The sequence below is a fragment of the Hydra vulgaris genome, chromosome 13, assembly GCF_038396675.1.
Source record: "Hydra vulgaris chromosome 13, alternate assembly HydraT2T_AEP".
NCBI classification, from domain to species: domain Eukaryota; kingdom Metazoa; phylum Cnidaria; class Hydrozoa; order Anthoathecata; family Hydridae; genus Hydra; species Hydra vulgaris.
In genome coordinates, this window is record NC_088932.1 from 29,325,705 (window position 1) to 29,469,883 (window position 144,179).

The 144,179-nt window shown below is 28.3% G+C and overlaps 3 protein-coding genes and 1 long non-coding RNA gene across 8 annotated transcripts in view; 2 read left to right on the forward strand and 2 right to left on the reverse strand.

Annotated features, from left to right (window-relative positions):
• The first annotated feature begins 4,695 nt into the window (after positions 1–4,695).
• LOC100205226 (non-lysosomal glucosylceramidase) lies at positions 4,696–47,946 on the forward strand. Of its 3 annotated transcripts, none has more exons than XM_065816237.1 (21): positions 4,696–4,857; positions 5,801–5,996; positions 15,465–15,553; positions 20,819–20,934; positions 26,158–26,199; positions 26,289–26,483; positions 30,187–30,828; positions 30,905–31,016; positions 31,229–31,385; positions 31,562–31,687; positions 35,282–35,439; positions 35,564–35,668; positions 35,971–36,078; positions 37,863–37,948; positions 44,018–44,083; positions 44,171–44,277; positions 44,636–44,778; positions 46,446–46,564; positions 47,222–47,335; positions 47,452–47,529; positions 47,618–47,946. In XM_065816237.1, the coding sequence occupies exons 2-21, from the start codon at positions 5,827–5,829 to the stop codon at positions 47,816–47,818; spliced, it is 2,934 nt and encodes a 977-aa protein (XP_065672309.1). In that variant the 5' UTR covers positions 4,696–4,857; positions 5,801–5,826; the 3' UTR covers positions 47,819–47,946. The 3 variants fall into 3 exon arrangements, with proteins under 3 accessions (XP_065672309.1, XP_065672311.1, XP_065672310.1); XM_065816239.1 differs by lacking the exon at positions 4,696–4,857 and adding an exon at positions 4,881–4,944; XM_065816238.1 differs by lacking the exon at positions 4,696–4,857 and adding an exon at positions 5,114–5,157.
• Positions 47,947–60,108: 12,162 nt separating this feature from the next.
• Positions 60,109–60,891, reverse strand: LOC136089782 (uncharacterized). The gene has a single exon (XM_065815871.1). The coding sequence runs from the start codon at positions 60,889–60,891 to the stop codon at positions 60,109–60,111; it is 783 nt and encodes a 260-aa protein (XP_065671943.1).
• Positions 60,892–94,008: 33,117 nt separating this feature from the next.
• LOC100212284 (COUP transcription factor 2) lies at positions 94,009–97,835 on the reverse strand. Its single transcript, XM_065815346.1, has 5 exons — positions 97,519–97,835; positions 95,739–95,913; positions 95,482–95,631; positions 94,581–95,096; positions 94,009–94,483 (listed from the first exon to the last, which is right to left on the reverse strand). The coding sequence occupies exons 1-5, from the start codon at positions 97,546–97,548 to the stop codon at positions 94,200–94,202; spliced, it is 1,155 nt and encodes a 384-aa protein (XP_065671418.1). The 5' UTR covers positions 97,549–97,835; the 3' UTR covers positions 94,009–94,199.
• Positions 97,836–143,185: 45,350 nt separating this feature from the next.
• Positions 143,186–144,179, forward strand: part of LOC136090104 (uncharacterized) — a 4,344-nt gene continuing 3,350 nt past the window's right edge. For 2 of the 3 annotated variants that reach the window (XR_010643166.1, XR_010643167.1), the window contains exon 1: positions 143,189–144,179. This exon is cut by the window's right edge and continues 23 nt beyond it. This is a non-coding gene — a long non-coding RNA (uncharacterized LOC136090104). The other variant, XR_010643165.1, reaches the window with a different exon arrangement.

Below are 144,179 nucleotides of genomic sequence, written 5' to 3' on the forward strand. Positions count from 1 at the left end.
TTTACACACGTCAACAAGAGAAAGGTTTAGATTTTTTTCTAATTTCTTCAATAGCGGTTCTCTGTGACAGGACTTAATGGTCTTCTTTGAGAAGTCGCGTTCTTTATTTCTGTTCTTTTTTTTTTTAACGATATATTCACTTGTAACTTTTCTTTTTTATATATTTGTATTTGTATCGTAAATATTGCAATAAATATATAAAATATTACAAAAAAAAAATTGTTTAGCTGGATTAAGCTGGATTAATTTTATCGTGTTACTCAATTATTTTTTAGTAATCGTTTAGGATAATCTGCATTCAATCTTCTTTTAGCTTGCAAGTTGCTGTACTACCTCTGGAGCAACTTTTTCAGACAACACTTTCACTGCCCAACAAAGCAGTGACGTTTTTGACATAATGAGCCAAAGCTAAGTCAGGCTAAAAGACGTAATTGTTAACAGGATATTGTTCAAGTATAAGCATAATCAAAGTATTTTCAATTCAATCGTTTTGTACGTATTTGTTAACTGTATAGCCAGATGATTACTGGTCTTGTCATACCTTTGGGACTAATTGCAAGTATAATCAATACTTCGCTTTCAAATTTAGCTTTTCTTGTATACTTGAGGTCTATTGAAACATGTCATACGCCATCTTTAGGAGTGCCATACCCTAAAAGAAGGCGATTTTCAATTTATAGTCGATTTTTTTTGAGAAATATAGTACTTATAATCCTATATTCCTCAAAAAAAATCTAGGTAACATAGGTATTTGACACATTTCAGTTGGATGATTTTTTTCGGGTCGCTTTGTGGACTTTTTTATTTATTTTTAAGAAAGAAGTTGGTACAAATAAAGATTAGCTCCCCCCTCATTTTTTGCTAGAACCGTCCCCTGGAAATAATCTTCATTTCCATGAAATGTGTTCAAAGTAAAATAAGATTTGTCATCCAAAATAAATTATTTTTAATAAAAAACAATTTATATATGCGAGCGATTGCTCTTTGTTGCTAAGACCGTTTTGCTAGTGATTCCCGGGGATGGTGTTTGACGTTTGTCTTTATTTTTAACAGTCAATGAGTGTGTGTTCAAAATTTTAAAATTTTTTAAGAAAATGGTCAAAATAAGCAGTCAGCCGGCTGATTTTACTTTTTGTCATTTTTTCTGTTTCAAATTTTTTTTGTTTTCTACCATCAGCAATCGTTCCCAGCCCTCGTTCGTATCTTTTAGTTATACAATATACAATTGTTTTAAGGAAATTTAGTTTAATTAATTTAAAATAATTTTTAGTAAATAGTTTTCCTTGTGTAATGTTATTTTTATACACTTATATTATACCATTTTTGAGCTAATTTTTATAACTAAAGGACAATAATATGCTAACAAAACAGAATTGCTTGATGCCATGTACTTACTTAAACCAAATAAAGGTAATAAATTTGATGATGTAAGCAGTAATGTGGTAATTAAATCAATGCCTTATTTAAAAATTTCGCTTTTCCATATATTTACGCTCTCTTTAAACCAAGGAATCTTTCCCGATAAACTTAAAGTTGCAAGGGTAACACCTATACAAAATCAGGAGATGAGACTGGTGTCTTCAATTACGTCTCCATACCATCATGCTTGTCGAAGTTATTAGAACACATTATGTATAAAAGATTGTATTACTTTTTAGATATAAACAATATTCTCTATAGTAAGCAATTTGCATTTAAAAAGAGCCACTCTACTGATCAGGCTATTGTTCATCTTGTTCATGATATCTTTAAATCATTTGATGAAAATGAATATACTTTAGGTGTATTTATTGATCTCAGTAAGGCTTTTGACACTGCCGATCATTACATTTTATTAACAAAATTAGAAAACTATGGTATTAAACATATAAATATTGCGTGGTTTAAAAGCTATTTGTCAAATAGAAAACAATACATTTCTTATAATGAAGGTAAAACAACCAATATGAATATAACATGTGGGGTTCCTCAGGGATCTATATTAGGGCCACTCCTATTTCTCATTTTTATTAATGATTTAAGCAAAGCTTGTACTGAACTAGATACAACTTTATTTGCAGATGACAGAAATCTATTTTATGCACATAATGATATAAATATTCTGTTTAAGTCAGTAAACAAAGAGCTATTAAATCTTACTGAATGGTTTAATGCAAACAAATTATCTCTAAATGTAACCAAAACAAAATATACTTTTTTCCATCGTTTTCATGACCGAGATAAAATTCCTTTGAAACTGCCAAAACTTTGTATTGCCAATCAGGGCATAAAAGAGAAACCACTTCAAAATTTCTCGGCGTGCTTCTTGATGAAAATATGACGTAGAGAGATCACATATAATATCTCGAAAATACAATCTCAAGGAATATAAGCCTGCTATGCAGAGCTAAGCTTTTTTTAAGTCCAACTTGCTTAAAGCTTTTATATTTCTCGTTCATTCATTGCCATCTTAATTATGCAAGTATTGCTTGGTGCAGTACAAATAAACATAAAATAAAAAAACTATTTAATAAACAAAACTTCGGAAAAAGCGCTCAGCTTTTTCTGAAGTTTTAATGATTGCTATTGTTAAACTTACCCAATAGTTAGAGGTTTGTCATTATTGGCTTGACGATCTTAGAAAAGGATTGTGCCACTTGTTATTGCTTAAATTCTTCTTCTTTTTTTTTTTTTTTAAATATATATTAAAAATTATGGTTTATAAGAATTATTCACATACTTCAAGGTATATGCTGGTGTAAAAGGAAAGCTTCAGGATTATGCGTATTTGCTTGCTTGCTTTTTAGTAATATAGTATCTCTGTACTAATTCTTTTTTTTAATTTTTCTCAACCAATGCAAAAACAAAAAGTTAAAGTAGGACTTTAGGACTGATGATTTTTATTTTATTAAGTCTTTAGAAAAAGTTTTATATTATATAGTGTTACGTTTTTTATTTTTTGTTGTCTTATATTTACGTTATAGACTTGGTGATAAGACCAATTATGTCGTCTTCTTGCCCCTGCTATTTGTATTTATATTATGCTTTACGACTGTAATGAATTTAAATGGCAAAAAAAAAAAAAAAAGAACAATTATTTTTATTACAAAATTATTTTGTAACTATTTATTGTCTAATTTACATACACACAAAGACATTTGCTACTATTAAACAATTTGTACATAAGTTATTGTATTAGAGTTCCATTTTTAGGAATTACTACTGTTTTAAGCAAAATAAAGTCAATCACAGAAACATAAATTTCACAAAAACAATATGCATGAAGCGCATGGTTTTGACGAAAGCGTATGGTTCTGCCAGTGGATAAATACCAATCAAAACAATCAAAAACAACGAGTTATTATAGAAAATTCAGAACCGATCTGGTTGAACTTTCTCAGTGGTGTGCTTCAGAGTTCATGAATCGGATCACTACTCATTCATTTTAAATAATGATCTGCCTTTTCTGCTCAATCACCATTGCAAACTTTATGCCAACGACACCAAACTTATTGCTATTATAAAAGAGCCCTCTGACCTGCAGCAATTACAAACCGTTATCAATAGAGTAGTTAATTGGGCTGACACATGGTCAATGAGCTTTAATTTAGAAAAATGCAAGTACATGATTTTCAAGAAGCATTACCACTGACTTAACAAAAAAATTTTAGTTGATGATAAGTTAAACGGCCCCTAATAATGACTGACAAAACTAGCTTTGCTCATATTCTTAAAGAGACCGACTCTGAACGTGATCTTGGTATTGTTGTTCACAATCGGTTTTCTAAAAACGATCAACTAGAAAAAATTTCAAAACTTCAAAAATTTCATATGCTGTTCTCGGAACTCTTTAACGTACATTTAAACATTGGACTCTTGAAATATCCTTTAATGCTCTTATGTAAGGCCTCATTTAGAGTATTGCTCAGCAACATGGGGATCCTTTTCAATTGAAAAAAAAACGCTCTTGATGTGTTCAAAATCGAGCAAAACTTGTCCCATATCTTCGTACCATGAAAGCCAAGGCCCGCTGCTTGGCTACCGGTATTCATTCACTTGAAAATTGACGGCACTGATGCGATCTTAAACAATATTTAAAGATTTACCATTGCATAAGCAAAATTGAATGGATTGAATCACCATCTCCGGCTCCTGCATTTGTGCAACCTGGACCAGCCGTTGGTCTCGGGGTTTTTTCCATTGCATTCGGGCACCAGGAACTATTAAATGGGTAGCTCGTAAGATTTTAGGTAATCCGATAGAAGTGCACTACCACCTGATCTCATTACATCCAATAGAAATATATTAGAAATTGTAAACACAAATGATTTCAAAAAAAACTTGACGGATTTTTTGGCTCACGTAACTATACTCAGGTACTCTGTTTCTCGATTGGGAATGTTATTAAGTTTATGTAACGATTATTTATTTTTGTTTGGTAATCCTCTATACTGGATCTACCATATTCTCTGGATCTACCAATCCTCTATACTGGATCTACCATAGCAGGGATTGGTTGCTTTCCCAGCTTCACGGATATTTACGTAGTAGATTAAATTTAATAATGATGAAAAAAAGTGTTGCGCAGACTTTCCAAACGACGATAATTCAAACGTAGCATTTATCGCGTTCGATTACAAACGAGGGTAAAACAACGTTTTGTTATTACTAATTGATAAGCTTTAATTCAATTTTATTTTAATTCAGTAAACGGATGATTCCGTAAATTAACCAATTTTTGCTATAAACAAAAACGAACAAAACTTTTAATTAACTAAATTAAGAAAGTAACTTAACGTAATAATAAAACTCTGAAAAAAACTGCTGCATTTTTTAAATAAATTATGATGTTCATATGTTATTCAAAAAATAAAAAAGGTAGTGAATTTTTTTAGTGAATAGTTAAAAAGTAATGCAGCTGAATCTTAAAGAATGAGAGTTGTATATAAAAAACATGTATTTTAAGTATGAAACTTACTTCAGAAATATCTTTTTTTAGTAAAATTTATGATAAATAAGTATATTATGAATATTTATCTTTTAAAAAAAATTAACTTAAAATAAAAACGATATTTATTTTTAATAAAAAGACGCAACGCTCATTTTACATAAATAAAGTATTTTATTTTGGCTTATTTCAAATAGTTAGAGACACCTTTTGTTTTTGGTAACGATTCGGTAATAATTTTTTGATCTTCCTAAGCCAATTAAATAATCTGAGTTTTGTTTCCTTTTTTTAAAATTTATGACGCTTTTTAAAGGGTTTACCCTTTATTTGTTCATACTCGAAATAGAGTCTTATATATAAGTTTGCATAACTCTATAAAATAGTTTTTATTAAAAAAAAAAATCACAAGATCTTATGAATTAAATTAAAAAAATCTTCTACATTAAAAATAAAAATTAAACTATCTGTACTGAATATTTTTTTAACTTTCCTTCTGAACAAAACTTTTGAATTAAACATTGTTCAAATTGTTTAAAATGTTTTTACCAAACTTGATGATTAAGTGTGTAAAAACTCAACTTTTGAAAATTAATTAAAAATTGAAAACTAATATCCAAAAATTCAAAATATAAGAGAAATTAAAATAAAATAATATATTTATTTTTTTAATTTCATTTTTGTTATAAAACCTATGCTTTATGATCATATTATGATCATATGATGATATTAAAATCATCAGATCATTATCTGCAACTTTTTTGATCGTCTTTTAAAACCTAGTTTTGTAATATATTTAAAATATAATTCAATCATCCAATTCTAAAATATCAATATCTGAAATAAAAGTTTATTATTTATATTTTTTTGATTTAGATGCAGCCAAGTTAAAATGATTAATAATGACATCAAATGATGATTTAAAGATGACATCAAAGTCTAATTTAAAAAGACATATCCCACCTCTTTATGGTTGGCGGGTTAATCTTGACCATGAGTTTTCAGAAAAACCCAAAGTGTTTGTATTTCCACGACTGTCACAAGCAAGAAAACTTGCAGGGATGGCATTCAGGTATTTTATGATAAAGTATACTTTAATTGGCAGACATGTCATATTACCAAAATCAAACTAGTGACCTAAATTAAATCTAAATCCAGGTTGTTTTATAAAACTACTAAAGGATTGTGATATGAAATTAATACTTCTATGGTTTAAAGTAAGTCTTAACAATTCACCTCTCAAGGTCTCGAAGGCCAAGGGAGTCACAACAATTGAAAACTCTACTCTTCTACTGTTGCAACCCTCTCTCAACCCTATAACTCCAAAACAAAAAACTTCCCAATGAAAAACAAATTAAGTCCAGTACTTCCACTGTTTTTAAGAAGAAATATCACAATCTTTGTCTTACTCTTCATAATCTACATAATGCACAAATAGAATAGTAGAACTTCTACTTTTTTTTGGTCATATTTCTGGAGATTTACACTGTTTACATACCTTTTCACATAGAACTCTTGTTCGATGTAAAAATTGTGGATCGTCTATCCTGTAAATTGTGGACCAAGTCAATATGATGAGCTATCTGGCATGATGAATTTCCAGGAATCTAGCATGATGAATTATCAGAAAGATTTAGTTTTTTTTTTTAGATTGTCTAGATTGACGGATTTGAGCCATTGCAGATCATTACTCTTCGCAATGGCTTGTCAAGAATTGTGTTTGGAGCTAAAGGTTTATGAAAGGGTTGCAACAGCCATTTAAAAAAAGGAAGAGTTTTTACTTAAATACTTTACTTGGCCTGTTTTTTATGTGCCATTTATTTTCCAAGTACATTGTGTCACATTATGATGAATGAAGAAGGAAATTTAATTTTAAAAGAATGTTCCTAAGTTTTCTGATGCTCCATACGAAAAAAGAGACAGCTAAAAGATTCTAAATTTTAGTTAGAAAAAACTACAACAATTGTCTTTTTTAAATCTGAATTATTTTCATTAAAGTTTTATAATAATAAACAATGTATATATATATATATATATATATATATATATATATATATATATATATATATATATATATATATATATATATATATATTAGGGATATGACTTTTTAATTTTTTTTCAAATAAAATGTTTCCTGTATCATAAATCGATGAACTTTTACCTAAAATCATGAAAAAAGGCCCAAATAGCTTTCTGCAACAAAAAAAGGTCACCCCCAAAATAAAAATTTGATTTACCATTTTTATACATTCATTTTTGACCGATGTTTTAATCTTAAGCTTAATTCTCAGCTTAATTCTATTTATTTCATTATTTTGTTATGAATTTATAAATATAACGCCACACGTTACCATGGCAATGAAACGGCCGTGTGCCGGCAAATACTTGGAATTGTTATGTGATGACGTCATTGTGTTACCACGGTGATATAGACGACTGTAACAGACTGTAGAAGATTATAGAACTTAGTAGAACATTCTGGAAGCTCTAAATAATTATATAAGCGAGCTGCTGTCAGAGCTCAGTGTTGATAATGTGAATAGTTCTATGAAGTACTCTGCGTGTAACTGAGCTAATAAGGAACTACTGTAGCGAACTAAAGACGCTGTAAGTGTACGAAGTATAAGTAGTTGTAGCATTATTGTTAGGATACGGACTGGATTATCGAACTGTTATCAACATTGACTGGATTATCGAACTATAATTGGATTACTATACAGTTAAAGTATTTTATTAATTAAACGACTTTATTAAACGGATATTTACGCTCAGCTATCCGTAAAGTCGTAACAATATTATATGATGTCTCACAAGAAAAGTCATACCACAGTAACAAAGAACAAGAAGACTTGGACTAAAAATTTGGTGAGATTTCAAGAGTCACACAGAAGAAGAGGAAGCGTGGCTGTAGAAGAACATTCACTCGATGAAAAATCCAGAATACCACTTCAATTGCAGATCGTAGGAAGATACCAGTTTCTCGGAGCATATGTTAAAGGAAGAAAAGAACGAATAGACCAAATTTCTAAGGAAATTACAAAATTGTGGGACAATAAACTGAATTTTCCACTTGTGTCTGATCAAGTGATAAGAGCAAAGCTTATGAAGGTGCTGAAGGTCTATGATGAATGTGTCAAGCGTGGAAAATATGATGTTCTCAATGCATTATTTGACATCACGAAAGTGAATGGCCAGTGGTTATCCTCAGAAGATAAACGTCTATACCACCTACAAAAAGAAAGTAAAGGACAGGTGGGGTACTCAACAGGACAAGTGGCAAGTAAAGAAACCATTCACCCTTCCAAGAGAAGGATAGTCCAGTCTGGAACAGCAATACCTTCCACATCACAAGTCCTGTCTACCACAGACAGTGGTACTGAATCTGAAAACTGCAAAAGTAAGAGTGAAGATGATGAAGACGACGACGGTGATAAAGACGATGATGAGGACACTCAGAAAAAAACTAGAAAGCACTACAAAAGTAAATTTGCTGTAAGTATGGTTACATCAAGTGGAGTTTCCACAAAGAAAGCTGCTAAAATATGCAATGTATTATCACAACAAGGTATTGATATTCCAACTCCAAGTCAATCAGCAATTTACAAGTCCATATTCAAAGAGGCAGGTAAATTAAAAAAAGAAGTGATACAACAACTTAAAATGGAACAGTGGTCCTTACACTTTGACGGCAAACGAATAGATGATAAGGAATATCAGGTAGTTGTACTTCAGAATGAAAGAACTGACGTGAAACTTGATGCACTGCGTTTAAAAGATGGCAAAGCTGAAACTGTTGCTGAAAAAATTGCCAAACTTATTGATGAATACAATTTGTGGAATTCAATTAAGATGATCATTACTGATACAACAAACGTCAATACTGGGAAGAGAAATGGAGTTGTTGTGAAGTTGCAACGTATGTTTAAATTAAAGGGTGTCACAATACCACAATTTATCGGTTGTCAGCATCACGTACTAGACAGGATTCTCCGTCTGGTGATGGACGAAGAACTTGGGGGTGATACCAAATCTCCAAACATTGAATACCCATTTGTGTCTGAACTGCTGAATAAGTATGATGAACTGAAGGATAAGTTTGTGAATGGAACTGTAGAAATTCTTGATAAATCAGGGTGGAGAGACGATATGAAGTTTTTGTACCATTTAACAAGAGTGTTTAGGTTCTATGAAGAACAAAGAAACTTCCCTCTGATTCACTTTCAGAACATTCCTAATATGAGCAATGCCAGATGGAACTCAAGAGCCATTCTCGCCATTCTGGCGTTCATTCTTATGCCTGAAGCGAGAAAGAATTTGGAGAAGGTTTGCAGGTTCATTTCATATGAGTGGGCAGAACATTGGTTTAGTAGTCAAAAGTACAATGACAATGACTTCAAGAATTTATCTGATGTATTGAAGCCTTACAAAAAGGCATTGCAGTCATTCAAAAATCACTGGAAGAAAGAGCCATCCGTCATCGACATACCACGAAGTAATCAGATAGCTGAACGTGCAATCAAGGTGATGCAAGACCTGTATGCTTCCTGCAGAAAGAAAGACAAACTGCAACTTCGATTCATTCTAAGTAATAAGCGCTAGACTCTTTATGAGACGTGAGCATCATGTGACCCATGTACTAAACACAGTAGGCCTATAGACACAGACAGTTATGTATATTGTTGTACTAGACGCTTTGATACTGTTAATTTTGTAATACTTGTATAATTATATATCACATAATGTTTTTTGTTATATCACAGTACATGTTGCATAAATAAATAAAATAACAACAGGAGTATGACTCTTACAACATCTTCAGCCTTTAATATTCATTTACTGTACAAAAGTGTACCTATTGAAAATTCGATTTTTTGGTTTTGGGGTGACCTTTTTTCAAAATATGTCAAAATGAAACATCTATTCGTTCTTTTTACATAAAAGTTCATTGAATTACGATACAGGCCTAGTAGGTTGCAAAAAAGTCATATCCCTAATATATATATATATATATATATATATATATATATATATATATATATATATATATATATATATATATATATATATATATATATATATATATATAGACTATACAAATTAAGTAATAAGTTTAAACAATTTAAAGCAGATTGATAAAAATTTAGTTCTAATTTAAAGCTTGCTCAGCTGTCTCTAATGCTTGAGGGTTCAATCTCACTAATATTGTATTTTCTTCCTGTGACAATTGCTGTGACAATAAGTTTGTTTATCAAGCTCAAAATCTATAATCTCTTAGGGCTAATAATATAACTTTGGCAATAATGAAATTTAATAAACAAATGAATTTAATGAATCTTAATACGCTTAGGGTGGCTATATTTTCCAAATGTTAACTATCACTCTGTATCCACCTGAGAGTAAACACTTAAACAAATAGAATTTGACAAGGTCAGAACAATATTAACCACCTCTGTAAACATTGACTGTAGATATGATATTTTTAATATTAAAAATATTAAAAATATATTTAGTTAATAAATTTTTTTAAGAACTGCAATCAAATAAAATTAGTACATATTTACAATTTTTACTTTCTTTTTTCCAAGTTTGTCATCAAATCTTTAGTTCTTCATATTTTTTTAAATTACACCAGCTGGCAAACGGTCAAGGTAGCAAGAATCTGATGATAATAAATACTGATAATATTGTTTTATTGAACTTTTATACACATTTTCTTCTGAATTATGTTTCTTTGCATTTTCTATTGATTGTACACATTTCGATCCCAGAAAGCTTTGCAAAAATTTTAATAAATCTATTTTTAGAACCACAATAGTACCTAATTGAACACCCTTTATTATCATTTAAATTTTGGTTTTTAGTTCTGAAAAAATAGAGATAAAATAAACACATGTATTATTTTTTAAGGTTATTTTTATAAAAATTTCAATGCAAATAAATCACATTTAAAAAAAAAAACTTTTTTTTTTGTAATATGGAGTTTCTTATATATAGAGGTTTAAAAAAATAAAAATAAAAACACCAGCAAAAAATAAAAAAATCAGAATTATGTCTTATAGGCATATCAAGATATACTGTTTGTGCGAGACACCAAAAAATTTTAATTACTTTATAATAAAAATATATTGACCACACAATAAATAATATATAGCTAATAATACATCATAAAATAACAATGTACTAATATCTTTTTTTAATACCTTTTTTATTGAAATTTGGATAAAAAAATAAACTTTTTAAGTAATTTATAAAATTTGAGTAAAATTTCTTGTAGTTGTGCTTTACAAAAATCAGAAAAAATTTCAATCATTTCATTAACAAGCTTATATGATCATTCTATCTCCATTTTTAAATCCAGGCGTAATAAAGACCAACCTAATAAAGTTTATATAGGGGATTGAAAAAAAAGTTATTAAAGTTTTTTAAAGCGTTCTTCAGCATAACCTATTTATTCTACTATTATTCTATGTCTATGAGGAGGAAAAGAATGAAAGGTATTTTGAATCTTCAAGAATTATCTAAGGTTTTGATGAGAGAGGGGAAGTTTATATATTATTTAAGTTTATCAAGGAAATTCGTGAAAAATTTAAATATTTTTTACTGTTAATTTTGGCTTTAAAATTTTTTTTTAAATGTTTATTTTTTTAATAAATTGAAGTGGTATTTAATAAATGTTTATAAATTTTATAGTAAATAAACTTTTTAAGTTATACCACTTAAACCTTTGTTAGTCTGTGGGTCAACATGAAGTGTTATAGATATTGCCATACTTAAGCAGCCATCTGTGTGAGGTGGTGGATGGATGGAGTTTGCACTTCAAAAATTCAAAGCAAGAATATATTAGTACAGTAGTGAGTATAATCTATGGCAATAAGTATATTTCTATTTTTCCTAGCTTAAGTATGCCGCAAATGGTAAAAAACAGCTCTTAACTTTTCAAGTTGACAGCCTATGACAATTTAAGTTTACAATTTAAATGCACTTAAATCAAAAAATCATAAAAATGATTGAGTAAAATACTTGAATATAATTATTTTGTTTAAAACCAAAAAAAAAAAATTTTATTGACAAGAAAGTTTCGTTTTTATAAATAAGAATGTTTTTGTTTTTTATTTTATTATACTTTTTATTTTTTTACTTTTGTATTATTAAATTGTGCAGTTCATAAATGTGCAATATTTGCTCATTTTGTGAATAAGATGATAACATTGCACAATTCACGCAACATTTGAATGTTTAAACATTAAACAAAATGTGCAACTATAAATTGCACATATCATGAAATGCGCATTGAAATTATTAAAATTTCTTAAAACTTATTATAATTATAACTTTATTGTACACTAAACCGATTTTGTAAATTGCAGTGAGATGAACTTTGGTTTTAAGGATATTATTAATACGTGTACTTTGTTAGTTTATATTTTAAATTAAAATGTTTTTAGCATTTAAACTAAAAAGTTTAGCATTATAATATAAATGAGTAAAAGAAACACGAGTCTCTGCTTAACATGATATTAGAATGTAAAAGATTGTGGAGTTTTAGAGAATTCGAGCAGTATGTTTCGAAAATTTTAAGCAATCAAATAAAAGGCATAAAAAGATCTAGAAAAGAGTACCACCTTAATAGTGTATAGAAAATTTCAATTTTAGGTGGTATACAAAAAGTAATAATAAAAAAGTATGAAAAATAAGGATAAAAAAGGTATATAGCAACAAAAGAAAATGTTAGTGAAATAATTTGAAGCATACATTTGTCTACTGGACACGAAGTTGAAAAGAAAACTCAAACAATTAATGGAAACATGTTTAAATGTTCCAAGGCGGCTTGTTATTGAGTTTATTAAGCAATGCAAAAGATATATTGAAAAACTGAAGAAGAATGAAACTGCAAGTGAATTAGTTATTAAACTTTTAACAGTAAATGATTTGAATCAAAGAGGGCAAGTAGTATTTGTGGACTTTCAAAGTTTACCTAATAATAGTTAAAAATATATATTACATTATCAAGAACATTTGACTAGTTTTCATTTACTGCTTTACAAAAACTGCAAAAATAAGTAGCTTAAATTTTATTGACCATTTTCCTTGAATATGGTGCTCTGTATGTTTCAAACTGATAATGGTAGAGAATTTACTGCTGGAATCGTACAAAAACTCTCTACATAGAATATGAGTACTACATTTCAAAAATGATAAAAATGGAGCCATATAAAGCTATTTTTGGAATCAAGCCAAAAATCGTATTGGCTGCAAATATTCCAATAGAATTTTTCAGTCAAATTTAATCAGGAATAGATGAAGACAATCTAATTAAAATTCTAAGCCAAACAGGCGAATTTGAAATTTCATATTCAGTACATAAAAATGATAATAGAATTAATAATAGTATTTAGAGTTTATTTAGAACAAAAACCTCTTCACTGTTTTTAATAATATTAAAAATAGTGAAGAGGCTCAAGTTCTAAATACTTTTGACAATTATGAAAATCAAGAAGTTGTATTTGACTGTTTTGCAGTTCTTTAGGAAAACACCAAGGTAGTTGATGTTTTTTTATACAAACCGTGATAAAAATTTCTATCCAGCTATTAATTTAAGGAATATTTTGCCAGCGGAAAAAAAGGAATGGAAATCCAATGGAAAAGGCTGCTAAAGCTATAATAAAGAAAACCAATAAAGCAGTTGAATTGTGATTGTGTGATAGATTGGTGGTTGTGTAAATGTTTTTAGATTTCACACTGGTGTTTTTTTAGAAAATAAAAATAGGAAATATAAAATTGTCACAAAGGGTGGGGCGATTAATCTTTGGCTAGAATGAAACTGCTTCAAAGGTGTTTCACATGCAAGGTTAACAGCTAGTGAGGTGCCAACTGAAGTATTGAGTATCTGACAATTAGTACATAAACTTTCTCTTGGTCATGGCTAAGGTTTTAAAAGATACTCTTGCAAATCTCGATGTGGTAATAAAAGTTGTTTTTGTTTTAAAAATTTGTATGCATGCGGTTCTTCTTGCCATCCGAGTAGGTCATGCAACAATAACTGATGTTTATATGTTTGTTAATATTAATAATTATTAATATTTTTTTTAAAAATTGATTAAATTTAAAAATTGATTAAATAACACTAAGTTTGACTAGTTTCCTTTAGAATTTTGAAATTATTTTTTATCATTATAAATAAACACTTGAGTTTGTTTATATTGAATTTTTATCTTTGTTCTAATAACTTTAATTTTTGTAATAGATTTAAAAAAATAAAAAATACTGATTTTAAATATTAGGTAGATGCAAGGGTCTAAGAATAATTAACCCACAAACCTTAAAGCAGCTTTTGTTGTCAAAATTTGTTTAATTCTGCAAACATGGTTTTAAAAAAGTTTATTAAAAAATGTGATTTTTGATAAACAAAATTGTTTTCGGAATAATAAATTTTGTTTGTCCAAAATTTGTCAACAAATTTCCAATCCGTGTTTTGGGGTGGACAAAATTTTAAAACAAGAAACTTGCTGCAAAAGTTACTTCATCAGAAAAGTCTAAATTACAATTTACATTGTCTTTATCTAAAAAAAAAGAGTTTAATTTTTAATTTTAATAATATAATTAAAAAAAAAAAAGACATAAGTGAGTATGTGCTGAGATCCCAGTGTTGTTGGCTCTAGAAATAATTTTAAAATCTCATCCGCATTCGCAAATGCTGAAAGTAGCTAGTAGCTACTTAAGCTCATTTAGCATCATTTAGCTCAGAGCTGTAGCTGGTCTTAAAAGTAGTGAAAAATCAATCGCAAGGTTCTGTGACAATAGACAAACAAGATGTGAAGTTGAATAAAAGGTTGAAAAAAAAAGTACAACATGCAGTTCATAAAATGTGCAGTATTATATTTGCTCATTTTGAGTAATGTGCAAACGATTGCATGTTTCGTGAATTGTGCTGTGTTATCAGCCAGTTCAGGGATTGATCAAAAGTTTGTCCATTTTATAAACTGTGTAATTTCATGATCTGTGCGTAACATATATAACTATGAATGCTCTGATGTCACACTGAAATAGCCTGCTGCTGCGGGCTTCAGTACATACATAGTTTATTTTATAGCCTGCTGCTGCAAAGGAGTGCCGTTATAGCGACTGATGTTTTGGCATGCAGCAACAGCCTTTTCTTTTATTATTCTCTGTTTTTCAGAAAATGCTGTATGCTATAAAGATAGGAAAAACTAGTAACAATTTGTTATCTATGTTATGCTATAGTAGATAAATATATATATATATATATATATATATATATATATATATATATATATATATATATATATATATGTATATATATATATATATATATATATTTAATAGAAATGATATATATATATATATATATTTAATAGAAATGATATATATATATATATCATTTCTATTAAAGAATAAAATGTTATATATGTATATTATACATATATAATGTCTTAAATATTTTTTTATAAAAATAAATTGAATAAAATAAAAAAATACATGCTTAAAATTGTCTTCAGGGTATATAAAAAACCTTTAGGTATATGAAGTTTACACGAAAAGTCAAGAAAAAAGGAAAATTGCCATTTATTGATCCTTATGCTGTTTCTGCTTGCAAGCAAATATATGGTATGTATTAGGTTATTTAAAAAGTTATATGGTATGTCATATTTTTCTTTAAAAAAGATTAATAATTAGTTAATATTTCCAAAATTATAAAGTTCCAAATAGGTTAAAATTGGCTATTATAGGTTTTGTTTTTACAAATTGTCTTAAATATAAAGTATGAGTTGAACTTTTTTCTTGTATAAACCTAGTTAGTCAATTTCATAGTTCATAAAATGGTATATTTTATACAAACAATATGTTAAACAACTTTTATAAACAAAGTTTGTTCAACATATTGAGAATTTTGTTTGGCATCAACACATGAATAATAATAACAAACAAATATCATATTTAGTATAACTTAAAACAAATAATCGAAATCTATTTTGACATATGTTTAAATCAAGATTTAAGATGTTGATTGAATCTCAAATTATATAGTTATTGCATATGTTTCAAGTAAAAAAAACGGTTTTTTCTATAATTTTTTTTTATTTACATTAATAATAATGCTTTTCAAAACATAGTATATAATTCTTTATGTTAATTTTTTATTTAAAATACTATGGTTGTGAATTCTCCTATTTGCTATGCTGAATTATAAAGTTTACAATTTTAAAGATAAAAATAAGTTTTTAAAAAATTAAATTTTGTAAAATTTGAAATTGAAATAATAAAGTTTTTTATATTATTAGATACGTCTTATCGTTGAGCATATTTTAGTGTTTTTATTTTTTTCAAATTTCGTTATAATAAGTGAGTTATTTAATTTTGACTTCAAAATGTCTGTAATTAGGTGTAATTTACCTAATTAAACTAGCAGTGTAAAATTATTAAGTTAATAGATCAAAATACTAGCAAAAATAAATAAATAAAGGAGAAACAAAAACTAGGTAAAAAAAAAAAAGCAATCAAATGCAAACAATAAATAAAAAGTTGGGAAGTCTAAAGAACTATTTTTTTAAACTTATTGTCTAGTAGATAATAGTTTTAAAATATTTATTGACGTAATAACAAATAAAAACATTTTATAAATGTGTGCAACATCAATTTGCAATGCTAAGGATTACTCTCAATTTCTTAATGATAAGTGTGCATAATTTAGTTTTATGGACACAAAACATTTTTGAAAAACTATATTTAAAAGCGATCTACACCATTAAAATAGAATAAAGTATCAAACTCATCCATTCAAATAATTTGTCATTCTTTCTTGTTTTCTCTCTATCGTTTCACACAAAGAAGAGACAAATATAAATGTTAAAAGCTTAAATTATAGACTGCAAAAATTAAAACAAGTTAAAAAATAATCTTTTTTATGTTATATTTATAAAATAAAAAGATATATTTTATTCCTGCTGAGAACTATAACCCACAACTTAAAGAAGTAACATAATTTGTTCGCTGCCAAGCTTTTTTTATTCAGGGGTTATTTCAGTCATAAAATCTGCAATAATAAGTTTCTTCCATGGCTGTATTGCATGGTTTCATTTTCATTGCCAAGGCTAGATATTAACATTTCAGTATATATCATATTTTTAATCAAATACAATTTTATAGCATTTTTTATGATGAATGTATAAAAAATAAGTACTGTGAGTTTGGCACTAGAGAAGAAATTCTTCTCTTCAGTGCCAAAGTACGAGTATAAGTATTTTAGAATAAAATTCTATAATATAAAATATATAAGCATTTATAGAGCGTTAATATAAAATATATAAGCATTTATAGAGCGTTAATATAAAATATATAAGCGTTTATAGAGCGTTAATAGAAAATATATAAGCATTATAGAGCGTTAATAGAAAATATATAAGCGTTTATAGAGCGTTAATAGAAAATATATAAGCGTTTTAGAGCGTTAATAGAAAATATATAAGCGTTTATAGAGCGTTAATAGAAAATATATAAGCGTTTTAGAGCGTTAATAGAAAATATATAAGCGTTTATAGAGCGTTAATAGAAAATATATAAGCATTTATAGAGCGTTAATAGAAAATATATAAGCGTTTATAGAGCGTTAATAGAAAATATATAAGCGTTATAGAGCGTTAATAGAAAATATATAAGCATTTATAGAGCGTTAATAGAAAATATATAAGCGTTTTAGAGCGTTAATAGAAAATATATAAGCGTTTATAGAGCGTTAATAGAAAATATATAAGCGTTTTAGAGCGTTAATAGAAAATATATAAGCGTTTATAGAGCGTTAATAGAAAATATATAAGCGTTTTAGAGCGTTAATAGAAAATATATAAGCGTTTATAGAGCGTTAATAGAAAATATATAAGCGTTTTAGAGCGTTAATAGAAAATATATAAGCGTTTATAGAGCGTTAATAGAAAATATATAAGCATTTATAGAGCGTTAATAGAAAATATATAAGCGTTTATAGAGCGTTAATAGAAAATATATAAGCGTTATAGAGCGTTAATAGAAAATATATAAGCATTTATAGAGCGTTAATAGAAAATATATAAGCGTTTTAGAATAAAATTCATTGCAGTGTATAGCAATGTGTAGCTTATTTGATGCATACTTATATTTTATATTTATACTTATATTTTATTATATTTATACTTATATTTTATTATATTTATACTTATATTTTATTATATTTATACTTATATTTTATTATATTTATACTTATATTTTATTATATTTATACTTATATTTTAATTTTTCTTTTTGACATGCTTGGCAGAAACCATGACTTAATTTATTTTTCTTATTTCTAAATTGTTGTGTTTTCAGACTAAGTTTTAATTTGATAACTACAATGTTATCAGGAAAAATTTTTAGTTAAATTTTTTACTGATCAATATGTTATACACGCTTTTATAAATATTTTGTCAAAAGGGAGCTATTTTTAAAGGTACAGGTAAGTATGTAAAAATCTGTATATCTGTAATCTGTTACGTGAAAAAGTATGGAAAAATCTGTATATCTGTAATTTGTTACGTAAAAAAGTAAATAAAGTTTGTATGATTATAGCACCAAAAAACATGGAATGCAGTTATAGAAGTTCTGAAATAAAAGCTTTTAAAGTGTAAATGTTCTTATTAATTTTAAAATTTTTTCAGTATAAATAAAGTCTTTTTTTTTAGTTTTAACGAAATAAATTTGGATAGAATCTTAGAATGTAGTGAATCTTTATAATTAAAGGAAAAAAAAGTTTTGAAGAAAAACCCAAGGCATGTTGGGTTTTTCTTCAAAACTGCACTTTCACTAAAGCTACCAAATGACCTTTCACCACTTCTATTTCTAATGAGAATGTTTGAGAAGTTCAAGAAATCTTTTAGCTGTTATTGATTTTAGTTATTTATTTAAGTTTTAACTCTACTTATCACAATGTTCAACTTCATTCCGACAACACAGCTGTTCAAAACTGTTAATTATCATGAGTTTTTTTTAAATTGACTTATCAGTTATATTGTTAGCTTATGTTATAGAATTTAGTTTTTAGGAAATAGTTTTTAGGAAAGAAATGCACTGTGAACTGGTAAATGTATTTAATCTGAGCTTACTTGCAACAGTTTATTGAACTTATTAAATATTCTCTGGTATAATAAAATGAAAAGGCATCTGAATTGACTCAAAAATAAAGCCTATAGTTTCATGTTTCATAAACAAAGCTCTAAGAAGCAAAAGAATTGTTCTGCAGTACTAATTTACGGATTTGAAATATAGAAATATTGTAGATTTATATTTATAAATTAAAAACTTTGAATATATAATTGCAAAAACTTCTACATATTATTAGTTAGCAATAAAAATTAAAACCTCTACTACTGAGGATTAAAATGTCATTTAAAAAAGTAGACAGTTTTTTTTTATCTTTAGTTAAAAATTACTATCATCTCATTTTTAAGCCTACAATATCCTAATCCTATCTTATCTAGATACAGTATCCTAATTCTATCCTATCTAGATTCAGTATCCTAAAGAGGTAATAGTTCCACTGGTAATAGTTCCATTAAAGTCTGATCTGATTTTTATGTTTAATGTCCACGATTCCTCACTTGTATGGTTTCAACAAGTTTCAATAATGCTGTTTATTTAAGTATTACAATATGGAAAAGCAATTTTTTGCCACAAAACAATCTTCATGGTGTAAACCTGTTTTGTAGATCAATAGTGTTTTTATTGGGAAATTACCACTAGGAAAATTACCAAGGTTTATGAGGTTCTCCTATTTCACAATTAAATGGAGGGTTTTGTATCATAATTTTTTTCCCCTTACTTAAGTTGTCTTTATAAAGACTAAAGTGCTTTATTTGCTCTATATTTGATCGGTTTAACATCAGGATGGAAATACTGATGGCACTATTGAATTATTACATTATTTATAAAAAATAATTTATTGTTGAAGTATGAACTTTTCTATTGAATTAAGTAACAAACAAGGTAAACATCTTGTTTTACTTTGCACTGTACAGCTTCTAAAAAATGTCTGAAAAAAATGTTAGTCTAGATAAAAGAATATTTTGTATTTTTAATTCATTTTTTACAAATTTTAGAATAGTTTATTTAGTTTTTTTATACTAAATTCTATAGTTTGATTATTTATAAGAGTTTCAAAGAAATTTGAATTTTAATTCAAAATTTATTGGTTCAAAAAAAGGCAGATTTATTTTAGAATAAACTACTGCATAAATCTTAAGCAATATTTTCATTTTGCTGCTAAGATACAAATCTTTAAGAGGTTTAAATGATTTCCTAGAAGTAAAAAAGTCCTAAAATAAATGTATGTAGTAAATTCTAAACAAAGATGAATTAGAAATGAGTAATTATTTATGCAAAATTTGAAAAGGCTAATTTAAAATGTCAAATTTGAAATAGGCATGTCTAGTTAAATGTTTACAAGTTAACACTGGAAACAGAGTTTAAAGCTGGAAACACAGTTGATGATGGAAAGTTTGAACAAAGGTTTTAATGGTAAAAAGCTTTGACTATCTAACTTGTTTTGAAATGGATTTTGAAACAGATTTTGATACATGTTTTAAAACATGTTTTGAAGATTTTTAACGATAGAAAGATTTTAGTAACTTGTTTTAGTACTTATAATTATGTTTTATATAATATAATTATTAACTTTATTAATAATAAATTTTTATTTTTATTTATATTTTATAATTGTTTATATTTTATTTGTAAAACTTTTTATAAAGTATATAAAATTAAATATTGTCAATTTATTTTTTCAAAAGTTTCAAAATGTTAAAATTTTGGTAATAAAAAAATTACTTTTTTAATATCGAAATAGTTTTGTTTTAATTTTTCTAGGTGTGCCTTTGGGAGGTATTGGAGCTGGTTCTATTGGTAGGGGATGGAAAGGTGATTTTAACAGGTGGCAACTAAGACCTGGAATATACACTTATGATTCTGTGGATGTTAATCAGGTAACAGTTTATAAGTCTTTTTTTAAAATGAATTTCAGTTCAAAAGTTATTTGTTTTAAAGCTTATTCAAAATAAGTTTTTCCTTTCCTATTATAATTTTAGTTTAAACATCTTGAAATTTCTGTTAAAATAAATGTAGAAAATATATGAATCAAGTAGATAAATTTGCTAAATTTTAGCAGTTGTTTTCTCTTTTTATTATTTGAAAAAGAGAGTAAATTTTGGTGGCAAATTTTTGCCATGTACCAAAAAATCATGTTTTTGTTTAAAAAAAGTTTTTTGAGATTATGTATATAAGGCGTGAGTAAAAACAATTTTGGACTTAGTAATTCAAGTGCTTTTTTGTCGCACACAGGTCTGCAAAAAATAGGTTGTGTCACTGAATTTAAAAAACTGATATAAGATTTTTATATATATATAAATAGGGCAAGGTTTTTATAGAAATTCTAGATTATAACATGAATTTGCTATTCAAAAAAAATAGGTTAAAAATTAACTTTTAGTTGATGTTTAAAAGCTGTTACATCCCATCTACAGGGTAAGAAACCTTTAAAATATAGCCTGGCAATAAAAGAAGTCAAAATACCATTTAAAAGTTCATATTTTGTTGTAGTTTTCAGTCGAATCAATTTTGCATTTTGATATTGTGAAGTGCTATCAATAAATATTTGTAAAGTATTTGATTATTGTTTGCATTTTCTTTTAAAGTTTTAAGGAAATTTAACATTTTAAGGAAATGGAATCCAAATTGAAGAGTGTTTTTCTAAAAGGTGGTAAATCCATTTTTTCAAAAGTTAAATTTATTAAATTAAAAATTTTTTGATATTCAAAAAATCTTTGCCGGATAGTAAGTTTTTATTTTGTTTTTCTCCAACAATAAAACTGTGACTTAGCGTCTTTTAGAAAAACGCTCTTCAATTACAAGTAAGAAAAAAGCGCTGTGCAGAATACTAATTATGTTCTTCGCTTATAAAAAGAAATAAATGTCAAAAGAATGATCTAAGAGAAATTTACAAAAGTTAAAGTTTGATCATAATAAAAAAGCAGCTTATTCTGCTAAACTTGTAAAAAGTTATGCTCTAAAAAAGAAAACTTACAAATCAATCTCAAAAACTGAGCTCATCTAAAAACATTCAACAAAGAGGGAAAGCATTAAAAATTTTTTAGAGGCACTACGTAGTTCAAAGGAAAAATAAGCTGAAGTTCTTTCTATTCTTTCAAATAGTTCTACTTGTAAAGAAAATCAGGGTCTACCTGCAGCATGTTCATAGCTGTATGGACTTTCTGAATGTGATTTTTTAGCAGTTGTAAACTTTTTGAAATAAATTTTCCCAAACATCACCCAGCAAAAATGGTTTCACTTGTATTCAACTGTCTTGGATGTGAAGGAAGTTTCAATGAATATTGATTCTGAAACTTTAGGTAATCCAAGACTGAAATCACTAAATATTTCATAATGATGCGCAAGTGGATAATTTTGATCAAAACCAAATTTCAATCATGACCTTTGCAGTCTGGAACATTGAGTTAAAAAAATTTGCTAGAATTTCTGATTCAACTGATTATACAAAATCTTCAGTTATATTGTACAAACTTGGGTTAACTACTAGAGCTCTTTATACTTGGGTTAACTTAATTGAATTTTACTTTTATTTAAGCATGCTATTACTAAATTATTTTTAATAAAAATTAATTTAAGTAAAACAAATGTTAAGATGTTAAAGGGACGTAATGTTAAAATTTTAAGGGAAGTAATTATTGTTTGCAAAACTATTTAAGAAATAAAATCTTTATTATCGTTATTAGACATAAAAAGAATTTTGTCAAATTGTGTAAAGAAAAGAAATAAATTGTTTTTTATTTAAAAAAATATTTTTTACATTTCGTTATTGTTTTGAGTTAACTTTTCAATTAAATTAGTTTTAAGGTAATTTAGCATATTGTGGTGATTTAAAAACCTTGATGTTCATAAATACAAAAATGGATTATTCAATTCTGTTAGAAAGAAAAAGAATAATCCATTTTAAAACTTTACTTTATAAGTTTTTGACTTGGTTGAAAGTTTTATTGGTTTATTGGTTTTTAACTATAGTTTGCAAAAATAATGGTTTTGCCAATATAATTAATTAATTTATTTTAGTAAAACATTTTAAATTTACATACATTTTTTATTTTAATACTGAAGGGCTTTTTTTTTTTGAAAAGCGAAAAAGAGTTAATCTCTTATTTGACCAACAAAATCATTTTAACTGACAGTTGAAGTCAAAATGAGGTGGCAGCATTTATTTTTAAACATTCAACTTTATATTTATATATTTAATAAGCAAAAAATTAAGTAAAACAAAAAAAAATCAATCAAGCCAAAACATAACCATAACACATGTTTAGGTAAATTTTAACAAAAATGGTAAAATGATTAAAATTGCAAATTCTGAGTTGCTATGATGCAGTGATCAGCTCTTACAGTCTTGTCTTACATTCAAAAGGCCAGAGGTTCAATCCCTGGTTTGGAAGGTAAACTTTCTCATTATATGTTCTTTCTAAGTGCTCTGTGACATAACTGTGAGGTCTTCTTAGGCATCTTAATAACTCAGAAAGTTTAAATTAATGGCATTTTCAAAATTCTGTGTTCAAAAGAAAAATGAAAGAAATTGAGGTAAAATCTTAATGGTTTAAAACTATACATTAAAAAAATTTAGCTACATCTTTTGTCTATGATCAAAAAAATAAAAAAGTTTATTCTTAAAAAAAGATGGAAGCGAAGAAATAAAATAAATTTTTTTGTTGCACTTAGTCTCTTCTATATCTGATGTTTTTAATATTCTTTTTTTTTCCTTTTTTTTGTCTGAAAAAGATTAAATTCAGGATTTTAATAAAGTGATCTGAATATGGCAATGTTGCTGACACAACTGTGTTCCACAGTGGAAAATGTTAAAGTAGTTAATTTGTAATCTGTTTTTTTTTATTGTCAATTTTTAATAGATGAATATTGAAGTAGACACATCAAAGTTTATTAAAAACATATTTTTAATAATAAAGTTACTTTATTTATGTTGTTTGTTGGTTCCAAAAGTTTTTATTCTTTTCCAATGTCATATGATAAAAAGTGCATCATTGTAAAATTATTTTCACACAATTTAATTGCATAATCTGATTCTGGAAATGAAGTATCTTCAACTTATCGTTGGTCAAATTTTTTACTTTTTTTGTATAGGAAATTTCAAGAAAATAACAAAGGAACTTTTGCAATTTTCATGTTATGTAAGTTAAAAAATACACAACAAAGTTATGTTTTTCTAAAAGTTTCATCAAAAAACTGACATTTTTTATTAACACATTGGGTATGGAGCGATATTCAGTGTTTGTTACTAAAATACAGTGGATAATTGGTACTATGAATTCAAAAACCAAATATTTTTTTATTTAATTTAAGCTATAAAAATAAGACTTTTAATATTATTTTTGTTGACTATTGATGACGAGTCTACTTGTTTTCCGTAGTGCGTATGAAGTTTTTATACAGAATATGGAAAACAAGTATATTCGTCAACATAAAAGTCAATCGAGTTGCTTTATTACTGTTAAAATTCAATAATAGTAAGTTATTGCAGTGTAAATTATGAACTTCTTCCATAAAACAGTTTTTTTACTTTCAGGTTTGCACGAGGTAAGGTTTTTTTTAGATTTTTTAAAATTATTTTATTATTTAATTACTTTATTATTTTATTTATTTTAATTTTTTTTTTATTGTTTAATATATAGTTTTATATATAATTGTTCCAAATATAATTTTAATGGTTTGATTAGTAACTTTATAACCTCTGTTTTGTTATACAAATACAATGGCTTGTCGATATACAGTGAGGCCTTCAAACTGATAATGAATAATGAGTTATAAGAGGTGGAATGATTCAGATCAAGATTATTGTAAAAGGACTATTTCTGTAGCCGCTGTTCCTAACCATGATTCTCAATTACAAGGATGCTTAGAATATAAGTACTATATATCACCTGCAATGCAGATGATGTATAACACTTATATGTAAATGTTACTTTTAAATCAAAAACTTTTCTATGAAGAAATAGTTGAAAAAAAACCTCAAGTATGAATATTTATGATAAAACCGTAAAAAGTGCTCTATTTAGATAAAATCAAAGATAAATAAAAATATTGACAAATATATGTTCTCACTTAAAAACTTAACTGATGGATGTTTAATTCAAGTTTTAAAAGCAGTTTTAAAAAACAAAACCTTCAGAATAAAAAATTATTAGCATTTAAACTCAGGCGAGTATACTCGTTGTCTGTACGCAAGGAGAGTTACCAGCTCAACAGTATTTTTTGTTGCAGAAGTAAGAGCTCATATCAGAGAGAATTCTCCTTAATAATCACACGGTAACGTAATTGATGAAGTATAAGTTAAATGCATGGTATCGAGATAATCCGCTTATTTTCCTTAGTTGACCACCTATGAATAAATGTTAAAAATATAATTCAATGCATGGAAATGTCTTTGCTTGCTTGTCCCTCTTTTTGTCAAATCTTATAAGTTTTAAGATTTCTGTTTTATAAACAGGAAAAATACAGTTTACTTCTTTTATAAAACTCTCTGTTTTTGTATTATATTGTGCTTCTTTGACCTTGTTTACCTTTACTACACAGTTATACTTTGCTACACAGTTACTTGAACCATTCATAAGATTTCTCAAGCTTCTCCTTCACTAATTGGTCTTTAACCCAAAATCTTGAATTAAACCCAACCTTGTCCGAAAAAATTAACAGTTCTCTCAGAATGCATAAACAAGTAAATTCCCCCCCCCCCCTGCTTTTTTCATACTCCTTCACTACAAAGCATAGATCTTGTATTTCGTATACAGGATTGTTTTGCATTTTGATTAGTCTTACTTGACCTGAGCCAATATATTCAAAAACAAGCTAATAATATTATGTTTTCAACCTAGAAAAAGCTTTCCCAATTAATTATTTTAATTGAATCTTGAAATAAAACCTTTTGGATGCAAACATATGAAGAGGATGCTGAAGCATCCACTACATAGGTTTATTTTTTTTTTACATATAAAAGTACTTTGTGGAGCTGAACTTCTGCTGCGGAATGTACATATATATATATATATATATATATATATATATATATATATATATATATATATATATATATATATATATTACACACAATTTACAATTAGCATTTAATTTTATAGTTTACAGTTTGCATAAGAAAATGTGGAAAAACAATTTATCAGGTATTGTAAAGTTATGAATATTTTGTTATATTAGTTTAATAATAAAGTAAGAATTTCAATAGAGAATTTTCACAGTATATTTATTATAGCAAGTTTTAGCTCCTTATTATCCTGTTACAAGGAAAAATGTTGAAAGCTTGCAATCCTGGACATGGTCTTTTGATGGCGGAAGAGGATATTATCATGCTTTATATCCACGTGCATGGACTGTGTATCATATTACAGAACATAATATTAAGTTAACATGTCGACAAGTTTCTCCGATTTTTCCAGACAATTACAAGGTATAGTTTAACATACAAAAATAACACTAAAGTGCATAAGTTTAATAATGCATAATTATTTATTCAAAATGTTTTTAGGGGTCTTTAAACAATTTAATGTCATGATGAATGAACTTTATGTCATTAATAAAGTTATTTATGTGTATTTATAATATATTGTTTCCAGTTTGGGATGTTGATTGCTAGATCTTCTTGACTCATTGCATGGGTTTTGCTTGTGTCTTTGTTTTTATGACTAGGCAACTCATTCTATTATTTCATAAAAAGAGTACAGCTTTTAAACTTAGTTCTATGGTTCTGAGGCCGGCCGGCAGACAGGTTTCCTGAACTCTGTGTTATCTCTCAGAGAGGCTCGTTCCATCAACAGCTGTAAATATCAGAATACTAACAGTGCCATGCTGCGCATGGATGGTATCCCTGTTCGTACTTTTGGTGTGCATTGTTGAGGTCACATTTAGAGCCCTTTGTAATGGGTTAGGATTTAATATTAGTAAAGAGGCATCTTCTTGGACTGTTAGATAGTGTACTGAGTATTATCTATGCTTTGAGTCAAGTTCTTTAACAAATTTGAAAAATGACTTAAGTATCAAAAACTATAAAATGCAGAAAACAATCCTCATCAGCAAGTTCTCTAAACCTACCATTCACTAATATTCTTGGTTTTCTAAGTAACTTTTCTTCTGTTGAGTCTTATCTCTTGCAAAGTTCACCAGACCTACTTGCTCTTTGTGAGACAAATTTGAGTTCAGCTGTCTCATCTTGTGATCTTAGTGTTGATGGTTATCTTCCTTTAATTCGTAAAGAGTCTAATAGTCACATGCTTGGCCTGGGCTTTTACATTTGTAATAATTCATCCATTTGTTGGGAAACTAGATTTTAATCCACAGACTTTTCTTTTATGTGCTTTTGTTTAGCACCACTCCATTCTATCACCTTTCTCTTTGTTCTATATCACTCTCAATCTCAAGACTGGACTCTTTTTGATGTTATTTCTGCTCAAATTGACCTTTTTACATTATCCTTCAGTCAATATCATTTTTGTTAGTGACTTTAATGCTTATCACACTGAATAGCTTGGTTCTCAATCTCTAACACAAATAGTTAACTTTCCAATTCTCTTTACAGAAGATTTACCTTCTCTACTCAACTTATGTCTTGTTTCTGATCCTTGTCAGTGCTCAGTTTTTCCACATTCATCCTTAAGTGTTTCTGATCATGGTTTGATCTCTCTAAAACTATTATCTCATTCTTCTTCATCATCAGAATTCTCCTGTCATTGTACCTCATACAACTACCTTGAAGCTGACTGGAACTTTTTCTGTGATTTTCTTTGTGGTGGCCCTTGGGTAGAAATCGTTCATCTCTCTGCTGACAAATGTGCTTCTTATGTAACATCTTGGATTCAGGCTGGCGTGGAATTTTTTATTACTTCTCGATGATACCAAGTCAAGTCTCACTCTTCTCCATGGTTTTCCTCTTGTTGTGCCTCTGCAATTTCCAATTGTAACCATTACTTCCATATCTATCAGCAAAACGATTCTCCAGAAAACAGATATCTGTTTAGTATTGCTATAAATCATTTTATAATAGTTTTACCTAATGCCATAGCCTACTATTTTCCGGTCACAAAATCTCATATTTTATCTCAAAAATTAGGCTCCAGAGACTTCTGGAGAATCTTTAAGAGTGTCTAAATAAGGACAAATCTGTTATTCCTACTCTCTTGCATAGTTCAGATTTGGTTACCTCACCTAAAGACAAAGCTGAGTTGTTTGCTAAGAACTTTTCATCAATCTCATCTCTTGATTCTACTAATCACATCCTACCTAATATAACCGATAAACAGGTTGATCACAGGCAGAAATGTTCTCCAGAGCTGTCATCTATACTTTCAAAACTATTAAACAAGTGCTTATCAGAGTCTTGTTTTCCATCCTGCTAGAAAGCAGCATCTGTTTCCCCATTTTCAAAAATTCTAGAGCGCTGACTCGTCTTACTGCTGTCCTTATTTATTAGTCTTTTTCTTATCATAAGATTTTTGAGTCTTTAATTAACTAACTCTTAATTTCTCATCTTGAATCTAATAACTTTCTGAGCATCAAGATTGATTTTGATCTTCTTTTTCTGCTGCTGATTTGTTAACAGTAATTACTGATAGGTTTTATTGTGCATTAAATAGAGGTGGAGAGGTTAAGGCCATTGCTCTCAACATTTCTAAAGCCTTTGATAAAGCTGGTCTTCTCCATAAGGTCTCCTCTTACTTTGTATCAGGTAACATCTTTAAGATTATTGAATCCTTCCTTTCCAATCGTAGTATAAACGTTGTCCTTGATGGACAGCACTCTTCTACATTTCCTGTAATTTCACAGGTTCCTCAAGGTTCTATCCTTGCCCTATACTTTTATAAATTTGCATTAACAATCTCCCAGAAATTGTCACATCTAAGTTGGCATAAATCCTATAAAGGATGCTGCTCTAAAGAGTTAGCGCCTCTTGTGCCATCTACTAAAACTCATTCTCGTGTTACTCATTGTTCAATTAAGTCTCTTCCTTTTTCTGCGACTGTTCCTAAGTGCTCCAAAAATTCTTATTCATCTAGTTTTTTTCCTCGAACATCAGTTCTTTGGAATTCGCTCCCTTCATCTTGTTTTCCTGATTCATATAGTTTGCAATCTTTTAAGTTGTCTGTTAATTGTTATCTTGCTTTATAAACTTCATCTTTTCTCTTTCGGTAACTTCCAACCTTAATAGTGGTTGCTTGATGTCTCGTTAGAAGTGAAGATGCAAAAAAATATTTATTCATATATGTATAAACACATGCTTTGTCATGATGTTAAAGTCCTTGGTCATGGTGTTAAACTGATCTTTTATATGGGCATTAGAGACTCTTGGTTTGATGAAGGTATCTCATCTAAAAGAAAAAAAACCCTGGTATAAAATTGTAGGTAAGAAATTGTAGGTAAGTTGTATGTATCACCATGGTTGGTTGAAATTTGATTTTGAAAAAAATTGAAACTTTCTGTAAAACATGTTTTAGATGATAATAAAACTTTCTGTATAACATGTTCTGTATAACATGATGACTAAAATTTACTGCAAAACTATTTTCAGTGGAAAAGTTATAAAACTTCTGGCAGGTTAAAGTTAAATTTTCTCCCAGTTTCTTGTTTGCAGACTGTTTGTAGTTAAGCTTTTAAAAGCTTTTAAAACATTTTTGTTCTATTTGTAACTGAATGTGAATAACTAAATAAAATAAGGGCTTTTTCCACAAATTAAACAGCATAAATTACCAACTTTATATAAGCTAGACCTGATCTACTATTTCAAAAAAGTATATTGTCAATGTTATTTCAAATGATGATTAAACCACCTAACTGTCCCCAACAGCAAGTAATTAAATCATCCTGAGCAATTGTGTATGAAATACTTAGGAAAAAACCAAACCCGTTAGCAGTGTTGAAAAAATAAAAGAATTTGCTACAAAAAAAGTTATAGAATTTAAATGGTGGAGATAATAGCTAGTACTTTACAGTCTTATATTTGAGATTAATTTTTTGTTGAAATAAAAATGCATCATTATAAAGTTAAAAATTGTAGAATTGATTTATTAGTTTTTCATGAAACTCGATTGAAAATTTTCTAAATTTCAATCAATTAAGATAAAAAGCACCAAAAACCTTTTTATTGTTATTTTTTTTTTTAGGATACTAGTTTACCTGTTGGTGTTTTTGTTTGGACAATTGAGAATATTGGAATGCATGACCTTGATGTTTCTATTATGCTGACATTTCAAAATGGTGATGGGACAAATGAAGATTGCGCTGGGGGTCATAACAATGAAGAGTTCTTTTGTAAAGGTGTTTATAGTGAAATACGTTTGCAAAAGGATGAAAATAATGCCCCTTTTAAAATAAAAAATCTATTAAATGGTTTTACAAGATCAGACAATGGTAAAATGCAGGCCAATCAATACCCAAATTCCTTTGATGATAGTTTTGTAGTTCTTTCTGACAGTGATGATGATGTCACTCATGTTGAGCCAAAGATTGATGTTTGTCATATTTATGAAAATAAAAATTGTGTTTCACAAAAATTATGTCTTAATAATGAGAGTAAAAATTCAAGCACTGTTGATATTGATATAAATTTGGTAGACTTACCTAAAGACGATCAGAAAGTCTCAGAAAAAAAAATCGAAAACGGCTGTAACAGTGTAATAAATTCTGATAATAACATTTTACTTCATGAAATGTGTGAAATGCATAATGTACGTGGTGTTTTAATGAAACATAATGCTCTCAAAAAACGTTTTACTCTTGCAATTGCAGCTTTGCAAGTTATACATGTGAGTGTGAATTGCAAATTTTTTTATAATGTAAAAAGATTTATTTTAATATTGTTGACATCATTTTTGGTGTTAGAATACAATAGATGTTGTTCAAGTGAGTACAAAAGTTGCTTTTGATGCCCAATCACCTGCTGCTGAACTGTGGGAAGATCTTAATGATGATGGTGCTTTAGATAATAAAAGAGGTAGTGTTAATACAAATAATAATATAAATGTAATTTGTTTAATAACTAAATAAAGAATTTAAAAAGCCATTATAAACACTTAATGTTGCCAATCTAAGAGGTGATTTAAAAAGTCAATTTTTAAATTACTTTTTATGAAATGGTTGTTTTTGAGACAAATAATCATAATACTTGATTGGATAAGTTTGATAGTTAATGATTTTTCTTTATAGGGGATAGCTGCTGTTCTTATCCTGGGCAATTATTGGCAGCAGCTGTAGCTGCTAAAACAACTGTTCGTGCCGGAGCAAAGCAAGATTTGAAATTTGTTTTATCATGGGATCAACCATTTGTTACTTTTGGATCAGATAGTGGATTAAGTTATTGCAGGTTTTTTTTTATTTTAATGTTTAAATTTTAAAAAACTGTAAAATATAACTGATTGCTATTTTTCTAGTCTAGATGATTTGTGTTTTTTTCTTCTAGTCTCAATGATTCGTGTTTTTCTAGTCTAGGTGATTCATGTTTTTCTAGTTTAGATTATTCGTGTTTTTTTTTTCTTCTAGGCGATATACACGTTTTTTTGGTTCAAATGGAAATGCTTCACCTTCCTTATGTTGCTATGCATTACAAAATATAGATAGTTGGGAAGATAATATTGAACGCTGGCAAAATCCAATTCTTAATGATAGGTATGAATTTGTATGATATGTTTTTTATATGATACTCTTAAACATTTAATAGATCCTTAGTATTATTAAAAAAAGTTTTTTAAAAGTATATCTTGTTGGTTCTCAAATGAAGCAAAATTAAAAAAAATTTTTTAAAATAATAATGATTTTTAAAAAACATTGGAAAAAAATGTGTAAAATTTTTTTTTTATTTCTAGTTAAAGAGGTTTAATTGCTATTCAGTAAAATCTAAATTAATAATTTGTTTAAAAAAATTATTATTATTTTTTATCGGGTAAAAAATAGTTTTTTTTAAAATTAGAGTTAGGGACCCAGTAAAAGGGTCTTGGGGTACCTCTAAAAATATTTTTTATTTACAAAAATTTTAAATCCAGTATTATTTTATCATATAGAACACATTAGAGTGCATACTGCAGATATTTTTAAAAAATATTGTTTTTTGAATGAATATATATATATATATATATATATATATATATATATATATATATATATATATATATATACACACACACACACACACATATATATATATATATATATATATATATATATATATATATATATATATATATATATATACACATATATGGTATTCGGTAAATTAAAAATACCATCCTGCCTAATCATTGTTATATATAGAGATTTATAAAAAGGTGGCGGGATGGTTTATACTTTATAAAAAGGTGGCGGGATGGCATCCTGCCCCATTTCCAGCACTGTATATATACACTATATGTATACATACAGTGTATATATATATACGTCTATACTCTCAAAACTATTCAACAAGTGTTTATCAGAGTCTTGCTTTCCAGCCTGCTGGAAAGCGGCATCTGTTATTCTTATCTTCAAAAATTCTGGAGAGCAATCTGATTCGTCTAACTACCGTCCCATAAGTCTTCTTCCTATCATAAGCAAGGTTTTTGAATTTTTAATTAACAAACACTTAATTTCTCATCTTGAATCTAATAACTTACTTTCTGACCATCAATATGGATTTCGATCTTCTCGTTCTACAGCTAATAGATTTAGCTGTAGAACGAGATTCTAGATTTGCTAACAGTAATAACTGACAGGTTTTATCATGCATTAGATAAAGTTGGAGAGGTTAAGGCCATCGCTCTTGACATTTCAAAAGCTTTTGATAAAGTTTGGCATGCTGGTCTTCTCCATAAGCTTTCTTCTTATGGTGTATCCGGCAACATCTTTAAGATCATTGAATCCTTCCTTTCCAATCGTAGCATAAAAGTTGTCCTCGATGGACAACACTTTTCTTCTTATTCTGTAACTTCAGGGGTTCCTCAAGGTTCTATCCTTGGCCCTATACTCTTTTTAATTTACATTAATGATCTTCCAGATATTCTGACATCTAAGGTGGCATTGTTTGCTGATGATACTACCATTTATTCTTGTCGTGATAAGAAACCATCACCCTCTGATTGCTTGGAGGGGGCATTTGAGCTTGAAAAAGATCTCACTTCTGCTACAGCATGGGGCTCACAGTGGCTGGTGAACTTTAATTCAGATAAAACTCAATTTTTTTCAGCCAATCGTTATCGCAATAATTTAGATCTTCCTATATTTATGAACGTTGATGTACTCGATGAGTCACCTACTCTTCATCCTCTAGAATTAACTCTTACTTCCAATCTTTCTTGGAAACCATATATCAAATCCGTTGCAAAATTAGCATCTGCTAAGGTTGCATCTCTTTATCGAGCTCGACACTTTCTTACTTCGGATTCTATTCTCTATCTCTATAAATCTCAAATCCGGCCTTGTATGGAATATTGTTGCCATATCTGGGGCGGTTCTTCTAATGATGCTCTTTCTCTTTTAGACAAGGTGCAAAAACGCATTGTAAACATAGTTGGACCTGCTCTTGCAGCCAACCTCCAACCATTGCACTGTTCTAAAGGGCACTGCTCTAAAGAGCTAGCGTCTCTTGTGCCATCTACTATAATTCATTCTCGTGTTACTCATCATTCAATTAAGTGTCATCCTTTTTCTGTGACTGTTCCTAAGTGCTCTAAAAACGCTTATTCGTCTAGTTTTTTTCCTCAAATATCAGCTCGTTGGAATTCGCTTCCTTCATCTTGCTTTCCTGATTCATATAATTTGCAATCTTTTAAGTCGTCCGTCAATGGTTATCTTGCTCTACAAACTTCATCTATTCTCTTTCAGTAACTTCCAACTTTAACTAGTGGCTGCTTGCAGCCTTGTTGGAAGCGAAGATGTATAAAAATATATATATATATATACACATATATTTATATTTATATATATATATATATATATACACATATATTTATATATATATATATATATATATATATATATATATATATATATATATATATATATATATATATATATATATATATACACTGGTGTATATACTTCATATATATTTATGCACTTGCATACATACATACATACTTATATGCAAAAATTATTAAAAATTATAAGACCAACCTTATCTAATTTTTTCACATTCTAGTGTTTCAACCTTACCTAAGTTTTTCACATTCTAGAATACAATTTAAATAAATGTTCTAAATCTCCTGCAAAGCCCCTGAAGACAAGTCCCAATTTCCTGATTAGAACAAAATTGTTATTTATTTCAAGAGAAATAGTTATTTTGAGTATATTTATATTCAACTAAATTTTAAAGCATAGAAATTAATTAAAACGAAAGCAGCATGAATAATATATGCTGAGTCATGCTAGTTGTGCATTAACAGTTAAAAGATAGACAGAAATGTCAGAACCTCAAAACTGAACTAAGATTGTGTTTTGGAATGTTATTGTTTCATTTGAGTGTTTTATGCCAAAAACAGGATAGTGTTGCCCATGATTTTCTATGCCCAGCAGCAATCATTCTCTTTGTTCTGAATCACTGGTTCGGTGGTAGGAAATTCTAAAATCAGTTTCACTCCTCTCTCTGCAGTATTATTTAAAACCATCACCATATAAATGAATTTCTCAACTTCATGGTATCCTGGGTGCTCTGTCCAGTGCTGAATCGGTTTAGCAACTCAATGAAAAGAATGGTGAACAATTTGTGAGATTCAGGTTGTATTAGATTTGACAAACTAGTTTGACTAGTGATTTTGCAAAATCACTTGTCAAAACTGCCTTAATAATTTAAAATTTAATTATTGCAAAATCGCTTGTCAAAACTGCCTTATAATTTTTTTTTTTTCTGCCTTGCTTACTGAGGCAGAAAAAAAATGAATTATACTGGCTTACCAAGACAAATACTCTCAGTAAAAAGCAAAGCACATGAAACTTTTTCAAATACCATCTGTAATTGATTACTTTAGAATAACAGCAAAATAACAACTTCTTGGTCTATTTATTTGCAGTCCGTCATGTTACATGTTACTATTTACAGAATTACTATTTACTTTTCAATAAAGGCTATAACTAAAATTTACTGTACTACTTTTCAGTCTATAATTTTTTCTTCTTCAGTTATTTTTTCAGTTATCGTTATTTTTCTTCTTCAGCTATTTAGCTGAAGACATATCAGGGGTATCATGTTTTATTTAATAAAAAATTATATTTATTATTATGTTATTTTTACAGTGAACTTCCTGCATGGTTTAAATCTGCCTTGTTTAATGAACTATATTTTATCAGTGATGGAGGAACTGTATGGCTTGATATAAAACGAAAAAAAGATTCGCACGGAAATTTCATTTCAGATTTAGTAAAACTTTATGGCAGGTTTGCATACCTAGAAGGTATTATTATGTTTTTATTTAATAATGAAAATTGCTTATTTATTATTTTTATTCTTTTTTTAATTTGAATTTTTTCAAATCATTTTTTTTATTTAAAAGTGATTTTTTTTCAATACTTTATTAGGTCATGAGTATCGAATGTACAATACATATGATGTTCATTTTTATGCGTCATGGGCACTTGCTTTGCTGTGGCCTAATCTTCAGATTAGCATGCAGTACGACATATGTATGAATATTATCTGTGATGATGGTGATGATGATAATGATGATGATGATGATGATGATGATGATGATGATGATGATGATGATGATGATGATGATGATGATGATGATGATGATGATGATGATGATGATGATGATGATGATGATGATGATGATGATGATGATGATGATGATGATGATGATGATGATGATGGTGATGATGATGAAGAAGAAGATTATGATGATGAGGATGAGGATGATTGTGATTTTAAGTTGTGTTGGTTGTTATTTTTTAGTATATAATATACCCAAAAAAATTTTAAATAGGTAACAGTGTGCTTAACATAGATGATGAAAAACGACCCATAATGATGGAAGGTGGAATTGCACCTAGAAAAGTGATTGGGTGTGTTCCTCATGATCTTGGTGATCCAGGTAAGTTTATTTGCCATAAAATTGATAATAAATTGATGTAGAAATTTTAGAAAGTATATACAGTGCATACATATTAGGATGTTTTAAAAAAAGGGTTATGTTTAAAAAAATGACTTTTCTCAAACCTCAAAAAAAGTTCGAGAAAAATTCATTTTTTGTCTTTTTTACAGTCTCCTATATTGGTAGGAGATTGTGAAAAAGATCATCAACTCATTTTTTAGACTCAACATTTTCACTTATCCAAAGTAAAAATTAAAAATAGTTATGAAGTAAATAAAGATTTTTTGGCATTCCATGACTAAAAAAAATAAACTCAGATAGGTTTCAAAGAAGGTTCAGGGGCATTAATGTCTGGCACCTATTTATACTCCTGCATTCAAGAAGTATATTATATAAAAACTAGGATGTATATATTATATATACATCCTAGTTTTTATATATTGGTAAAGTGTAGCATTATGTTAATGATATTTTGAATCAATGGTCTCTATCTTTAGACTATTTTCTCTAGTGGGTCATGACACTTGTCTCATTTTCTCAATCAAATTGTATACATAGTTTACAGCTTTTAAAAATTTATAGCTGACCATTGTTCGTGTAAATTCTTGAACTTTTTTTACAGCTTTTACTAGGTCATAAAGTTCTGAAAACTCAATTGCCCAAGGAGAGATAAAACATTAAGATATATTGACATAAGAATAGGGACTGACATGTTTTGATTGCTTTAAAATATTCTTTAACTCTACTTTCATTGATGTCTCGGAGACTGCTTTGGCTAATCCTTGCAGTTCAAAGTAGTGGTTTAGTGACTTTTGTCAAAGTAGTTTTTGACTTTTGAATAAGATCATCAATCTTTTTTAAATCATCGGTTTTAAATAAACTTTTAAATTTGGTGGAACCTTTCTTTAGTTTCACTAGTGACGCATTACTAAAGAAAGGTTCCATCAACCAAGTTGATGGAACCTTTCTTTAGTAATGCGTCAAAAGTGACACAAGCTCCTAGATTTACATTTGCTTCATGCAGATTTACACCGAATAAATGTTTATAAAAATGCCAACTTTTGTAAAAGTGTATGTTTACATTTTTAATGTAACTGCATTAGAAGTTCTCTGCTGTTTCAATAGATAAAAATTACACTTTTAGGCTTCTACTTTTTAAACAAAGAATGTAAAGTAAGTATTTGCTTCCATTACTGAGAGCGCAATTTAAAAAAAAACCTTCAATTTTTAATCAATTTGTTTTTAGTTATAGTGTCAATTTAATTTGTAAATGTTGCAGCTGGATGGTCAGTACCATAAGCGTTTCCACAAACATTTATGACATCATCCAAATGATGGTCACTACCATAAGAGTCTCTACAAACATTCAATTAATTTTGTTTTTAATCATAGTGCTAATATAGTCTGTAAAAATATTGCAAGTATATGATCAGTACCATAAGAATTTCCCCAAATTTTTGACCCTGTTTTTTTCTCTAATGCAATCAAATAAATTTAATATGTGAATTTTACCAGTTTTTATTTGTTAAGGATCAAGAGCAATAGAGCTTAAATTTCTAAAAAAATTAAAAAGTTTCTTTAGCAATTTATTTAAATGTATGTATGTATGTTTTTTTTTCTGTTCATTTTGAATTATTTATTAAAATTGTTTGAAAATAAACACTACAATTTAATAAGAAAAAATCAAAATCAGTTACAGAATAAGTTATTAAATTATAGGATAAGTTGTTAAAATACAGAATAAGTTGTTAAATCATTTTTTGAAAATGGGTTTTTATATTTAGATGATGAACCATTTGTACGTGTAAATGCATATTGCATTCATGACACTTCGCAATGGAAAGACTTAAACCTTCATTTTGTGCTGCAGGTTTTTTTTAGTTTTGATTAAAATTTGAATTAAAATTTTTTCCTAATGAAGAAATTTATGCTTTTATTTATTTGTTTATTTTTAATACTTTTGTAAATGATAAATTTTAGTATGTAATATGTAGTTGACTTTCTAAACATTTTTGAAACATGATTTGTAAAATTCCTATAGAAATTGCTACAAATAGTATAAGCATGTTAAAAACAAAAGCATTTCTCTCTTAACTCTAAATTCCAATTTATAAACCTTGTTAAACAAGACAGCTGTGTGGAGAAACAAACAGCTGTTTCAAGCGAGCTTAATGTTATTTTTTTTAAAAAAGATTTTACTGTTACTTTTATTACTTTTTAAATATTTTGTTCTTTTTTTGTTACTTTTTAAATGTTTAGTTTAAAGATTTTCTTTTGTTATTAGAGATAATTTTGTTCTGTAAAAATAATATTAACACCAAAAAATGTTTTATGGCATTTAATGAAACAACTATAAACTTTCTCGGTTTTTCAATAAATGCGACGAATAATAAACTTGTCTGAATTTTTTATCAAAAAAGTTTTGAAATGTATGTTTCAGATATTTTATAAACATTGTTTGAAATTTTTTTTTTACTTTAACCTAATGTTAACTGAACAGGGATTATTAAAGTCAGTATAGCAAATTGCAATTTTTGCAAAGTTTAAATATGCATAACAAAAAGTGTCTTTAAAAGGGGGTTCAAGTTATGCTTAAATAAATATTCAACTACTGAAGTTCTTGTTCTTGAAAATTTTCACTAAAGAAATTCACTGCATTACAAAACAAAACCACAGTTTGGTTTTAGAGTAAATATGCAACAAAGCCTCATTCTATTAACTTTTCTTTCTGTGCATACTATTTTAATAATGTATGTTAATTAAAAAGTAAAAAACTCAAGAAAAAGTATAATAAAAATGTAATATGACCAAATGTAGTATATTTTATATATTATATATATAGAAATATGTTTGTATATTTTTGTATATTTATATATTATATATATAGATTTTTTATATAGTATATATATAGTTTTTTGAATTATTCTAGCTTTTGTTATTAGAATAATTGTAATTATAATAAGTGGCGCTCAAAAATAATTTTTTAAGAAAAAAACTTGTCTGTTTAAAAAAAACGTCTGTTTAAATATATATATATATTTACAACAAATTATTAAACAATTTAATTTAGATATATATATATATATATATATATATATATATTTATATAATATATATATATATATATATATATATATATATATATATATATATATATATATATATATATATATATATATATATATATATATATATATATATATATAATAGCTAATTTAAATTGTTTAATAATTTGTTCTTATTCTCATACACAAAAAACTGTTTTATAATCATTTGGTCCACCCATAACTTCCCTTAGTAGAAACTATCTTTGTTCAGTTGATACTGGATTCCATTCCATTCTTTAACCAGAGCGAAGGTTTACATTTACTTTACCATTTAGCTGAAACGAATTGTAATGCTTACATAACTGCAGAGGTAGATTAGAATGAACATTTAAAGATAATAATAAAATTCACCATGCCTAGGTCATGAAAGGCCACTACAGTCAAAAAATGGACAATTTAGTGCGCGAAGAAACAAGTTGAGCGTGGTACTACCAGGGATATGATGTGGATCAAACTTGGAATTCTAATCTAATATATAAAATCAAAATTAAACATAATAAAGAACAATAAATATTAGAAAAAATATTACACAAACATACTAGGTAGATTAAAAACTCCCTTTTGTAAAACATGGATCTTATATTATTATTTTTAGATATAAAAATTTTTTTCTTGTAGTTTTTTTTTTTCTAAAGTCTTACACTCCTTTAACAATAGTTTATACAGTTTTAATACTATTACTAACATAAATTCAAAAGAGGAGGCACTACATTATCTAAAGTTATTACGGGAAATTACAGGAGCAATAATTAAATTATGAAACTTATCTAGTGCTTTTAAGTTTCTACCATGTCTATCTTCACACAAATTCTCATTGAACCCTGATATATATTAAATAAATGAACGTCATATACAGACCCTGATGATTTAGAGTTGAAAATTTCAAAATTTCATATACTCTAATCTCCAGCAAAAAGGAGCTCTTCTTCCAAACCAACGATTGACAAACAAATTAAAAGATTGCAAATTATATGAATCAGGAAAGCAAGATGAAGGAAGCGAATTTCAAAGCACTGATGTTCGAGGAAAAAAACTAGACGAATAAGAGTTTTTAGAGCATTTAGGAACAGTCACAGAAAAAGGATGAGAGTTAATTGAATGACGAGTAACATGAGAATGAATTTTAGTAGATGGCACAAGAGACGCTAGCTCTTTAGAGCAGTGTCCATTAGTATTTGTAGAAAAGAGAAAGAGAAGCAACAGAGAATAAAATCCGGAGTAAGAAAGTGTTGAGCTTGATAAAGAGATGTAACCTTAGCAGATGCTAATTTTGCAACGGATTTGATATATGGTTTCCAAGAAAGATCGGAAGTAAGTTAATCCTAGAAGATGAAGGGTAGATGACTCATCGAGTACATTACCGTTTATAAATATAGGAAGATCTAAATTATTGCTTTAATGATTGACTGAAAAAAATTGAGTTTTATCTTAATTAAGTTTCACCAGTGTGAGCTCCATGCTGTAGCAAAAGTGAGATCCTTTTCAAGCTCAAATACCACCTCCAAGCAATCAGATAGTGTTGGCTTCTTATCATGACAAGAATAAATGGTAGTATCATCAGCGAGCAATGCCACCTTAAATGTAAGAATATCTGGAAGATTGTTAATTTAAGTTAAAAAGAGTAGAGGGTTGAAGATTGAACCTTGAGGAACCCCTGAAGTTACAGAATAAAAAGAAGAGTGCTGTCCATTGAAGACAACTTTTATACTACGATTGGAAAGGAGACATTCAATAATCTCAAAGATGTTTCCAGATACATCATAAGAAGAAAGCTTATGGAGAAGACCAGCGTGCCAAACTTTATCAAAAGCTTTAGAAATGCCAAGAGCGATGACCTTACCTTCTTCATCTTTATCTAATGCACGATAAAACACATCAGTTATTACTGTTAGCAAATCAGCTGTAGAACGAGAAAATCAAAATCCATATTGATGATCAGAAAGTAAGTTATTAGATTCAAAATAAGAGATTAAGTGTTTGTTAATTAAAGATTCAAAAACCTTGCTTATGATAGGAAGAAAACTAATGGGACGGTAGTTAGATGAATCAGATCGCTCTCCAGAATATTTGAAAATAGGGATAACAGATGCCGCTTTCCAGCATGCCGCAAAACAAGACTCTGATAAGCACTTGTTGAATAGTTTTGAGAGTATAGATGACAGCTCCAGAGAACACTTCTGCAAGACAATAACAGTTATGTTGTCCGGGCCACAAGCTGTAGAAGAGTCTAAGCAGGAAATCACTTTAGATACAGAAGCTGGAGTAATATGAATGTCAAGCAATGGATCAACCTGTTTGATGGTTATATCAGATAAAACGCAACTAGTGGAATCAAGAGATAATATTGATGAAAAGTTCTTAGCAAACAATTCAGCTTTGTCTTGGTGACAAAGTCTGAATCATACAAGAGAGGTGGAATAACAGATTTGCCATTATTATTGATACAATTAAAGATTCTCTTTGTGATGAAATACAAGATTTCATGACCTGAGAATAGAAGGCTTTGGCGTTAGACAAAACCTTTTTACAATGGTTTCTAGCAGTAATAAACAGACATCTGTTTTCTGGAGAATTGTTTTGTTGATAGATATGGTAGTAATAGTTTCGATTGGCAATTGCAGCAGCACAATGTGAGGAAAACCATGGAGGAGAGTGAGGCTTGACCTGGAATCGTCAATTGGGAATAAAAGACTCCATGCTAGCCTAAATCAACAAAGTTATGTAAGAAGCAAATTTGTCAACAGGAAGACGAAAGATTTCTACCCAAAGGCCATCATGAAGAAAATCATGGAAAGAGTCCTAGTCAGCTTTAAGGTAGTTGTAAGAGGTACGATGATAGGGGAATTCAGATGATGAAGAAGAATGAGATAATAATTTTATAGAGATCAAACTGTGATCAGAAGCACCTAAGGATAAATGTGGAGAAACTGAGTACTGAGTAGGATCAGAAACAAGACATAAGTCGAATAGAGAAGGTAAATGATTCAGGTTGTCTGGAAGGCAAGTTGGAAAGTTGACTATTTGAGTAGGGGATTGAGAAAGGCATAAGTTGTGAGTTTTAAAGCCTGCAGAGTCACTTACACTAGAGCCAAGCTATTCTGTATGATGAGCATTAAAGTCACCAACAACAACGATATTGGCTGATGGATAAAGAGAGAATGCTTTGTCAATTCGATCAAAAATAACATCAAAAAGAGTTCAGTCTTAAGATGAAGGAGAGTGATATAGAACAAAGAGAAAAGTGATAGAATGAAGTGGTGCTAAACGAAAGCACATAAAAGAATACTCTGTGGATTCAAACCTAGTTCCCTGACTAATGAGTGAGTTCTGATGAATATAAATGCTCAGACCAAGCATGTGGCTATTGGAGTCTTTACAAATTAAAGGATGATAACCATCAACACTAAGATCACAAGATGAGACAGCTAAATTCAAATTAATCTCACAAATAGCAACTAGGACTAGTGAACTTCGCAAGACATAAGACTCAACAGAAGAAAAGTTACTTTGAAGACCACGAGTATTAGTGAATGATTATAGTTTAATTATAGTTTAATTATAGTTTTTGGTACTTTTTTCATTTGTTAAAGAACTTGGCTCTAACCATAGATATTACTCATTACACTGTTGAATAGCCCAAGCAATTGCCTATTTACTAATAATAAACCCTAAGTCAGAACAAAGGGTTCCAAATGTGGCCTTGACAATGCACACCAAAAGTACAATCAGAGACACCATCCATGCGCAACATGGCACTGTTAATACTTTGATATTTTTTAGCTGTTGATGGAATCAGCCTCTCTGAGAGCTTACACAGAGTTTGGGAAACCTGACTGCCAGCTTGCCTCAGAACCATAGAACTAAGTTTAAAAGCTGTACCCTTATTAGGAGATAATAGCATGACTTGCCTAGTCATAAAAATAGAAACATAAGCAAAACCCATTTATAGAGTCAAGAAGATCCAGCATTCAACATCCTAAACTGGAAGCAATGTATTAAAAATACATCTGTGCCAGCCTAATAGATGAAGAAGGGGTGCGAGGCTGGTCTACAGATAGGATCTGTTTACCCCTTAAGTCTTTGCCTAGGAGGCCTTCTACAAGATGATAGCCAGATGCAATTATCATCTGCCCAAGGTGAGTATTTTTATCGAGACACCATCTACATTTGCTACTTTGGCAACTGCTTGAATTTTTTTTTAGCAATCTTGTATTTTTGGCACAAAAAGCTGTTTTTAGTTAAGTTTTTTTTTTTTAGTTTTTTTTTTGTTTATTTACAATGAAAGTTAGGGTTCCTATTTTTAGAATTTAAATCTCTAATTTCATTTTCCAACTTAGACTCCTAGATTTTAGATTTCTTTATTTGCTTTAGATTTGTTTTATTTTCATAAGTTAATTGATCAACTTGACTTAGTAGCTCTTGATTCTTATTTAAAATGAAAAAGTCATCTACTTCTGCTGATTTTTTTTTGGATATTTTTTGCGACAGTTGCATTTACAAAAAGTTCTTCTTTTTTTTTATAGCTTTAAAAAATTTTTACATTTCTTTTAATTTTGCCACATTTTATCACTATCAAACTCTACTTATCTGCTTTAATCCTTTAACATAAAGAAATTGTATATAAAATAAGATATATATAAGAATTTTCATATATATATATATATATATATATATATATATATATATATATATATATATATATATATATATACCTAGCGACCCTAAAAACATGAAAAAAGTTTTTGGTTGTAAAAAGCCAGGATTTTAAAAAATCTGTTTAAGTATGTTGTAATGTTTTTGATTAATTTTGATTAGGTTGTTAATTGTTTTAGGTCTACCGAGATTTTTATATTACAAAAAATAAACAGTTTTTAATGGACATGTGGCCAGCAATGAAGGTTGAACATTTTTTAAATTTATACTTAGTTATTTTTACAGACTGATTTTTTATATAGTTTAATTAAAAGGTTATAGTTTAAATATAGGCTGCCATGGCTCATTCACTTGCCCAAGACATTGATGGTGATGGTATTATTGAAAATTCTGGAATAGCAGATAGTACATTTGACACTTGGGTTGTTACTGGCCCAAGGTTTCATTTTTTTATTGTATTTTTATTAAAACTTTTTCTCAATCCTATATCTCCAAAACACATACTTTGATAAACGAGACTGCTTTATATAGAAACAGTTGTCACATTTGCATCCATTGAGTTTAGTGTTTTACATTCACCCATTGAGTTTAGTAGCTTCTTGTAAAAAATTTAAAAGAAAAATGTCATAATATTTTGTTTATTTTAAAAACAATATTAAAACTTTCTATGGTTGTCACTATATGTTGAACAGTTTTTTAAAATTATATCAATACCTCTAAATCTCTTTTCTAACTTCGTTTAATCTGTTATGAAAAATTGCTGATTAATTTTATATTTGTTTAATTAATTTACCTAGCGCATACACTGGGGGATTGTGGTTAAGTGCTTTGCGATGTATCATTGAAATTGCTCATATTTTGGGACTATCTCCAAGTATTTCTAAATATAAAAGCATCCTTGAACGAGGAAAAAAGTCTTACGAAAAAAAATTATGGAATGGTATGTATTTAAATGTTATTTTTATAAATGTTTTTCAATCTGAATAAATATTTTTAAACATGATTGTATAAAATTTTGATTGTTGTTACTACTGCTTATTACTATTATTTTATTTTATCGGTGTTATTACTCTTACTGCTATTACAACTATTATCACACAAATTTTTGTAAAGTTTTATAAGATTTAATTTAAAATTTTGTAATGTAATTATATAGTTAATATAATATATATATATATATATATATATATATATATATATATATATATATATATATATATATATATATATATATATATATATATATATATATATATATATATATATATATGTATGTATAAGATTGCTTTAGTTAATTGTATTAATTATATTAACTATACAATCTTTCTAAGAAATGAGCAGTTATCGTACCAAAATTAGTTTTGTCTTCAAACTTTAGTTTAAATTTTTACTTTAGTCATTTTTATCAGTATAAAGGTAGTAATTACATACCAGTCTACATATTTAAAAAAATATCTGGCTGCCCTGTTCTATAAACAGCAGATTTTGTTATGCCACAATTAGTTTTATTTAGTTTTTAGTAGAAAAAATGCGAATTTAAATTTAAATTTAAATTTGTGAAGAATATCTCAAAAAGTTGTTATTTTTTTATTTTAATTCACCTCCCCGAAGTCATGAAGGCCATTACAGTTGAGGAGGCTACTTTAGTTATGTTTCAACCCTCTCTCAGCTCTATAATCAAGGTAAATGTACAGAGAAACAAGTTGAGCACAATACTACCGGAGAGTCCTTGGTACTACCAGGGAGTCCTGCCTGGAGCAGGTCCAACAACATATGCAATGCAAGTTAAACAAGGTCTAAAATTGCATTGTATATGCTGTTGGACCTGCTCCAGCTTCTATCCTATCATAAAATCTTTTTTTCTACAAATACTACCATGATTGCTGCTTGAGCAAGCTCTTATAGCTTTGTACATTCACCAAAACACAATCTTGCTGGATTTTTCATCTTGTCCAAAAATCTTGTCTTTTTTTTCTTTATCTATCTTCTTTGTTGCGTGTAACTTCCAACTTAACCAACCAAATTTTGTTTTCTGTTCCCCACTTAAATTTACACTAACCGTAGTTGCTTGCAGTCTTGTTGGAAGTGAGTTTATTTAAAAAAAAAAGAATAGACATTTTGTTGAAAAAGATTTTGCTATAAGTTCTTTTTTTTTTAAACTGTTCAAAACTCTGTTACTTAATTATTTTTTTAACGACTTTAATTGAAGTTCTCTTGTTTATATTGCTAAAGTATTGCTAAACTAAAAAGAAAAAAATTAATTTTAGGTCTAGACTATATTCTCACCCCTTCCTTTTATTCCCATGCCCCCCTCCCCCCTTGTATTAAGAACTCGAGAGAAGATATTGAAAAACTATTGTGAAGTACTAACTTACATATTAGTAATGAACAATCAAGTTTCTTGCATATAAGGTAATTAGTTTCCTTCTTAAGGTACTTCTACTCTTTATCCACTTAGGAATCAATCTGAGTTTTTTCAAATTTTAATGTTGATCTTGAAACATTTGTATTAATGTTGAGTGTGAAACAATATCTCATATAAGAGAGATTTTTTTTAACAGCGGTTTGGGAAAAAATGTGTTTAAAAAATTTTTAATTTTTTTTTAGGTACATATTACAATTATGATGGAAGTGAAAATGATTACCATAATTGTATCATGGCAGGACAATGTGCTGGACAGTGGTACTTACATGCTTGTGATCTTGGACAAACAGAGGATGATCAGGTAAAATTTGAACAATTTTTTCATTTAAACATTTTTTATAAGGTTTTTGTTGAATTACATTGTTACTATAGGCTATTGTGTTTTATAAGAAATGATAAAAAATCTGATCCAAATACGTTTTATATGAAAAATTAAAACTCCAAATTTTAATTGATTTAATCGAAATAATAGATATTATGTAAAAAAATAGTGCTCCAAAATATAATACATGTAATAAAAGTAATAGATGCAATACAAATAAAAAAATGTTAAATAATTAATTAGTTGTTTTCTTTTCTTAAAACTAAAATATTTTATTAAAAAGAAAATATCTAAATTTCAGGCCTTTTAGTACGGTTAAACTAAATATTTATAATTGGGTTATTTTTAGAGGGACAAAGGAGACAGAATATGGTTTGTTGCAAACTTGATAGGGATGACAAAAATTATATGGGGAATGAAATATGGATTCCCCATATAAATTTTGAAGAGTCATAAATACATACATACATACACAAACAGCATACAAAGCATACATAAAATAAAAATCATGTATCACATAAAATTACGAATCATAAAAAAACACGTGACTACATTACACATAGTATACAAACTCAAGCTGGTTGCATAACAATTAGCATACAATGACGTCACATTTTCTTATATTTATAATTTTAGGTATTTCGTCCTGAGCAAGTTCATAGTACACTGAAAGTCATCTTTCAAAACAACGTAATGCGTTTTGAGGATGGTTTTATGGGTGCTGTAAACGGAATGCGCGCTGACGGAACGGTATCTGTTTTTAGAATACCTTGAATTAAGAATGTTATATTAGATATAAAATGTAATATTATCAGAAATGTGTATCTAAAATAAATTTTGAATAAGTTGACTTTTATGGTTTTTAGGTTGACAAAAACAGTCTCCAAGCAGAAGAAGTTTGGACGGGGGTAACATATGCTTTAGCTGCAACAATGATTCAGCACGTATGTTTTAATTTTCTATAATATAGTATATTTTACTATATTTGTTTGTTTTGTTTTATTTTAAATGTAACTTTCCGTATTGTTCAAGGGTATGGTGCGAGAAGGTTTTCGTACCGCTGAAGGAATATACAGAACAGTATATGAAAAGTGGGGACTGGGTTTTCAAACCCCTGAAGCTATTACTGCTAACAAAACATTTCGAAGCCGTGGCTACATGAGGCCACTAAGCATCTGGAGTATCTATCATGCATATAGCAAAAGAGTAAACTTTCGCAAGGGTGAATCGTAAAAAAAACTATGAAATTAGTGAACCGTTTATTTTTTATTTGCTAGATTATTATATAGATTAGGCTATTTAATTTGTAATTGGATTTTAATGTATTTTATGTATATTGAAATTATAGTAAATTATATTTATTGGTTTTATTTATTTATTCCAAAATTTAAGTAAGTAATATCATTTATTGGTTGTTTATATATATGTATATTTATATATATATATATATATATATATATATATATATATATATATATATATATATATATATATATATATATATATATATATACAGTCGTATGACAATTTATTAGGGCCACCTACATTTTTTCTAGAAACTCTAGAAAAATTGTGATTTTCCATCAGTTTTTACAATTTTATCTACCAAAGACGTATTCTAATAAAAAATCAGGTTGTGTGTTAATAAAAAATTACCATTTTATAAGAATAAATACACTTTAATAAAAAATATTCATATAATATCTTAGTTACAATCAATATTTTGTATCCCCCCCCCCCCTTTTGCATCGATTACTGCCTGTACCCTTTTAGGCATGCTTTTTATGCAGTTTTCTGCCATTTCCTGCAATCTTGCATTGTGGTTCCAATGTTTTATAATACTTTTTATTAGAACCACCTTGTTTGTAATATTTTCCTTGGCCACCTCCTTTTTTAACAGCTCCCAAACATTCTCTATAGGATTGAGATCCAGCGAATTTCCCGGCCAGTCCAACAAAGGAATATTTTTATCTTTCAAAAAGATTTTGATAGACTTAGCCGTATGGCATGGCGCTCCATCTTGCATGAATGTTTTGTTTTCCTCTGGACCAAACCATTCCGTCAATTGGGGTAACAATCTTTGTTCCAGGATATTTTTATACTGCACCTGGTTCATTATCCCTTGAACAATGTACAGCCTTCCCATTCCTTTCCCACAAATGACCGACCAAATCATCACCGAGGTTGGATGTTTGGCGGTTTGAATAATACAGCTACTTAAATATTTCTCTCCAACCTTCCTTTTCACGTATTGTGCTTTTTTTGATAAGACTTGGAACGTGCTCTTATCACTAAAGGAAACCTAAAAATATTATACGATGGTTCATTGACCACAATGCATGGATTATCTAAAAAATTTAAAGTATTATTTAATAAAATAATCTGTTATGCCATTTTCCAATCGTCTTCAGTCCAATTTCTATATTTTTTTGCTCATTCTAATCGCTTCTCCATCATTTTTGGCGTTAATTTTGGCTTTTTAGCCGGACGTCTTGAGCTGTAGCCAAGATCGTGTAGACGACGCTGAACCGTTCTCTTGGACATCTTAATACCAGAGCTCTCCAACTTCTCAGTGATATCATCATTTGATGCTAGCCTATCTTCCAATACTATTTTGGTAAGAAATCTTTCACCTCGTGGAGTAAGAATTCTTCTTTTACCACAGTTCCCAGTCCTTTTTGGAGCCAGGTTTTCCATGTTGACAATTTTTTTTTGGATATTCTGCACTGGCACTCTAGAAACATTACATCTTCTGGCAATTCCTCTTTGGGAAAAACCAGTATTTGTAAGAAGTGCTTGGATTTCACTTTTTTTTTTCAAGAGATAAGTCCTTTTTTTTGCCCATTTCTAAAAAAATAACCAATTTTAATACGAAAATTTCTATTATTACTTAAAATAATTTTAATCACAAAATACTGAGTGAAATAAAAATATTTTTATGTTAATTTATGTAATGTAATATTCTTAAAGGAATATTAGTCGATTTGAGTACTTACTTTAATGATAACTTTGAAAAATATACCAAAACTAACAGAGAGTATTCACCACGTGCACTGTAAGAATAGCGGTCTCAAGATGGCGTCACACAAAATGGCTGTCAAAAATGACAGTGTTTACACCAGCATAAAATTTTAAATAATTTTGTCAACGTATAACTATATTGTATGCATCCAAATAAATTAAATTATATAATTTTGGACTATAATGCCAAGAAAACAAAAGATAAGCAAGGTATGTTAAAATTTATTGGGTGGCCATAATAAATTGTCATACCGTTGTATATATATATATTTATATATATATATATATATATATATATATATATATATATATATATATATATATATATATATATATATATATATATATATATATATATATATATATATATATATATATGTATATATTAGTAGAAAATCACTAAACAAAAATTTTTTCCATTTAACACTGTGTTTCATCAGCAATGATTCATTAGAAATGCATTTCTGATGAATTTTAGTTGATGAAACACAGTGTTAAATGGAAAAAATTTTTGTTAAGTGATTTTCTACTAATATATAATTGCTCTGTTCTTTTAAGAACATTGAGCACTCTATTGTGTAGAATACTTTTTAAAGTTGTTTAAATATATATATATATATATATATATATATATATATATATATATATATATATATATATATATATATATATATATATATATATATTATATATATATATATATATATATATATATATATATATATATATATATATAATCAATCAATCATATATATTCTGAAAATAAATTTTCACGGCTATTTACAAATAGTATTGAAATACTAATCTCAAGTAAATACCTTTAATATACATATATATATATATATATATATATATATATATATATATATATATATATATATATATATATATATATATATATATACAGTATCGGACAAAACGAGTGCAACCAAATAATGCTAATTTAGTTTCTTTATATAAAAGTGCTGCATTTTTTCAATTTAGAGAAATAACGATGTAACTGTTTAGAGACAAAGTTCTTCAAGTTTTATTCATCACAAAGTTCATTATTTGTACACGAAAATTAATAAATTATTCAAAAGTATTAAAAAAAGTTGATTTCCTTTTGGACAAAACAAGTGCAACTCGACAAATGTTGACCAAGCTGTATTTCGCTATCAATATTTCGTGGCGAATCCTTTGTTGTCGATTACATCCTTGCATCTTCGAGGCATAGATTCGATCAGGTGATCAATAAAACTTTGTGGAATCGCTGCCAAGGCCTTTTGGACTTGTTCAAACTGTTGATCCTTAATACGAACACCTTCACGATTAATTCTGCGGTTGACGATCTCCCACAGGTTCTCGATAGGGTTGAGATCCGGAGATTGAGGCCAATCCATCACCGATAGGTGGTTGTCTTGAAACCACTGCTTGACTACTTTTGCAGTGTGTTTCGGATCGTTGCCTTGCTGAAAAACCTATTTTATTGGCATATGCCTTTCAGCATGAGGTAACATAACATCTTTCAGGATATTTTTATAGATGAAACGGTCCATTATTCCATCGTTTCGATGTATTGGACCTAGACCGTTAGCAGAAAAACACCCCCAGACCATTACATTGCCCCCACCATGCTTCACGGTCTTATGGCAGTAACGTAAATCGAGGCGTTTTCCGGCCGGTCAACGTACACGGCAAATGCCATCACTCCCAATGATGTTGAACTTCGATTCATCACTGAACAGGACAGTTCGTCATTTCTGCACATTCCAGTCAATATGAGATGTAGCAAATAGGAGTCTTTTCTTCTGGTTTTTTAGTGAAGTCTGCGGTTTTTTTGCAGGGCGTCGAGAAACAATCCGGCTTCAACAGAACGTCGTCTGATTGTTCGGTCCAATACAGGCAGCTCTAATTGCTTTTGTATCTCGACTGATGATATCCAGGGATTCTTCTTGACGGATCTGACGATCATAGAATCCTCTCTAGAAGTAGTGGAACGCGGTCTTCCACCTTTGTTATCTGCTGCCAACTTCCCCGTAGAACGATATTCGGAACATAGTCTTGATACGGTCCATTTTTTCTTCTGGTTTTTTAGTGAAGTCTGCGGTTTCTTTGCAGGGCGTCGAGAAACAATCCGGCTTCAACAGAATGTCGTCTGATTGTTCGGTCCAATACAGGCAGCTCTAATTGCTTTTTTATCTCGACTGATGATATCCAGGGATTCTTCTTGACGGATCTGACGATCATAGAATCCTCTCTAGAAGTAGTGGAACGTGGTCTTCCACCTTTGTTATCTGCTGCCAATTTCCCCGTAGAGCGATATTTGGAACGGTCCATTTTTTCACGCGAAATTTATCACAAATACTTTTTTGTGACATTCCACTTACGTAATCGCCAATAATTTTCTTTCTTATTCCAATCCAAGACTGTCGGTAGCCATTTTTGCACTTGAAGTCATAAAAATAACAAAAATAAATAATCACGCTTCTCAAGGCTTACCGAGTTACATTTACCTTGTGATGATACAAATGCTCTGTGGAACACAACGTCTTGGTTGGACTGTATTGATGTAATGTGGACTGTATTGATGTAATGAAACACTTTGTATTTCACTTCTTGTATTGATGTTCTTCGAAAAAATACTTTGATAAAACTAACTTCGATAAACTGTCTTGATAATACTGACTGATTGACTTCCATATACTGACTGAATTACATGTCGATTTACATGTCTCTTATATAGTAAAATGAGCCTGTGTGAACCTGTTCTGGAAGATTCTAAATGCTTATTTTCGATGCTTCTGGAAGCTTCTGGATGCGTCTGGATGCTTCTGAATGTTTCTGGATATTTCTGGATGCTACTGGATGTTTCCAGATGCTTCTTCTGGAAACTTCTGGAAGCTTCTGCATGCTTCTGGAAACTTCTGGATACTTTCTTTAATTATTAAAAAACTTCCGTGACGTTGACACGGACCAGACTTAAGGAAATGAAACAAACCAAAAAGTTGCACTTGTTTTGTCCGTTGTAAAATGGCACTTGTCAACGAAATTCTGCCAGTGTGCTGTCACCTGTCAGCTGATTGCTCATGTCATGGCATGCTATGACTCCAGACTCCTGAACTGTTTGCTGTGGTAGTATAGTTCGTTTCGTTTTTAAAACACGTAAAATTAGGAACACTTTTTAGCATTGTTCGATGTTGGTTGCAAATGTTTTGTCCAATACTGTATATATATATATATATATATATATATATATATATATATATATATATATATATATATATATATATTGTTACTTTAGGTTATATATATATATTTATTGTTACTTAGGTTGCGAGTATGAATATTAGGGCAATTCCATTGAGCAAAATTTTTCGAAAACAAAAATTGGTATGGGCGTGGAAGATTTAATATATAAATCTAAGCACATTAAAAAAAAAAAAAATTAAAAAAACATCAAACTGATTCGGGCTTTAACATTTAAAAATGGATAAAATTAGGTATTTTTGTGCGAATACATAAACTTTTGTTGAATAAAGCATGTAACAAAAAATAGTTCAAATCTAATGTTTAAGGCTTATATTAATGTTGTTTGCTATCACTAATCGCATAGAACATTATTGTAAATATTTTACGGCCAACCACCCATGTAATATTAGGGTGATAGGGGGCGCTGAACATGCAAGTCATAAATTAACACTTTTAAGCATCTAAGACAACAATATAATAAAAGCAAAACAGAAGTTGGACAAAAATAATAATGATCATTATCATTGGCATGACAGTTTGTCCCGGGCAGCAGATGTCTAAGGGGTGCCAAAGAAACGTTACGTAAAAAAATAAGGTCCTTCATTGATATAAAAAATTTTTAAATCGCCAATCAGGGTTCTTCTTAGGTGACGTGATGGCTCTCCATGCCCCGTGGACCCCCACTCATAAATATCTAAAGAAACTTTCTCTTTATAGATATTACTAAAAAAAATTAATAAAAAAACAGCGAGTTTTACTCCCGTTTTCAGTTAGGAGTTAGTGAAGTTGCGTGGGGAATATACCCACTGCTATGATCATTCAAAAAAAAAGTTTTATTTTAGAGAACTTTTTTATAAAAAGCCTATTAGGATTTGTGTCACCTTTCCTAAATAATGCCTTGACCACCCCAAAAACAAGAAAGCGAGGCTTAAAAATAATTTATTTTTAAATCCTTTTATATTTTTTTACCGTTTTAAAAAAAAAAAGAATCAGTTCATTTTCTTATACCTAAACCTTGGAAAACTAATATAAATTTAATTTTATAAATTTATATAAATAGAGTTCAAATAAATAAATTGGTTTATTACAATTAATATTACAAGAGTTACATTTGACAGTTTTTTTTAAATGCTTGGAACAAAATAATTGCTTTTGGTAACATTTCTATGACTTTCTTTCCTACTCTGATCTTTATGAAGAATATAGTTGTGCCTTTTTTTGAGACAATAAACCAGTTTTGATGCTTCGGTTACTGACTTAACTGCACGTTCAACCGACTGAGAGTTGTTTGGAAGAAATGTAAGCGGTAAAACCTTTCCAGATTCTTTTGCGTTCATCAGTTCAACAGATGAAAAATAAATTGTAGTAGGAGGTTCCACTTCAATTTGGCATATTTGAACAAGATCAATCCAGCAGTTACAATCAAAATCGATTTTCATTATTGTTTTGGGTTTAAGCTTAGGAACAAATTTTTTATTTTCCTCATTTAGTTTCCTAATAATGAGTATTCGATCTATGGCTTTGTCGCGATTTACTTTCTCATCATCCATTATCATGCAATAGAGAAAATTCTCCTGTAAACAGCAAAATGAATTTCCAGCTAAGTTTTTAAAAAACGACTTCTTGAATCTTTTTATCTTGCAATTTAGTCAACTCAATCAACAGAATTTTTGCTGAATCTTTATAATGACATGATCGTTTTATAGCAAATCAAATTGGAGAATATACTTGGACTATATACTTCGTTATCATAAACAACTCTGCTGATGGATTTGTTTCTCTAGTATATTTATACATAATGCGTAATTCAAGTGTCAACCACCTTGCATGGTTAACAGGTTTCGTCATTGCATATTCTTTTGAAATTTTACCTGTAGATATACCAATGGTGTATTCATACTATTTTCTTTGATCATTACTTAAATCAGAAACAACATGCTCATCCATATGACTGAATTTCGGACATTATTGTAGAAAAAACTATTATAGGGAGTTCATGTATGGAATTTTCTGAAACCGATGAACAAACTGGACCTTTATATTTATTTTGGATCATATGTGTTTCCATCAAGTAGAATAATTACTTGTCTTAATGGCAATTCATTTTGGTGTAGTTGACATACAACTAAATGTAATTTTCTATTTATAAATTTTTCTAGCTTAACAACGAGACCCTTGTCTGTACCAGTATTTAAACTTGTATTGTCAAGAACCACAGCTTCAAGAGTTTCAGTGCTTTTAAACTCATTTAAAACTTCTTTAGTTGCATTTGCTTTGGAAACTCCAGTTCCACTTGTAATAATTTTATGTGTTAAATATTTTCTTGTCTTTGTTCCACTTTCTGCAGTAAATGTGAGATGTGCTTCTTTTTCAAGTCCAGGTATTATAATTGGCTCACCTTCTGAATTGTAAGCAATTGTGTGAACAAGCGTTTCTTTATCTTTTTTATCATCAACTCCAATAACTTTAAATTGAAAAACCTCTTTACTATGGTCAATGTCAAGTTGTTCTCCTATTCTAAACTTTTCACTAAAAACTTTCTTTTCTGTAATGATATTAGTTCTTTCAGCAGCTGTTACTATGCCATAGTCAATTAGTAACCCTGTACCTAAATGAGCAGTAGTATTGTTACTAATTCCATAACGTATTGCTGCTTTTGCAAAGTTAGGCAAGTGTTTGTAATTATATAAAGTAGACATCTCTTCATAAAAAAACAGATCATTGTTACTTTCACCGCCATCACAATCATTATCATCAGAACAAGGATCATCACACTAAAGAAAAAATATATATACTTGAATTAAACAATATACTTGCAGTTATATATATATATATATATATATATATATATATATATATATATATATATATATATATATATATATATATATATATATATATATATATATATATCAGATATCAGTTGTGCTAGCCCAATAGCACTGGTTAAACCAATTTAAGTACCAATTTAAGACACTTCTTTCTAAATATTTAATTGTACTTACGAATCACTAATAACAAATATACATACGCTTATTTACCACTAAATTCGATTCTTCAAGACTTTCCACACAAGACTCTTGTTTATACAATGTTTAAATTACTTGTTTTTCTTTAACTTGATTATTCCTTTTTGATCAATTTTGCCAATCTGAAATGACCCTTTCCCACCCTTTTTAGCTCTTTGGTCTTATAGGTACTCCCTTGTATTCACTGGTACCTAAATAAAAAAAAATAGTAAACACTACTAATAAAATATTTTTTGCCGTAATTAATTAATTTGTCCTTAAAAAATCGATTATTGTAGTTTTAAAATTTAGTTAAATTTTTCTTTTTATCACAATTGCACAGTATATGCTTTTTTAAACAATCTTTAATGTCATATCTAACCAGTCTGCAGAAATGGTTTAACTAAGTTGTTAAATAAATTTTAGAATAAATATGCTCAACAAGTTTAATGATTATTTGAGAAACAATTTTTTGATCAGTTATTTTTTTGGCAGTGAGTTGTTTATTGAGTTTGTAGCTGAACTGTATAACTTGTTTAAATGTGGTCGCTAACAGGAAGATCATTTGGTAGTCCTGCAAACCAAGAACTTGTGCAGCGAGTTCTACTTTTAAGGGACTTAGCAACTTTTCCCATTTTATTTATTATCTATTTGAAAACAAGATGCAGTTACATGTTTTAAAATACAATACTTTATTTCTTATTTAGTTACAATTAGATCAATGCACTTAATACAAATTGTAGAAATTGTAGATCATTATATTTTTTTTTTTTTTTTTTTTTTTTTTTAATTTCAGTTTACAAAGTTAGTCGTTATACAATTAAATAAACTGTTAAAATACTTTTACAAATATATAAATATAGCAGACTAACAATATAAACTAGGTTTCCGAAAGAAGATCACAAGGATCTTGTCATCGGGACCTTATAAAATCAAATAATAAAATATATAGTTTTTTACATCTTTTTAAATATTTTTTTATTTACAATAATTGTGAAGTGCAAGGTATTATGAAGAATACATATATATTAATCTTTTACATGAGTTAAACTGTAAATAATATAAACTAGCAAGATATAAAATACAAAACGTTAAAATAACAAGAAATTAAATTTTTTTCAAGTGATTAGTAATATTGTAAAATGTTATCTTGAGAAAGAATAAAATTTTTTGCTTTGTTTTTAAAAAGATGAAGAGAATTAGTTAGATCAAAATCAAAATTTGGCAAAACAAGTTTATTCCACAGGTGTGGCGCACGATAGGCAAGACAGAATTGATTAAAATTTGTGTGACAAAAAGGTTTTTCTAAAAAATTTATGTTTCTAAGTTCGTATTTGTTGGTTGGTTTTAAATTGAAGAGATCTTTAAAGACTGGAGGAGATAGATTGTTTTTCCACATATAAACAAAACATAAAATTTTCAAGACGTTGAGTTCATATATATTTAAAATTCTCATTTCAATAAAGTAAGGTTTACAATGAGAAAAACAATCAGCAAAGTTAATTATGCGAATTGCCCGTTTCTGACAGCGATAAAGACGTTGTAGTTTACTTTTTCCAGTACTTCCCCAGGCAATATTTGCATAGTTTAAGTAACAATGAATAAATGAGAAATAGAGTTGTCTTAAATTTATCTTATTGAGATAATTTCGAGCTTTGTATAAAACTCCAATGTTTTTAGAGACTTTAGAGCATATATAATTAATGTGTTTATTCCAAGTAATGTTCTCATCGAGATAAACACCTAGAAATTTGGTGACGGGATCTCTTTTAATTTCAATATTATCAATAAAGATTTGAGGCAAGTTTGAGGGTAAGGAGTTTTTTTTCTTAAGCGAATGAAAAAGTGTCCATTTAGTTTTTTCGGTGTTTAGTGTTAGTTTATTAGATTTGAACCAGTGGGATAAATTTTCAAGTTCTTTATTTGCTGTAGCAAAAAGTTCGTTAATATCACTCTTAGAGACAAATAAATTAGTATCATCTGCGAACATGATGCTCATCAGATTAGTTGCTTTATTTAGATCGTTTATATAGATTAAAAAAAGGAGTGGTCCAAGGATTGAACCTTGTGGAACCCCGCATGTTATATTTAGACAATTGTTTTGATAGCTGTCATTACCAATAACAAATTGTTTTCTATTCGATAAGTAACTTTTGAACCACCTTAACACTTGTTTATTTATTCCATAGTATTTCAGCTTTTCAAGTAAAATGTGATGGTTGACCGTATCGAAGGCTTTCGATAGGTCAATAAAAATACCTAAAGTATATTTTGATTGTTCAAAAGATTTTGAGATTTCATTTACAAATTGGATGATGGCATGCTCTGTTGAGTTATCCTTTTTAAAACCAAACTGATTAGCGTATAGTAAGTTATTTTTGTCAAGATGTTTGTATACTCTGTTACACATAATTCTTTCTAAAACTTTCGAAAATATAGAAAGCACAGAGATGGGGCGATAGTTTGTTATTTTAGATTGATCGCCCTCTTTATAAATCGGAGTCACTTTAGCAATTTTTAATTGCTCCGGAAAAATTCCTTGTTTAATTGATGCGCTAAAAACTTTAAAGAGAACATCTTTTAATTGCTCGAAACAATCTATAATCACGTTTCCGTTTATTTCATCTGATCCACATGATTTATTCTTTTTAATAGATTTGAATGCCCTTTCAAGTTCTTCAGTTGATAAATCAGAGGACAACTCATCAGAGCATACGCACTTATCCAATGGTAATAAGAAGTCACTAAATAAGGCTTTGGTATTAGGGATCTTAATTGATAGTTTAGGACCTATTTCAGTAAAAAATTTATTAAATTCATGTGATATTGCATTTGGTTCAAATATAACAGTGTTATTAATTTTAATCATTTGTGGTAGAAAACCTAAGCATGATTTTTTTTTCCCAGTAATTTGCTTCATTATTTCCCAAATGCGCTTTGTGTTATTTTTAAATTTGTTAATTAATTCTGTATAATAATTTTTTTTTAAGTTTTTACGAATTTTCTCAAACAAATATTTATAATTTTTGTAAATTTTTTCGTTTGCAGTTGTTTTTGTTTTAAGAAAAGTTATATACAACTTTTGTTTGATTTTCGATGATTTTTTTAATCCCTTGGTAATCCAAGGAGAGTTCAAACTCTTAGGTTTTGCAATTATTTCGACAAAGGGAAAGTTTGCGTCATATACCGAATAAAAAGTTTTGAAAAAAGTTTCATATATGTCATTTGCATTATCATTAATGTTTATATTACTCCAATTTAGTAAAGATAGCTGGTCTTTGAATGAGTTAAAGTTATTCTGATTAAAAATTCGTTTCTTTATTAATTTTTTTTTGTCAATTTTTTTTTCTGTATAGGTGTTAATTGAAACGAAAATGGGAAAATGGTCTGTTATATCAGTTTTTAAAATACCTTTTTGCAAATCATTATTAAATATATCTGTTGAAATAATGTTATCAATTAGAGTCGCTGAGTTTTTTGTTACTCTAGTAGGTCGATTGATGAGGGGGATTGATCCTGTTTCAAAAATTGCGTCATAAAAACATTTTACTTTGTAGTCATTATTATAAAGAAAACAATTCATATTAAAGTCCCCAAGTAAAATATTTTTTTTCTTTTCCGCGTCGCCTTTTTTAATAATTTGTTGTAAAAACATGCTTAGGTTTTCGCTCACGCCACCAGGTGGCCGGTAACAACAGCTAATCAATAGGTTTTTTGTTTTTTTGTTTTCAATTTCAATTGTTAAAACTTCTTTATCGCAGTCAGAAACGCTCAACTCGCTTCTAAGTATAAGCCTTAGTGTTTCATGTGCGTAAATTAAAATTCCACCACCTCGTTTGTTTGTTTGTCTCTCTAATGAAATTATGTTAAAGTGCGGGATTTGAAAAGCGCTATTTAGATCTTTTAAAGTTATCCAAGTTTCTGTTAGGCATATTATATTAAAAAGATTTTTGGTTTCTTCTAATAGATTTAAAAGTTTTTCAAAGTTACGATTTAAACTTCTTATGTTGAGGTGGAGAATTCTAATTTGATTAGAATTTTTGTCAATAACATTCTTAAAAAGAAACCCTTCTAATTCGCTTGGAAAAAGATACGAACAATCTGAAAAATTCTCAGAATAAAAATTACTGTCGGGATCTAAGTTTTCATCCAAGGAAAAAAATTCTTTTTCAAAGAAATTAAAAGCAAGAGATTCAAAATTATTTAATGCAGCCATGATTGTTTAAAATATGCTCAAAAGATTTCCTTTTAAGAATGCGTATTTTAGTTTACTTTTTTTCTATCATTCTCAAAAATAGTATTTTTAAAGAAAATAATTTTATCGTATCGAACAGAAACATTCTCACCGTTTAAGCGTCTTCGTTTAACATCGGCGAACAATTTTTTTCTAATCGAAACGGTCTCTAGCGAAAAGTCTTCGTTGATGAAAATATTAGTGCCTTTAAGTCGACTCGATTCTTGTAAAATCTTCACTTTGTCTTTGTATCTTTGGAGCTTGATAATTATTGTCCGAGATCTTCCGTCTGTCTTCTGTCCGGTACGATGTGCACGCTCAATTTCTATGTCTTTAATTCCAAGTTGTTGCTGGAAAAACAAATGAACTTTTTCTTCCGTTTGTCCCCACGTTTCTTTTTTATCTTCGTTTAAGCCATCTATTCGCAAATTATTTCTGCGCGATCGATCTTCAAGCTTACGATGTTTATCTTTAAAAATTTCGTTTTCAATTCTTCCATTCTCTAGTTGATTTCTTTGGTGTTCAAATTGTTCTTTAATAAATTTTTCGTTGAAGTTCAAACTTTCAGCCATATCTACAATTTCTTTTTCAAATTTTTTTATTTTAACTATATTTTCGTTAGTGTTTTTTTCGATTCCATCTAATCTTTCATTTATGATTTTAAGATTTCCACTAATAATATCTAAAACTGTTTGTTCGTGTTTTTTGAACATTGCTTCTGTTTCTCTTTTGAACTCGCTAAACATTTCTTTTTTAAATTCATTAAACATTTCTTTAAACAATTTCTTTATTTCTTGTGTAGTTATTGCCATAGTTAATTTTAAAGTTGCGAAGTTGGTTTATAAAGATGATAGTTATATAAATATATTATTAAATTCTTTTTATTTTACAGTTGTAGAGCTTCAAAAAAACGCGTCCGTTCGATTCAAGTAACAATGCGCAAAAAAATTTAATATTTAATATTTAATATTTAAAATTTAATATTTAATATTATAGTTGAATTTATTATTATTAACTATAATTAAAAAAATATATAATATAATTATATTACTTTTAAAAATTATGAATATTTTGCTGATTATAATACAATACATCAAGAAATGTATTCCTCAACATAAACACATGTTTAAATAAAGATATTTACTAAACATAAAAGCTATAAAAACTACTGATTATGAAATATTGTCATATATGTGTGTGTATATATATATATATATATATATATATATATATATATATATATATATATATATATATATATATAAATATATATATATTTATATATATATATATATATATATAAATATATATATATATGTATATATATATATATACATATATATATATATATATATATATATATATATATATATATATATATATATATATATATATATATATATGTATATATATATATATATATATATATATATATATATATATATATATATATATATATATATACATATATACATATATAAATAATAACGAATAAACGGAACAATACTAAAAGCTGTTAGTCTAGCTCTGAAAACCTTAAGTCTAGGAAAAGAGAAATGGGAAATAGTATTGCAAATGGCTTTGTCCTCCATAAGAGGACTTCTGTGTACCGTCACTAAAGAAACACCCCATCAGAGGATGATGAACTTTCAACGCTCATCAATAATAGGCACTGTTTTACCTAACTTCTTAACAGAACAGGATTCCACAATCCTTTACAAACGTCAAGTACGAATGAAAGGAGATCCACTCGTTGACAGAGTTCAACTGCTAGAAACAATATCGCCCCACTACGCTCGAATAAAATTTCAAAATGGAAAAATTGATACTGTTTCAACAAAAGACCTCGCCCCACTAGAAGACCTTAATCCCCCAACAGAATCAGTTCAACAACAATCCGGTGATTTGAACATTAAACAGATTATCAACAATACCAGCAATTCAATAAACAGAAACCAAGAAGAACTAAATGAAACCAACGAAGTAACTTCAAGCCAATTAGTTGAGAATTCAATTATAGATAGTATCCCTTGTAATCAGTCACCTACAACAGTGGTACCTAGTCAGCCTATGCAGAAAGTTACTACTCCCGAGAATCTTACTAACATACCCTCAAGAACAGGACGCGTTACGAAGAGGCTATAGTATCTCGACGACTACTTTCTTTCCTAGTATAATATCAGAGGTTAAGTTTATACTCTCCGCCCTAAAACTTACCTAATGTGGAGAAGACTGTTATAATTTAAGTAATAATGCAATATAATATTAATGACGTCACTTCCCGTCTTCTGATTATTACAGTTATTAGTAACGCTATATATATAATCTATTATACATACGGTTATTAGTAACGCTATATATATAATCTATTATACATACGGTTATTAGTTACGCTATTTATATACGATAGATGTTTGTAGTTCTTGTATAGCCTTTTTCTTATATTTGATAAAAGCCAAAATATACATGAAAGACTTTTTAATTATGGTTTACGACAATACTATTATTATGGTTTTACTATTTTATTATGGTTTACAACATATATATATATATATATATATATATATATATATATATATATATATATATATATATATATATATATATATATATATATATATATATAGAACCCTTAGATGTTGTCCGAAAGTTTTTTCCATATTTTGTTGACAAAAGGTAAAAATTAAAATTCAAGACCGGAATTTTTTTTTTTAATAATGATAGACTGCCTGCCCGAACCAAACCCTCAGTCGATGTAGCAGCACTCCCTTGCGGGTCAGGCTATTTGTCAGTCGATGTAGCAGCACTCCCTTGCGAGTCAGGCTATTTGTCAGTCGATGTAGCAGCACTCCCTTGCGAGTCAGGCTATTTGTCAGTCGATGTAGCAGCACTCCCTTGCGAGTCAGGCTATAAGATAGTCGATGTAGCAACACTCCGCGCATGATTTACAGTAAAAAAAATAAAAATAAAAACATTTTAATAAAAAAAATAAAAATAAAAACATTTTGTTAAAAAAAATAAAAATAAAAACATTGTTTATATTGTTAAAAACATTCACAATGTTTTAAAAACATTCAGAATGTTTTTAAAAACATTCCGGTCAATTAAATTTGCGTTTTTGTGGTTTTTTTATATAACAATTAATTTGTAATTAAATTAATGGTTTTTACTTTCGTCCAACACGGAAATGTTGGACGAAAGTCAAAAGTAATTAAAAGTGACGTATGTGTTGGCGTAAGAATCACTTTTTTCCTTCCGCTCTTCCCAAAGCCAACAAACTATAGATCTATATATATATATATATATATATATATATATATATATATATATATATATATATATATATATATATATATATATATATATATATATATATATATATATATATATATATATATATATATATATATATATATACATATATGAATATTGACTGCATATATATATATATATATATATATATATATATATATAGTTCTATAGTTTGTTGGCTTTAGGAAGAGCGGTAGGAAAAAAGTGATTCTTACGCCAACACATACGTCACTTTTAATTACTTTTGACTTTCGTCCAACATTTCCGTGTTGGACGAAAGTAAAAACCATTAATTTAATTACAAATTAATCGTTTTTTAAAAAACCCACAAAAACGCAAATTTAATTGACCAGAATGTTTTTAAAAACATTCTGAATGTTTTTATAACATTTTGAATGTTTTTAACAATATAAACAATGTTTTTATTTTAATTTTTTTTAATAAAATGTTTTTATTTTTATTTTTTTTAATAAATTGTTTTTATTTTTATTTTTTTTACTGTAAATCATGCGCGGAGTGTTGCTACATCGACTATCTTATAGCCTGACTCGCAAGGGAGTGCTGCTACATCGACTGACAAATAGCCTGACTCGCAAGGGAGTGCTGCTACATCGACTGACAAATAGCCTGACTCGCAAGGGAGTGTTGCTACATCGACTAACAAATAGCCTGACCCGCAAGGGAGTGCTGCTACATCGACTGAGGGTTTGGTTGGGGCAGGCAGTCTATCATTATTAAAAAAAAAAAATTCCGGTCTTGCATTTTAATTTTTACTTTTTGTCAACAAAATATCGAAAAAACTTTCGGACAACATCTAAGGGTTCTATATATATATATATATATATATATATATATATATATATATATATATATATATATATATATATATATATATATATATACATATATGAATATTGACTGCAACGAAAATTATTGGCAATATATAACAAAGTTTAACTTTCTTCTATTTTTAAAAAAAAATTACTACCATTATGGTGGTTTATTTACATCATTTGTATAGAAGTTTATTGTTTTACTGTTCCGTACAGCGCGCTATAAACATAATTAGTTAAACTTGTAATATTTATTTTTTTTTATAGAAAAAAAAAATATTTAAAATACCTCGCCCTAATCAATTAACCATTTTAATTAAAAAATAGTTCCACCATTATTCTTAGTTTTTGTTACAGAATTTTCCACATCTATACCAATTTTAAATGGTAAAAATGGAATTGCCCTAATGAATATGACTGTCATAATTAAAAATTCTAAAAGTTAATTCAAAGTTTTTTTTAAATTACTTGCTAATATATAATGGTTTTTGCCATTATATATTAGCAAGATATAACAGGAAAAAGATACTGTTAAAATATGCAAAGATTCCATAATTAAATTTATTGATATTATAGTTATGAATTTATTTTTTGTAATTTTTAGACAAATCTCAACTCTAAATTTTTGTATATGCATACTGATGTCAAAAAGTGCTTCGCAAAAATAAAAAGAGAAGACTGGATACTAGTTTACTCTAAAACAGTGGCGTAGTTACGGGGTTGCAAAAGAGTGCCTTGTATCAGGGTTCATCGATCACAAGAGGTCTTAGGTCCTTGACCAAATTTTGAAAAAATTTTCAATGAATAGATAAATATTTCATAAATAAAAACATTTTAAAAAAAGTATAGTTTAGTATAAGTTAGTAGTTTGTTGTTTTATTACATAGTTATTTTTTAGTAAACCGTTAAGTAGTATACACAATTTTCAAAATTTATCATTAATATACAAAATCTACGTTAATAATTTGTATTTATGTTTATCATTATTTTCAAAATTACAAAATGCATAAATTTGTTTTAGTCCATTAATCGAAATGAAAAAAATACTCCCAGTGAGCCACAAATGCGGAATACAAAAAGAAAAAATGATGAAAACATATAGTGACCAAAAATAGATACTATATCAAAAATCTAAAAGTGTTTCTCCCCAGAGATTTGTGTTTTTTGCTATTGTAGCGTTGATATACGGTAAAGTTGGGTAATTTCAGCGCATAAACCAATTTTGTGGTTTATAGACTTTGCTTTGCTATACGTTATAGACTTTGCTTTTATAGAACCAATAAATCATGCATATCGATGCTCTGTGGGTATATCTTATATAATACTGCTGAACTTAATAGTGCTGTTGGCAGTAGTAGTAGTAGTAGTAGTAGTAGTAGTAGTAGTAGTAGTAGTAGTAGTAGTAGTAGTAGTAGTAGTAGTAGTAGTAGTAGTAGTAGTAGTAGTAGTGCCCTTTTGAGCGTGTTTGACACGGAACTCTTAGCAGCCATTAAAGCCGAGGTAATGGCAAGAAAGATTCGGAGCACTTTTTCTTTTAAGAAAACGTGAACGTAAGTGTATGCAAGTATCTAACTTATGCAAACTTCAAACTATGTAATGTTAGAAAATATATCAAGTTTTACTTTCACTTGAAAATTGCATTTCGGCAACATCTACTTAATTTTGATCTACAGCATTTATTTCCGTTATATAATGTCTTTTATTCGTTAAATAATTTTAAAATTTTTGTCAGGCAACGTGTCTGTGTGGCCGAGTGGTTAGCTTGCAGAGTTTCTGAAGCAAAGCGCCGTGGTTTAAATCCTACCACTGGCGTCTTTATTATTTTTTTTAAATCTTTTTTGATTTTTCTAAAATACAAAACAAAACACTTTTGAAGCTTTATAAATATTATATACTTTATAAATATTATACAATATTACAAACGAAAGGAGAGAATTTATTAAAAAGCTTAAAATTTATAAAAACATCAAAATGCCGGGAGAAATTTGTAGCGCATATGTCACGATAGAGATACTTATGTTATTAATGTGCTCAGATAATTAGTCCCAATAATGTGCTCAGGTAATTAGTCCTAATAATGTGCTCAAGTAGTTAGTCCTAATAAGCTGCGGATATTCTGGAAAAAAACTTATGGTCTGAAACTAAAGAAAGAAAGATAGCCCTGCTGATCCAGAAGGTGCTGCTGTGGAGGCACCTTCTGGAATGGAGGAAAATTGAAAGAAAAAAAATAACGCCCGAAGCTTGAAAATCTTTGAATTTCATTTTAACAATTAATAATCTTTTTAGCTTTATTTATTTTTTTTGCTATAAATATATACGACCAGATTGAAAAACTTAAAAAAATATTTTGTTTCTTAACACAATTTATTTTTAATAAATTTGAACCCTCGGATTTGAACCCTCTTAAAACGGCACCATTGACAAACAAACCATTTTTTAAACTCTTATACCGATTGCAATTAATCAACAATTTTCAAGAGGGTTCTCTGTAATTAAATGAAATTACTGTTTATAATAGCAAAAGTCTATTTAAACAAATTAAGAGAGATGCCAGTCAGACGTTTGACATGTTAAGAAAGACTTTTGAAGTTGATTGAATGCGTCAATGACTGCACTGGAAGATATATTCGACTGATCCAGGACTTTGTTGGAGGCTACAGGTCAGATACCATGAAACAAAACCTCATGATTACCAGAGACAATAGAAAAAATCTTAAAAAGGACAAAGAACCATCTTCAAAATGTTTATTTATTTTACCTGAAAATTATTTCATTAGAGTTACGAAAGTTCTTTGAATTTTTTTTGGTATAGTTTTACAGATATTACTTTTGCACAAATAAAAAATTTTTTTTTTGGTGTTTTAAGCCTTTTTAAATCTTAGTGAATGGAGAAAGCTTGAGAGGTGTTTTTGTTTTTGGTACACTCTAGTGCAAAATGGCATATGGCATCCTGATTTTTTAGTAAAATTAACAAATTTTCTTTCCTATCTTTATAATAAATGATACCTTTCTGATAATCAAACTTTTTCCTGTTATATCTTAAAAGATCTTTAAAGCTCTTTCCTATTAACAAAAAGATTAGTAACTGTAGCTAAGGTTTTTTTCCCACTGAATCCTTAACATTTACAATAAATACTTACAACATACATATTTATTGGCCGGAGTAAGAAGAAGAACACTTACTGTTTTATCAACGAGCCCCGTTTACATATTATCCGTGTTTGTATAAATAAATTAAAGTAAACACAAAACGTTAAAAATTTATGTAAATTTTGGCAAATACTTAATTGTTTTTCATACTTATTTAAAATAAAGATAATTTTCATGCACTCATACCAAAAAGGTATAATAGACAAGCTGTAGAGAAAACAAGCCAAAAATCGTTTAAAATTGTGGAACAGTCTTAATAGTTCATTAACATAGTGAGAATTAGAATGGTGTATGTCAACGTCACATTGTGAAATCCTGTAATTTTCTGGAAATCTTTACTAATATATAAAATATTATTTTAAAGTATACTGCTAAAACTTATATTTTCCGAGGAATCAAAGTTTTGTTTATCTAAAGTAGTTTATTTAAGATTATTTAGTTTATTAGGTTTGTTTAAAGTTTATTTATCTTTAGTAACTAAAATTTGCATTTTTCTGATCTGTGCGTGATTCCAATTCTAACTTAGTTTATTCTTTGATAACATTAATGTTTATCATTTTTTGTTTACAAAATATTTATATAGATTATATACAGTGTCCTCAAAAAAAAATAGGACAGCTTAAAGGTAGAATAATTCAAATGCACAATGCAGATTGGTCTTGCATAATATTTCCAAAGAAGTTGGATGTGGTAAATTTACATTTCAAAGAGTTGTGTCAAGATTTATTTCTCAAAAATTCAATTTTCAGAAATTCAGGATCAGGAAGAAAGCGAAAAACAACAGAAAGAGAAAATTGATTGATTCTGAGGGAAGTGATGAAGAATCATAGGATATCAATGAGTCAGACAAAGCAAAATTTAAACCTTGAACACTTATGTAACAATAGAATTGTTGCAAGAATAAAGAAAGGTGAAGAGTTTACTTCAGGGTGGCAGACAAAAAAGTCTTTTATAAACAAGAAAAATTGTGTTAAGAGATTAAAATGGTGCAGAGATCATTTAAGCTGGACTTCAGATCAATGGAAACGTCTCATATGGACAGATGAGTCACCTTTTGTGCTACAATATGGTAGTCGAGAAAGAATCTGAAAAAAAAAATGAGAGCATACGTGTCACACAACATGACAAAAAAAATCGTGCTTTGGGATGCATTTGCTGCTCATGAAGTAGGAAACCCTATGGACCAACATAGTTACCATTATATTTTAGTTCAACAATTAAAACCTTGTAAAACACATTTATTTCTAGATGGAAACTATATATTTCAGAAAGACAATGACCCAAAGCATACAGTAAAAAAAATAAAAGATATATACAAAAAGCTGATATACCTACCTTTGAGTGGCCAGCACAATCACCTGATCTTAATCCAATTGAGAACCTGTGGTCTATATTAGATTCTTAACTAAAAGACAGAAAACCTTGTAATAAAGATAAATTATTTTTGACACTCTTAAAAGGTTGGAACTCACTGGAAGTTAGCTTGTTAACAAAACTAGTTGAAATCATGTCCCACAGATCCCAAGTGGTTATTGATGCGACCAAGTATAAAAAATGAATATTATACTTGAAATTGATTAAATTTCTATTTAGTTGTATCAAGGGAAAATGTAATTGCATTAAACAACAATATTAAACAACAGTATCAATATTAAACAACAGTATCAATATTAAATAATAATATCAATATTAAACAACAATATTGAACAACAATATTAAACAACAGTATTAAACAATATTAAACAACAATATTAAACAACAAAGATGTAAAATATTAAAAAAACATACTCAATTTTACCATTCTTTTTAAAAAAAGTTGAATTTTCCTATTTTAGTTGACTTTTACTAATTCCGTAGTTTTGTTATAAGTCTAACTGTTTTATTGATTTTATTTTTATTTTTAAGGATAAATATTGAGTAATAGAATATTATTTGATATATTTTAATTAAAGTTAAGAAATATTTGAGAAAAACTTAATTTTTTTTGCTTTTTTAAAAAAAACCATGTTGTCCTATTTTTTATTGAGGACACAGTAGATTAGAACTAAAAGAGAGTAAATTGAAGATTGCAAGTTTTATTATTATGAAAATAATAGACGAAACATTTACGATTTTCCGTGATTTTATAGAAATACCCAAGTGGATTACTCTTGTAAAAGTTGACTAGATAAGTTTTTAACAGTTTTCAAAACTATCAAAAAGTAATCACATCAAAAATCACGATCTAACTTTTTGGGAATCGTTCTGGGTAATGTTGCAGAATAGCGGATAAATAAACATTTTGCTTTTAAAAAAAAGTGTTTAAAAAAAGTAAAAAGTTTATTCATTTTTTGTTTCTCTCGACAAAGTTAAAATGAATACTTTGAACATTTTTTTAACCAATTCAATGCTTTTTAAATTTTTATTTATTATTTACATATTATTTACTAAATTATTTATTTTTAAATTATATAAAAAAATATATAAACAATACTCTAAAGTTGTAAATAATATGTAAAATATATATGTTTAAGGACAAATCTATCTGAGAAGAGATCTATTTACATATTATCTTCATAAGTTTACTTGGCGTCCACGTTTTGAAAATTGCCCTTTATTTTTAGTCATTTATTTCTTGTCTTTCGCGTCAAAATCCTGTTTAAACTAAAACACAAATGGCTATTTTCATAGCCAGATATGTTTTAAAAACACATTAACATGGAAAATAGTTTTAATTATCTATATTCTATAATTATAATAAAGATAAATGTTCAAATAAAATAAACACCTAAATTTTGTATTTATTTAAAGCTAAATATGGTATTTATTTTTAAAGGAAATAGTAATAGAAACAAAATATTTAATTAAGTAACCATAAACGAATGACAATAAAAACCTATAACACCAAGTACGGTTAAAAATGCATAGGATAGTTAAAACTATCCATCTCACAATCACCTAAAGTATTTTTTGAAGGATTAAATGGTGGGCTAAAGTTACGTATTGGGGTGACATTGACAAATATAGTAAAAAGGATTTAAAAGATATATTGAATCAATAAAAATATCAATGTTTAGGTACAAAAAATATAAGTTTTAAAAAAAAGATTTAGTGAAAAAGTTTAGATAAAATGTATAAAAAATGTAGGTACGAAGTTAACAAGTTAAGTCTAAATACTCTTTTGCAATACATCTTACGTCATCCCACAGGAAATTTGAATGCAGATTAATTTTTTTGACATTTTTATTTTTTACAGGTTGTTTTTTTTTTGTTTTTTTGTAAATGTAAATAGGGGGCTTGACATCATACTTGAAATGTGCGTGTTTAATCTTATCTTGAATCTGGATATTTTGTATTTTGAAGATGCTTGTCTTTGAGTTGATAAGTCGTTTTTATGACTTTCAACGCGTCATGGTGTACCTGTTCTAAAGTACAGATAACATGCTTTCTGTTTCTATGATTTGGCTAACATTTTCTAGGCATATTTAAACATTTTAATCAAACTTTATTATTCATTTATACACAGTTATCAAAACTATGCTAATATTGCCTGGAGTAGTACAGAAAAAAGTTGCAACGTCTTCATCGCCGTCAGAAACATGCAATCCATTTAATCTGCTTTGCAAATCGCTTTTCTCACGCAAAACATTATTTTAATGAAATAAGAATTTTAAATATATACGGACTCAGGAGCGGGTTCAGGCTGTAGCAAGTGTAACAACTGCTACAGCCAGCTCAGTTTTTTTTTTCGTTTTTTCTTTTTTACATACATTTTTTTTTTCATCCAAAAGAGAAAAATAATTTAAATAAAATATGGAGGTTACAAGTAGTCAAAATGCGGCGCTTCAAAAACTTATTCAAAATTATAGCTGAGCCAAGCTGACTATGTTATGGAAATAAATTTAATTCGGAAAAATGAAATGCTTCACTGAAAAACCCATGTTTTTAACGGGTTTTGTCTCACATGCCCATAAAATTTTGAAAGAATGTCAAAAACTTCTTAGCGTATCAATTTAAATTGAACTGGGAGTTAAAAAAAATGTCAAATTGAGTGTAGCAACTGTAGCAAAAGTCAATTTGTTATATTTTGAAACAACTCTATACATACCCCTGATAATTTATTATATATTGAGGCTATTTAACTGCAATCTTTTTATTAACAAAGTGGTCTTATGTAGTGACTAAAAGTCATCAAGCGAGAACCTTTAGCAAAAAAAAAAAAAAGTGTACCAAACTTTGGCACACATTTTAAGCGAAAGATACTATGACTCAAAATGAGGTTTGGATTTTTCAAAAAGCGAAGACCAGATATATTACTAATTTGGGGAGAAATGTAGGAGAGTGCTGCTGCAACGGCTAACTTATGGATAACATGCAAGGGTATGCTGCTACATTGACTGAGGGTTTGGGTTGGGGCAAGTATAGATCAATCGATGCAGCACTCGCCTCCATTTCTCCCCAAATCAGTAATATATCTGGTCTTTTTTTTTTTGAACATCATTTTTCAGGAGATATTTTATGTCATATAGTAAAGTATTTGCAAGGGCTGCACCTACGTTTGACGAACACTCGTTTCTGATTAGTTCCATTGCAAGTTTTGGAATTTTAACCAATTTGTATTTTCCAATAGGATTATTTATTGGTTTTCATTCACCTTCATCCTAAAAAAAGTTAATAAAATAAAATACTTTTTGTTTCATCTACTACAAATTTTTCATGTATTTATAAAATATTTACCTCCGTAATGGTTAAATCACTTGTTTCTTTAATTAAGTTTCATCAACTAGTTAATGAGATATTTTTTTTCGTTCTTTATCAAGTCTTTGAATCCTTTTGACAGAAAATCTATCAACGGAGGAAAGTTGATATGCACCTTTTGGACCAATTTTTTCCCTCTGATCACGAAGATAAGCTCAGTCTTCAAGTGGTACTTTATTACTTTGAGAGCAAAGGCGTACAAAATATTCTTCTATGCAATTTTCTTTATAACGTGAAACTTTTCTGTCACTACAGGGAAACACATCTAATAAACAGGAACATGCAGAAATATCAAAAAGTTTGTCTAAGTTTGCATCAAGATTTCTTATAGCGCTTGCTTTTCCGTGCTTGCGAATAATATCCTTAACAAGTACGAGAAGATCTTTAACTTTCCTATTAATAGATTTGTCCGTTATAAGAGGTAAACTTGGGTTTACTGTAGCCCAAATTGATTTTATGTTATTGCTTATTTGCTGAGTCACTAATATCTGCATTTGGATTTATATGAACAAGGTAGTAATAGTACTGAATAACCTGTCTAAAAGTGCTTGGATCTGTTATTGATAATTCACATGGGCCACCACAGTATATTTTTTCACTTTTCATCCGTGTAATTGTAGCCTTTACTTTTGGCATTTCTCGTGGACTAATTATAAAAGTAAACCGTATTAAAGTACAACACTTAGAGTTATGGGTAACAGCGTGACTTTTTAGTGGGGGTGAAAGCACCAAATAAACCTAAAATATCAAAACTTACTATTGAAAATCGGCTTTGCTAAAAAATAAAGAAATAAAACCCTTTTAAAAAAATTTGGGGGCTCATGGCCCCCTCGTTTTCAAAATGAGGGGGCCATGAGCCCCAATCATTTTCATTCAGGAGTTTAGTAAAACCATTAGTTCCTCCGACTAAATTAAGTAAATCTATTAGTTCCTTCGAAAAGTTGCAAAACAAAAATTATTTAGTATAAATAGGTAAAAACATTACTCTAAATATAATAATCATAAGTATTTACCTTTGGTATTAAAAGATTTCTTTAATTTGCGATCTTAGGTGTTGACATCGTGTATAAGAGTATATGTTATATTAATAAGAAAACATCAATTAATACGAATTCTCTTAATACAATTAATAATTTATTATTAGAAATTTTTAATGGATTATGGTTAACAGCATCATCAGCTCTTAAAAATTATACAAAAATGTTTTTTGTAACGTTAGAAACAGTTTAAAATCAACTGACGTCAGCAGTGAAAAATTGACTGGGAGTTAAAAAAAATGTCAAATTGAGTGTAGCAACTGTAGCAAAAGTCAATTTGTTACATTTTGAAACAACTCTATACATACCCCTGATAATTTATTATATATTGAGGCTATTTAACTGCAATCTTTTTATTAACAAGGAGGTCTTATGTAGTGACTAAAAGTCATCAAGCGAGAACCTTTAGCAAAAAAAAAAAAATGTCAATGGCCTCTTTCTTGCTTACGTAAAAATGTAAAAAATGGAGTCCAAAATTTTGTTTTTACAAATTGCCCGTTATCTAGAATAATTCCACCATGAAAAGGTGAACATTGGAACTTCTGTATTTCAAGAGCTTTGCGCACTTTTTGATCAAATTTTTTTGTTTTAACTTTAATTGTTTTTACATTTTCCCAATTAGTAGCAGTACTTATTATGGGTAGCTATTGCAGACTGATAATGTTTTCCCTCGCTTAAACTTTTTAGATGTTGTTGAGTACGAGTCCTAATTTGAAGTTTAGTTTCGTCTACGTATCTATTTGGGCATTTGCATTCTTTTTTTTTTTTTATAATTTATTTCGTCATTTTCATAATAAGTTAATTACAAAATATTTTGAGTTAAGATATGACCGGAGCAGGCAGAAGACAAAAGTCTTATCATCTAGCCCCGTTGTATCGTTTACACTATCATAAATCTATCATAAAATTTTACAATATCAATAAAATAATATAAATTCTTTTAAATAAACATTTTACATTTTTTTATACATCAAAAAAAAAATTTTTTACATGCATAAAAATATATATGTATAAAAAAATGGAAATAAATACAAATTTAGATAAATAAGCAAAAAAAAATTATGTTTTGCTTTTAAGCAAACGAAAGAAAATTTAAGAATTAAAAAAGAAGATATTAAAAATAATATAGAACTTGAGGTATGCCATTTTAAGTAACTGCTTTTTTAAAATAACCTTGAAAGTTTGAAGTGAAATTATATTCAATCAAATAAGTTCTGACATTTAAATTCAAACATTCAATCAAATAAGTTCTGGGTTGACTATTATGTGGCAATTTAGTTTTGTTTTTTGACGTTAGTAATGTTTTTAAATTTGGATTTGATTTGAAGACTACCGTCATACGGGGTGCTACTACTTGGACCCGAATTCATGTTTGATGTTTGTGGCTCTCTCTCATATTTATATCAATGTAAAAAAAACTTGTTGTTGCTAATTCATGAACTTATTAATTAGTAATGATAATTGTAGATAAAAAAAATATTTGGGTAGACTTCGGCCCTCCCTTTTTTGGGGGATTAAGGTTGGGTTCAAGTAGCCCCTGTTGTAGGACTACTTGAAGCCATAGTGTAAAAAGCCCTCCCCTTTTGAGGTATCCGGCAAATCTCTCGGATAGCTGATGATATCTTCTAATGAAGGATTTTACCCATTCAACACCAGGGAGATTTTCATTGAAACATTGAAGATTACTCCCTAATCGATCTATATAGGCTTTCACAATAATTCGAAGATCAAATAACGTCAGTGGGATGTCAAAAGTTGAAAATTTATTCAAGTGATCACAAAATGACAGTTCTTCAGGCTTGAAGACAGCTGGATCCCTTGCATGTTTCTTTGTGATAGTAAGGCGTCGTCTTCGAAGAGTTCTTTTAATGCTGGAAAAGCTGATTCTAAGTTGTTCTTCTGCAAATTGTTGACTCATAGCTCCACGTTCAATATTAATACAGGCTTGCTCTAAGTTTTGATTGGTATTGTCTTAGCAAGCTCTAGATCTTACTTTTCTTTTATATCTGCGAACCATTCTGGTAGAACCAGTTATGATAGCACAAAGTATAAGCAAAAAGGTGTATAACAATAGCTTTAACCAACCATCAACATTATTTAGGTATGCATTTTATAACCTAACAAATATTAAAAGCATGGTAAAAATAACAGATATATCAACTCCTTTTAAATATATTACTACACTCTGGGGTTTAATGTTAATGGAAAACAAATTTAATCATTTTCAAACATAAGCTGCTACAATGGCATTTGGATTCAAGTAGCCTCAATTTTGAACTTGAAACATAAATACAATTTTTTTTATCAAAATAATAAAAATTAAAGGCAATTATAATTGCTACATTTTGTAGCAACTGACACTTCTTTTAAAAAATGTTGTTAAATAATTTTTATCTTTTTTGGTTATGTCTGGACAGACAAAAGTTTTACACTAAATTTTTACCATTATTGTAGATTCCTTAAAAAAAATATTTTTTTGATCACATATTGCAAAAAAATTTAACAAGTAGCTCAAGTAGCCCCGCATGAGGGTACTCTATAACCAGCTTTATTTTATAAATATTTTCCTTAGTTTCGCGGATAGTGATGGTATCCACGGTAACGATACAGTAGGGAGATTAAGAGAGTCTGATTGAATTTTGTTGATTTTTAGGGACCATTTATTTCCAATTAAGTTTGCAATCCCTTTAAGTTGGCATATGTTGTACCCATTTTCGTTAAACATTTGAATAAGGAAATTAGTCTCATCTTGTAAATGTAAATTACTGCATATAGAATAAGCCGTGAACGTAACCTTTAAATATACCGTTTAGAATCTTAGGTCATGATTTGAGTGTGGTTTAGTTTGGATATTAGTAATGGCTTCCTTTCTGTAAACTTTATACTCGCATTTTTCTTTGTTGTTATTTATTATGGTTAAATCGAGGAAGTTTAGAGTTCTATTTTCGCTTTCAGTTTCAATAGTATTTTCGCGACGTGAGAATTATCTTGTTTCAAGTCCATGTTTTTGCAAACTGAGAAAATCGATGTCAAAGTTTGAGTTTGTTTGCTGCTAAATTAAAAAAATTATTTGGGAATCAAAGTTTTTTTTAGATTTATGATTGTTCCGTTGTTTATTTAAAAAAAACAAAAACGGTAACGCCAATATTTTTCCTCTCTCTTTTGGAGATAGAACAAAATAACTTTGGCTTTTTGTAAAATACAAAAATGTTATTTTGTTACATTTTATAAATTAAATATATTAACTACATTTTTTAACAAAGATATGTTGAAAATTGATGAAATTTTAATCTAGGTAGTCGTTCTTCTTATGCAGTACTGTTGCACCCCCCACGCCTCTAAATTAGGGTTGGTTGGGACCCAGCGAATCTGTGGAAACTCTTTTTAAAATAAATGTAGTTTTTTTTTTTGTAATACCTAAAAATGGAAGTTTGTTTTATTATTTTGGGGCCCTAATGAGGGTCATTTATTTTGGGAGGGCCTTTGACCCACTATACTGCACTGCTCTTACAAGTTTATTTGATACCTGTTCGCGCCGGATCTCAACAAGACTAAAACATCTAATTTAAAACAGAACACTTCGCTACATAATAAAAAAAGGGTATATAGGGTATAGGTATATGGGGTATAGGAAAGGGATGAAAAATATTTATTAAAGAAATAGCTTTTTTAAAGTTTTCCATCAATTACTTAAGTATTTCAGATATTAACACAACAATTAAACTAATCTAATTACAAACAACATGCAAGATGAACTTGATTATATTTTTCTTATACCTGTGATTCCATTACAAGAGTTTAAGTATTTATTCAAAACTATTATAAACAATAAGCTAAACAAGGAATTTTATCAAGATTTCTAAATAATAATAATTATATGTTTTATATATCAATACTAAATAAATAACAGAAAAAGTCGTATATAAAAAAAGTTCACTTTATTAATGCTTTGTAAAATGCAATATCAACAGCAGGCATGTATGAATACATGGAAATGATACCATTGGCTTTTTCAGCAGTTAAAGGCTGATAAGGAGCACGTAAGTAAGCTGCCATTGGTATATTTGTCTTTAATGATTTGGCAATAATGCTTGATGCTGCTCACTTGACAAACTTATTAATACGAGCTTGTGAATAGTTATCTGAAAACGAGGTTTTAAAAAAAACATGGTATGGCAGTCCATTTTGATAAACAAGATTTTTAACTCTTGTATAAGACACTAATTATAACTTGACAATCCAGCAACAACTGAAAAATTCTTCACATCTACTAATTGCATTTGGTAAACAGAGAATGGTTTTTTACGGTTTACATTTTTAATAGCTCTTTCTAGTCCAAGCGGACTAAATATTTCTGCAGCAGAGAGAGATTTTTCAATTTGACTATGAATGTTATCACATTCTTGAAAGCTGGAGTGACCTAGCTCGCTGAACTTTTGCTCAATGACTTTTATTTGTGGGTATCGTATAATAAATTCACGTAAAGCTGCTGACATGAAACTATTGCAGTTTTGTGCTACACATGAATCGAACCAAAGTATAAACTTATTTATGTCAAGATCATCCATGATTTTCAGAATCAAGCACGTTACAGCACTGGCAAAATCATTTCCTCTACGACCAGCCATAGCTTCATGCCAAAGAATGCAATAACCTTTCTTGTTAAGCGAACAATGACCAGTTAAGTTATAATTTGAAAGTTTCCGTTTGTAATAAAAGTTTCCAACATTAGCTCGAGGCAAACTTAAAACCTTTTTAAGATCAATACAAACAATTGCAGTTTTAGGATCAGCATTTTGACGATTTTTTTCACGTTCAGTTTTGGTATCATTCCTTGATGTTATGTGCCTATTATAACTATCTGTCTGCTCATTGCTTGCATTAACAATGTTGCAATATTCATAGCGTGTGTCACATAAATCTTTCTTTGGTTTTTAAAATTCTATGTTGAACTCGTGATTGAAGATATAACGATACATATGTTCTTTTACTGGTGTATAGTCATTTTCATCACAACATATTTTTAAAAGATTATACAGTTTACCTATATTGAGTGATCCTTCCATATATTCTTTAAATGTCTTTATCCTGCAAAAACGAGCCTCAATTCTTGGAAAAAGATTTATATGGTCTCATACAATTTTTCTAGAATCTTGTGGTAAGCTTTTTTTTACGTCTTCCAAATTTTGATTGCATCGGCGTTCCAGTAGTTAAGCATTTATTAAATTTGTGAAAGTAAAAAATTCTTTGGCTACTAATATTCAATATTGAAAGATAGTAGGATTTACAAACTCTATATTGCGTATTAGAAACAAAGAAGCTATAATAAAAAGACATTTTTCTTCTCGAATTTTTACCAGCAGCTGTCCGACAGCGTTTTTTCTCTAGATTTTTGGTAGTTTTTGAATAGAAATGTTTTTTACCGTCATCATCTAAGGTTCAAAAGTTATCAAATATAACTTGACGCTCGATCTCAGTTATATTAGTAGAGCATTTGAACTTACAATTTCTGCAACTTTTTAGCGTTACGATAGATTTTTCTTGCATTTGTTTACCTTTCGAATTTGTATAAGCTTAACCCGACTGACGTTGCATTTTTCTTATATTTTGTTTTCAAGTACTCGTATCAGCTTTGCGTTTCCTAGATACTCCACCATGGGGTGACCTACGAGAAGGTGTTATACTAAGCGACTCTAAAGATTAAAAAACTCCATTACCTTTTTATTTGATTATCCAGGATGCATAAATAATAGATTATTTTATTTTTATGCATCCTGGATAATCAAAAAAAAAAGGTTGGCAAAATTATAATACTAATTAAGTAAAAAAATACCTTCGTTTTGATTTAGAGCATGTTCCATTTCTTGGTCAATATTTTTAGTTGCCATTTTGTTAAATAACAATAACAACAAAATTATTGCGTACAACTATGTAATTGTAAATAAATTTGTAATATTGTATAATAATAAATAATATGTAAATAAAAATGAATTGTAAATATTAGTTGATCGGAGATAGAATAAGATAACATTTTCAAATTTGCTTATTTAGGAGATAGAACAATGCAATATGGCATGCAACACCGTATTAAAAGTTTTATATGTTTTCAATATAAATAAAATAGAAAAACATAGCGCAAAACTTAGTTCAAAAATTTAAAAAAAAAATGATTTTTTCAAAAAGTGGAGACAGAACATTGTGTGGCCGTGGCGCAGTGGTTAGAGCGCTTGCTTTATAAGCGGGAGATCCAGGTTCGAAACGAGCTCTGGACAAATTTTCGCTTCACGGTAAAGAAGGAGGCGTGAACTTTCTGGTTAAATGCACTTCCGCGGTGCTCTGAGACAAGACCCTTAGGACTTCTTGGGACACCTAAAATAAAAAAAAATTTAAAAAAAATTGAAAAAAGAATTGAAAAAAAACAAGATAATTCTATGTCGCGTATTGTATCGCAGGGTTTTTTTTCAAATGTTATGTAAAATATAACTACATATTTTATGAAGTTATCAAATTATAATGCATTATTATATCATATATGGTTTATTTCAGATGTAGTTACATCTGGAGGAAATTCTTCCAGATGTTATTAGACATTGAAAAAAATTACTAGATGTAGTTACATCTTCCTAATGATGTTGTTGGGGACCATTTATTTTCCAGATGAAATTGAACAGATGTTGTTGGAGCAAAAAAAAATACAGATGATCTTTGACAAAAGTTTACAGATGATCTTGGGCTACTCTACAGATGTTGTTGGATAATTTTAGCGTTCAAAAATTATGACCATATAAAGTTTAAACCCCCCTCAATTTGAGGGGGTTGCAAATTATATAAATAGATAATACTATGAAACTTAAAATTTATCGATGAATATTAGTCTAGTTAAGAATAGTACAAAAAATACTTCATCAACTTGTTGCTCTCACGTTTAGGGCAGGGGGGCCAAAATTTTGGGATTTTTTTGTTCCCAGCCTCCAATTATCGCAATTTTTTGCAAACCCTCATTATTTGACATAAGTATAAACATATAAATGATTGGAGTTTGCTCCATGTCTGGAAGTTACCGAACACCAAAAATTTATAAAAACATCTAGAACAGTTCAGAAAATTCTACAAACTACGATAAGGTTCAAGAAAATTCCAGGCTTCAGAAAGTCATAAGCTACTGTTTGCAAATATAACCTATATACCATTTTAAAAATTTCGTGTTGTCGGTGACCTTTTTTTGAAAATTAATTAGAATAAAACTCATTCTCATTAGTTTTGAGTAAAAGTTTATTAATTTATGACACATGAAATTAACTATTTTACAAAAATTAAAAAAGTCATAACTCTTTTTTAAACATTTTTATATAGATTTAGTAATAAACTGTAAGTTATAAAAATGTAATTATTAAGATTTATGATTTATAAGGTAAAGATCTTTAAATATTGCCTTAAACATATAAATATTGTCTTAAATAAATGAATATCCATAAAGTTACGACTTTTAAATAATTCGACTGCCAACTATATCTACTATATATCTACTAGTTTTCTAAAGTTGACTAAAATCAACTAGTACATTTTTGGAATGGACTAAATTGACTAAAAGTTGATTTAATTGATATATGTAGGCACTCTGAAGTGCCTACATACGGAATTTGTCACGTGACTGATCACGTGACAAATTCCGTAAACAAAAATTGCGAAGTTTTTTATATATTCAGAAGACTTTTTCAGATTAAATTTTGACCGATTTTTTTAATCTACCATGCCATAGTTAAAACGTTGTACGAAAGGTAAAATGATTAATCTTTAATAAAATATCTGCTAGAATTTTCAATATCAGTTTATCTGGCTTTTTGTAATTATTTTAGCTTAAAGTTATTTTATTTGCGTTCTAGCATCCTTTAAAATAATATATAACTAGTTTTCTTTGTTTAAAAATTTTTTTTTTTTTGGTTTTGAGATGAATAAGTTGGTCTAAAATAAACTTTAAAAAAATTCAGTTTTTGCTAATATTTGGGTTTTCAGCTTTATTTTTAAATTTAAGTTAAAACCTGCTAAGTCCCGTCCTCTTCTTCCTTTCAGTCCGTCTTAATATTGTTTCAAAAATTATTTCGGTAACTTATTTGCAAAAACAATATAATAATTTAATTGTATAATACAGTATTTGTATAAAATTAACCCTATCATAATGAATAATAAAGAATTGTATGATTGGTATCTATGCTTGAGTGATAAATTTTTGAAAATAATGTGCTCGAATTTCAGAAGCCGATTCTCCAATTTGTTTTCAGTAAGTTACTGAATTATTTTATTTATGTTATGAATTATTTTATTTATGTATATTATGTTTAATTATGTTGTACAAGCTCAAATTATTTTCATTTACTGACAGTAACTGAAAATAATTTGAGCTTGATTTTAGATTTGAGCTCAAATTACTTTCAGTTACTGACAGTAACTGAAAATAATTTGGCGCTACTGCAGTTTAACCCCCCCCCCCTTTTTTTTTTTTTATTGCAGAATATGATAGAGAATTTTATGCTGATTATGAATCGTATAAAAACATAGGTCTGAAAACCAACAAAAAGTGCTCTAAATTGCTGTTGAAGTTTAAAAAATTACACTAAAAACGCTAATATTCGCCATTTTTTCATACTCAGTTATAAATAAAATTCTTTTCAACGATAAATTTAAAAAAGCCTGGTTTCTATCAAAAATGTAAAGCAAAACTGTTAAAAAATGCTGAGCGCATCATTTTCTGGTTTATCTCTGACCCAAAAATTTACCCTGTCTCAAATCATGTACTTTTAATCGCGCCAATCCCTATTTGTCAGTCGATATATGTGCATTTAGTTGTGCCAATCCCTATTCGTCAGTCGATGTATGTACATTCAATTGCGCCAATCCCTATTTTTCAGTCGTTGCATGTTCATTTAATTGCGCCAATCCCTATTTGTCAGTCGATATATGTGCATTTAGTTGTGCCAATCCCTATTTGTCAGTCGATGTATGTACATTCAATTGCGCCAATCCCTATTTGTCAGTCGATATATGTGCATTTAGTTGCGCCAATCCCTATTTGTCAGTCGATTTATGTACATTTAAAAAGCAAAATCTTAAATTAATTTTTAAAAAATTAATTAAAAATATATAAAATATATTATTAAAAACATTTAATTTGAATATAATTTAATTTTGACGACAATAAAAACCGGGTTGCATAATTAAAAGAAGATTTTCTAACCGATTGATTTCAAAATGTAAACTTTGATGTAAAACGTTTTAAAAAATGGCGAATATTAGCGTTTTTTAGTGTAATTTTTTAAACTTTAACAGCGAATTAGAGCACTTTTTGTTGATTTTCAGACCTATGTTTTTATACGATTCTTAATCAGCATAAAATACTCTTTCATAATCAGCAATAAAAAAAAAAAAAATGGGGGGGGGGGGAAACTGCAGTAGCGCCAATAATTTGAGCTTGTACAACAAAATTTTTTGCGCAAAAACATACGCAAGAAAGCAAGGCGTGTTTTTACAGAGAAAAAAAAAAAAAAAAAAACCGATAATAAAATAATATAAAGCTTTTTTATAATATGGTTTTTTATCAATAAAACGCTATTTGAAAAAGAATTGTCTATAAAACCAATATGGCACCACGATCAATCGAGGAGATGTTTAACTATTTAAAGTGTGATATTTATACTTTTGAAGAAAATTTTTTGAAAAATATTGAGGAAATTTGTTCTCATCCAAAAGACTTAGTTATCTCAAATATGAGCCCAATCTCAGAAAACTCAATTCGAAATCTTAGAGAGCGATTATTTGCCGAAATTATTGAGACATTTTGTGCAGATGAATTTAGTGAGGTAAACATAACGCTAGACCTTACAAATCCTGTTGAAAAGAATCTTCGTAAAAGATATAAAACAAGTTTATGTTTAGAAGATATTTATATACTCTCAATAACATTATGTGAAAAGCAATTTCACAAAGAAATCGTTAAGGTAATTATCTCAACAAAGAATGTGGACACTCTGTCTAGTGATAGATTTTTAAGTAAATCAGTAAAAGAGTTGTTACATATTTCAAAAGAAATTCAAAAGGAAAATAAAGAAATTAAAGAAGAACTCATACTGTTGAAAGAAAAAATAATTTTCCAAACTAAAATTATTGAAAACCTTAAGATAGAAAACAGACATTCGGAATTGGATATAAGTCTCTTACAGCCGTGTCAAATATCGAAATTAAAGATTGATGGTTATTCGCAATGTGAAAATAAAATAACCAACACAGGTGCTAAAAAAAATCTAACTCAAAAAACGCACGATAAGCCTCTTAAAAATGCTGAGTACAAACCGCGACTATTAAAAACATTCGCAAATGTAGTTGCTCAAACTCACTCAATCACAAATCGACCACAAATCGATGGAATACTGACCACAAATATAAACGAAAAAACCAAAATCGATAACAAACTACGCGCATCAAACACCAACAATGACGAAAATAATTTTACTTTAGTGTGCCGAAATAATAAAACTAATCAAAAAACACAAAATTGTCCATTAGTAAAAAAACATAGAACTTCAGAGCCAGTTTTCGGAACAAAAATTTCTGAAAATAAAACAATTGCAGGTGAAAGAATAATTCGTAAATTTGACATTTTTGTCGGAGGGGTAAGCAATCAAATCAATGAAGAACTTTTTAAAAACTATTTAGAAACAGAAATAGGAATCACCCCCTTATCTGTTATATTGAATAAAGAAAATGAATACAACAGATCGTACAAAGTTTCCGTAAACAACACAGAAAAAAATATAATATTTAACCCTGCTTTATGGGATAACAATATAATAGTTAAACCATACCGAAAAAAACGTTTATATACTAAAATATTTCAAAATCTGGAAACTAACGGAAACCAGGAAGATTCTCATAGATCAAAATGGATTTAGGGAATATTTTAAAGGAAGAAAAACTTCCAACAACAACATTTAACTTATGTACTTTTAACTGCCACGGTCTAAAGTCCAACATTGAGTATACTAAATCGTTGATTCTCTCTCATGACATAACTTTTATATGTGAACACTGGTTATCGAAACTAGAACATTTTATAATAAAAAATATCTATAAAAATACCCATTCTTCATTTTTCCACCAGGCTAACAAACATGAGCAGGGTCGGCCGTTTGGCGGAAACGCGTTTTTTATTCGGAAACATTTGTTTCAAAACATTATTATTCTTTATGAAGATGATCACATCTTCGCAATAAATCTTAAAAAAAATCAGACTAGTATTATAATTATTGGCATTTATCTCTCATCGTCGCGCAATAATCAAACATCGCTGGAGGAATACAAGAGTCAGTTGGATATAATTTCCGGTGTTATCAACAACTACGAGGGTGTTGCTGAATTTATTGTTCTTGGGGACTTTCAATCTTTTCCTCACGAAATATATGATTTTTTAAAGAGAGCTAGCTATACGAAAAATAACTACTCCGTGGTTTTATCAGATTTTATTAAGTCGAATGAACTTGAATTAGTGGACGTAACAAAAGGCTCTGGACCTAAGATAACGTATCGCCATAATACATTACCAAACGCATCTTACATAGATCACATAGCTCTCTCAAGGTATACGTCTCTTCTGTACTCAAATTGTTTCGTAATTCCTTTTTTATCTCAAAATATGAGTGATCATTTACCAGTATCGATTGAAATTGGAATTATCGGACAATCTTCTCAAGAAAACAATCACAAAAAATCAGAAAATTATAGCATTCCAAATTATGCCTGGAATAACAATGATTTTTTACAACTATATAACAATTGCTTAAATATTAATTTTAATCGTCACAATTTTACGAATGAAAATTACGACGAAGAACTTATCAAGGTATATACTGTTATTACAAAATCTGCATCTGAAGCACTTAGTCAATATTTATTCGGGAAAAAACCGTCTTTGCATTCAAAATCTTGGTGGACACCCGAGTTAAGCCGCAGTAAAGATATTCTTTCATTTTATTTTAAAAAATGGCGGGAAAATGGGTTCCTAAAAGATTCCAACTCTCAAATTTTTATTCGATACCGGATGGCTCGAAAAAATTTCCGCAATGCTATCAAAAATGCTCAAAACAAAAACCTGTACAAAAAATACATTAAAATCGAAAAGTTAAAAAATACAAATCCAAAAAATTTCTGGAATACTTTCAAAAATATAAAAAACGAAGCAAACTCGAAATTGTACACCATAAATAATAAAAAAGATAAAGACTCAATCACGAAAGAATTTGCCAACAGTTTTGAAAATCGATTAAACACTAAAGCAATCACATATACCTCTTCAAATTTTGAAATTCCACCTTGTACAAAATTCGACGAGGTAATAATATCAGATGAAAATATAAAAACGGTTATTTCTCGCCTTAAATTAAACAAATCCAAAGACGCTTTTGGAATCTCAGCTGAACATTTAAAGAATGCGAGCTGTGAAGCACTAACAGAATGGCTCAGAAAATTCTTTAATTTTTCTATTAATCATGGGCAGACCCCAAAATCGATGTCTACATCACTTATAATACCACTCGCTAAATCATATAAAAAATCGCTAACTGATCCAAATAATTACCGCGGCATTAGCATCATTCCAATCTTTACGAAACTAATGGAATATCTTATCCTACTAATCTGTCCAGAAATAAAAGAAACTCATCCTCTTCAATTCGGTTTCACTAAAAATAGCTCAACCCTACACGCCGAATTTGTTATTAGTGAAACGATTAAACACTACAACAACAACAACTCACCCGTCTATCTCTGTTCCCTCGATGCTGAAAAAGCGTTTGACAGCTGTAACTGGGACATTCTGTTTGAGCGACTCTACAATGATAAAAAACTCCCTCTATATATTGTTAATACCGTATCATCATTATACTATGAAAGTAGTGCTTCTGTTTCTTATCTAGGTTGCAAATCATATCCATTCTATCTAACGCAAGGAGTGAGACAGGGATCTATTCTCTCGCCTTATTTGTATAACATTTACACCGAAAACCTACTAGATACCTTACAAAATGAAAGCACCGTAGGTACATCAATCAATGGAAACTATACGGGTGTTGTAGCATATGCTGATGACATTATACTCCTTAGCTCCACCCTTTCTGGCCTACAAAAGCTTCTTAATACCTGTAATATGTACACACACAAAAACTGTATAAAATTAAATGCTGACAAAACCGAGTTCTTGCTCACCGGAAAAAAGCAAATTAAAAACTGCACAATAACTCTCAACAACAAAAAAATAAAACTTCATGATAAACTTAATCACCTAGGTTTTACATGGGATACAAAAAGTTCACCTTTTGCCTCACTTAATAGTTTAAACATTGATCACCGAATATCTAATTTCCGGGCAGTAATCCAAACTTTAATTCAATCAGGAATTCGTTTTGCTCACCCAAACTCCATTGTCCAGCTATATAAAACTTTGGCTGTCCCAACACTGACATATGGTCTTGAGCTTTGTGAACATAAAAAGGTATTAATGCAAAAGCTTAATATAGTTGGAAGAAACGCACTCAAGTCACTCCTCAACGTTTCAAAACATAGCAAAAATTATATTCATCCCTTATTCTTTATTGAAGATATATCAATAACTATACAACAAAACAAGCTCAACTTATTTATTCGCCTGATGAACAATAAAATTACATTTGATATTATTAAGTCGCAGCCGGAAAACAAAACAGCCCCACAACCTTTTTTAGATAGTATCAAGGGTTTGTGTAATAAACATGAACTAAATCTGGAGAAAATAATTCAAAGTAAAAAAAAAATAAAAATTATTGGCTTAAAAAATTTAGTTCCTGAAACGGATCTTCAAACTCTAAAATGTGCAGTTGAATGCTGGAACTCAAAAGAACAAAGAACAATCTTCAAGGATATTCTTGAAAAAAATATTCCTAGATGATAATAATAAAATAATAATAATAATAATAATAATTCAAGGATTTTTATAATTATCATGTATAAAACTCTAATTTACCTTGTATACTTGTATAGTGGGTGTTTAATAAATATATAAATATATAAAAAAAAAAAAAAATTAAAATTGTTGTAGATAAATTTAAATCGTTGAAAAAAAAACAATAAAAGGAGAGATATATATAAGCTGATGCTCTTTAAACCGCCTATTTCGGAAACTAGTTGTGAATTATGCATATCAAGTGAAAAAAATAAAAAAAGGAAATTGAACCAACAAACCTTGAAAAACTGTTTTAAAAAATTGAATCTTGCTTCATGTGGTTGTATAAATAAGTTCAAATCTGCTAATGTTCGTATAAGTAATATGAAAATAAAAATTTACATCTAATGACCCTAGAAGGACATATAAACTATTACATGCAAGTAATAAAGTAAATATTCATTAATTAAAAAAGAAACAAAATGAGGAAATAAAAGAATTAAAAGATTTTTATAATAAAGTCATTAAAAATCTTAATAAAAGAGTTAAACATTTGTTAGTTAAGCTTGAAAAAGTGACAATAAAGTTGCACTCCTTCATGAGAAAAAAGAATTACATGCAAAAAAATGTATTATGTAAACAAGAAGTTTAGCATGGTAGTAAATAAACATGAAAATTTGTCTTTTAACAGTTTAAATAATCCTGAAAAGGATACCGACTCTCCTAACACTAGAGTATTAAGCAAAGAAAATAAAGATTCTAATTTATGTTCTCTTCTCCATGATCGCAGAATAATAAAATTTCAAAATGGAAGGTATTCTAATGATATAAGAGAAGTTATTATGGAGTTAGTTTCTTTGAACGTCAGCATGAACAAAGTTAATGAAGTTATCACAGTTGTTTTAAAAAAACTAGCAAAGATAGATATAGAGAAGCTTCCCTCAATTGGTACAAAATCTCGATTTATGACTGAGGCTTTAGCACTTCAAGTTGCAGAAGAAATGATAAACACTGTCGAAATTAATTCGAGCAATTGTCTTCACAGTGATGGTACCACTAAACATCATAGACATTTTCAAAATTTCCAAGTTACTACCACAAATGGAAGTACTTTATCTTTTGGATTATGTGAAATGGTTGGCAGTGATGCAGATTGTACTATTAATGCGTTAACCAAAACATTAGATAATATATGTGGCATTTTAGAAAGTAGCAGCAAGGTGTCTGATCTTGGGCCAGTTAATGTCTGACATTACACTGATCATACCATGTCTAATCTTGGGCCAGTTAATCCTCTGTTTAATTTCAAGCTTAAAGATATGAGGAAAATGTTACTGCCTAAAGTTATAAAGAACTGAGCAGATTTCATTTAAATGTCTAATTTTTTTTGTAAATTGCATTTATTATCTAACTTTGCAACAGAAACTGAAAAATTATTTAACTCATTCGAAAAATTAGTTTTAAGTAGTAGTTATGAAAATATTTTTGCAGTTAAAGAAGATATTAGCAACAAATTATATTTAACAGAAGTGTAGGCTCTTAGAATAGTTAATAAAATAATTACAGGTCCACTTTGGCAGATAATTGAATCACAAAAGAGTATTCTTGATATGAATCCATTTTTGTTAACCCTAAAAATGAAACTTTCAGATTTGTATAAAAATGCATCATTAATTATGATCTCGAAAACACCTATATTCAGTCCAAGTGATGTTAATATTCATAAAGATATTTTGTATGATTAATTATTTGAAGAGACTAATTCTACTGATTTAAATATTTTAACACAGCAGTCATTAGAAGTAATTTGTCATTCTTTGTTATTTGTTCTGGAAAGACAATCTGCTGATCAACTTCCTGGAGGTAAATATTGGCATCCTTCTGATAATATAAGTAAAGCTGCAGAGAATGTTCCAACAACAAACAAAGCGTCAGAAAGTGACTTTGCAGTATTGGATCTTTTAATTTGTACAAAGCCAAATGCCAAAATACAAACTATACAAGCTTATACTATGTGGTATAAAAACAAAACAATAGACTGGTTGGATAAAAAGACTTTAGATGGGCGTGAGTCATTGCTAAAAAAAACTTCAACAAACTTTAATAAAATGAAACATAAATACAAACAACGTTATTTAGAATTAAAGTTTGAAATGAGTGAAAGGTTGTCTGAAAAGCAAAAACTAAAAAAACAGCGGAAGATAAAGCCTTCTTAAAAAAAGCTAAATCGGTTAATGAGTTGTTAAAATTGAGGACGAAGGTGTGGTTGACCTCAAAAGAAGCAGATGATGAATATGTTTTGTTAGTTGACACATTTAAAAGCAAAAAAATATTAAGATTTTTATAGGTATGTTATGGAAGTTAAATCTGAACCTAAATATTTTTACAAAACTAAAATGCATGGTAGTAAGCGAATAGACTTAACAAACAATGAGTTGTTCAGTAATTTACAATCAGTTATTAGAACAAGGAATTTTCCAGAGCCCATTGAGAGAAGAGTTATTCTTATTAAAAGAAAAGAATGAGATATTTTGATTGCAAAACAGAAAGAAGTGTTAAGTGAAAAATTAAAGAATGCAAGACTGTATCAATTAGCAAATCAACAAAAAACAAACATCTTGGCTATCATTCTGAATGATGTTAATTATCTTGTTGGGAAATTTATTCAACATAAAATAATGAAAATCGACACTAAAAAATACTTTTGGTGTACAGGTGAAGTTCTTTGAGTAAACAAATCAACTCCTAACTTAAAAAAAACTTAGTTTGATGTGGTCTATGAGACTGAGGAAAATCAAGTATGGACTTTTTCATTGCTTGTTGACCTTGAAAAAGGAAAGGTTATAGTTTTGTAAAAAGCCTACTTTACAATTTATTTGAAATAATTACTAGTTATATATATTATTAGTAATATTTTATTAGAAATATACTACATATATTATAAATTATAAAATATTATTATAAATTAGTCGTATATATTAATCTATAATATTTATATCTATATTGTTTATAGTTATTATAATGTAACATATATAGTTATTATATATATTATTAATATTATTATAGTATAAATATATTATAAATTATAACATATTATTATAAAATAGTCGTACATATTAATCTATAATATTTATATCTATATCGTTTATAGTTATTATAACGTATCATATATAGTTATTATATATCATTAGTAATATTATATTATAAATATATTATAAATTATACAATATTATTATATTTCGAATATATTAATTTATATTATTTATATTGTTTAAATATATATATGTATATATATTTATATATATATATATATATATATATATATATATATATATATATTTTTAGATTATTCACCTCCCCAAGGCCCGAGGGGGGCCACTACAGTCGAGGAGGCTACTCATTTTTTTGTGTTTTTATTTTTAGTTGTTATTCGTGGTGCAACCCTCTCTCAACTCTTTAACTCCGAAACACGAACCTTGCCGAGCAAGGCCGCTGCGCGAAGAAACTAAGTTGAGCGCGGTACTTCCAGGGACGTGGTGGGAGTCGAACTCCGAACCTCTCGCTTACAAAGCGAGCGCTTTTACCACTACACCTTTACCGCATTATATATATCGATATATATCTATACATATCATATATGTATAGATATATATCGTTTATATTGATCTATAATATTTATAATATCGTATCTATAATATTTAAGAAAATTTAAAATTGGGCAACCTTGTGTTTTATTTTTTCACAATTTAATGTTGTAATAGAGTTATTACTATATTAATGTGTAATGTGTCTATGACTCAGAGCGTAAAAAGAATTTTTTGGTGTTCGAGATAACTTCCAGAGATGGAGCAAACTCCAAAAATTTATATGTTTATACTTATGTCAAATAATGAGGATTTGCAAAAAATTGCGATGATTGGAGGCTGGAAATAAAAAAGCCCCAAAATTTTCGCCCCCTGCCCCAAACGTGAGAGCAACAAGTTGATGAAGTATTTTTTGTACTATTCTTAACTAGACTTATATTCATCGATAAATTTTAGATTTCATTTTAAAATATTTTAGCGTTCAAAAATTATGACAATGTAAAGTTTAAACCCCCCTCAATTTGAGGGGGTTGTAAATTTTATATGTTAATAATTTTTAAACGCTAATAGATAATACTATGAAACTTAAAATTTATCGAACACCAAAAAATTCTTTCTACGCCTCTGCTATGACTATATTAATGTATATATATTTTTCTGTTATATATATTTTTTCTGTATATATTTTTCCAAAGATTAGTTGTGAACTGAAAGTTGTTTTATTTGTATATTGTTTAATGATAACAGATAGATTATTGCCTAAAGTCGTTGCGTAAAATTTTTACGCAGTTATGACGGTTAAAAAAAAATGTTAAAAAAAAACTAAAATAAAAAAACGCATTTTTTTGTCTTAAAAAATGTCAAATTAGGTAGTATAAAAATGCAAATTTCTTGACAACCAGAAGTGCTACAAAGTTGGTTAAACCCATTTTAAAACAAGATTAACATTTTGAATACAATACATTACCGAAAGTTTAATTCAGTATAAATGTTGCTAAAACGCTATGAAATAGATAAAACTTTAAGATAATAAAATTTAAATGAACAAAAAGTTAGGTAGCATGTAAATAGTACATGCTACTGTTATTAAATGAACAAATAAAATTGGAAAAATTAAATCAAATAAAAAGATAAAAGGATTTTAAGATTATTATGGATAAAGATTAAGATTATGACTAAATCGACTTTAAGTCCGTTAGTAGGTAATCTACAATCAAATTTAAGTCGGTTAGTAGGAATTCTACAATCGACTTATAGCCGACTTTTAGTCAATTTATTCGAAGTTGATAACACAAAAAAAATTGCTTTTATGTGTGACACTGTGTTGAAAGCTTTGGCAGAAACAAACTCAAAGTGTAAGTAGAAGCAGCAACTTGGGTTGGCAATCGAATGCTTGGTAGTCTCAAGAAGTCGTTACGGTGTCGGAGCTTTCAAGCTATGAAAAAAATGAGACATAACATAAATTTACTCAGTAATATGCATAACAAGCAGGGCCGTCCCGAACGGTGGGTGTAGGGGGTTTCTCGCTCCCCAAAGATGTTATATATGCATTTGAGTTGGCACATTTAGCATTTGAGTTGGCAATTTTTGAAGTATAGTTGTCAAATATCAAGGACCTTTTTCTTCTTTTTTTTTTTTGGTGTCTCTAGTTGGCAAAAAACATAGACGACACGCCCCATGAGAGACCTCTTCGGGACGGCCCCGATAAAAAGTAACTTTCTTTTTATTTATATTACCAAGAAATTATAATTTTAAATAATTTATCTCTTTACTTTGATTGTTGGAGATCAACCAGAAAAGTTTGACTTTTTTTATTTTGACGGTATTGAAGTAGACATTAGGTCTTATCTAAACAAAATCTTTTATTTATAAATCTCATAAATGCTTTTATGACTATTCTGAAAAAAAAATTTTATCACAATTTTAAATAGTAAAATTCAAAATAAAATAAAAAAATTAACTTTGTTTGCTAAGGGTTAACGGCTCCTTGGGGAATGTTAATATCTCAACGCTAATCAATGTCACGCCAATACTCAAAAAAGAAAATAAAGTTAAGACTTATAACAACAAGCTGTTGTCTCTTACCAACCCCGTGCAAAGTGATGGAAAAAACTATAGATAAGATTATGAAACATTGCGAGCCATCTAGTATATTAAAGTCTCAACATGGATTTGTATATCAAAAAGATCGCTTACAAACCTGATTAAACCTCGCAACTTTTTAACGGAAGCAGCATACCGTGGATATCTGAATGAAATAATTTTATATGACTTTGCCAAAGGCTTCTACACAGTGTCACACAACGACTTTTTTATAAGATTCCGCTAAGATATTTGAGGCTAGCTATCAAACTGGATCTCTGGTTGGCTAGCTAACAGAAAGTAAATAGTAATAATTGGAGAATAAACGTCCGAGTGGAAAATAAAGAGTAATAATTGGAGAATAAACGTCCGAGTGGAAATGGGTGACAAGTGACGTCCTTCAAGTATCAGTTTTTGAATCACTGCTATTTATGTTCTTGATCAGTGACTTAACAGACTGCAATTATAACCATACCAAATTATACCATAAAACCATAAAACCATAAACATATTTCACGCACTCTACGGATATTTCACGCTCTCCTGACAAGTATATTTTAAATATTTCATTCCATTTATTTATTTTCTCATTTTTATTTTTTATTTTTTTACTTCTTTTCAAATTATCTTACTTATATTTGTACTTAATTTATATCTAAATTATATATTTTATTTGTCGCAAGTTGTAGTTTTTTTTATTTGTTGCAAGTTGTAATTTTTTTTATTTGTTGCAAGATGTAATTTTTTTTATTTGTTGCAAGATGTAATTTTTTTTATTTGTTGCGAGTTGTAATTTTTTTTATTTGTTGCGAGTTGTAATTTTTTTTATTTGTTGCAAGTTGTAATTTTTTTTATTTGTTGCAAGTTGTAATTTTTTTTATTTGTTGCAAGTTGTAATTTTTTTTATTTGTTGCAAGTTGTAATTTTTTTTATTTGTTGCAAGATGTAATTTTTTTTATTTGTTGCGAGTTGTAATTTTTTTTATTTGTTGCAAGTTGTAATTTTTTTTATTTGTTGCAAGTTATAATTTTTTTTATTTGTTGCAAGTTGTAATTTTTTTTAACTATTACAATTTGAAGTTAATAAGTTAATAATAATTAATAATAATAATAATGATAATAACTTCAATAGTAGTAGTATAATAGTTATAGTATAAAGTAATACTTGCTCCACTTGTGCAAATTTGATATGGCTATATATGACTTGATCTTAGTTGAAACAAATAAACTTAATCATAAAGTACTTACTATTTAAAAAATTATTTACACATATATATACATGTATTTTTTATTTACAACGATAATATTCTATTTATAAGTTTGTATATCTACAAGACAAGACATCCCTAAACGTTTAGTTGCATTTTTTCCACTTGATATTTCAAACTAATTATACTATTTTTGTCCTAATTTGTATAGATTTTTAAGTTCTTTCAGAGTAGTTTAAAGTTGGCCAATCATATGATGTACCAGAAATAAGAATATCTCGTATTAATGTTTCAATTGGAGTTTTTCCAACCAACCTCACAAAAAATAGTTGCTCAATTACTGTTGCGCTTATTATTCGTATTGAGGGAAACCGAAGTAATAACTTTCCAAAACGAGTTGGCTGCAAGGGGTATTGAGTTTTTATATAGTCTTCAAGTGCAAAATAGGTTTTCTCTTGTAAAGTTTCTATGTATTGAGGATCGTTCAAACCGGGTGCATCTAAAAAGCAATAAAAATTATCGTTATTTAATGAAACATTATATTTTTATATGTTTAGTACTTTACCCACATTATTTAATAAAACAAATAATGCTACCTGAAGAAAATACAACTATTGCTTTTAAACATGCGAATTCAGCTGGATCCACGTGCATTGCCCTCAGTTTGTTAAGTTGTTCTTTTAATATCCGGACTTGGTCCAAAAAAGATGCCATGTGCTCAGGAGACGCATAAATATTCATTTGAGAGTTTAATAAGTGAGATACATCTATTAGCATTGGACATTGCGCCACGTTAAGAATAAACAACTCTTTCCAACATAATCGAAGTAAGGCTATTTGATCGGTTAATGAAAGATTTGGGAAAAATGGTATGTTGCGAGACCATTCAACAGCATTAAAAAGAAGGCGAGCTGCTAACTCGTACTGGTCGATATCAATAAAATCAAATTGGGGGTTGTTTGACACTCCTTGTGAGTAACGAAATATTGGACAAGGTTCGGCTCTTAATAATAAAGTAACAAATCCAGATAAAAATGAAAAGTTATTAACTGTTGCATCTTCAAAAACCTGAGCAGCTCCTTGTTGGCTATTTAACCTGCCACGCTGTACAGCTTCAAATAAAATATTTTTAAATTTACATTTTTAATTTGTCCTACATCAAAATTTAATTTAACTAAAAATAGAATGAGTAAAAAAACTCTAATCAAAACACTTGTCATAAAATTTATTTTTTAAAGATTTTTGGTGAAATTAGAAATACATGAAAAAAATTACACCTTAGCTAATAATTTTGTTTAGGTATACTATTTTATTTATATAAATAAGTTATTTTATTTATATATAATACTTATTATTCTGAATTGAAAATAATATGCTTAAATAAAAAACCTAAGCGAACCAACGTGTAAATGATAACAATGATAACAGTCGTTTTACAAAAACAAAATATTCAAGTAAATTATTATCGAAATATTACAAAAAAGGCAAATTGCATACCATCTTTACGCATTCCAGCCTTCAGACATTTTTTAAGCCGACAATGCTGACATTGATTACGATGGTGTTGATCTATTGAACAGTTTCTTTTCGCTCTGCAGGTGTATTGTAAGTTTCTTCTAACGCTTCGCTTAAAAAAACTTTTGCAACCTATTTTAGTAGGTAATTAAAATATTTATCAATATAAAAATAGAACATAAGTTTAAGCCTTCAACCCTATGAAATAAGTTTAAAGAAGCTAAAAATAAGAAATGTACCTTCACAAGTATTAACTCCGTAATGTTTTCCAGAACTTTTATCTCCACAAACTCCACAATCTATTACGCTTATTTTTTTTTCTCCATTCTTTACTTTCAATATTGAGTTCCATTCATTTTTTTTATCGCTTTGAGTAATAAAATTTTCCAGTTGCAAAGTAACGGGATTTATAAGCTAAATAAAAACAATAAATTTTTAAGCTAAAAACAATAAATAGTTATATGATAGTTATAAACTACAATATTCATAACTTCCATATTTTTAATTCAAATAATAATATTAAAAAATCCCCCTCAGATATTTCTAATACTTAATAAAGTTTTAACAATAAACTCCGACGGTGCCTAAATTTTGCCGTGTTAGCGTTTTAAGTTTTTTTTGTTTTGCAAAAAAGTTCATTTTCATTATCGTTTAATGTAGAAAATTTGTTTGTGAAATATAAGAAATTATCTAATCTATTGTTTAATTTAACTTTTTTTTATATATATAGATTTTTTTTTTTTTGCAATCAAAATTAAAATAAAGATGTCGGCAACGATAAAATCTAATGTCTCCTATGGTATTATGACTGTAAGAAACACTCACACATATCATATAAACATGCCGGATGTTTTCCGATAATTAATCTAGGTAGCTGTTACAGTTTGATAATAATTATCAGAGATATCTTTTAATATTTTCATTTGAGATATCTTTTAATATTTTCATTGTTAATACGATTAACAACAATAAAAATTTCGACACTTTGACAAAATAATGAAGTTTTAAAAAATATCTTTTATGTGCAGTCTTGTGTGAATACTCATAAACTGCACACAAAAAAAAAATGTTTTTTTGTGAGCAGATTTGGACAATTTCACGCATTTAATTAAGTTGTCAAAACCTTGTTTTATCAGGCAGAGTGCCATATTCCGTAACTAATCTGTCGCTGTATATTTAGAAGTTCAAATGTGTGTTTATTTTAGATTAAAAATAAATTTGATTTTCTTCTTGTAGCAGACTTTAGTACACATTCTAATAATCCTAAAACTGCCTCCTTTATTTTCTGCTGCATAATCTTTTCAGATGCGGGGAGGTGTGATTTTGCAAAAAATGAAACTTTTAATGTAATATAAAATTTTTTTCGTAATTCTAATTTTAATTTTAATAAACTATTAATTTTTTGTTATTAAAATAATAGAAATAAAGTTAAAAAATTATATTAGTAAAAAAAAAAAAAAAATTATAAAGTTTATTATTTAATTTATTTCATTTTCATGGGGCAACTACCCTCAAACTTTAAAACAAAGCATCTAAACTAACTTTTTCCTTATCCAAACAGTAAATATTAGACTGATATTAGAAATTAAAAAAATTTATGTAAAATGGTAGCTCGTTGCTATGGTAACCAATAAAAATAGCTAAAAAAATCCCCCCAACTGGGTTTACGCTGCAATAAAATAAAGAAAAATGAGTAAAGGAGTGATAGTGCAACTATGTAAAACTGTGCTAAATATGTAAAACTGTGAAATGAGTGAAGCCGATTTTTTAACAAGTTAAGCTTTTTTGTAAAATAGTAAAAAAAATCGATAAATTTTTAAAAAACAGTTAAACTTTAGTTAAAACTTTTAAAAAACAATATAAGAGAGAAAATAATAAAAACTCAAATGCAACTTTGCATAAACTCAGGTAAATAAATCTACAATAAGTCTGCAAACAAAAAACCATAATGCAGCATAAAGTCAAGAAAGTTTATAAGTAAATAAGTCTATTAGTAAAGATAAAGCTTTAAAAACTTACAGCATCTGCAACCGTTATAACGTCTTCCATTGATATTGACCTCTTTGGGCGTTAATATTGATCAGTTATTTTAATTGTATACGTTGTTACTCTGCTCAACTTAAAGGTCATGAATGTTCTGTTTTAAATTTTAAAACTTTAAATTTCAATCATGTGACACCTTTATGACCATTGTTTTATGAATCGGCCCAAAAATTAAAACAATTCATTTACTAAAGTCAGCTTTTTTCATACAAAAAATGTATTTACTTGCGTGCAAATCATTTTTGCAAAATGCCATTTTACGTCACATGTCTGAAACAAATTGTTTTACCTTTCAAAATACTGCCATTTTGAAACTATTTAATTGATATTTTTTTAGCTGTCTTAGCTGCCAATCAAGGTTTGTATGAGCGTTTTCTTTGTTTTTCATTGTTTCTTGTTACTTCATTCAGCAGTCTAGGATTTTAGATAATTTTTAGACTTCATTAATCCTTATATTTTGGATTATAATTATTGTGAGCAATCATCAGTCTTTTAAATAAATTTCCCTGATTAAAAAGTCAATATTGATATACTGTCTTTAATTTTTATGATAAACAATTTTTACTCAAACACTCACTCTAACAGTATAAGAATGTTATTTTACAACTCGTAATTATCTGCATAAAAATTATTTATTAAAATACTGATCCCTTGGGCCTGCCAGCATACAGTATGATAAGCTATATGATACTATAATCTATATGAACACTATAACATAAAACAAACACTGTACACAATGTTTATGGATTACTTTCTTATGTTAACACATTAAAACGTAAAAAATGCATTTTTTAAGAGACTGTTTGTTAGAATATTCTTTTTAAATTAATTTTTGTTTATTAAGCTTTTTTAAAACTAAAAAAGTAAATACAATTACAACTAATGTAGTTGTTGCAGTACTGTGATAACGGTACAGTGGTAGCGGTACTGTGGTAGCAGCAATAGCAGAGCGCCCGAGATCTTTAGATCGAACCCTAAGACGTCCTATCTGACATTGTTTATTTGTTGTAAAGAGGTTGTGTTAGCAAAAAAAAAAAATTTTCTTTTTAATATTTTGCACTTAGTAAGAAATTACAACGAGACGTTCAAATAAAAAACCAGACAGGGTCAAAGAATATACGAAAATCAGCACAATCTTTTTATAAAGTCCTTATATTTGAGATAATGATGAGTAAAAAATATTTTTTTTTTGACTGCAGTTGCTCAAGGGAACTTTATTTCCCAATAATACGCCGGGTAACTTTATTTTGAGTGAGTTAAGTGTTAATTAAATGTGTGATTTGATGATTAAATTTGATTTTTTTTGAATTAAACAAAAATATTAGGGAACGCGACAACCAAGTGAATTTAACAAACATTTTAACGATTAATGTTATATTATAATATTTAAATATAATTAATTCATTATTTAGTATTTTACTAGATTTTCGTGCTAATTTCTTTATTGAATAAATATTTTATTCAATAAATGAATTATGATGATAAAAATAAATTTCATTAAAAAAAACATATTGTAATTTTTTTCTTTTAAATATTTAAAATAAAAAATCCTAATAAAATAATTCGATGAAGTTTAAATTTTACTTTAAAAAAAACTTGTTTTCAGTTTTCTGAAAAAAATTTGAAAGTACAATGGCAAAAATAATTTTTTATTTCTTTTCATTTTTGAGTTATTAAATTAAAGCAATTATTTTATTATTTTTATTAAAATAATTATGATTTCTCATTATCATTTTTAAAATGTTAGCATATTTAGTTAGTCCATAAAAAAGTTCAGAAATTGTTTTTCTTCCGTCAAAAATGAAGCAAATTATCAACTTGTATGTATATCAAAAGAAGATGTTTTGCAAAAAAAATGTAGTGAGTTTAAGAACAAATAACCACAAATGCAAATTTACTCAGTTTTTATTTACTATTCTAAACTAAATTTGTTGTTATCAGCATATTTCAAATTTCATCTAAAAATACTTTGCGTTCACAAGTTATGACTATGTAAAGTTTCTAACCTCCTCGAAATGAGACTTTATATAGCCCCAACTTTCGATTACTAAAATGTATTAAAAAAAAAAAGAGACAACCCTGAACCTGCGGGAATTTTATAACTACATAGTTTAGGTTTAATGACAAGTAACATTTAGCTTAGTTAACATAGATTTTAAAATAATATTTTTATAAATAATTAAACTTTAAAAACTTATTTTGAAAATAGTTTCTTGAACAAAGAAAATTAATTGACTCAATAAAAAATAAATAACAAAAAAAAACTTTTTTTTTTTTTTAAATTAGTCCACTTTAAATTAGACAAGTTTTTTTTTTAAATTAGACTTTTTTTGATCTCACAATAACTTTCTAACAATAAAGACGTAATCTCTCAGAGAGAGATTTACACAACGTGAGCACGACATAAATAGTAATAACTGTCTCAAACAGTTAGACGTCTCCACACATATTGTTTTTGTTATAAGCTGTGTATTTTGTGTGTGAATAACTTTTTTTTCATCTTTTGCATAACTTTTTCATGACTTATTCTCTTAGCGAGAACAGTACAGATGTCATGCCCGTACCGTGAGGGGGTTTTCGGGTTCAACCAACCTCCCTTTTTAAATAAATTCGCTTTGTTTCATGCAAGTTTTATAATAAAAGTTGAGTAAAAATTTTATTGACTATTCTAAACTGTCTTTTTTTCAAAAAACAACCACTCCCATCACTTAAAATTTTCACAGTACTGGCCTGCGATAGTCAATCAATTGGGAAATATATCGTTAATTTAGCAACCTTTCTAAAGAAACTAGTTTTTGATTTTAGCGGAGAGAGTTCCAATGGTATTTTAAAAAGTCTTTGTAAATTGCACAAAATTTTGAAGGTTTTGGTTTGATACACCTACAATTAAATTTGAAACACCCACAATTAAATTTGAAATACCCACAAGTAAATTTGAAACACCCACAAGTAAATTTGAAATAACACCATTACAAAAGTTTTAAAGTTTTATTTTAAAACATTTTTGTTTAGGTTTTTTTAAATGTCTGAATTTGAAATTACATGCATACACTTGTTATTATATATATATATATATATATATATATATATATATATATATATATATATATATATATATATATATATATATATATATATATATATATATATATATATATATATATATATATATATATATATATATATATATATATATATATATATATATATGTATATATATATATATATATATATGTATATATATATATATATATATATATATATATATATATATATATATATATATATATATATATATATATATCCTCATATTTTATTTTTATTAGATTGTATTTAGTTATATATTTTGTTATCATTCTTATCATATCTAAGATCGGAGATCGTACATGTTTTTTTACCTTTCGACTACTTTTTACATATATCGTGTATACCTATATCGTGTACCTCTATTATTATTTTATAACTTAAAACCTCTCGACTACCATCCATTGCGTCTGTTCAGTTAGTCTTAATGGGTTTATACTTTATAAATATGTTTTTTAATATATTTTAAAACTTTTTGTTTTGTTTATTTACTAAAACTTATTGTTTACATTTGGAAGGCATATCTCAGAAACTAAAAAAAGCTGATAGCTTAATGTATATTAAAAAATATCAAAAACTTTCTCCAATTAATACAAAAGTATTTATGTGTATTTTATGTGTTATAGACATTATAAAGTATGTAATGAATGTAATATAAAAATTGTATGCATAATAACTGTGGTAAAATCCCCGTGTTATAAAAAGTAATTAAGTTGGCAAAAAAGAGGATTAAAGATGATTAATCTGACTTTAAAATAGTAAATAATTATTTAATAAAAAGAATTGAACTAAAACAAAGCAAATAAGGCGTTTTTTAATTATGCTAAACAATGCTAATTATTATATCAAGATTTAAAAACTAATATAAAATGAATTATTTTATGTAACAAAAATATTTTTTACATTATAACAATTACATTACAAATTGCATTACTTTTTTTAAAACTAATTTAATTATTTTATTTCAATTTATATTTCATAACTAAACAATATATATTTCATAAATCTGAACAGTTTATATCATATATATGATCATTTATATTCATATATCTCATAATATTAATTGAAACTATAGTTGCTTCTATACACATATGCATGTAGAAGTGATATTTGTACTTGATATAAAATTTTATCACATTGCAAAAAAGTAAACAACTTTTATTGAACATAGCTTATGACTATGCTAACTTTTTGATAGTCAAAAATTGTCAGTATCAATACATTTATGGGAAATCAGTATCAATACATTTATGGGAAGTCAGTATCAATACATTTATGGGAAGTCAGTGTCAAATCATTTATGGGAAGTCAGTATCAATACATTTATGGGAAGTCAGTATCAATACATTTATGGGAAGTCAGTATCAATACATTTATGGGAAGTCAGTATCAATACATTTATGGGAAGTCATTATCAATACATTTATGGGAAGTCAGTATCAATACATTTATGGGAAGTCATTATCAATACATTTATGGAAAGTCAGTATCAATACATTTATGGGAAGTCAGTATCAATACATTTATGAGAAGTCAGGGCAATATGGCAAGCGATTTAAAAATCCTGAGTTTTTGAAAAACTGTTCGTCACGAAACAATAATATTTTGTCAGTATATTTGTTTTATCATAATGATTTATTGCCAACATGAGTTTTCAGTTTGCAAGTCGAAAAATTTATGATAAAAATTAAAGTTAAAAACTCATAAATGTGTTATCTAGTCACAAGATTGCGGCAAGATGGCTTGCATTGCATTTTCAAGTTTATAAAATTTTAGAAACTTCCACCTGTTCTATCTGAAGCAAACTAAACACACCTGGCAAAAAATGTCCCAAAAAACCCATAATCAATAACCTTAACCGTATTATTATTTTTTTTTTTTTTAGCGTTAAAAAAAACTTGTACCTATAAAATCACGTTAACAATATTTAAAAACCAATTGGTAAAATACAAGCTAAATATACAGTTTTATTTCCACCCAACCCATCTTGCCCCATTCGCCTTCTTGCTCCGCTTTCTCAAATGTGTTATTATACTTTGCAATCTAATAAAATTTTATATCAAATTAAATAAAAACATTTTTTATAAAAGTTGTTTATAAATAACTTAACTATAAAAATAGAATGATTTCATGTTTTAGTTTTAGGTAAATTGATTTCTTAAAGTTATTGTTATGATATTGTCTTCTTGGGAGTCCGGAGTCTAAATATTTTTATCTTTGTTTTCTGTTTATATTTCAAAGTTGGCAAGAGTCATTCATAAACATAATTAAACTAAATAAAATAAATAAAAGCCTGCAACCAGAAAATTTAATTTTGAAATAGTTATCTTATGTTTATTTTGAAAGCATTTCCAATATTATTAGCTCACGCTAATCTTTTGTAGGATCGATGGTGTTGTATTTCACTCTCAATAGAAGTCCTAAGAATTTCTCTATAAGACCTCTCTTTGATGATTTTTTTTTCAATTTTAATAACAATTTGTCTTTGCAAAATCAAATCTGTGTCGGAATACAAAAGATTTTAAATTTAAAGAATTTTAAAAATATTTATATCAAGTTCTTTATATATACAAATAAAAACAAATAGTTTTTAATTAAAAAAAAAACACAATTTTTTTAATAAAAAAAAAACACAATTTTTTTGATTTTGTATTTTATATTTTATACATCGATAATCAATGTCTATTTAGTTATTTCCATTAAAATAGACATAGAACTTTAGTACTCCGCAAAAATAAAATATTCAAAAATGAATAAATTCTGATCATGAGTAGAGCTTGTTTCAATTTTTTCTAAAATCAAGGACCAATTATAACGATAGATGGTTGCAAGCAACATATCAACAGATGCTTGCAAGCAACAAATCAACATATTTAAAATGGTTTGATTAACGTCAATTTATTACTCTTTGATAACAATTGCAAAAAAGTTTAGCGTGCCATACTCAGATGCGATACTCAATCTCAAAAAGTATCGTTCAATATCAAGAAATATCCATCAATACCATGAACTCACTCGCGAAGAGATAAAAATGACGTCTTAGTAAATAAAAATGACGCCTTAATATTTTGTGAAATTTCTTTTAATACCGAGAACTCACGCGCTAAAGTGATAAAAACGACGCCTAAGGATTAATATACTTGGTTAAATATCCTTCAATAGTGAAAACTCACGCGGGATATAAAAAGATATCAAAAGATAAATATGATGCCTAAAGATTAAAGTACATAGTGAAATATTTTTCAAAACCGATAACTCACACGCGGAAGTAATAAAAACGACGCCTATGGATTAATGTTGTAAAATGTTTAATATTTTAATAAAAATCTTTGATTATTTTATTTTATATCATTTTTTTTTTTTTTTCACCTTTCATCAAATTTGTTCAAGTCAAATCATTGACCTCATTAGGCTTAAAAATAATATTTTTTATATTCAAATAAACATAAATAAGATATATTTCCTGTTTTTGAAAAATCTTTTAGATAATTTTTATTTAAAAAATTGGAGTTTTTATATATTGTTTTAATTTTCTTTATATCCAATCTTTATATCCAATTTACAGATAATTTTAATTATTCTAGCTTACCAAAGTCAATAAAAAATTTGTAAAATTAAAAAAATACTTTTTATTTTTCATTTTTTTCATTCATTCTTCATTTATTAATAGTTAAAGAAGTTTAATGAATAGTGAAATTAAATTAAAGAAGTTTAATGAATAGTGAAATTAAATTAAAGAAGTTCAATGAATAGTGAAATTAAATTATAGAAGTTTAATGAATAGTGTCAAAATCTTGAAAAACACCAAAACTGTACTTTTTTTTTAAGATATGGTGCTCCAAGAAGACCTATCGGATTTACGGGTTATAAGAAGACCTATCGGTTAGTAAGGGTTAAAAAAGTCTTCTAAAATCAAACAGAAGTTTGATTTTGGAAAAACAACTGCAAAGGAAAAATTTACAAAAATTATAAACATTTATTTCAGAAAACTCGTAAAAACTTATTCGTTAAAAAAATTATTACTCGGAATTACTTAACAAATTCAAAAATAACACTAAGCGCATTTGGAAAATAACAAAGGAGTTACAGGAAAACAAGAGCCATGCTTTAGTCTTCTGCCACAAATGATTACAATTGATGACTAGTATATTTAAACCAAAGTATAGGCACTAGTATATTTAACAAAATAAGACACCAGTATGTTTAAACCAAACGCATATCACATGAATTTAATAAATTTTTTTGAAATAGGTCCTAAACTGTTAAATAAGATCCCTATTATCAAAACATTATTTGGTGACTTCTTATTACCCTTTGATAAGTGCATATGTTCTGATAAGCTATCTTCTGGTTTATCAATTTAAAAATTAAAAAAAAGCGTTAAAATCTTTTTAAAAAAATAAGTCATGTGAACCATACAAAATTAAAGGAAAAGTGATTATAAATTGCTTCGAGCAACTAAAATGTTCTTTTCAAAGTTTTCAGTGCTTCAATTAAGCAAGGAATTTTTCCAGAACAATTAAAAATTGCAAAAGTTACACCTATTTTTAAAGAGAGTAACCAATCCCAAAATTTGGGCCAAATAACTAATTATCGCCCCATCTCTCTGTCTCTCTATATTCTCAAAAATCCTTGAAAGAATTATCACAGAATATATTGACCTTGACAAAAATACCTTAATAAAAATAACTTACTCTATGTTAATCAATTCGGTTTTAAAAAGAACAGCTCTACAGAGCATGCAATTATCCAATTTATTAAATGAAATTTCAAAATTTTTTGAATTATCAAAATATACCTTAGGTATATTTATCGACCTATCGAAGGCCTTCGATACGGTTGACCATCACATCCTGCTCGAAAAACTAAAATACTATGTAATAAATAACCAAGTCTTGAGGCGGTTTAGAAGTTAATTTACAAACCGAAAACCATTTGTTGTTGGTAATGATGACTATCACAGCAATTATTTAAAACTTGTGAAGTTCCGCAAGATTTAATTCACAGACCCCTCCTTTTTTTAACTTTTTTTACCCTCAAACTTGCCTCAAAATCTTTATTGATGAAATTGAAATGAAAGGAGACTCCGTCAATAAATTCTTTATCTCGATACTTGGAATCAGCATTTGTATGTACTAAAGCGAAAATATGTCCAGAGCTCGTTTCGAACCTGGATATCCTGCTTGTAAATCAAGCGCTCTAACCACTGCGCCACGGCTACACTACATTACATATAAATACTTCAACTTTTAATTTATTTGGGCTACTGAGATATATTATTTGTTTTGTTATTAGTTATCTGGATATAAATACCGTAAACTTCAAAACTAACCTAACCTTTTGTTTTAGATCATGCCACGCACATAAGTGAAAAAATAAACCTGTTAAATATGGTAGCAGTGATCTACAAAGGGCTAAAGAAATACAATAAAGGCAAAAAAATACAATATTCCGTATGAAACTTTGAGATGATGGTGTGTGAATCCTCCAATCAAGACGGTGTGTGAATCCTCCAATCAAGATGGTGTGTGAATCCTTCCATCAAGACGTTAACAGAGGAACAGTATTAACAAGAGAAGAAAAGGAATACGTAGTAGATGCCCTAATTTTTAGAGCAAATTGTAGAAATCCACACGACAAAAAATTTGCAATAGTTATGAACAGTCACAGTTATGCACCCGGTTGTGACTTCGTTATAAATTTTGAAAGAAGATGGAAAAAAGAACTTGCAAGGCGAAAGCTTGAATTACTGATTAAAGCAAAAGCCAAAAGGCTTTCTAGATATGTGGTGGATAAATTTTTTTAAATTTATTAAAACGTTTTGGATGAAAACAATTTTAATGACCACCCAGAAAGAATATTTAGTTTAGACGAAACTGGCCTAAGAGTAAAGTATCTGTTCCTAAAAGTGCCAGAATAACGAATTCACATTCAGGAAGTGCATGGAGACTCCAATACAGTGTTCTTTTTGTAGCAAGTGCTGACGGTGAACGCCACCCACCTTATTTATAAAGAAAAAGCAGAGTTATAATCTACTTGGGTAAAAGAAGGACCGCCAGGTATACTGTGTGGAGTTACAGAATCTGCTTGGATGCAGGATTATACTTTTGTAAAATGGTTATATGCATTTTTCAAGAAAATAAAACAACTTGAAAAGCCAGTTTTAGTATTGCTTGATGGACATGGAAGTCACTTGAATTATAACGTAACACGTACTACAAGGGATTCTGGCATTATACTAATATGTTTACGGCCTCATATGTCGAATGCTCTTCAACTATTAAACGTTGGTGTATGTGCTCCTATGAAAAATGACTGGAAAAATATATTGAAGACATGGTACCGTGAGTCACGTCTAAAAATTTAAATAAAGCTATTTTTCAAGTCTTTTAAGGAAACTTGTAGAAATTTCATTCAAATCTAATCACATAATAGGCGGGTTTAAAGGATTTGGTATTTATCCAGTGAACCCAACCAATACTGGAAAGCAAAAAATTGTTTCAATCCAACCCAACATTTCCACCCAAACAGATCCTGAACTTGGAATTTCTTAAGCTCAGGAAACTAATTAATCGAATAATATCGGAAACGTCGTGAAACCCTCTTTTTCAATTCAGATTATTTAAATTCACCAGCAATTCAGATTGTTTAAACTAACCAGGCCCATCAACTAGGATATCACCAATGAGAAAGTTGAGGGATGCAATTATAACCACACTATCACCTGATCAACCTGAAGATGTGCGTACAGCTTTGAAAAATTCTAAGACAAAGAGACAAAGGGTATTCTTGCAACTGATAAAGTACTAGAAAGGTTGAAAGAAAAGAAGGTAAAAAGAGAAAATGAAAAAAAGAAGCACAAAACTAATAGGTAAATACTATAAAACAAAAAGTACCTACAGCTTTAGATCTTAACATTAAATAGGAGAAAGTTTTGACAAAGAAAAGATCTTACAATCAAAACGTAAAGGAAAATGCGGAAGAAAGCGGATACCTTTGCAACAAGATAATCGAGCTTTGGCTAGACTCTCTAAACCTTTAGGTGTTCAGATGAGTAGCAGGACTGTGCAAAGAAGATAATTTGAAGCTGGTTTGAGGGCATGGAGGACTGGAAAATGGTGAGTTGTCAAAATGTTTGATTACTTCCATACTGTCCAAAAAATAATACTTTAATTGATTAGCGATAAACAAATTAAATTTAATTCAGATTACTAGAATAAGATTAATTGTAATAACTGTAAGCCTACTTACAGTCTGTGTAATCTACTGTATATGTGTGTGTTTAAGGTATGTTTTTCTGAATCAACACTGGAAATATTGGACAACAATTGCCGCTATGTAAGCAGAATACCAGGAGAAGAATTTCTTCCACAGTGTCTGGTGCAGAAGGTCAAACATCCGAATGAAGTCATGGTTCGGAACGTGGATTTTTCAAAGGACCTGGATGTCTATACATTGTAGATGAAAGAAAGTTATAAGAACTTGTCTGATTCCTCAACTGGAGGACTGGTTTCCTGATGGGAACTTCATTTACATGCAAGGTGGGGCACCCTGCCATTCAGCAAACATTATCAAGGATTACTTTGTTGACATCGGTACGGAGGTGATGCCCTGGCCAGAAATGAACCCAATTGAAGAGATATGGCACAATCTGAAAGACACAAAGCAAAAAAAATATCCATTATATTTTTAAAAAACATAATTCGCATGAAAAAAACTGTTATATTGTTGCATGAAAAAAACTATTATATTGAAAAATACTGTTATATTTTTTTCATACAAATTATACATTGAACATAATGGGTAATTACCGTTATGTTCCATATATAATTCGTATTAAAAAATATAACGGTATTTCCCGTTGTTTTTTTCATACAAATTATACAATGAAAATAACGGTAATTAAGTCATTTTCTCATTCCGTCAACTCCGTTACTGAAATTTTGTCCTACAGCTATAAAAACGCAATTCTTTTACAAGTAACGTAAAAAACAGCACCGTGGGTGGTAATCTTATCGTTAATATAAACTAGCATTTTATCGGATATTTCCAACTAAAATTTAAAATTTTGTGAGCACAATTGTTAATCAAAAATGTCCACTCCGTAGATGTCCTGCATCTAGGACTATATTGTTATACTCAATAATTTTTTTTTCTTTTGTATTAAGGCTAATCAGGGACATAATTTGGTGCTTTAGACATGCTAATATATGATATTTTAATACATGTATTAATTTACACCTTATCCTGTTGTAGCTCTTGTCAAAAACTTGCTGTCCCCACATTTTTTGTCTACTCCGTTATTACATTCTAAAATAGTCACAGGTTTGTAGTGTTTACTTATTTACTAAATAAAATAATGAAAAAAAGTCCAGTTCTATGGAATTTATTAACATTTAAAGTTATATCGTGCTGCAAGCATTATTTATATAAAAATGAAAGCCTAATCGCCTTATTTTAAAAATGATATTCTTATTCGAAATCTACTCCGTAACGCTTTTTTTCCGTAAAATTACAAATTTTTATATGGCGTGTTTTAGTACTCTTTAAATCTTTTGGACAATATTGCAATAAAAGATTTTAAAGATGTTTTCCAATGAGTAATAATGAGATACTAGCAGTAAGCAACCCGTAATACGGGTTAGTAATAAATAAATAACAATTTGACTTGATATATTATCTGAAAAATATAAAATACAAATTCATCTATTTGGGCTGCCATTGTCATGGCTTTTTCGCTGAAGAAAAAGTTTTTATTAGTTTAGCATTGTGCTCTTCTCCGTAAAAATTTGGACAATAGCAGCCTTAATTGGTCAGCAGCTTTTATTGGTCTTGGCATTTAGTAAAGATCGCGTAACTTTAAATATTAGGTTGTTTTTAATAACAACAAGCACCAGTGAAGGAAAGTCAAGTACAACTTACCAATACCAAAAGAAAAAAAAAGATCATCTCAAACTACAAAAGCATTATTATACAGATTTATTATTGTATTTTAGAATAAGTAAGTTTATTAATAACGGGGAGCATTATTTTTTTTATTTATTATTGTGTTCATGAATTAGCGACTCGTAGAACATTTCTTAAACATGGTCAAAATCAATTATGGTAACAAAAAAATACATTAGAGCTTAGTAGTAACAGAGTGTTCCAATAGTGATCTCCTTTATTAATAAACTTTCGTTAAACAGGGAAGATAGACTGTGTTTCAAAGACACTGTGTTAAAAAAAATTTACAATTAGTTATTATATTAATAAATTAGTTATTGTTTTTAATGGCATCAGCAAAAAATATATATTAGCACAAAATAGCTTTAGCACAATTAACCATTAAAAAAAGGCTTTTTAATGTTATCACGAAACAAAATTATTTTTACCTCGATAGTTTAGAATTTCTTCTTAACTGTGAATAATGATTAACACAGTAAATTTCATATCATATGAATTTACTAAATTAAAATCATGTTTCAACAGTAAGTAAACTAATAAAGCAATGACAACTAAAAAAAAAAAAAATACAATTATGTTTGAACTTCAAAAAATATATTTTATTTTAGGATAATCATAATCAGTTATTTGAAAATATAATAAAATTTGATGCGTAAAAAAATGTGGCGACTAATATTAGAACTAAAATATATATAACAAATCTGATAGTCTAATTTTTTACAGTTATAAAAAAAGTTATTAAAATAATCTTTACCTTATCAGTCGTGATATCGTAGAATATCTGAAAGTAATGAGAAACAAAGTTGAGTATAATAAAAAGTAGATATACGTAAGGTTGAATTTTAATTAAAATATAAATTATAGCACTTATCTGATGGGTCCAAGAAATTATAATTGGTAACTTTAAAAAAAAAAAAAAAAAAGAAAGGAAATGCAGCTTAACAAATTCTAGTATTTCTATTTTGATACTGATTATAGTAAGACTTATACTTAGTCTTAAGTAAAGTGTTTTAAGTAAAAAATAATTAACAGAAATTAAGACCACCCAGCACTATATAGTGCCAAGTAATACCACAACTTAGTAAGATCTCTTGACTGGCAAGGATAACAATCTTGCTTTACGCACTGCTAAGTAACACGACTTTTTAAACTTTAAAATAAATAAAAAAACAGAATATAAACATAATTATATTTTATAAATGATTAAAATTAACTCTATATTAAACATACCTATCATAAACTATTAATTAAAATTTGAAAATAAATTTGTATACTTTTTTTCTTCCAACAAACCATTATAGCGGTTGCAGGCAAAACTAATAAAAAGATTTGATTTACCAGTTCTTTTTATTAATTTAACTTTTTAATTGTGGCCATAGCAATTTGATAGAATGTTTTTAAGACTTCCTAAGTAAATAGAAAACTATAAAGCACCCTGGTCTAACATGATTGTTACCGAGGTTGCCTACATCTTTATGTAAGGCATCATATTGCATGCTTCTCAGCTTGCTTTGGTTATTTCTATGAAAGCAAAACATTGCTCTTCAATTTTAACAAATGCATCCGCAGCATATTGCTGAAATAGTTTCTTGCCATGATTTAACATGATTTCTAACCAATGTTGCATGTTCAGGGTTGCGAACCAATTCTGCTATTTCTTGGAAAAAAGTGAATAGGATCTAAGTTAGCTGACATAATATAACTTCTAAATGACCTTTTGGGTAAATAACTTCCCTGGAAGCAGGTGGAACACCATCTTCTCCAACCAATACAACTGCAACTTCACTAACTATAGTTTGCAAATAAAACATTAAATTATGTAAGCAAAGTTGATTGCGATGTTATTGCTTTCTATAATTTACTGCTGCAAGTGGGTCAGAGATAATCAGTTGATAATGTTGGGGAAATATCTCGATCTGGCCTAAGATTACCTACACAATGAAAATCTTGACCACATATTTTAAATAATATATATAACTTCCTGTAAGTATTTGTAAGTCTTGCAAAGATTGCAGAAATAGTGAAAATGGAAGCAAAACTACCTTTCTATTATAGCAACATAAAAATTGTGTTTCATCAAGAAATTTTTTAGCACAGCAATGTTGACATATCTGGTTCACTTCACCTAAATAATTATTGTCTAGAATAGTATCACTTCCTGTTATACAATACATTTTTTTTTTAGCAACATTTCTTAAAATTTAATGTGATTGTTACTTTTAACTCATATGCCCATTTCTTTCATTTATGTGATTATTACTTTCAACTCATCTGCCTATGATGTTCTAATTTAGGTATAAATTAATTTTTTTTACCGAGCAGCATTTCTTACAGTTTGATGACAATTAATTTCAGCTTGCCTAATCATTTCATTAAATTATAAATTATTTTTAAGTTGATAGTATTTCTTCAAATAACTTATTTAAGCCTAATATTGACCATCCAAAAAAAAAAAGAGAAAAGAAATTAAATATAAAAATTACAAAAATAGTCTAAAGTGATAAACATATCTACAAAAAGAAAAATCAACAAAAACCTGCAATCCTAATAACAAAGATATGTTTTGGTAATAAAAACAAAAACACAATGTTGAATCTTACTTAGTTTCTCATCTTAAAAACAATTTTATTTAACTACTTAAAAGGAAATAAAGAAAAAAAAGTAAAAAAAAAATCAAAATGCCTCATGTTAAGCAATGTATTTTATAAAAAAAAATCAAATGCAATTACTTTAGAACATATACGATATATAAACCTCTAGAATTTAACTCATTAACTTAACCACTGGTTTACCATCAAAGTCAAAAATAAATAAATAAAAATTAAAACAATTTATTACAATTATTATTCAAAATAAAAACCTCTAACAATTTAATTTAGGATTTATTAATATTCATATTTTTTTTGGCAATGTCAGTTAGTATATTTTTATCTAAAGTAATAAAAAAAATGAAACCATTTAGGAACAAATTTAAAAATCTAAATATATATTCGGATACCTTAAAAAGAAGCATAGCACAACATTCTTTTGACAACTTCCAACAATTTTTTTTACTTTCTACTACTTTTTTCTATTTTACTATTTTCTATACCTTATTTTTTTTTTTTATCTAAAAGAAAATATGCATATAGATACAGAGAAATATAAAATATACTGAAATATACGCAAATTTATGTAAATACACTTACATGTCCACAAATAACAGTCTTAATTTATTTAAAGAAAAGGAAACAGGCTATAAAAATTAGAAAAGCACAAATAACCAACAACAAACATTTATTTAAATTTTTATTGTAAAATCAAACAATGAACAACATCAATTCCACTTGTAACTAAAAATGTATCAGCTCTAATCGCCTTGACAAGGCGATTAGAGCTGATACATTTTTAGTTACGTTTCACTTTCATTTTTAATAAAGAACTTTCTAGGCTTTTCTAAAAACGTTTCTTTACTCCACACGGTCTTTCAATCAAGGTCTTCAAGGCCCTTGTAGACCTTGCTTGAAAGACCGTGTGGAGTAAAGAAACGTTTTTAGAAAAGCCTAGAAAGTTCTTTATTAAAAATGAAAGTGAAACGACACTACTATTAAATTAGCGTATTCATATTTAGATTAAATATAGAAAAACAAACATATAATAACACAATTGTATCTTAAACCACAATTCATTAATGCAAGAGAAGTTATTATACATTTATTGAAAAGCCAGAAACATTTTTTTCAAAGATCAAAGGTTTTAACAATATTATAGATAAATTTTATTTTTAACAAAATTTTGTCATGGCTATTATCCCAATTATTAAAAGCATGTGAAAGCATGAAACTACCCATAAATATTTTTTATTTTTTTATTTTTTTTTATTTTTAACAACAATCATTATTATATATTTCAAAAACAAATAATATTTACACGTCTCCAGTTTATATAAATGTCCACCACAAATATTTACAATATCTAAAGAGCGTTAACAATGCTGTTAACGCATGCGCGTTTGACATTTTAACTCATGCGAATTAAAATAAATAAATTCGTGGTTTATAATATAATGTGCTGGCTATTAACCCATGCATTTAAAAAATATACGCAAGTCCGTCGCACCACAGGGCTACTAGGGACTTGCTTGTCGTTGTCGTTGAAAATATATGTTATTTGTTGAAAATATATATCAACATATATTGGTAGTACTATGTAGTTGTAAGGAAACTCGCAGAAGACTAAGAAAAGTCTTTTCATCGAGAACCTTTAAAATACAAAATAAACTAAAAATTTAAAGAGTAAAGCTAGACCTTATCTAAGAATTATAATAACCTATATTTTCAATATTAACACGATAACACTATAACACGAAGCTTTGAATTTAAAAGTACAGTTTAAAAAATGAGTACAATAAATTAATTACTTAATAAAATTTTAAAAAGATTTTACATTACCTATCATTTCAAGCTACTAAACATTATCTACCTAATGTCTACTTAAACATTTTGAACTCGTACCATGAAAGGTCGTGACTTCTTTAAGAAAACACTTGGTTAAGAAAAGTCTGGAAACTACTTAAAAACTAAGAAATAATGGATTTTACAGAATACAGAACCGTAACTAATATGGAACAATAGGCGTAACTATGCGCACTAATAATAATGATATTCACTGTGCTATTTATATTAAGAAACACAAGCAGCGAGTTCTAGTAATTAAACCTATTAATCATTTTTAACAACAGACACTAACATAAAGATAAGCCAAAGGTAACAACATTACGCAAAAAATTATCAAAGATAATGTTATGTATTTTTAGAATAGTTATATTGAAGGCTAGACAACACTTAGACCTAAAGCAGTAACACTGCTTGACTGGTAAGGTTAACGAGTCTTGCTCTAGATCTATATCTTAAATATATTGCGTTTTATAGTTATACTAACTATAAAACACAATATTTTTTTTTTTTAATGTTATATAACATATAAAAACATCTCATTTAACAATCTTGTACACATTAGATAAAATACATTTCATACATGGCTTACTATATAACAGGCCTTGCCAACGCGCGGCTTGCGTAAAAAACTGGAGGCAAGATAGTTTTACATTTGAAAAACTAACAAGCAATTTTACAAAATAAATACGGGGGTGGTTTTTTTTTGTAACAATAATAATTATAAAACAATAATAAATTATTATTATAAAATTAAAAAATTAATTTTTATTTAAAAATTTTTTAAATTAAAATTAATTTAAGTTAATTGAATATATATACATAAGGTAATATTTGCATAAAATTTACAATAACCAAACACCCGTAATTATTTTAACTAACTTCTAAATTTAAAAAAAAAAGTTAGTTGAGAGGTGAAGGATTAAGCAAAGGATTTAATTTAGTATTTAAAAAATGGTTCGTCGATGTTTTGTAACAAATTGCAATGGCAATTATAATCCTCAGAATAGAGTTAAAACATTTAGACTTCCAAGAAACATTGAAGAACGAAAACGTTGGATTGTTATAATACCAAGAGATAATGTTCCTGATACTAATAACACCGTAGTATGTGAAAGACACTGGCCCAAAAATTATACAACTGTTACTGATTATGGAAAGCTAAGACCTCGTGATGCTCCGTCAGTATTTGATTGTATAAAGCCAAGCTTATTTCCTACTGTACCCATGCCACTTAGAAAAACATCAAAAAGTCTTAATAGTGTTCGCTGGCAAGAAAAGGACGTGTTAGCAATATTTAATTCACAAGAAAAAATAGAAAGTATTAATGTTTTATATGAAAAGTTAAAAACTAATGAATTTAATTTTGCTATTATTAATTATTTATGCAATGATATATTATATATTCAGTCTTCAGACTTTTTAAAGGAAAGTGCTATTGCTAGATTTCTACTCTGCATATATAAAAATCTCACTTTTGAAGCATTTCATTGTGGAGTTAAAATTAGTGTTATGACTTTATCATCTAACCGAGTTTATATCGTGAACAAATTTTCTCATATTCAAGAAGCATTAAGATTTTTAAATTGTTGTGAAATAACACCCAAAAAAGAAGTTGTATATCAACAAATTTTGTCAATGAATAAAACATGTATTAGGGAAAAAAAGTATCCAATTGAAACAATTGTGCGAGCATTTGAGTATTTTTCTCTTTCACAATCAGCCTACAATCGCATCAGAGAAGATTTTGAACTTCCGAGTTTACGTACTTTAGGAAGAATTACATCTAAATGTAAATCTTTAGAGGATACCACTTATATCAGACATATTTTCTCTAATCTTAGAGATGATAGACAAAAAACGTGCATTTTACTTCTTGATGAGGTTTATGTTAAACCAATGTTGCAGTATCATGGTGGCATAGTATTTGGTAAATCAGTTAACAAACCTCATCTGTTAGCAAACACAGTACTGAGCTTTTTGGTTGTAACATTGTTTAATGGACCAAAATTTCTTTACAAAATGTTACCAGTCAGAGAACTTGATGCTGAGTTTCTTTTTGAACAGACAACACTGATTCTTGATGCAATTAAAAATAATGGGGGCAATGTTGTTGCTATTGTCTGTGATAGTAACAGAGTCAATCAGAAGTTTTATAACTTTTTTGAAAAAAAAAGAAGCATGGTGTACTAAAGACAATATTTTTCTTAAAATATTTAACTTTACTACAGATCCATTAGAAAAGCTCTTTGGAAAATTAAGACAAGGCTCAGGAGGAACTTATTTTATTTCCGTTCAACAAGTTCTTGAAAAAGTAACTATATACCGTACAAAGTTGCTATTAAAGTTTGAGAAAAGTTCAGATGTGTTAGCCAATCTAGGTTCAGATCACTCTTGTCCAAAATGTAAATTTTTACCAAGCGAGGGTATTTGCAACGTTATTGACAATTTACCTGCTCTGTGTGATTCATTGACTGTTGATATTAAAATGTCATTAGTTTATATTGCTGGGTACATTATTCGTGAAGATGAAAATCCAGATGACACCTTTTATTTCTATGAAGCGTATGGAAATTTTGTAAAGGACATAAATCGACGAGGTTTAACAATTCCTGGTGACAAAGTTTGTCAATGGGCAACTTACTGTTACATTCTTTTTTATGAAGTATATAATGACACTTGTCGGTCATCAATGTGTAACCTCCTTTTGATGCTATCAGAATTTTATTCATTAGGTATGCAAAGACATCATGGATTAACAATGACAAATATTTTATTTAATAATTATTGTCGATTCTATTCACCTCGTTCCCACAAGGAGCCAAAGCAGAAGTTGATAAAACTCAGCGCAAAGTAAAATTTTTGAAATGTTTTTAAGAAAAACTGTAAAATAGTATTTAGTAAAATATTTAAAAAGCTTGTATTTACTTTTTATTCTCTAAGGATTTCATCTCTTTTTTCTCAAAAATTTATTTTTAATACTTAAAAAACCCATTAATAAATTTTGTGGTAAATGCTAATATTAAATTATAGCAAAATATAAATCTATATATACTAAATTGTTTAAACATAATTAGTTTTAGATATATTTAAGTTAATTTAAAATTTTTATAAATGTTATTCGTTAGTTATATTACAATGTTAGTTATAAACAAAATTAAAAAAAAAAAAAGAATAAATTTCATTTTTTATAAGTTACTTTTAGTAGATATATCATACAAATATTATATTCATGCGAAAATCACCTAACTGAAAATGTAAACTACTGCATAGTAATATTTTTAATCTTGCCTCCAGTTTTTTACGCAAGCCGCGCGTTGGCAAGGCCTGTTATATAGTAAGCCATGATTTCATACTATTATAAAAACACATTTATATAAACTTTTTAACTTTGAGCATAAAATAAACATATATGCAAACCTTTAAAAAACTATAAAACAACATTTATTAGCATCAATTATTTTTAATGTAACAAAGAATGCAGACTACAATTCACAACATTGTAATGAAAAAGATGAAACCATTTAAGAATAAAAAAGTCTAGAAACTACTTAAAAACTAAGAAATAGTATATTTTACAGAATACAGAACCGTAATTAACAATACGAACAATATGTGTAACTATGCGCACTAATAATATTCATTGCGCTAATAATATTTAGATTATTGATTATGTATAATTATGTCTACTCCGTTATTGTCAACTCCGTGATTTCCTCTTAATAACGGAGTTGACAACAACATAACGGAGCTGACATCACGAAGATAAAAAAAATTAAAAATTTAAGCTAAGCTATTTTCTGCATTAAATAAACACGTCAACCATTAGGGACTTACTGGAGCGATAAAATATGATTTCCTTGCAGCGTTAAACATGATTACCATATGTACGCTGCGTTCTTTTACTTTCAAGTTATTGTAAGAGTAATTTGTAAATATTTTAGTATTAGGATTTCATTTATTGTTTGGTTTTTATTTACATTTGACTCTAATACGTTTGGCTTTTAAAATAAATGTAAATCTTGAAATATATTTTAATAATAATAAATAAACTTTTTGGCTTTTAAATATTTTAATAATAATAAATAAATGTTTGGCTTTTAAAATAAATGTAAATCTTGAAATATATTTTAATAAATAATAAATAAACTTTTGCTGTATTAACAACTACAGTTATTATACTATTTTTCCAAAAGAAATACAACTAGGCATATAACATGAAAACTTCAAAGAAATCTCGTGCTGAAATTCAGAAAGCGTTTCGGGACAGACAATTAGAAAAAATTGCAGACATATTTCGTGAAAAAGAACGCAAACGTTGGCATATGCGGCGTGAGCAGAAGGAGGTTAAAGTGATATCAGAATTATCAGAAAGAACAAAAAAAAAGATTGAAACATCGTTATCAGAGTCACCGGAACGCGAGTTGAGTAGGAATAACGAACGCAAACAAAGAGGTAGAGCAAAGGTTGCTTACTTAAAAAAGGCTTATAGAAAAATACTAACATTAACGGACGAGTTGGAAACGGCTAATTGTTCAGCCCAAAAATACAAAAAACGTTGGTTAAGGTTTAAAAGTTTCCTGCCTGGTTTACAAGTAAATTCACCTACAACCACTGATAGATCATCTACTTCTTCTGTAGAAAACGTTTTTATTACAAATGAAACAAGCAGGATGTCAAATTTATTAATAAAACCCCAAACTCTTCTTTTTCATCAAAAAGTACAACTCCTAACAGCGAATGACATCTTGGTAATGCATCGCTTAATGCTGAAACACAGGATTTGATCAGAGAGTTTCTTAGACGTGATGACAATTCTAGAATAACAACTGGAAAGAAACAGACTGTAACAAAAAATAAAGATAAAAAATAAAAGCGACTACTACTCGTTCATTAATAAACCTTTATGAAAAATTTAGCGCGGATTATACGAGAAACAATATTTCATATACAACGTTTACTCGTTATCGCCCATTTTTTGTCCGCAAACCGTCGGCTAAAGATAGAGATACATGCCTGTGCAAAAAACACGAGAACATACAATTACTTTGTGATAAACTTATTAACCTGCGTGTTTTGAAAGAAAAAATAATGAAGAAGTAGTGAAACAAGTTTGTTGTTGTACTGATAGAAGAGAATGCATGTTCAGAGAATGTAACATTTGTTTTAAGTCTCGTGTTCAATTTCAAGCAAAAGGGTTGCTAAAAGATGATAGAATTATAGTTTGGTTCCAGTGGGAAAAAGAAAAATAGAAATATGAAAAGATGGGAGAAAAGAAAACAACAAATGTTATCAGGAAAAGTGTGAAGCGTGGAACACTTAAAGATCTTAAATTAAAATTATGTGAATCAATTCGAAACGAGCTATACAAGCATGTTTTTATAATAAGACACCAGTTCAGAATGTACAAACAGTTAAAAGAAACAGTAAATGTGAACGAAGCTGTTATACATATAGATTTTTCTGAGATCTATGTGTGCAAGAATTTTGTTGCAATTCAATCTTCACATTTTGGAGCAAGTAACAAACAAGCTACATTGCATACAGGAGTAATTTATAAAATAGATGGACATCAGTCATTTACAACTATATCCGACTCTTTGAGGCACGATCCTCCTTCTATATGGGCACATCTGGAACCCGTGCTAATTGAACTCAAGATAGATAACCCACAAATTACAGATCATTGTTTTTTTTCTGATGGGCCAACCACACAAAATAGGAATAAGCAAAACTTCTTCTTATTCTCAACATTGATATACGAATTAAAATTTAATTTAGCCAGTTGTAATTTTTTTGAAAGTGGGCATGGCAAGGGAGCACCAGATGCGATAGGAGGATCTGTGAAACGTTAGGCAGATCAATTGAATAATATGGGTTGTGACCTTCCAGATGCAGAAAGTTTATATAATTTTCTTAACAATGGACATTCATTAATAAAGTTTTACTATATTGAGGGATCCAAAATTACTTCTTTTGACTCAAAATGTTCCAAAACATTAAAGGCTATTACAGGCACTATGAAATTGCATCAGCTGCACACAGACAGAAAATTTAATGTTTTGTATCGAGATTTAAGTTGCTTCTGTAAGAGGGCTACAGTTTGCACATGCTACAATTTAAAGCGATATATGTTTTCTAAAAACACTAGCACGGTAAAAAAATATTTGTGTATTTTATTATTTTGCTAATTTATTTGCTTCTATAATAGTTAAATTTATTTTAAGTACTTGCAATGTACCAAAAATACCAATGCAATGGATGTCAATGATTACCAATTTCAACATTTAAGCAACAATATCATTGATCTGGTTAATTTCGATGAAAATTTAAATATCTTGTTGATTGAAGCAAATGATGTTGTGAGCGACCACGACTTTCTTCACATTAATGACGTATGGTAATAATCCAGTAACGGAGCGTACAGTATTTGTACAAATTAAATCCGAAAAAGATTTTTGTCGAGTTAGTTTCTTTTTTTAAAGCCGCTTTACCTTTTTTAAAAAGACAATGCACTGAACTTATTTGTATACTAAGATTTTCCCTTTAATTTAAAATGTAACTTACACTGTTTTGCTTTTAAATAATAAATAATTAGCAAATGTCAGTAACGGAGCAGACATTGTCACATAAATTAAATTTTTTATGTCATTAAATTCGGCTCATATACTTAACATGTAGGCTGTAGTTATAGTACCCAGTATATTTTATTACAAAAATAGAATTTGTTACAAAAATAATGATAATTCACAGATGTAGTTACGTTTATGTTACGGTAACGGAGTGGAAAAAATTATTGGGCCTCATTACTTGATGATATCCAAAAACATTTAAAAAGCAGATTCCTGCAAAACCAAATCTATTTTGTACATTCCTAATGATAAAATTTAACATACTTGTTAAAATTTTATAGATAGTCCAAACTTTATTTTCATGCAACATTAGTTGCGACAAAACCGTCTTATGAGAAATTGACTCAATTACCCGTTATAAAACACGAAATCTGGCGTTATGTTTGAAATTCTGCGTTACGTAAGCGTTATGTTTGAAATTCTGATATAACGGGTAATTTATAAAAATAACCCGTTATGTTTACTAGCTTTAACAACTTTTTTAAAAAAAGTTAAAAAGATTTATATATATATATATATATATATATATATATATATATATATATATATATATATATATATATATATATATATATATATATATATATATATATATATATATATATATATAGTAAAAAAAACTAAATAATTACAACATTCGATTCATTTAAAACGTTACTCAGAGTTTCACGCAAATAGCGATCATGAAATGTTACAAATCTCAAAAAAACAACAACAAAAATATATTAATAATACTGTAGAGTGTCTTCTTCGACGACATTAAAGTTATTCATCATCTATTTGTTTTCATGGCGACACTTAGACACAAGTTCGTTTCGCTTATTTAGTAAAGGCAATGGGGATGAAATTATATGATATTTTTCCATCAAGCATCAAGCATAAATTGCGTGACTTACCACCAGTTTTAAACGATTCAGCCTGGTCTAAAATTTTCCACGAAAGGACAGGGTTTAAATCTTTCTTTTTTACACTCCACACAAATTTAGAAAGTTCGGTAGAGCTTGACCCACTTTCATAACGAAAGGAACTATTATGCTTGTAAAGGCGATCTTTAAAAGTTTTTTCTGTAAGCCCAATATAATATCTATATTCATCTTGCGGATTTGTCTTAACATTACATAAATAGATGACATCTATAATTAAACATTTTCCATTAAGTGGACATAAATTAATCTGTCGGCAATTGCACGTTGGAGCATTAAGGTTTGAAGAACTTGATAAAATTTTATTGTTATGTGAAGTGATGATGTTGCAAATATTTGGAAGACAGCTAAAGCTAATTAGCTATAGCTGTCTTCCAAATATTTGCCGGTGCACGCTGGTACAACACTGGCGTGCCAGGCCTGGTACAGCGTGGCAGCCAAGCCTGGTTCGCTATTGGACCAAATAGTGTCTGCTTATTGGGAACCTTCAGGTTGTTTCGATTAAACAGTTTATGGAATTTATGAGATTGTGGGAAGTTTTTATCGATTAAATTTAGAAAAAGTTTGACTACGTTTGTCTTGACATTAATTTTGCAACTTTTATAGAGTCATTGGCAACAGCAGTAATTTTTTCTTTAAATCCACTAGACGAGAGGGCACTGTTGTAAAAAGTAGAGACTCGATTAAAAACTTCATTACTTGAAGATATACTTCTTATACGATTAGATATCATTGAGGGAATAGCTTTAAGAATGTTTGGAGGATGGTTCGAATTAACATTGATATATAATGGGATGTCACCTGCTTTCCTATATGGCTGATAAGAATTGTCAGATAAGTTGAGCGAAACGTCAAGAAAGTTAACAATTTTTAAATTAGAGTTTATTGTCATATTTAGTTTGAATTTTTCTTTAAAAAGAATGATAAGGTTTTTCTTTATTATTTCCGATTGCGGCCACTAATACTATTGAAACAGCAAAGCCCGTCATCTCTATATAAACCGTTGGTGCTTAATCCGTATTCTTTGCTGATGGTGTATAAAAGAAAAAGGCCTACCAGTTCACACAACTCAGCTCCATCAAAGCTTCCCATTGTCACGTCATATATATATATATATATATATATATTTATATATATATATATATATATATATATATATATATATATATATATATATATATATATATATATATATATATATATATATATAAAGAAATATTAAAATATTCAAGAAATATTCAAAAAAAAGCTTCCATCACCCAGGTTAATCCATTATTCTAAAGATTTAGTGAAAAAATGAATAAAAAATATTAACTAATAACTGAGTTACAGGTATTTATAAAGGGATACTAGGGGAGTCAGAAATAAATTGTACACCCTGTAAATAAAACATAAACAATTTATTTACAAAAAAGATAGATTTATATTAACCCAGTAAAAACAGAGTTGTCCAGAATTGATTGATATTCATCGAAATTGGTCCAAAAATGGATGAAACGCTCAGCAAACAATACTTAAACATATACAGACACGGTAGATTTGGATCTACTTTTAAACATTATAATATAACGTATAAGTATATAGTATTGATATAACGTTTATTAAATGTTGATTAAATGTTTGTAATATTTACTAACATGTCAATATTGCAAACGTTTAACTGACGTTTTTTAAACGTATACATTAAATGTTTTGTAACGTAGGTACATTACAAACATTTTAATGTTACGTTTATTTAAAGTCTATTAAACGTTTTCAGTATTGACTAATAACAGTCAACTTGCTGTCATGACCCGTAAAATACGAGTCTAGGGGAGATTATTTCACACCTACCTCTATTTTTATACTTGTTCAGGTATTTATCTATCCTATATTCCTTTACTTTAATATTTTTTGAATAAATGGTAGAAAAATAATTCATTTAAATAACTCATTGCTCTTTGAGCAAAAAAAAATATGCGCACTTTATTCGCATGCTTAGAGATAGTTCTCTAAGCATGCGTAAGTAACTCTTACCCCGTTTATTCATTTCTGAAAAAGTCTCAATTGAATGAAAACATCTTCCTACTTTAAACAAGTAAACCGTTTTTTTAATGTTCTAGATGCGCAGATTAATTTTATTGATTGCGTAACCAAGTGAAAAAAAGATAAATCGTTTATTTTAAAAAATAAAACGTTATCTGTCTGTTTTTCTCTATGCTATCTTAGTATGTTAATCTATAAAGTAAAGAAAGAAGAATGAAGTTTTAAAGTTAACAGTTTGCTTAAAGTCACTGTAGGGGAAGGCATGACTCTACATTGTTTTTAGTTGATGTAGTGTTTTAGATGATTTTATTTTATTGATCTATTTTAAAAGAAACATTTAAAACAAGATAAATCAAAATCTGCGTGTAATAAACACCGCTTTGATTTAACTTTAAACTGATTAAGTGAAATATTCTTCTCGGCAATAATGTTTAGAAAACTTTTCCACAAAAATGGCCCGTGATTCTGAATTGAAATTGACTCATTTTGGTACAACTTTGATTTTGGCTGTTTATAGAAAAGTAGAATACTTATAGTATATTAGTTGTTGCTTTTACTGCAAATAACTATTGCAACACTAAAAAACTATTGCAATATTGTTGATATTCCTATATTAATGAAAGGAAACCATCTCAATGAGCCTTCTTCTTTACGTCTTCTTATATTATTATTCAATACTGACCTCTCATGGAAACCATGACAACCGATTGAAAAATTAGTACCTGCTAAGGTTACTTTTCTTTATCGTGCTTGCCATTATCTTACTCCCGATTCCATTCTTTACCTCTTATTTGTCTCTGTGTGGTATACAGTTGTTATACTTGGACTGGGTCTTCAAATGATTCTCTTTCACTTTTAGACAATGTCCAAAAATACACAGTAGTTGCATCTTCTATTTTGTTTTCTACTAATACTATTGGTTTGCTCATTCAGTAAAGTCACATCCTTTAACTATATCTTTCTCTGCATGCTCGAAAAATATTTATTCGTCTAGTATTTTCCCCCGCACTTCAATCCTTTCATGTTATCCTGACTCATACAACATATAACTTTTCAAATCTTTTGTCAAGCCTTTATATATATATATATATATATATATATATATATATATATATATATATATATATATATATATATATATATATATATATATATATATATATATATATATATATATGTATATATATATATATATATATATATATATATATATATATATATATATATATATTATATTATATATATATATACAGGGCCGGCTGGTGGCGTGTGCCAAGTGTGCAATGCACACAGGCGGCCAATTTCTAGGGGCGGCAAATTTTAAGATCAACGTTAAATGAAAATTTGCCAAATAAATTCTTTGTTCTGATAAAAATTATTATTATATATATATGTAAAAAATTACATAGATATTTCGATATCTAATTTTTGTAAACAATTTACTAATAAAAATGTCTCTGAAGAAAGTTCCGGGACTCATTTTTGCTTATTCAGCATATTTTAGTACCAATGGAATTTCTTTCTTTGAATTGGCGGGTTTTCAATGTTTTTATCATAATAACTTTATTATTATAGTTGATCAGTCGTTTAAACATGTTAGTAATTTTTTTTTTTTTATTAGTATGTTTAACAATAATTATGAAAGTATTAAATATTGTCTAACGAGTTTTTAATTAAAAATTTTATTTAGAAGGGAGAAACTTTATACAACTTTTATTGTTATTAAATTCCTTGAAAATGGATAAAAGAAAAAAGTTGTCCGGTTTTCAGTATCATCTGAAACGGCTAAAGAAACAGGAAGAACATGATAAAAACCAAACTAAACTAGATACTTTTTTAAGTTCAGAAACATTTTATAGCCCCAACAATGATTCTGATATAAAAACTTTGCCATATAAAATCAGTTCAAATGAGATCAGAGTACATGAAATCGAGATGGAAGGTGAAGAATCAAACCAAAACAGAACCTCGAGAATCGAGCAAAACTCGATTCTCGAGGGAAACTCGATTCTCGATCGAGAGTCGAGATTATTTAACTGGCGTGCTCCCTTTTTGTACATGGGAAGAAATTTCTGATTGGCCTCAGACTCTTACAAATTATAATATTCAAAAAATAGTTATGAATGGCCCTGTAAACCGTCAATTAAACAGTTACCCAAGAAATTATGATAATCGCTCCTTCAGCTCAAGCTTTTTTTGCCAAAAAATTTCGAATGGTGAAAGTCCCTAGATCATGGCTAATTTATTCAGAAAAAGTGAATAAAATATTCTGTTTCTGTTGTAAACTATTTAACTTTACAGATACTTCCCTTGCGAGAACAGGATCTGCTGACTGGAGGCATTTATCACAAAACTTAACGAGGCATGAAGTTAGTGTTAATCATATTGAAAGCTTTGGCAATTGGATCGAGTTGAAAAGGAGACTACAAAGTTCAAAAACTGTAATATATGTTAAAAGTTAAGAAACATATTTAAACAAAATTTAATTTTACAGATCATGGATTGGAGCAAAAAATTGTGGCTTTATTGAATGAAAATAAACTTCTACTTGAAGATATGAGAGGTCAGGCATACGACAATGGTGCAAATATGAGAGGGAAAAGAAGGGCTTACAAAAAAATTTTTTAGATAGAAATAAACGAGCACTCTTTTTCTCTTGTACAGCACATTCACTTAATCTTGTTGTTGTACATACTTTTCAGTCGTGCCATTAAATCTATGAAGGAGCGTTTTGAAGACTTTAGAACAACCATGTCTCCTTTTCAGTTCTTATTTGAAATTCCGAATATTTCAAACATGAAAGAAGGTATATTGAGAGATAATTGTAATTTGTTGGAAGAAACTTTAACCGACAAAGACGAAAAGGATATTTCTGGTGAAGAATTGATGACTGAACTTTGTTTGTTGTCACGAAAAACAGATTAAAAAAATCCACTAGATGTTCTAACATTTATATTTACACGTGATCTTGAAGAAATATTCCCCAATACTTGTATTGCATTGAGAATCTTACTAACAGTTCCAGTCACTGTCTGTCAAGGCGAAAGATCTTTTTCCAAACTAAAGTTGATCAAAAACTATTTACGATCAAACATCAGTCAAGATGAGCTGAACGGACTTTCGATTAATTCCATTGAGAGCAAAACAACAAAGTCATTAAATATGAGGGAGCTGAGACTTGAATTTGCTCAAATGAAAGCCAGAAGAGTCCCACTTTCAAAACAATAAAAAAATTATAATTTAGGTTTCGATAAATTTTCGAATTTTCCATACTTTTATTTCAAATTTAAAAATTCGATTATATTTTCATTTTTTATATGTATAAAAAAGTAATCAATAGTGTATGAATTTAATGATAAATACCAGAAGTTAATATCAGTTTAATTATTTTTCCAATTTGGATTAATGATTTTTTCTTCAATTATTTAATTAGAGTGACTCTTTATTGAGATTTAAAGAGGTATTTTTATATTTTTGCTTTCATTTTTTTGTATAAATATAACACTCTACTCACCTTACTTAAATAGACCATTTTAGATAATATTTTAAATATAAAAGTATAAAGGTTATAAACTGCTGTTAGGGCAACTTTTGCCCGATCAACACTATGAAGATGAAAATTTCATTCATTTAAGTAGATTGTTGTTCTCTGATATTTTTAAAAGGCTAATTAAGAATTAAGGCGGCATTTTTTTTTTTGCACACACTAAGAAATACCCGCGAGCCGGCACTGTCTGTATATATATATATATATATATATATATATATATATATATATATATATATATATATATATATATATATATATATATATATATATATATATATATATATATATATATATATATATATATATATAGAGGGGTGTTTTTGTTTAAAAGGATCTTTTTTTTTAGCAATGGAATTCTTTTTCTTTCTCATTCAAAAACTTTTTAAGTTCGCACGAATTGAGTTTTATTTATGAACACATATTATGTTTATAAAGAAGGTTTATTTAATACAAAAAAAAAAAACAACTAAATTGTGATAAAATTAAGAATTGTTCTTATCAGGTAACCAAAAAAGTTCGTGCGGTTTTTCCGTATATAATAAAAACACACAAAACGACAAAAGTAAGTACATTTATTCATCAAAATAGTCACCATTAGCATCTAAAACCTTTTCCCAACGTAAAACAAGCTTATTTATTCCACTTCTAAAAAATTCTCGGTCCTTTGAGTCTATAAAAGCTTTCAACTCCATTTCAACCGCGTCCTGGTCTCGGAACTGCGGTCCTTTTAAATGATTTCCCAGGGAAAAGAAAAAATGGAAATCAGTAGGGGAGAGGTCTGGCGAGTATGGTGGATGAGGCAAACTCTCCCAACCAAGGCTTTAGAGCTTGTCCTGAGTCACGCGAGCGAAGTGCGGTCTCGCGTTGTCGTGGAGAAGCAGAACTCCTCTCCTGTGCACCAGTGCAGGCTGCTTTACAAGCAACAGGTCGTGAAATCGTTGCAGCTGTGCTGAGTAGACCAGTTCAGTAATGGTTTGGCCTGTTGGGAGCAGCTCGTAATGCACCACACCAGCTGTAGTCCACCAAATGTGCTGTGCGTTCACTTACTGTACCTTCTCTAAATGCTGTGCAGATGTTTTTGGCCGCTTGTGTTGCATTCCTTCCAAGTTTGAACTCGTAAAGTAAGCAAGATCGAATAATCGTTGGTTGGATTGCCATCCTTTCTTTACACAAAACCTTTCCTGTAAGCTCGTTACAAGCCTACACTATACATGCAGCAACTGCGCGTGACACACGCGTTCTATTACGCAACAAAGCTACTTGCCTTGTGCGATGTGGGTGTTGTAAAAAATGCTAAAAACAATTCAATTACCAAAAACCGCACGAACTTTTTTGGTTACCTAATATTTGCTATTGGTTTTCGCGCCGTAAAATTGTTAGCGTTCATCCGTAACGAGATTTTATTTTATTTATTCAGTAATTAATTATTCAAATATTAAATGCAGTATGTTATTTTATATATATTTTTCGAATTTTAGGATCAAAATAATTTTCGGCCATGGATTAATGGCAGAACTTAAACAAGAATGGTTATAACGCAGATGATAACGCTACAAAACCCTTTTCAGGCAAGACGAAGTATTGAAAAACAGGCATTTAATGAGCAAAAAAGAAAATATGATGAGTCTTTTTTTCAATTTGACATTTCAAAATTGTAAGGATAATGATTAACCACTTTGTATGATCTGCAATGAATTATTGGCTGCAGAGAGTATGAAACCATCGAAATTAAAAAGACATCTTGAATCAAAACATATTTTGTATGTCAATTAACCAAAAGAATATTTTGAAAGACTGTATAAATCTTTAGATAATGAAAAAAAATTTGGTGAAAATTTATAACCGTTAATGAAAAATATTTACTAGCGCCATATGAAGTTTCGTACGGCATTGCTAAAAATCAAAAGTCGGAATACAGGCAAACAATTATTCTTAGATAAAAAAAAACTAGGAAGACGTTATCATCAGTTCAGTTTTCAACTGTTGAAGAAATAATCCAGTATTATCTTTACCTACGAGAGTACAAACCATCTGTTTCTAGTAAAAACTTAGTTTGTTGTCCAAACAAAAGTTCTACTTTTACACCGTATTGTTCTGAAGCGAAGAAGAACTGCTATATTATATCTTAGTTGAAGACTCCTTGAAAGAAACTTGGAGGATACAGAATTATTAGCATATAATTTGTTTTACGGTAATACTATTTATCAAATCTTAATATAATATTATTTATCAAATCTTAATGTAAATAAACTATATAGTTATCTAATTAATATTAATTTTAGGAAAGAAGTTGTGGCTCTAATAATGAAATATAAAAAGCTGCAATCCCTAAAACAGATTGACGCCAGGAGTAATCAAGAATAGAAAGACCTTTTTAATAGAATCTTAAAAGGTATTTTGGTTGGGATATGACATAAAAATTATGATTGATAAAATAAGAATGGATAGAAAAAGAACAAAAGAAACTAAATCTATGGACATTATTTTTTTGAAAATGAAGAAAAAAAGACAAGGTTATCTAAGCGGTTCTGATATTAGCTTTAAAAAGGCTGCTGGTGATAAGTTCAGAAGCTCAAAAAATTAGACAGCATATAAAGACTTGAATAATTCTACATGTAAGCTGATTTCTGTGCTTTTTCATGGAAAGTTATTTAAAGAATATACGAATAACATTTCAGCCACAAGAGAAAGATAAGTTGTACTAGCGAAAGCAAACGGGAAAAGTGAGCCACTAGACATTCCTCATATTGAGTCAGGTGCTGGAGAAATGCAGTTCAAAGCAGTTTATAATCTAAAAGAATCTTTTGGCCACAGTCATTATATACAGTGTATATGTTTTGATACTACTGCTTCCAATACTGGAAAGCACTACGGAATAATAACAAGAATGGCGTATAAATTTAGGCGACCACTACTTCTCCTTACCTGTAGACATCATGTTTTAGAAAGACATATTACCCACTTTAACAAGATTTATTTCGGTAGTTAAACGTCTGGTCCAGACAATCATCTCTTGAAACACCTAAATTCAGTTTGAAATGATCTTGAAAAAGACACAATTCCATTAAGAAGGATTTAAACTCAAACATGAAATTTATTAAATAAACAACATTTTGAGGCTAAACAGTTCTACAAAAATGTAATAGATAATAGGATCTACAAAAATCTTTTTTGTACCAATAAAATCTAAAATTAAATCTTTTAATATTAGGATGATAAATCAAGAAAAAATTATCAGGAGTTAGCTGAACTATCATTAATGTCAGTTTCTCAAAAAAAGAGGTTCAAATTTTGTATTCCTGGTTCATTGCATTGTGCAAGATTTATGGCAAAAAGATTGTATTACCTTAAAATTGTATTTACTGTGGAAACAATTCAGAGATAAATATAAAAGAGATTCGGGATATGGTTATGTTTCTTAGCATTTTTTACACTCAGTGGTTCCTTAGAGCAATATCTGCAATTGCTGCTCCGTATCAGGTTAAAATAATAATAATAATAAATACAAAAACAGTTTTAAATTGTTTAGCTAATTGTTTAATAGATGAATTACATATAAACACAATGGCAGATGAAGCAGTTTACGGATATAAATCTTCGTGGAGCTACTTTAGCACTAAAATCATTTGACAGGCACAGCTGGTATCTTTATCCTGTCTTATTTGTGCTTGCTTTAGCAGATGAACATTGCCCAAACAGAAAAGATATTGCCAAAACATTAAATAGTACACTTCCGCCAAACCAGTAATTTATTCACTTGAACGTGTTGTGGTCAATAAAGAGCTTCTTCACTCTCTAAAACTTGCACAAGATCAGCCTCCATCTCTTTTTGTTTTAGTAACTGAGTAATCTTGGCTCATCTTTGATAAGATTGGACAACAAAAGAGTAAGTTGCAGTGGCTTATTCCTTCATATTTCTGGAAGTTCAACGACTTTTATCTTTAGTTTGAAACTATTATTAAATCCCTTGACGTGGTCAATGACTCACCAGAAAGGGCTATTAAACTAGTTAAAGAACTGATTGTAAAATTCAACTAAAGAGAAGAAAAGATAATATTTGTTCTTGCTTAACCATGTTTAAAAAAGAAGTAAGCAAGGAGAAAATAAAACAGGTTTAGCATCAAACGCAAGTAGTAGTATTTTTAAACAATAACTTGCTAATAATTTAATAAAAGTCTAATATTATAATATAAAATAATATAATATAATAAAAGTTAATTTTGTTTTTCTTGGTGCAAGTTTCCTCCTACAAGTTGAAAGAAAGATATTTTAATAGGGAAGAGCTAATATACCTTACACCTTAATACACCTTACTTTAGATATCCAAATTAATATAACATTTTTTTAATAATTAGTCATTATGAGAATAAATGTGAAAAAAAAAAAAAATTTAATTCAATATGTTTAAGGGTGGCACACATGGGGACAAAAAATTTAAAAACAAGTACTTTGAGGCCGTTTGCTACCTTCTAACTTTTTTTAAATAAAAAAATCTTACATATAAAACAAGGCGGTGTTCAACCCCCTCCCACCCCACCGCCCCAAAAATGTGATTTTTAAGTCATAGCCAATATTTTGACGAATTTTTTTAGTCGGCTAGTCGGGTATTTGACACAAGTCCGTCGGGTAAATTTTAGTTTTTAGCAAACTTTAGTTTCCTGCATATAAGTGTATGTATATATATATATATATATATATATATATATATATATATACATATATATATATATATATATATATATATATATATATATATATATATATATATATATATATATATATATATATATATATACTTTTTTTTTTGTTTTGTTCTTTATTACAATGTTTAAGATACAAATACAAGTATACAAGAGAAAAATTGCAAGTGTAATCGTAAAAATAAATAAATAAATAAAGAACGCGGATATTCAAAGAAGATCACTAGGTCTTGTCACAGAGAACCGCTGATGAAGAACTTAAAACTTAAAATTTATACAAAGTATGAAAGTCGTTATACAAATAAATACGATCGTTAAGATTAAAAAATTTTTTTACAACTTGAAAATATAAATAAACAAAAAAATATTATTTATATTTGATAAATAAACCAAAAAATATATTTGATTTAATAAATAAAAAGAATGCGGACACTCGCAGAATACCATCAAGTCCTCATTGAAAACCGCACGTAATAAGACGAGTAGCATGCTTTTGTCGACGATAAACATGCCTAAGTTTGGATTTATTAGCACTACACCAAGCAATATTTGCATAGTTTAAATGACAATGGATGGATAAAGGAGTAATATAATTGAGTTAAATTACGTTTATTTAAAACACTTCTAGCTTTATACGATATTCCTATACTTTTATCAACTTTTTTACGTAAGAATTCTATGTGATATTTCTAATTAAAGTTTTCATTGATATAGATACTCAAAAAGTTTGTATCAATTACTCTTTTTCTTTTGTCAATAAAAAGTTATGGTAAATTGCAAGGCAGAAGTTTTTCAGAATTTTTGTTAATTCGATATTTTGAAATAATGTTGTAATGTTGTTATCTGATAAAAAGAGGTTAGTGTCATCTGCAACCGTGACAGCGATCAAGTTTGAAGCTTTATGTAAATCATTGATGTAAATGAGAAAAAGAAGAGACCCAAGTATAGAAACCTTATACATACATATATATATATATATATATATATATATATATATATATATATATATATATATATATATATATATATATATATATATATATATATATATATATATATATATACTTATATGCAGTATAAGTATATATAAGTATATAAGTGCATATAAATATATATATATATATATACTTATATGCAGGAGTTATACTTTATTTCCGTTCTGATGTAAATTAACTCATGAAATATTGTTCAATCAATAAATGGTTAAATATGGTAAACTTACTCCTAAACAATATGTAATAAGTATATGAGTCTATTACAGTTATAGTTATTCAGTATATGAATAACTATAACTGTAATAGACTCATATACTTAATATGAGTCTATTACAGTTATAGTTATTCATATTAATACACTACTACAGTTATAGTTAATAATATTAAACACAAAATATACTACTATATATTTTGTGTTTTAAGATTTGGATAAGTGAGACAAGAAAAGTGTATTTTTTTGTTACAAAGTTTTTGATTTAAATTACTTCTATATTTGCTTTTTATTGATTATCTTTTTAATTAAAGCTTTAGTACCACCTTTAGGGGCGGATCCAAGATTAATTTTGACTGTAGCAAAATTTTTGTTCAATGATTATAGTTACACCTAATATCCCCAGCACCTTTTTTCTTTCCCCTTCCTCATGGGAGCTAAAAACGAAACAAAAACTTTTTTTTTAGCTTGTAGAAAGTAACGCTATTCCTACTGTAAAAAACAGAAAAAGAGCTACGCCCTTGAGATAAAAATCACCCAGTCAAAATAAAATCAATGTTTCTAACAGAATAATCTTAGAGAAACAACTGTAGAGTTTCGAAATGAGCCCAAAAAAATTAATTAATAAGTTTGAAGATGTCTTTTGAAATTTTTTTTTTCAAACTTTTAGAAGTAAAAAACTAGTTAAAAACGACTACAAATTAAATCAAAAACCATTAATTTGAAAAATAATAAATTTCGGTTTTTATATATTTTTGACAAATAATGTTTTCACTTTCACTTAAAACTAATTATATTTATATAATCTATTTATATACTTGTATAAATATATTAGTTATATCTCACCCGAAACTATGTGTGAGAAAATATCAATATTTTTGAGGCAACTTAACTACTCCATAAAGTTTCTGATAATTCTAAAGTGATAACCATTAAAATATTTTAAACGTTTTAAAAGTAAAAGTTTCTAATTTTAGGCGAAATTTCAATAATTATGGTTTCAAATATAAAAAAATGCATCATTTGGCTTAATTTAACTGATTGTATAAAAAGACTACTTATCTAAGAAAAAAAGAAGACTTATCTAGCAAATTGGAGAATTTGAGGACCTTTTTCTTTTATTTCTTTTTTTTTAGTTGGCAAAACTTGGCAAAAAAAAACGCCTCGGCCTTGATTCTGGAATAAAATTTCCTGATTTTGTCTGATTTTTTTAAATAAATTTTGCTTATTTTTCCCTGATATTTCTATTATTCGTACTCGCAAATTTAGTAATAAAACTTTGCCATTAACCCGCAGACACGCTTTTTATCCCCAAAGAGAATAAAGCACCTGCTTTCCTTATACAACAAAAATGGGATGTCAAAACATGTCTTTTTACAAGAAAAAATCTTTACGTACACAAGAAGTCTCGGTATTTCTGTTTTCAATATAAAACCAATAATTTGTTAGATAATTAAAATAATTAATCAAATATGTAAAATCTTTAAAAACACTAGATTTTATTAAAATGGTCTTCGGATTTAGTATAAAAACTTATACAAAACATAGAGAATGTCAAAATTAATCTGAATAAAAGCTCAAAATAATAATCAACATTTATAATATTTTAAATAACTAAAAAAAGGCAAGAAGAAGAATAAAAATTACCTATCTAGTTATTTATACCTTATATCTTATTTCTAGTTATTTTCAATGTTTAGAAATACAAGTTATTTTTTATTTATTATTTCTTAAATTTTTTATTTCTTAAATTAAAAATTTTTAAAATTGATGTATTTGCAGTCAACTAACTAGTTTTTTTACCTCTAAAAAATAAAAATAAAAATTTTAAAAAACATCTTTGAACCTATTTTTTACTAATAAAACTAATAAAAACTTGCTAAAGTAGTTCTGTGAAATGGTCAAATGTTTCCAATGTTAAAAAATCAAAAACATTTCTGAAAGTTAGAAACATAGTGTCATTTCTAACTGACTTTCTTTCTTTTTTATGCTGTCTAACCAAACTCTCGTCAAGTTTCTGTATTTCTATTTCATTTTATTTCCTACTTATTTCTGTATTAAGTATCATTATACATAGTAACACTCAATATTAAAAGATTATATATGATACAAGACCATTAATACAAATAAAATGATTGAAATTTTCAGACATTTTGATTGGACATTTGAGCAATAAAATGTTAGTTATAAAGACTAGCAAGATCACACTAACTTCGCGGGCTTTCTGCATCTGCAAAACTAAATGAAATATTCGTACAATAAAGTTTCGGCGTAATCGTGTTTAATCACCATAAGATAAGTAAGGCGTTATTCAGTTGATCGCGATTTGGCTTTGACGAGAGAAAGCTTACTGAATGAACATTCTCCTTCTGCAGCTGAAACTGGAATTGTGACAAAAATGCAGATAGAAGAAAATACTGGTTGAAGACCTTTTTGGTAGGTTCTGTTGAGCGAAAATCGAAGATTCTATTTTTCCAAAACTACTTGATCGTTTGAGAAAATCACTTCTCAAATTGAGGGGGGTTTAAACTTTATATGGTCATAATTTTTGAACGCTTAGAGATAATTCTATGAAACTTAAAAATTATCGATGAATATAAGTCTAGTTGAGAATAGTACAAAAAATATTTTATCAATTTGTTGCTCTCACGTTTGGGGCAAGTGTAGCAAAAATTTTGGGGCTTTTTTGTTCCCAGCCTCCAATCATCGCAATATTTTCCAAACTCTCATTATTTGACATAAGTATAAACATACAAATGTTTCGAGTTAGCTCCATGTCTGGAAGTTTGCTATCTCAAAGATCAAAAAATGCTGGATCCGCCACTGAAATATGAACATAATATTGAAATATACGTAACATTTAAATTAATAATCCAAATAGCAGTAAAATTATTTTATGAATACAAACCGTCATGTGTCAAACACATCTCAAAAACTTAGATTTCTCAAAGTTAAATGGAGTGTGACATTCAGGAAACAGCGTTGAATTTCACACTACTTAGATGCCTCATTTTTTAGATTTCCTCATTTCTTAGATTTCATTTCCTCATTTCTTAGATTTCATTTTCTCATTTCTTAGATTTCCTCATTTCACTTAGATGCCTCTTTTCAAGGACTGATTTTACCCCGGTTTGCATTTTCAATGTTCAAAAAGCTGACTTCCAGTTGATGTAGTGATTTCTATGTTGTACATAGTGATTTTTTAGCTTTTTTCTTTTGTTTCGTTTTTGCCAAGTATTATTATTTTTTTTAAATTACAATATATAAGATAAAAATAAATAAATAAAAGAAGAAAAATTGTGAGAGAGGGATTGTTATAATATAAAGAATAAGAAATAAAGTATAAAGAATCCGAATCAGGTATTTTCACTGAGAACCGGTGTTGATGAAACTAGAACTTTTTCAACAAATTACTTTAAGTTTATTTATTTCTTGTTACGATGTGTACAGTTTGCATCCATAAAACTACAGTTTCCATCCATAAAACTACAGTTTGCATCCATAAAACTACTGAGTCATCCTAACCGCTGACTTATGCTGACATTTATCTTTTGTTTCAAAATTCCACATACCAAAAAGACTGAAATCCAGACCCAAAATTATGCTTTTGTCTGAAAGAGAGAAAGGAAAACAAATAAACGCTTTCGTCGTTTGGAAATCTTTATGAAAAAGTGCAGAATTTTTGAGGTGGTTTATGTGAAATTAAATTGTGTTAATTTAGCTCAAAGTGTTTTTTGTTTTACTTAAAATACTTGTTTTTACAAGTCAGGTGTTAACCATTTTACGCCAAAATAATGAAATCGAATAGGTTGTTTTGTTTTTAATTGATTAGACAAAGCTTATAACTTTTAAGGTTGTGTTAGATTAATCGATACATATATACGTACTGTAAAAACAACTCAAAAACCACACCAAATGATTTAGGATGCAGAAAGAGGTTTAAGATACAAAAACTTTGATATATAATGGTACACCACTATGTATGAAGTTTATTAATTTTCTTGACTTTTAAAAACCGACTTTTTTTTGTTAAATTTTTCACTTATAGCTGAGCATTTGGCTAATAAAAAATTATTCAAAATATTTTAAGTCAAAAGTAGACTCATTAGCTACCGGTAGCTTTGTGTCTATCTTTGAATTAAAATGTTTTCAATAAGTTTCGAAGTGAAAAATCTAACAAAGAAAAGTCGTAAATGTTTTTGTTATGCAGGAGCCTTAAAGCCGTATAAGAGATTAATTTAGCAAAAAACTGTTTTTCTATGACCTATGGATTATGACTTAATGTAAATAAAAAAAAAGTTTTCTATCATGTTATTATGAATTTTTTAATTATAAATCTTTACATCTGTAAACTTTCTCACGATTGTTGCCTCGGGGTAGCTTTTTGCACGCACAGATTGTAATACTTGTAACTAAAATTGTAACTAAGCTAAAATTATAACTTTATTTCCTATATGTCTATTTTTCTAACTTTATCTAATCAAAAAATTATTCGTTCATTATTTTAGATTATTCAAGCTGCTTGCAAAACTTCTAAATAATAAAAAAATCTAAATACTAAAAAAATTATGTTAAAATTTATCGCTTTGCCTATAGATTCAAACACAATGTTTCAATAGATTCTTAAATTTTTTTTTTTAATGTAATTGATTTATAATACGTATAAATAATAATATAAAATTATTTTAAAACATGGATATCTTTGAAATAAAAGGTAATTTTACGAAATAAACTTGTTTTAAAACATGGATATCTTTAGAATAAAGACGTCATTTAGAAACAATAAAATAAGAATTGAGACTACACATGTAAAACATAAAAAATATTGTTGTTTTTGTGGTACCTATTATAAGGGATTTGTAATGCATCAGATGTTTCCTATAGACCAAATTAGCAGTAACCGTTTTTATTTAAATAAAATCAATTTTTATTTAGTCACGCTAAATACAGTAATCTAAATTGTATTAAACTAAATGCCGAAAAAACTGAGTTTTTGATTTCAGGTGAAGCACAAATACGAATACGATCTGGTAATAAAAAAAATCTTCAGAATAAACTTTGACATCTGCGATTCACGTGGGATGCTAAACATTCAATTTTACGGTAATAAAAAAAATCTTCAGAATAAACTTTGACATCTGCGATTCACGTGGGATACTAAACATTCAATTTTACGGTAATAAAAAAAATCTTCAGAATAAACTTTGACATCTGCGATTCACGTGGGATGCTAAACATTCAATTTGTGCTTCTCTCAGTTATACAAATGTTAATGAAAAAGTCTTAAACTTTAGAGCTGTTGTTCAAACTCTTATTCAATCTGAAATCCGGTTTGCCCTCCCAAATACGATCTCCTATATATATAAACCATTGCAAGTCCCTACCTTAACTTACGGTATGCAGCTATGTAAAAATAACTGTGCTTTGATGAAAAAGCTAGATATAATTGGAAGCAGTGCGCTAAAATCGCTTTTAAATGTTTCGAAACACAGTAAGAACTATACAAATTCGCTATTTAAAATTTAAAAAAGTATTCAATAAAATAAATTAAACTTGTTCCTTCGTCTTCTTAATAATAAATCAACTGCAGACATTATCTTTTCACAACCGAAACACTCTTCACTTCAACATTCGTTTGTTGGCGATATTTAGGACCTATGCCGTTTTCAGATGTTAAATTTTCAAATTTTAATTCAAAATAAAAAGAAGGTAAAAATAGCATTTTTTAAAAGTGAAATTCCTTCCGAAGTTTTAAGAAGTAACTAATTTTAGGCAATTATACGCATATTTTAAACATTTTTCTACAAAAACAAAAGATGAAAAAAATATTGAGGTGAGGGTTTTTGTAGTTTTTACGGTACGCTTACCTGAAGCATTTAATTACGCTACCCAATGGACACAGGGGAAAAAAAAGACGTCTTTAAAACGTTTTAAACGTTTTGGACATTTTTTGAACGTTCAAAAGACATTCAAAAGCTTTTAAAAGCGCCGTATATTTGCCTACCCAGTCGGCACAGGTGCCGACTGGGTAGGCAAATATACGGCTTTTAAAATAAATAATCATGAACTCTGGCTCTTTTTACAATTTTTAAAAGAACAATTTTAAATTTATTTACACTGAGTTTGAAGTTTATTTAAGATGGTACCCCAAGAAATATAAAAAAATTTCATTGGAACTTTAGTCAAATTTAAATTTTAAAACATAAATACATCATTAAAATTAATTTAAAACTTTCTTATTTGAAAATCTTTGCCTCGATTATTTGAAATAAATATAATTTATGTTAGAGTAAAAATAATCAAGTTTTTTTTAAAAAATTACCCAAAACATACAAGCCTTGCTAACATGAAATTTGGAACATTTTCAAACAAGATTGTTATAATAAAACTTGAAGTACTTAAATGCGTCAAACAAAAAGCCTTTCTCAAAGAATTTTGTTACTGCGAGAACAAAATGCAAAAATTTCAATTTTTTTTTCATAATCATTTCAAAAGTAATCGTTTCGCAAACTTTTTAGGAACACTTTTTATTTACAAGATAAAAAATAAGTTAACGAAATAAGAAACTTAAAATATTCCGTTACAAATACAAGATACATTATTATATGACTCTTAAAGTCTTATACGTGACGTTTGTTCGCCCAATAATTGAATTCGCGGTTCCAGTGTGGTCCCCTCAGCTTAAAGGAGAAATAGAACTGCTCGAGAAAGTTCAACACAGGGCTACGAGACTCAATCCGACTCTGGCAAAAATGAAATACGAGGAAAGACTGGAGATTCTTGGCCTCAGCCCATTATGTGAACGCAGACTTCGTGGAGATTTGATCCAGACTTATAAATTATTAAATAAGATTGAAAATGTGGACTTTTTAAACGGTTTCAAGCCAAATGATTTTCAAATATCTAGAGGAAACGGTGTCAGGTTTGAACGCGAAAAAAACAAAGTGCAACTTAAGACACTCATTCTTTACTAACAGAATAACAAAACCATGGAATAAACTACCTAAAGATGTAGTTAATGCAAAATCAGTAAACAGTTTTAAAGCACAATTAGACAATTGGCTCCTTTTAAATAAAATTAATACTGACACGGCTGTCTAAGTGTGTTATTAATACACACTCTCGTCGTCTTCGGGCGGCTACAGCATCTACTACTACTATATATTACAGTTGTTAATGATGCATATATAAATTTTTTAAATCAAAAGTTAAATAGGGGGTAAAAAGGAAGATCACTAAAAAAAAAAAATATCAAAAGTATATTGTTACATCTTCGATTGTAAAAATGAGTTCTTTAAGCTTTCGTTTAAAACAAAAGTGGTTACTTTGATGAATAAAATCCTAAGTGAAATTTTTTAAAACTATTTTATTCCATAAGAATGGTCCGCGATAATCAATACAAAATTTAAAAAGATTTGTTTGAAAAATGGGCTGCTTAATAAAATTATCATTCCGCAAAATGTATTTATTTTTATCTTTCGATGAATACAAATTATGGAAAGAAATAGGGGATGAATTGGTTTTACATTTAAACATAAAACAAAGAATATTAAAAATGTTAAGCTCATATATATTAAAAACTTTATTTTCAAATAATAGAGGCTTGGCATGAGTATAACGGTCTTTAAAATATATGAGACGTGCTACATGCTTCTGCTGACAATAAAGAGGTCTAAGTTTAGTTTTCTTTGCACTAACCCAAGCAATGTTTGCATAGTTTATGTGACAATGAATAAATGAGTGATATAATTGTACTAAAGTACGTTTATTTAAAACATTTCTTGCTTTGTACAATATTCCTATACTTTTTGAAATTTTACTTGACTTTTCCATGTAAGATTTTCATCTATACAAACACCTAGAAAGTTGGTTACTGTTACTTGTTTAATTTGTGTATTGTCAATAACAAAATCAGGCATGTTAATTGGCAGTTTATGTTTTTTGATAAGAGAATGGAAAAGAACCCATTTAGTTTTATCAATGTTAAGAGATAATTTGTTAGTCTTAAACCAGTCAGATATTTTGATTAACTCGATGTTCAAGCAACTAAATAAAGTAGGAATGCTTTTGTGTGACATAAATAAATTGGTGTCATCAGCATCAGATAACTATCGCGGTATTAGTATTTTGACAAAACTCTTTGAATATATTATAATGCAAGTATGTCCGGAAATACCAGACAGCCACTCTTATCACTTTGGTTTCAAGCAAAATAGTTCCACCCTGCATGCAGAGTTCCTATTGAGTATATATATATCCGTAGTTTAGACGCAAACAAGGCCTTCGAGATCTGTAACTGGGATTTACAAGGCCATAGACAAAATAAAGCTACAATCCAATCAGAAAATGTAAACGAAAGAATTATTCAATTTCAATCAATCTCCAGAGCTCTTATAAAATCATGAATTCGTTTTTGTCAGCCATTAATTATGGTGCAATTGTTCAAATCTCTGGCTATACCAAATCTATCATACGGATTAGAAATTTGTGATTATAATAATACTTTTCTTAATAAATTAGACGGTTTTGGAAGATCAGCATTAAAATTTCTCTTTAGTATTTCAATATACAGCAAAAACTATATGCATTCCTTCTTTAAAATTAATGACATCCTCGTTCGAATCAGATTACTGAGGAATCCGACTTGTTTTTCCTTGATTTTAACTCAAATATTTGATGTTAATAAGGATAACTGCTTTATCAACGAAGTAATGAAAAGTCAAAACCGCCTGGAGCTAAGCTCGATTTAGTGTTTGATTAAAGGGGAAAAAATCATTATCAAACGTCGTAACAATGACGTAGAAGATAATATAGCGGAAATTTCAAACAAGCCCTTTGAATTCTGAAACATCAGAGAACAAAGAATGATATTCAAATGTTTGATGGAAGAAAGCATTCCAAGAAGAATTTAAAGTTCTAATAACTACAAACAAGTAATTCTTTTTATCAATTGTATACAAACTTCGTTTTTATCATATTTATATATAAACATTATTTTAAAATGTGGTAAATAAACATATAGTGAAATATCTTAACACTTCCTCCGAAAAATTAGCAGATTCATTTTTATTTATTGTATTTTTTATTTTACAGGGTTATTCGTTATCATACGCGCGACTATTCATTTTTATATACGCGTTTATATGCGAGTCAACTAACCATAAAAACTCTAATATAATTTTATATAAACAATAAATAGGCTTATATGTTTTTTTATAGATATATTCAAAATATAAATTATTTTGTTGCCACTGCTATTTATTTATTTTTTCTTTCTTCTGGCACATGGACAACACGCTTTCTTGATAATTCCAAGCGTTTGAGTTTTCTTTATTGTAGTAGGCTGAGACATGTTGAAGCCTGCTGCAGAAAGATTTTCTTTTATTGCTTCTTGCGTACGAAGATTGTTTTCTTGTACGCATAATTCAATAATATTTTTTATTTGAGCGTTTATAGGTCTTTTACCTCGTTTTTTATCAGAAAATGACTTGAATTCAGTCATGTCGTCAAATTCTCCACTGTTTAACTTAACGACAAGATTTTGATCTGTGCGTTAGATAAATTAAGAGAAGTGGAAATGCTTGTTGTAGATTCATTTCTTTCAAATAAATGCTTAAGCATTTCAATGTGCTCTTTTGTAATATTTTTCCTTGTTTTTCGATTGGCACTGCTATTTTCTCTTCCATCCATAGGGTAAATATTTGTGTATTAATAATAATTATAAATAGTTAAATTTAAATCTAGAAAAATTCACAAGTAGATAAATAATAATTTAATCAATCAATAAATTTGACAAATCAACAAAGACCTAATACTAAATTAAGTAAGAAAAAGTGGGTAGTTTGTACCGTAAATAAACCATCATCATCTTTATATTAAAAAGTCACCACTTTGAGCAAGTCTCGCAACAAGCGAAAAAATAAAACTTTTTTACGCCGCTTAACCCAGTCGGCAAATTTAGTATTGTAAATACTCGGAGTATTGATCACGTATAACATACCGCCGTTGATACCAGAAAAATACGCATTTAGTTTTGAGTTTCGAATTCGAGTTCAATACCACTTATTTATCAAAAATACGTATTATTTAATATTTGATCAAAATCGGATACGATATCGTACCCGATTTTGATCAAATATCAACATATAACGGAAAAACGAAAATCTTTGCTTTAAAGCGCATGCTTAAACTGAAATTGTGAAAGCAAAATTTAAATTAAAAAGTTTTCTCTTGAGAAATTTAGTAAAAAGTTTGTCTGGAATGAAAAGTTATAGTCAGGAATACATAAAAAGTTGTATGAAGAGGTATCGTACTGCTAAAGCAGTATCGCATATCCCCAATACAGTTACAGTACTTTTTTGTACTAAAAAAGTTACTAAAACTTTGTCATAAAAATATTTATTACTACTTTTAAATTTATTTAGATTTATGAAGTCCTAAATTAATATAATTCAAATATATTATAAATCCTATAATTTCATACCTTGCTTATTTTATTATGTTGATTATTATTTTATTAACATTTCTGTTATGCTATTACCTTTTTTTTTGTACTGTTTTAAAAAATTTAGAAAAATAAATTGAAATTTCGAGCCAACACTGACATTTTATTGTTGCTAAACATTAAATTTTGTTATAAAGATTGCAGTTCTTCTATCTTTTTTTTGCTCTTTATTCAATAAGTATTTGATTTAAATTAAATATGATTATAATTTGATATTTTATTACGAGATATATGTTTTTATATATGAATATATATATGAATCTTTTTAGATTTTTTTATGTTATTTTTAAATTTTTTGTTCGCGCATATGTAAACACCTCATATATATAAATATTATATGAGGTGTTTATATATGTTATATAAAGTTAAATAAATGTATTGTGTTTTATAGTTATTATATATGTTTATATTATGTTGTTTCCATGTTTTCAAAGTGTGTGACTTGGCAAATGTGTTGAGCAAGATTTTGCGTAAAGTTTTTATTTATGTTACAAATGCTGTTACATTAAGCTTACCTTTATGTTGGTGTCTATTGTTATATCAGATATATTGAATTTTGATTCATATTTGATGTTTCTCTTTGTAGTTACTTATCCATTATACTTTTTCATTTCAGATTTATCATATGATGGAT

Coding starts and splice junctions, on each gene's coding strand:
- LOC100205226 (XM_065816237.1), top strand. CDS start 5,827: ATGACATCAAATGATGATTTAAAGATGACATCAAAGTCTAATTTAAAA. Junction 31,017..31,228: donor TGCTTTAGATAATAAAAGAG/GTAGTGTTAATA, acceptor TTTTCTTTATAG/GGGATAGCTGCTGTTCTTAT. Junction 35,669..35,970: donor TAGCATGCAGTACGACATAT/GTATGAATATTA, acceptor AATTTTAAATAG/GTAACAGTGTGCTTAACATA.
- LOC136089782 (XM_065815871.1), bottom strand. CDS start 60,891: ATGGCAATAACTACACAAGAAATAAAGAAATTGTTTAAAGAAATGTTT.
- LOC100212284 (XM_065815346.1), bottom strand. CDS start 97,548: ATGGAAGACGTTATAACGGTTGCAGATGCT. Junction 95,914..97,518: donor TTATAACGGTTGCAGATGCT/GTAAGTTTTTAA, acceptor GTTTTTATTTAG/CTTATAAATCCCGTTACTTT. Junction 95,097..95,481: donor GGCTGGAATGCGTAAAGATG/GTATGCAATTTG, acceptor TTTTATTTGAAG/CTGTACAGCGTGGCAGGTTA.